The sequence below is a fragment of the Rhinolophus hipposideros genome, assembly GCF_964194185.1.
Source record: "Rhinolophus hipposideros genome assembly, chromosome: 19".
NCBI lineage: Eukaryota > Metazoa > Chordata > Mammalia > Chiroptera > Rhinolophidae > Rhinolophus > Rhinolophus hipposideros.
In genome coordinates this window covers 13280785-13398635 of record NC_138065.1, presented here as the reverse complement: position 1 = coordinate 13398635, position 117851 = coordinate 13280785, and the positions used below count along the sequence as shown (strand labels likewise).

General features: G+C 49.0%; 2 protein-coding genes across 7 annotated transcripts; both read left to right on the top strand.

Annotated features, from left to right (window-relative positions):
- Positions 1 to 8786: 8786 nt before the first annotated feature.
- Positions 8787 to 69341, top strand: KCNC4 (potassium voltage-gated channel subfamily C member 4). Of its 4 annotated transcripts, none has more exons than XM_081026874.1 (4): positions 8787 to 10814; positions 21345 to 22281; positions 24272 to 24478; positions 26836 to 31511. In XM_081026874.1, the coding sequence occupies exons 1-4, from the start codon at positions 10140 to 10142 to the stop codon at positions 27003 to 27005; spliced, it is 1989 nt and encodes a 662-aa protein (XP_080883000.1). In that variant the 5' UTR covers positions 8787 to 10139; the 3' UTR covers positions 27006 to 31511. The 4 variants fall into 4 exon arrangements, with proteins under 4 accessions (XP_080883000.1, XP_080883003.1, XP_080883001.1 ...); XM_081026877.1 differs by lacking the exon at positions 26836 to 31511 and adding an exon at positions 67587 to 69341 and having other exon boundaries at positions 8793 to 10814; XM_081026875.1 differs by having other exon boundaries at positions 8795 to 10814; positions 30377 to 31526.
- Positions 69342 to 107388: 38047 nt separating this feature from the next.
- RBM15 (RNA binding motif protein 15) lies at positions 107389 to 117594 on the top strand. 3 transcript variants are annotated; one of them, XM_081080545.1, is made up of 3 exons: positions 107389 to 112695; positions 115949 to 116061; positions 116710 to 117594. In XM_081080545.1, the coding sequence occupies exons 1-2, from the start codon at positions 109836 to 109838 to the stop codon at positions 116053 to 116055; spliced, it is 2967 nt and encodes a 988-aa protein (XP_080936671.1). In that variant the 5' UTR covers positions 107389 to 109835; the 3' UTR covers positions 116056 to 116061; positions 116710 to 117594. The 3 variants fall into 3 exon arrangements, with proteins under 3 accessions (XP_080936671.1, XP_080936672.1, XP_080936670.1); XM_081080546.1 differs by lacking the exon at positions 115949 to 116061 and having other exon boundaries at positions 116710 to 117080; XM_081080544.1 differs by having other exon boundaries at positions 115949 to 117066.
- The last annotated feature ends 257 nt before the right edge of the window (positions 117595 to 117851 follow it).

Sequence of the window (117851 nt, the reverse complement as noted above, 5' to 3'; positions counted from 1 at the left end):
CTTATATGTGGATTTTTGCCAATAAATATACAGTTGGCCCTCCATATCCTTGGGTTTTGCATCTGTGGAATCAACCCACCATGAATTGAAGACAGCATTTTCTATCGGAGGTTGGGAGGGCCAGCTTATGTGCACAGTTCTATGCTATTTTATATAAGGGACCTGAGTATACATGGGTTTTTGACTGCAAGGTTGGGGGCAGGTGTTGGTGACGCTAATCCCTGGGTTGTTCAAGGGTCAGCTGTACTTTGTTGCCCAGGTGTTTCCAAGTGAGGAAAATGAGGCTTCGTCTGACGGGACGATAATGTTTGGTGTCCACTTAAGGGCCCTTGAGGGGGAAATTCCTGTCCTGCTTTGGTGCCAGGAAGAGCTATACCTATTAGCTCTGCAAGGGTGGGGTGCGTGGAGGCCCACCTCAGGGAGGGCTGGGGGCTGGGAAGGGCTGAGAGGGAGGTGGGGTATGGCAGGGGACTTGAGGGTTCACAGGAACAAGCCCTGTTCTAAGTTCTGGAGGTGGAACCTCTCTTCAAGGTAGCCTTCCCTTTTGCATACTTCAGGAGACGGTAAAGACGAAATGTGGAATTTGTCATTACCTAGTTTCTCAAATTTCAATCTCAATTATTTATTGAGCACCTACTGAATGCTTGGCTCTGTGAAGAACGGAAGGAGCTGGTGGCAGAGGAAGTGCTTCTTGCCTCACCCTCAAGGAGCACAGACATTGGAAGAGGCGAGAAGTGTGGCTCCTGTGGGAGGCCCCACACCCACTGCATGCCACTCTAATCTGGAATGATGCTGCCTGATCTCCGACAGAAACAGCCAAGGTCCCCCCAGGAAACGTTTATTTCCTTCTCCTGCCAAAGAAAGTGTTGTTCCAAGAAGAGCCACTAGATGGCAGGAAAACCCTTCTCTCCAGGTCTTAATCCATTCACCCTCCTCTCCAACTCCATCGCTTACGCTTTCTTTTCTGGGTTAGTTTATTCGTTGAACAAACATTAATCATCCACCATGACAGGCTCTGTGCAGCCATAGATACACAAAGATAAATAAATCAGCTCCCACTTTCCTGAGTTTGGGGAAGGGACCACCACCTACCACCATGCCCCAACTCCAAATCTCATATCTCTCTCAAACTGGGGAAATGTGTTGGTGCTGGAAAGTCTTTGAAAATTCATTTAACCCTTTGTTTGAAAGTAACGTTTTTGGTTGAAATGTCAACCCTCCTGCAGGACCCACTGAGAAACTGTATAACAAGGGCTTGGGTTTGAGGGAGAATTGAGTCAGACTTCCCAAGTTCAAGTTTAAATGCTAGCTAGGTCTAAATTTAAATTAGCATTTAAATTTCCTAGTCTGTAAAATAGGTGTAATGAATGGATTGAATGAGATAATGCATATTGCTGTGTATCAAGTTACTCCAAATCTTAATGCCTCAAAAGAACCATTTTATTAGATCTCATGGTTTTTTAAGTGAGGAATTCAGGCAGGGCTTGTCTGAGTGACTCTTGTGGTGGCTACTGAGGTCCCTCAGTGGTATTCAACTGGCAGATGAGCTGGTCTGGAGGGCCTAAGGCAGCCTTACTCATTCATTCAAATGGCTGGTACCTCCGTGAGAATGGCTGGAAGGCTGGGCTCAAACTGTCACCAGAGGAGTGGCTACAACTGGCCTCTCCAGCATAGTTCATTTCTGGGTGATCAGATTTCTTACCTAATGGCTCAGGGTGCCCAGAGAGACCGTTTCAAGGGACAGGAGGCAGAAGCTGTCATTTCTTAAGGCCTAGGCCGAGAAATGGCAGAGTGTCACTTCTGTCATATTCCATGGGTTACAGCATCTGCCCAGGGGTAATGGGAGGGCATGGAGACCCCGCTTGTTGAAGGGAACAGGGCCAAAGAATGTGTGGCTGCCCATGTCATGGGCCTATTCCAGGATGCTACGGATCTTCCGTCATTGGCCCCTGTGAGGGAACTTCCTCCCGAAGGCACATCAGCTTAGAGACGTAGAACTGGAGCACAGAACAGGTATGTTCTGATGGGGAGGTGAGTGGCTGCGTTTAGGCCCCGGGTAGAGGGAGCAGACAGGGAGGAAGAGGGCATGCAGGAGGACAGGATAGGCCGCAACTTCTGCTTCCTGTTTGCCCAGGGCAGATGGCACGAAGTAGGTTTGTCACCAGCTGCACGACCTTGGGAAAGTCACTTAATCCTAACCCTCTGAACCGCCATTTTCTAATGTTAAAGGAGGATGACAATAAAATCTCTTTCTTGCAGAGGTGGTATGAGGAAAAATGAACTTGTTCCGGAATCCCTAGTAGAATACAGTATAGAATTCTTTCCATATGGAATATAATAGATGCTCATTAAATATTAGCTTCCTCTTGGGCCGGCCCGGTGGCTCAGGTGGTGACAGCTCCGTGCTCCTAACTCCAAAGGCTGCCAGTTCGATTCCCACATGGGCCAGTGGGCTCTCAACCACAAGGTTGCCAGTTCAATTCCTCGACTCCCGCAAGGGATGGTGGGCTCTGCCCCCTGCAACTAAGATTGAACACAGCACCTTGAGCTGAGCTGCCGCTGAGCTCCCAGATGGCTCAGTTGGTTGGAGCGCATCCTTTCAACCACAAGGTTGCTGGTTCAACTCCCACAAGCGATGGTGGTCTATGCCCCCTGCAACTAGCAACGGCAACTGGACCTGGAGCTGAGCTGCGCCCTCCACAACTAAGACTGAAAGGACAACAACTTGAAGCTGAACAGCACCCTCCACAACTAAGATTGAAAGGGCAACAACTTGACTTGGAAAAAAGGCCTGGAAGTACACACTGTTCCCCAATAAAGTTCTGTTTCCCTTCCGCAATAAAATCTTTTAAAAAAAAATATTAGCTTCTTCTTGAAACTGGAGTAAGTCCACGGGTCCTGCTTCATTCTGGAGGCCCCATCACCCATGCAATGAGACTCCTCCTAGAGCTATTCAGAAAGGAGTTTTTCAGTCTAAAACTCAATGAAGCCAAGGAAGGGGGTGAGAGAAGACACCGTTTCCAGGAAAGGGAGTATCAAAGTGTGGTGGTCTCACTGATCCTGCACGCCGTCCTGCTCCCGCCAACAAACAGCCACAACCAGCTACATAGGACACAACCAGCTCGAGCCAAAGGGGCTTGGGCCAGAGGTGGAGGATTCTACAGACCACAGAGATGTGGTGGTTTAAGAAAAAAAGGCCCCAGATTCTTTAACACTTCAAGGGAGTGGAGTCTATGTTCCTCCCCTTGAATCTGTGTGAGCAGATGCCTCCTTTGACCAACAGAGAGTAATGGTGGGAGCGATGCCGTGTGACTTCCGAGGCATTCTAGGGGTACTGGTTCTGGGGGAGCCCAGCTGCCATGTAAGAAGTCCAAGTGCCCTGAGACTGCCCGTGCTAGAGAAGCCGTGTTGGCCGGTGCTTCGGTTGACAGTTGCAGCTGAACTCCCAGCCTCAGCCAGCATCAACTGCCAGCCATGTGAGCACCCCACAGTGAACGTGCCACGGTGAATGTTCAGCCCCGCTGAGCTTCAGAGGTCTGCAGCCCCAGCTGACATCTGACTGCAGCTGAACAGGGGACCCTAAGCACAAACTGTCCAACTCAGTCCTTCCTAACTTCCTGACCCATAAAATCATGAGCCAAATAAAACGCTTGTTGGGTTTACACCACTAAATTATGGGGGTAACTTGTTTCACAGCAATAGTAACCACAAGTGGGCTCAACCTCCTTGTAGAATATTTGGGGAAACTGAGGCACGGAAGGGGGAAGAGATCTACCCAGAATTCCCACAGCCAAGAAGGGGGAAAACCAGGGCCAAAGCCTGTGTTTCTTGGCTCCCAATCGAGTACACCCTCCAGTACAGCTCCCATGCTCTCTCTCCATCCCACTGCCTCATTAATTCCAAACATGAACTGAGTATTTTGAGTGCCCAGGATTGTGCTAAGCACTGGGAATATACAGAGAAGGATCAGGCAGCGGTCCCTGCCTTGTAGAGGCAGTCACAACTTGACTTGGAATGTCCTGCCACTGTCATACCCTCTGGTCTCAGGTAGACTGACTGCTGCTGAGTCCTTTACTTACTTTGACTTATGTGGGAAGAAACCTGGGAAGTGGGGAGAAAATTAGGTCTGTCTCTCAACAACAAATAAGCTATTGTTAGTGAGACAGGTTAATTAACATGTTGTTAGGCAGATAGGAAAGATCCCTGGTGAAATAATCAAAAGCCATATCCTGAAACTCCAGGTTCTGGAATGTCTCCTTCACTCCAGGACAAAGACATGAGAATGGCCTTGAGGTTAATAAATTATCTCAAATCCCTTTTGGCCAGACAAAGGAGCAGATCTGATAGATAAGGATGGGTTCCCGTTAACAGGACAACCCTGATACACAATTCCATTAGAAGGCACCAACCCCCTTCCCCAGGCAGGCAAGGGAAGGTATAAAAGTAAGAACTTTTGCCTCAGTCACTGGGCAACTCGGTCCGACTCCCTCCCTTTCCGAGAGCTGCGACACTTTACTTTTAATAAACTATCCTCTTTTACAACTCCTCACCTCTCCTTGGTCCGTGCTTCCAATTCTTTGGTTTCATTAGACACGATCCTGGCACAAAGAAAATATCCTACATCATTAGGGTTACTTCATGACAGCTGCAGTGCCAGCTGTGGAGCAGGAAGACTCAGTGCAGATATCTACCCTGTGCCTTGCTGGGTCAAAGTTGGCTGAGTGCTGGGCCTCTGTTATTCCCAGGGCTGATCCAAGTGGGAAGGGGCGCTGGGCTTCAGCAGCATCCAAGAAGAGCCAGAGTTTAATCTGCCTCTCCAGACACTGCTTCCTCTTTCCCCAGGATACTGCCGGAGGGGACTGGGCCCATCAGGACTAATTAGCTATTTTAATGAAATGAACAAGTTTTGCTGGAATTTAGCTCAGGTAGGAGGAATCCATACTTTTCTAGATGGACAAATGCTGAGGGCCAAGGAGTCTTGCCAGCTGGGCTCTAAGCTAATGTACATGTGTGTACATGCGTGTGTGCTTTCTGGACCCAGACTGCATCTGTACCCCAGCAGCCTTGAGCAAAGAGGGCTTGGGGGAGGTGTCACTTAACTGGCTCTGGTCGGTGATTTCCATGAACACTGTATAACATGCAGAAACCACAGGGACACCTATGTCATTCTCTGCCTTTGGCTCAATCCCAGGCCTAGCTCAGTCTCCCAGAATTCACTGCTGCTCCTTGAGCCTGAAATCTCTCAAGGAAAAAGTGCCTGCGACCTGGCACTCATTCCCTTCCAGCCCTCTGACTCCAAGTCCATGGTTTATAAGGCTCTGAGTCCAGGCCAGGCCTGAGTTTGTGGCCTGCATCCTTCTGGTCCTTTCAAAAGCTGGACCATCCAAGTCCATCTTTGGAGTTCCCCAGAGCCCCAAATATATCTTACTAGAATTTTCACAGCAACCCAACCCTGCCTTCAGCCCTTGTGCTGAGGTGTTCTAGCTGAACTCCACAGGGCCCCTTGAGCTGGTCTCTGTGGCTGGGTTTTCCCCAGATCCCTCTTAGCATTTCATTGGGAGTCTGTCCGTCTCTGCAGGTTGCCTGAGCCTGGGGGTGAGAGGCAGGGTTAAATAAACTGAGGCTTCCAGCCTCCTCTTGCCCTTCCTTTTCTTCTCCCTCCTTGAGGGGAAAAGCCCTGTCACCCTCCTCCCTGCCTGCCCAGTGATGGTGACTGATAAAGGAATTCAATTAACCGGGCTGGGGAGCAGGGCAGGCAGGAAACGGATGTTGGCTCCTTGACCTTGACCTGAGGTAGAAGAGGCCAGTCCTTGGCAGGAGGTGTAATGGCTGGCAAAAGAGGGAGGCATGGGTACCAATAGATAGGACCTTGCCTTGGCAGCTGTGGGACCTGCATCTAGGCCTGGAGCCCCTCAAAGCAAGCAGATTCCAAAGAAGGGAGATATAGAGGAGGTTGGATGGCTCCTTTACTCCCAAATGACGGCCCGACACCAAGCCCCTATAGGGAAAGGGAAGGGTAATTGGCTTTGATGACAGGCTCTCACGCTTCCCACCACCAGGATCAGCCTCAGTTTTCACAGAGCAAGGGCCTTATTTGAGGGGCTCTGGAAAGGTTACAGGCACTTGAAAGCACCCCCGTCAGTGTCACTCTGGGATCTAACATTGCCCTCTTTTCCTTTTTTTTTTTTTTTGGTCCTACTTTTATTCCTGGTGAGAGAAACCCACCGTGGCTGAGACTTTAGCATGAACTGGCTCCCAGACAGGTGTTCTTTCCTGACAGCCAGCAGACACCACTGGTACCCAGGGGATAAATGTGGATAAAAGGTGATAATGCGAGGAATTAGGAATTTCCAACTGCCACTGCTTCATCGTTTTGCTTAAGCCTGTCCGTTACCAAGCTCTTGGAGGAATAGAAAAAGGAGGGAGCAGGCAGATCCCAGATGGGAGAGTTAGGCTGGGAGAGATACCTGAGGTCCTGGAATAAACAGAATCATTTGTCACCCCAGGCCTATCTGCCCCTGTTTCTCCGCATTACCATAGCCCAGGGCTGAGGTGATGTCTGGAGCAGGGTCTCCAAGCACCACCAGGGGGCAGCACCCACTCATCCACAGTAGGCTGTCACACTGCAGGCTGGGCAGGGGGCTCTCCTGTCCTTCCTGGGTTCTGTGCTTTGGGGAAATAGCATGACCTCATACACACAGAACTCATGGAGACAAGCTTCGTGATGCCAACCGCAGCACACTGAACCCCCAGACAATTCCAGAAAAGCCCAGGTAATTGGCTAGCCCAGAGCTCTAGAATAAAACCTTCAGCAAGTGATGTGGCCTCTGGAGGCCCCAGGTCTGAGACTGAGCTTCCCTCTCCAGAAGCCGGTGAGTGCGCTGAGTCAGGGGCCCTCGCCCCCAGGGCACTTTGACCACACTACCTCTCCCAGGCTGGGCCCTCGGCTTTCCTCGGCTGTTCCTGTGTTCTTCTCCCCACCCTTCCGGCTCTCTGACCTCCCCTCCAGACCTCCTTTCCCCCTGGCAGCTCTCTCCCTCCATCCATCTCCCCACATGCCTGTCACCACTCACAAACTGCAGAATGGAAGCACCAAGAAGGCAGAGATTTACTAGGGCAACGAGGGGAAGCGGGGTTCTATTTTATTCATTGATTCCCGGTGCCTGGAATGGCACCTGGCATACAGTAGGCACTCAAGAAATACCTATTGAATAAACAAATGACTCAGGCGTGAGATGCGGGGGGGATGGTTTTTTTCATCTCTCCCACCCCACTCCCATCAACCTCTCCCTTTCCTGGAATGGCTGAGTTCAGCCAGCCTGAAGAACGGAAAGTGAGACAAAGACCCCAAGGACACAACCAGATGGGATTTTAAAGCAATTCATTCCAGTCAATTCTTTAATACCCTTGCTGTGATTCTTTCTCACTCCGACTTCTGGTCAGTCCTGGGTCTTCTCTTTTATGCTGAAGCAAACTCAAAGCCCACTAACCTCCCGAATGCAGACATCAGGTCCAAGGGGTAGGGGGGACTGCACACAAAAGGGGTGCCAGTAAATGTATGTTTCTGACCACTGTTCAGGATGGTACCCATCTCCTCTGCTTATTAGTACAGATCATCAAAGATCATCGTCATTTTGGTTTTCCGGCTTCATTATTGATGAGACTTTTGCTTATAATAATCCCTTGAATTTTCACTGGGCTTTTAACCTTTCCTCTGAGCACCCCAGGCCCTTGTCTTGTTTTCCCCAACATAACCAGGTACTGCCTGATCTAGAAATTGGACAGTACACAGGTGCCCAGGGCCGCTGTGTCAAGTATCCTCTATTTCTGCCTTAAGATCCTCCTTACAGCATCCAAATGGACGTGGAGGCTGCCTGAAGCTGTTAAAAAAAAAAAAAAAAAAGAGGATTAATTTAAAGATGTAGAAGAGGTTCTGGACTTAAAAATAAATAAAAACAAATGACTCTAGAAATTGCTCTTGGGATGAGGCCAGTAAAGTCGATTGGTGCCTAATGTTTTGGACACGGCAGCTTCTCAGTCACTTAGCAAACAAGTTCTCAGAGGCAGGCCCTGTGGGAGCCAACAGTGGGGCCTGGGAGAGCTCAGGGTCAGAAACAGGGAGATGAGACATAAAACAGGCAAAGTCAACTTGCAATGGGTGAAACAACAGTAGAACAAGGAGGTTGAAAGGCAAGTACATGGGCACTTCCTATGCACCGTAGGGCAACGATGAGTCTTGGCTTAACTTGATCTCTCAGGGCCACCCACCCCATACCCAGAACTCCAGTTTCCTGCCACCCAGACCAGGAGACTGCCAGCTCCCCCATTCCTCCGTAGAGACTTCGGTGACTGAAGCATTTGGGGCCTGGTTGGGCCTCCAAGGCACAGGCATCTTGGGCCTGGTTGGGCCTCCAAGGCACAGGACGGGAGCGGGGTGGTGAGGAGGCCTCAACACGGTGTCTGGTGCAGGAGTGGGCAACCTCTTCGCGACACCTTCTCTCAACTCACTTTCTTCCCCCGCCTCCGGTCAGCCGCAATGAAACCGCAGCGAAACCACAACAAAGCGACCAGCTTGGCTGGGAGGGGCGACTGGAGCAGCCAGAAGGGGTGAGCGGAGGTTAGAGGTCAGGGGTCGAGAGCGCTTTAGAGTCACCCGGGCTGCAGTGGGAGGAGCTGCGGGCTCGGCGGAGGCGGGGAGCTGGCAGTGGGGGCTATGGTGGCGGCGCGCAGGGGCGGCGCGCTGGGCTGGGCGCTGGCGGCGAGGGGGTTACGCGCCTCGGCTGGGCGCCGCTCGGCGGAGGGAGGCTGAGATCCGCCGCCGGGGCCCTGCCGCGAGCCGGGTCGGCCGGGTGCCACGCCACGCCCATCCCGCCCCGCTGAGGGCGCGCCCGGGCGAGGTGGGGCCGGGAGGAAAAGGCGCCACCGGACTGTGGCGTCCGCTAGCATCGCCGGAGGGAGACGGTGCGCCCCCTGGGCACCAGCCCACAGGCGCCGAGGTGCCCCTCCCTTTGGCCACCTTTCACCCGCCCCCTGCCGCGAGCCAAGGCCGGCGCCCCGCCCGGAGATGGCCAGACGCGTGGATGGCGTGGCTCCCAGCGCCGCCAGATCGCAGGAGCCCGGCGGCGGGGCGCTACGCTGAGGCTCTCGCTCGGCGCAGCCCGGGAAGCCTGCAGGTGTCCTTGGCCGCCCAGCCACCGCCCGGGAGACTCCTTCGCCGATGCCCAGAGCCCCGCTCCCGCGAGCGGCGTCGCCCCCCAGCCCCGGCGCAGAGCAGGACGCCCCGTCTGAGGCCCCCCCGCCCCAGCGCGGCCCCCGCCGTGCTGCGCCCAGCCTAGCGCCGCTCCCAGCCGCTCCCAAGCCGCGGACGCGAGACCGGAGGCTCCCTCCTGCGGGCACGCTGGTTTTCCTGCCGCCGCCTCGCCCTGCGCAGCCCCGGCCCGCCAGATCGCCGCGCTCCGCTCAGCCCCGCCCGCCATCCGTGCCCTGCGCTGGATTTATGAATGGGGGGAACAGGCCACATGCCGCCACCGCCGCCTCGTGTTGACCGCACGGAGCCTGGGCCAGCGGAGCTCCGGCTGCCGTGAGAGCGTCGGCCCGGCAGCCGCTCCGAGGACTTGTTGCTGCTGCGCTGCCGCCGCCGCCGCCGCGGGGAAGCCGGCTGCTCCCGGGGCTCCGCGCGGTCGGGGAGCCGGAGGGCGGCCCGTGTGAGTGTGAACGCCCTCGCGCCCCGGCCCCTCGCGGTGCTCCCGGACTGTGCGCTTCCTGCTCTTTTTTTTTGGGGGGGGGGCGTGTCCCGGGCCGGAGCGTCTGAGTGTCCAGTACTATCAGGGGACAGTGTGAGTGCTAGCCCTGCCTTCGCCGGCCCCTCGCAGGGGTCCTCGGCTCTCCTTTCCCCCTCTTGCCTCCCTCCCCGGCGCTGCCTGCCCAAACCCCAACCACCTGTGCACCGGAGAAACCCAACTCCTGCTCCGCGCCCCGGGGGGGGGGGGAGGCAGGGACAGAGCCACGCCGCAGAGGGGGCCGCCGCCGCCTCCTGCCTCCTCGTCGTCTCCTCCCCCTCCCCGGTCTGACGCTAACTCCTTGGGAAGGGTGTTTGGAGGGCAGCGGCCGCCCCAAGCCGAAGCCCCGCAGCGCTTCTTATGATCAGCTCGGTGTGTGTCTCCTCCTACCGCGGGCGCAAGTCTGGGAACAAGCCTCCGTCCAAAACATGTCTGAAGGAGGAGATGGCCAAGGGCGAGGCGTCGGAGAAGATCATCATCAACGTGGGCGGCACGCGACATGAGACCTACCGCAGCACCCTGCGCACGCTCCCGGGCACCCGCCTCGCCTGGCTGGCCGATCCCGACGGCGGGGGCCGGCCAGAGTCGGATGGCGGCGGTGCGGGCAGCAGCGGCAGCAGCGGCGGGGGCTGCGAGTTCTTCTTCGACCGGCACCCGGGCGTCTTTGCCTACGTCCTCAACTACTACCGCACAGGCAAGCTGCACTGCCCCGCCGACGTGTGCGGGCCGCTCTTCGAGGAGGAGCTCACCTTCTGGGGCATCGACGAGACCGACGTGGAGCCCTGCTGCTGGATGACCTACCGGCAGCACCGCGACGCCGAGGAGGCGCTGGATATCTTCGAGAGCCCGGACGGAGGTGGCGGTGGCGTAGGGCCGGGCGACGAGGCCGGCGACGATGAGCGGGAGCTGGCCCTGCAGCGCCTGGGGCCCCACGAGGGAGGCGCGGGCCCTGGCGCGGGGTCCGGGGGATGCCGCGGCTGGCAGCCTCGCATGTGGGCGCTCTTTGAGGATCCCTACTCCTCCAGAGCGGCCAGGGTGAGTGGCAGGACCCTGGGTCTCCTTCGGGGTCTGCAAGGGGTTGCATGGAGGTAGTGGGTCGGGGCAGGGAGGAGCCAGGCCAGACAGACTTACCTTTCCACCAATTCCCTCCCGATTCCGCCTGCCTTTCATGGGCCCCCAGGGGAATCACACCCCTCACCCTCTCCCCTGCAGGCCTCATCTGGAGATTGCACTCACTTGATTTACTATTCAGACCTAATCCCCGTTGCCTATTTTGCTGCATCCCCTCCCAGGGAGTGGGGTGCCCTTAGCTGAGCTCTTCCACCCTTTTCTTTCTGCACAGGCCACCTGTCTTCATTTATCCTACGCCCCCATCCCCACCCCCACCCCCAGTCTTCCACAGGGCCAGAGTCCTAGAGAGCTGAAATTAGGGGTCAGGCAAGGTTTAGGGGAAGAAAATGAGAGTGTGTTAAGCACGTACTCTGACAGGCCTTTGCCTTAGCTACTTCCATATGGGCCATCATTTAAATCCTCCCAGTAGTTTAGTGTGCCAGGAACTAGGAGTTTTAAAGAAGGGGACACTGTCTTTGGCCTCTTCTCATAACAGGCCGAGCTGGGACCAGAATACAGGCCTGTCGTCCAGGTTTGGGAGAGGCCTTTTTCAAAGAGATAAGTCAAGATCCTGATCCATGCCATGACCCTAAGCGTTCCTGGACACCTGGGATGTCCTGGCTTCAACCTGGGTGAGGGGAGAGTTAGACAGGAAGGACCTAATGTCTGGGCCCAGCAGGCTCCCACAGCCAGTGTGGCTGCCTAGTGATGAGCCCAGATTTGTTGCCGCTTCTTTTCTTCCTGCTGCAGCACAGCGTGGCTTCCCAGAAAGCCCGGGTTCAGGGGACTGTTTGAAATGGGTGTATGGAGTGGGTGGGTGGCTTAGGTTGATTTAGGCAAGATCTAGTGCCTCCCCCTACTCCCTCCCCAAGTCAATTCAGTTTCCCTGAACCCCCTTAGGGTGGAAGGGAGACATACTTGGGCAGCTAGAAAAACCCCTGAAGGATGGCTTTAGATTCTTTCACAAAGGAGAACTCGAGGGGCTGCTGTCTGATCTCAGAGCTGGCAGCCTGAAGCGTGGCTGGGGTTTGTTTGGGAGACAGGAAAGAGCAACATCAGGTATTGGGTCTGGGGACTTTCTCCTGCTGTGGAAGCTGATCTTTTCACCTCTGGCATCCCAAGGTGTCATAGTAATGAGTCTCAGAGCCCAGCCTCTTTCTACAGCACTTCCTGTGTTGGGCCTCAACCTGGTCGCGGAAGAAAAAGTTCCACTCCCTCCTGCCCCCAGGGGAGGGTAGGAGATTGGGAAATCTGCAGGGCTGCAGGAAGGGGCCAGGCTGGTATTAACTACTAGACCAGGGCAGGGAGGAGGAGTGAGATGTAGCTCGATAGAGATGGGGACAGAGGACAAGCCAGAGAGGCAGGAATGAGATGAGGTGATTAGGGGAGGTAGGCCCTATTTCTGAGCATTCCGGGATCCCTAGGGGCACATATCACCTTCTCAGGTTCTTCCCTCTTGGATTCCAAGGTGCTGTACCATCAGTGACTATTTTCATCTCAACTCACTGAAGAGTGGCCCAGCTAGGGGGCTCTGAGTAAGCTCAGAGCCTGGTCGGCCCCTTGAAGTCCTCCTGAGCCCAAGATTCTTGGCCCTTTTAGGTCGGAGTCACATCTGCCAGGGCATTCCAGTTGAGGTCAGAAGTTTGGGGCCGGGCAGGTGGATCCTTCCCATTGAAACGATGCAGAAACCAGAGACATTCAGAGTCTTGTCAGAGACACAGAACGAATAGCAGAGCCAGCAAACCACCCCTAGTTTCCAGCATTCTGGTTGTTGAGACTGCTGTGCCCAGCTGTATGGGCTTTGGTGGCAGTCATGCCAAAGAGGACTTGTGTCCTGCTAGGCAAGCTTCAGTTGTTCCTGGGACACAAATGAAAATACGTGATGTTTAAAAATTAATAACAACTGCCATTTATTGAGCACTCTATGCAGGTACTTTGCATTAATCCCTAATCCTCCCAATAAATTTGCAGCCAAGGTATTATCCCTATTTAACAGATTGAGGCCGTGGAAGGGTAAACAACTTGCCTGCGATCACACAGCCAGATAGTGGTGGGCTGTGAATCAAAGCCAGGGCTCCCCGACTCCAAAGCCCCTGCTCCTCCCATTATAATATGTTCCTTCCACTAAAGGAGGCTGTTTTCTGGGTGGCAAGGTGGCTCCTTTCTGAGTCTAGCCTGGCAGGTGTTCTGAGGGTCGGTACCTCCTGTGGATGACAGAAAACCCAGGAGCAGACAGTGGCATCAGACGCAAAACTTACTGTCATTCCCCTCCAGGCCTGAGGGTCTGAGGTGCAGGGGTTCCGGGCTGATGCTCCCTACTCTGTCCCCTGGCTGTGTGCATACCCGCCCTGAAGGGACCTGCAGTGCTGTGGGTTTGAGCCCTGACAGAGGGCGGAGGAGCAGCAGTCTGCCCCAGGTGTCTCTTCACACAGCATCTGGTTTGAGTAGTGTGTTATGACAGGAGCAGACCAGATACAAACGGAAAGTGAACTGAGCTGACTCTGGGAGCCTGTTGCCTAGCTACCAGCCTGGCCCGGGGAGCCTTTTAGTTCAGGTAGGGGGTGCTCACCCCTGTTCCCTTAATTGTGGCCAGGCCCCTGGGTGGTGGTGCTGTGGTTCCATTTCTGTGGCCTGACCTGGGAGCTGGTCCTGTCCCCACCTGCCCACTGTCCTCAGTCCCAGGTAAGGTGAGGGCTCAGCAATAGCCAGGGTGGCTTCCCAGACTAGGGGAACCAGTGGTGGTTTTGGCAGCATCCAGAGCTCTAGAATCAGGCCTTCTTCCTTTTCTGAGGGCAGACAGGAGGCCTGGTAAATGAAAGCCCAGGACACTCCCGCTTCTCACCTCTATCCTTCTGCAGAGGTCCCAGGGGCTGGGCTGGCTTTGGCTCAGTTATCAGCCCTCATAAGGATGATGGTCCTCCTTTGGCTAAATCAGTAGCTGAATAGAGTTTTCCCATGACATTTCCCTTCTAAGGAAAGGACGTGACACCCAGGATTCCCATTGCCCTCAGAAGGCAGCTGGAGCTGGGTTTTCACATTGAGTAAACATCTGTTATGTGTCAGGTATTGTCACCTCTGCTTTCTTCTAATATCTTATCTGGCCCACGTGAGGTAAGGATTATTAACCTCAGTTTATAGAATAGGAAACCAAGGCCTGGAGGGGCTTGCTCTAGGTCACACTGGGTGACCACGTTCATGGGAGAACGGATCCAAAGCCAGGTTGTGAATTCATGCCTGTACTTGTACCACTCCCTCAGCCGTCTCCTGTGGCTTCTGCCTGGAGAAGGCTTTTGACTTAGAAGGGCTCAGAGGGGGCACCTCTGCTCTCTTCCTGTCCCTTCCCTTACTTCTCCCTTCTGATTGCAGCTCCTGTCTCTTCACTCCCCAGAATTACTCACATCTGAGCTTGCTCTCTCTTTTTGCTCACTGTCAGACTTTTCATAGGACAGAAAAAAGAAGACTTTATGTCCCCTGATCCCCACAGAGGAATGAAACCAAGGTTTTCTAAGCAGGAAATGCAGAGCTCAGTTTTCTCACCCCTTCTGAAGGTCCCTGGCTTCTCAGCCCAGGAATTGTCTGGTCGGTTCCAGTGTCCGACATCATAGGCTTCAGCATGAGCGCAGGACTCGTTTCTGGGAGAGCCAGAAAGCCAAGCCCAGGCACTCGGTGTCCTGCCTTTCCCAGCCGCCCAGCACGCCCCAGAGCAGCCCCTCTGCCTCCTCAGGAAGCAAGAGGGGTGTCAGGTGGAGAGCAGAAGACGTCCTTCCATCCTGCCTGCCCTGAGGCAGCCTCTCTCTCCTCCTGGGGTGGTTTTATGTTTTTCTCTCTGGATCTAACAGACCAACATTTGCCTTTGAGCATCTTGTCTCTGGATGATGAGGTGTTTCTGTTTGTCACCCTTTGGGGTTGGGTGTAGAGTGGGGGAAGGGATAAAATGCACTTGGACTTTTGAGGAGAGCTGGAGGAAGAGCAGGCAGGAACAGTCAGGCAGCTGGCCTTTAGGGGGTGGGGAGCCGCCAGACCCCTCACTTCGGCCATGTGTCACAGTGTCAGCCCGGGATGCTTGGCACCAGGGCATTCATGCCAGCCTTGTTCCTGGGCAGCCTACCTGCCACAACCTCTGCCCAGCTCCCTGCTGGGGTTTTTATAGCCTGGGTGATGGTTACCCGATCCCTGGCAGGGGTCCCCACCAGGCTATAGATGTGGTCCACCCTGGAGAACCACAGAGTCTGAGAGCCCAGGTACCTGAAAGGGTTCCTGGGTACAGCTTTGTCACCGCTAGCCCCGGTTAAGTGGGGCTAACCGTCTCTCCCCGTGACAGGCTGCCCAGGACCAGGAGAGGGAGCAGGCAGTCACCTTGACTCAAGTCATTCAGAAAACGTGTATTGAGCACTTACTACTTACAACACCTGGAGTCTATAAATACAAAGACGAGTCAGAGGTGCTGCCTATTCCTGAAGAGAGCCAGGGCAGGTAGAGTAGGTGGCAGTCGGGGGGGAAACCAGGTAACCAGAAATAGTAGTGGTAAACAAGATAGATTAGGAGCGGCGCCACAGTATTCAAAAATAAATTTCATTAGGAGGTAAGAGGAGGAAGCGATAAGTCTCATCTCTGTGTGGTATGGGCTTGGGAGGCCGTGTGCAAGGAAGCTTCTATGAGGAAATAGAAGGTAAGCTGGGTAAGGCCTGCAGGATAATGACTTAGCTCCCTTAAGTGATTTTTAGAAGGAGGCAGGTTATAAATAAATAAATTTTCAATGTGGGTAGGGCCAACCATGCAGACTTAGGGAAGAGGGGAACTTCCTGGCCAGGGGCCAGCCCGAGCAGAGATGGGACACAGATGGGCGATATTTGGCTGGATAAATTCTTGGCCAGTGATCTTGGGCTGGACTGAATTCCTTCTGGGGCTGGGACTCATTGGCTCTAGGCAGCTCGGTGGCTCTGAGAGGCCCCATGTGCTGGCTTGGGGGGAGGGGCAGGATTAGGTAGGGGCTGGCTCTGGACACTGGAACCAGAGGGTCCTGGCTCAGGATGGGAGGGGCGGGGCTGGGTTCTGTTCCTAGGGGAGCCTAGGAGAGAGGAGTGGGGTCCCTTGGCTGGGACCAGGGCCTCGGCGCAGGCCCACGCCCAGGAGCCCAGGGACGGCTCGGAGGCGCCTTGTCTGGCAGACTCCCTCTCCTTTCCCGCCTCTCAGCCCCCAGGGCTGCCCACTCCCCAGCACTGCCTGGGCACTGGGCTCTTGTTTCCCCAGAAGGCTCACCTCCTCATCTCATCCCTACAGATCTTCCTCTGCAAATATCTTTGGCTGTGTTCTCAAATTTCTCTTCTCCTACACTTCATCCTTAATATAGGTTTTTGGGCATGAGTCTTCTTATGTTTATCTGTCCATCTGTCTCCTTGCTCCTTCCTCCTTGGACTCCCCTCCCCTGCCCCCGCTGGTTGTATTCAGTTTCCAATGATTGGTGTCTGTCACCTCCCAACCACCCCTCAGCCCAGCCTGTGCCAGATTCCTGAGACACTCTAGGCTCTGGGCTGAGTTTTACAAATATCATTTCTTTTCATCCTCAAAACACCCCCATAGGGTAAGTACTACTCTCATCCCTTCGACACATCAAGCATGCCGTAGCCTCAGGCCTTTGCCTCACCTGTTACCTCTGCCTTTCGAGCTCTTCTGGATTTGCACATAACTCAGCTCCTTCAGTCTCTACGTAGATGTCACCTTGACATTGAGACCTTGCCTGACCACTCTATTTGAGAGAGCTCTCCCATGCTGACATGCCTTCCCCTTTTTGTTTTTCTCCCTGACACTTATACCGTTTGACATTCTATATATTTTACTTTTTAAATTGTTGATAGTCCCTCCACTAGAATGGAAGTAAGGGGCAGGGAATGTTTGTTTTGTCTCCTGCTGTTCCCCAGCACCCAGAACTGTGTCTGGCATGGAGTAGGTGCTCAACTTTCCATTTTATGAACAAAGATCCTAAGGCTCAGAGAGGTTAAAAAACTTGCCTGAGGTCTCTCAGGCAGTCAGTAGCGGAACCCGACTTGCACCCAGAATCGTGTGACTTTACGTTTCCACTAGGACAGTCCTAGGATGAGCTCGGTAAAGTAGGCTGGTCTCGGGGCTGGCCCACCAGCTGAAACACCTGGGTCTGTGTTCAGCTCTCAGCCAGTCAGTGAGAGGCTCAAGGGGAGCCCGAAGCTCGAAGGAGCAGTACAGAGGCTAGGCACCCCCTATCCAGGGTGGTGAGGCCCGCCTGCACCCTCCCAGCTGGCAGGAGAGGAGCTGCTGCTGGCCCAACCAGTCCACACAGGCAGTTTTCTGTATGGGTGGTTTGGACGTCCAGAATTCATGCCCTGTGTCTTCAGGCAATGGAAAGAACTGATGGCTTTGGCTGTGGGAACCAGGGCAAGTCACCTCTCCCCCGGGCCTCAGTTTCCTCATTTGTAAAACAGCAGAAAGTGAATTGAATGGTGTGACCTTTTGAGTCCCTTTCACTTCTAAAATGCAAGAATTTTGTGACCGGACCAGATCTAACTTGCTATCAGAAGCTACATGCAGGGTCCTGGAGGTCCCCACCCCCAACCTCAGCTCTGTCACCATTTATTGAGCACTTACTGTGTGCGAGGCGCTTGCCATGGGGAAGCTCATTGAATCCCACAGTAACACTACTAGGTGGGTCCCCACTTTATGAGAGGAAACACAAAATGCACCATTTACCTGTTGAGTGGCAGAGCCAGGATGACGAACCCAGGCAGTCTGACCCCAGGGCTCCTTAGCGGTCCTTTGCCCTCCATCTTGGCTCTCCTGAGGCCTGGAGAGCTAGGACATCCTGTTTGGTGGGGGGCAAATGGTAAGGAGGCTCTGAGGTGCACGGCCAGCTGTGCAGGATGGTCGGGTGGGGGCTCAACAGGAGGCTCCCCCATGAAAGGCCTTGACTTCTACCAGGTAGTGCTGCTGCGTCTGCCGCCGCCTCCTGCCTGGACCCTTTTTTGTCCTGGGAAGACCCCCAGTGAAGACAGTGTAAGAAAGGAAACAATGTTCCTGCCGCCAGAGGGGAAGGTGGGCCAACTCTCCTGGCTAAGCTTTCCTTGGAGAGCAAGCTCCTGCTTCCCATGCTAACTGGCAAAGCTAGGACGTGCTGTCCCCAGCCCTTACCCCAACCCCCTCTGCTTTGGGGGGGCGGGGGGCTGCACCAGGACTCTGGGTTCCCAGCATCACCGCAGTCACTGGATAGATGCCTCTTCTACCAGCTCATCTCTGGATTGCCAAGGAGAAACCATAAGCTGGAGCCCTTTGCCTGATGCCCACCGCAGCCTGTATTGCCATGACAGCCCATTTCTCAGGGGACGAGGGCCTGGTGAAAGGCCCTCGTTGCAAGCAGGACCACCACTTACAAAATAATTCCATTTGGAGAATAACTTAGAAGAGAAAGGAATAATTTGGGCCCTGAAGGGGACCTGTAACCTTGGCAGCCACCTGGGGCAATATGCCACAGGCCGCGTCCCTGCCTCTATCACAGTTCGGTCTCAGGTCTGCTTGTTTCCTCCGGGAGTGAGGGCTTCCTGGGGCTTGCCTGGCACCTGCTGCCAGCCCTGGAGAGGTCGCAGGAAACTGAGTCCCTACCAGGGTTTCATCAAAGAGGAGGGGGTTGTCCCCACTCATTTGGTTGGAGGGCCAAGTGGAAAAAAAGAGCTCTGAGCTGGGAATCAGGAGACCTGGCCTCAGTTTGATCCTGAGCTAGTCTTTTGCCCTCTTGTGCCCCTGAGAAATGGGCACATGTGGCTACTCTTCACCCGCCCTCCTCTTCTGAGAGGGTAGAGGTGAGGAGCGGAAGTAAATAGATGAGACTGGGACAGTTCTTTGTTTAAAACAAAAAAAAGCAAAAGTGAGTGAACGCTGCAGGAATTCTAGGGGGTGCTCTCTAATGAAGGAGCGATGCTTTGTACCCACTGGGTCTGCGGCAGAAGGACCTGTGGGGCGGCAGGTGATGAAGGCACCAAGGCAGGCTCCTCAGCCCTGCGGGTGCGAGTGGCCCAGACCCCACTGTCCTCCCTTCCCCCTTTTTGTGCCCTCTGCTTAGCCCCTTGGCAGCTCTTTCTGAACTTGTTTTTCCAAGTCACTAATTAACTTCACGCTCAGTTCCCAGGTGGGCCAACTCTCCTGGCTAAGCTTTCCTTGGAGAGAGCAAGCTCCTGCTTCCCATGCTAACTGGCAAAGCTAGGACGTGCTGTCCCCAGCCCTTACCCCAACCCCCTCTGCTTTGGGGGGGCGGGGGGCTGCACTAGGACTCTGGGTTCCCAGCATCACCGCAGTCACTGGATACATGCCTCTCTCTACCAGCTCATCTCTGGATTGCCAAGGAGAAACCATAGGCTGGAGCCCTTTGCCTAATGCCCACCACAGCCTGTATTGCCATGGCAGCCCATTTCTCGGGGGATGAAAAATGAGGCCAGAAAAGGAACTTGAAATTTACCTTCAACGGGAGAAGCAGGCAGGAGAAGCTCCAGGCAAAGTTGTGAAGTGGGGAAAGTGTGTCTGGTCTGCTACCCCTCTTCTGTGTTCTATCTGATCAGCCTGTCTATGTTTAAGGATAAATGAGATAAGTCTTACTTAGGTCCTTATTAGGACAGATGGGTGTCAGTCCTAAGCCATGGGGTGAAATAGCAGTCATCCGGGAGCTGGCTGGGAGCAGTACTGATAATTCAGAGAAGGCTTTCCTGGGCCTGTGAATTGTCCCTGCCCGGGAGGTGTGAAGAGAAGGTACAACCTCTGAAGTTAAGCAGTGCTGAGTTTAAGTGTTTCCACCCCTTCTAGGCTGTGTGACCCTAGGCAAGTATATAAGCAATCGAATGCTCAGCTCCTCCTTCCTAAAATGGAATGATGAGGCATACCTCATAGGGTCACTGGGAAGACTGAAGGTTATAACACACACAGAGTGCCCAATTGTGGCAGGTACAGAATAGGCAGCCGGTGAATGTTCCTTCCCAAAGTTCCCTCCTCAGACTCGCTCCTGCTCTGGAAGCCCTGGAGCTGCTGCTTCTTGCTTCATTTCCCCAGACTCCCCTTGGTGTTTTGTGGTACTGAGAACAAGGTGTGCCCCTCCCCCTCCCAGTGCAGACTCCCAGGCAGGAAAGCATCTCTGAGAGGCATCATTAGACGGGCAATACCACAACCAGGTGGCAGTCAGGATGGGGCAGGCACGGGGATTGCCAAGTGGTCGTAGGGCCATGGTCCCTCACCCACCTATTTAGATTTAGCCCTCTGCTCAGGGAGGAAGCCCACCCCCACCCACCCAGCAAGGGGCAGCAGCATGGGGCGTGGACCACAGCAATGGGTACCTTGACAGTGGTGAATGGCAGCGCATGAATAACAGATGAAGTATCCATAATTGGTGTAATTACACATGCATTTCATTTCCATTCATAATGATTGGACACTTAAACCCAGCCATTCCTCTGCTGAGTGCCGCTGTCATCATTCTAGCCGAGATCTCAGCAGCTGGACCAGCCACTGCCACGTTCTGATCGGAATGGGTGCAGTTTATTTTTCTTTAGAGCTCAGTGTCCCAGGAAATGTCAGTTCTTGGGGAAGGGAGGGGTGGTTATTCTGGGCAGACCACCCTGTTTCCTGCCATGGAGCATATTGTCTTCCTTCAGGCACTTTTCACTGTCTGGGCTGTTGGCTGGGACATCCTAAAGTGAGAGGCCATAAAGAGGGGCTGGGACTTGGGGCTTGAGGAGGGGGTTCCTAGCTGGAGCTTAGTAGGCTCAGCTGGCAGTAAGAGGTCCAGGGCCATTCCCTCCAACCCCCTGCCTTGGGGCATATCCCTTAATGCAGTGGACCTCAAAATTTAATGTGCGTCAGAATTACCTGCAAAGTTTTAAAACGGATTGCTGGCCCCCCCCCCCCCCCCCGCATTTCTCATTCAGTAGGTTTAGGTGGGGCCCAAGAATCTACATTTCTAACGAGTTTGCTGGTCCAGGACCTCACTTTGAGGAACACTCCCTTAAAGTGTAGTTACTCCAAGCTTGCTCTGTGGACAAGCAGCCTACCCTGAGCGCTTGTTAAAAATGCAGAATCCCAGGTCCTGCCATCGACCTCCTGAATCACAATGGCATTTTAACAAGATTCCCCAATGAGTTTTACACCCATGACAGTTTGAGAAGGCTTAAAGCACGACTGGGTTAGAGATGGGCAGAGCTAAGCAGGAAGCAGGGCTGGACAGCCATTGTTAAGTTGCAGCCTGACTTCTGTGCACCGCGAGGAAGATTGGGAAGTATGGCCTTAAAGCACCTAAGGAGATGGATAAAGACCCTGTGAGGAGGGAATTGCAGCCTGTCACCAATGAGCTGACTGCCTCATGTCCCCATCCTCTGCAAGCAGAGGTCCCTGTCCCCGCTGGGCCCACCCATCCCTGTCTGACGGCTGCCCCCACTGTCCACCCCACCACAGGTGGTGGCCTTCGCCTCCCTCTTCTTCATCCTGGTGTCCATCACCACCTTCTGCCTGGAGACGCACGAGGCCTTCAACATCGACCGCAACGTGACGGAGATCCACCGAGTGGGGAACACCACGAGTGTGCGCTTCCGGCGGGAGGTGGAGACGGAGCCCATCCTGACCTACATCGAGGGCGTGTGTGTGCTGTGGTTCACACTGGAGTTCCTGGTGCGCATCGTGTGCTGCCCAGACACGCTGGACTTCGTCAAGAACCTGCTCAACATCATCGACTTCGTGGCCATCCTGCCCTTCTACCTGGAGGTCGGGCTGAGCGGCCTGTCTTCCAAGGCGGCCCGCGACGTGCTGGGCTTCCTGCGGGTGGTCCGCTTCGTGCGTATCCTGCGCATCTTCAAGCTCACGCGCCACTTCGTGGGGCTGCGCGTGCTGGGCCACACGCTGCGCGCCAGCACCAACGAGTTCCTGCTGCTCATCATCTTCCTGGCCCTGGGCGTGCTGATCTTCGCCACCATGATCTACTACGCGGAGCGCATTGGCGCCAGGCCCTCCGACCCACGGGGCAACGACCACACAGACTTCAAGAACATCCCCATCGGCTTCTGGTGGGCCGTGGTCACCATGACGACGCTGGGCTATGGGGACATGTACCCCAAGACGTGGTCAGGCATGCTGGTGGGGGCGCTGTGTGCACTGGCCGGCGTGCTCACCATCGCCATGCCCGTGCCTGTCATCGTCAACAACTTCGGCATGTACTACTCCCTGGCCATGGCCAAGCAGAAGCTGCCCAAGAAACGAAAGAAGCACGTGCCACGGCCGCCCCAGCTCGAGTCGCCCATTTACTGCAAGTCCGAGGAGACATCCCCCCGGGACAGCACCTACAGTGATACCAGCCCCGCTGCCCAGGAAGAGGCTATGGTGGAGAGGAAACGGGCAGGTGAGGCCGGGGGTTGGGAATCTGGGGATTATGCTTCACTGCTCTGGACGGCCCTAAGTGTAACGGGCCTATGTGGGGATAAAGTATTGAGGCCGAATCTCTCCATCTTTTGGTTCTCTGATAGCTTCCTGAAGGGCAGGGTCTGTGGAGTGAGTATCCCGCTGAACTTAGGCTACGGGTGGCAGTCCATGGGGCTGTAAATTAGAAGCCTGGGTTTCTAATCCCATCTTGGCCACTCTGCTGTGTGTCCCGAGACCAGTCACTTAGATTGGACTGTCGGCATAGATTCCTCACCTGTACATTGGAGTGATATTAATATCCTATCCCCCAGACTTTGATGAGGCCCAAACATTTGATATGAAAGTCCCATGACAAGTTAAAACCACTTTACAAATAGCAGGCACTGTCATTAGATGGAGAACAGGGCAGCTGTTCTTCCAAGGTGCTTCAACACATGAATCATTCTTTCCAAACGTTCGAGTCTGTTGTCTCTCGGCCTAATAAATGTGATAACATCATGGCAGCGGGAGGCTGCCTTCTGTTCAGTACACTAGTTTGAGTCCTGGGCTTGGGGTTTAATACAGAATGGAAGGGAACCAAGAGGCGGTAGCCCAGACAGTGCTGGCAAAGGGAAGGGTGGCAGCAACACTTGTCTGTGTCCTGGAAGGGAGAGGCTGAGGGTCTGAACCTTGTTCTTCAAGGATGGGAAAGACCACCCCAGGAAAACTTGCCTACACCTGAGCCAGGAGACGGGAAAGGAAGTTAGCTTAACCCTCGGGAATGTGGATTTAGGTGGGAACCTCACTATTGGGTATGGGATGGGCTCCTGAGGGAAGTATAGGATTCCTAGTATCAGGGTGCTGTTGGGTGCCAGGGGTTGGGAAGCTGGGAGTAGCCAGGACACTAAGGTAGCAGCTCCTGGCTAGGCTCTGGGGCAAAATGGTACTTGTCCTCCAGGGGAGGTACCTGACTTGAGACATTCATCTGTGGCCTGTTGTTGGGTGCTCGTCATACATGCTGGAGCCAGTCGTTGCCTGGGGTCATTCAGGGGCCTGGGTCTGCCAAAGACCTTGACAAAACAGCGCCCAGCAGGCTCCCCTCCTCTGCCCTACCGAAGTGGTACTCGCTTCCCCAACCCCTTGATATAAATCTCCCAGCTAGTGCCCCAGGGAATTTCAGCTGCACCCCGAGGCCTATTCAGGGCTCAGAGGGAAACTTAACATCAAATGTGGGAGTCCCTAGGCTGGCTTCTCAGTGCACACGTAACCTATGGCCCTGTAAGCCATGCCTTAGCCTGCTGGGCCAACTCTCACTGCTTGCCCACGGTAAGGGCATTACTGGCCAATGCCAAGGCCACTGCCTTCAGATCGAGTGAGCCCCCCACCCCCCACTTCCAAGGGCCCAGCTTCACCTGGGGTGCTCTCTGCTGGAGCAGGGGCTTGGGCCCGAGAGCCCGCAGCAGTGGGAGCTTCTTCCCCCAGGCCCCTCTCAGACACAGGTGAGCTCCAGGAGCAGAGGGCTCTAAATACTTTGGGTGCTGGACTCCAGCTTGGATGCCTGGTGAATGTGAATAACTGCCTTCAGGTGGTCCATTCAGACAGCCATGGAAGCCAGTCTCCTAGTGTAACCCTAGCAGTGCCACCCCTCACCCCCATAAGCCAGGCATTCTCTGAGGCAATGGGCTCATAAAGTGTCAGCCTGGGCTAGACCCAGGGAAGAAGCAGTCGGCCGCCTTCTGAGGCTGATCTCACAGGGCAGCCTGCAGCAGACTTGGGGAGTCCATGCTTCAGGGCACGTGTGGCGCCCATCTCCCAGGAAAGACTGTAGGCCAAGGCGGGGAGGGGGAAGGCAGCATCCCGCCTCCAGGCCCAGACCTCCCTGGCTCAGGGGAAGTGACACGGTAGGTCTGGGATCTGAGAGACCCCAGGCCTCCCTGTGAGGAGGGCCCGGCCAGCCCTCACCCAGCCTCCTTTCTGTCTGCCCTCTTTAGATTCCAAGCAGAATGGCGATGCCAACGCCGTGCTGTCAGATGAGGAGGAGGGAGCTGCCCTGACCCAGCCCCTGGCCTCCACGCCGAACCCTGAGGAGCGCAGGGCCCTGCGACGCTCAGGCACTCGAGACAGAAACAAGAAGGCAGCTGCCTGCTTCCTGCTCAGCACTGGGGACTATGCCTGCGCTGACGGTAGTGTCCGGAAAGGTATGGCTCCCCAGGCTGGGCCGGTGGGGAGCCCCCACGGAGCTGAGTCGCTCCACTATCCCCCACAAAGCTTGAGGTCACCTCTTCTCCTGAGGCCGTGGCCACCATCTCCTCTGCCTTGGGTGTGCCCCCACTTTTAGGATAGGTACCCTGATCTCCCAGTCCTGGGATGTTTTTTAAGAGACCTGCAAACATTCCCGAAAGGTACACAGAATACCTTCCACCGCACCCCTCACCACCCAGGTGCCACAGGGAAGATAAGTGATGAGGGTGAGGGGACATAGGACCAGGGACCCTGCCCCTCCCCTCCATTGTGTCACCTTCTCGTCCCCGGGTTTCTGCTATGACCTTCAGGCCTGGCTCCCCACGGCCACTGCCTGCCTTTCCCTCAGCCTCCTTTAAACACAGCTGAGGCTCCTCCAAGTAAGTAGCCCCAGGAGATGCCAACAACACTCAGGAGTCAGGGTAAGAATGGGGTGCTGGTGTGGAGTCTTCAGAGAACCTGCCACGGGACCCCCTCCTGCATCCTACTGGTGGTCCTAGAGTCCAGGAGGGGCTGACCCAGCTCTGCCAAACCCTGGGATGTGACTTGAGTAGAGCCAGAGGGTGACCAGGGGGTGGGGTGGGCAGGGAGAGCGAGTCCCCTCTGAGGTGTGTTCTGAAGGATTCGGAGGGTGCAAGCGGGCAACCCATTGCCTCCTGTCAGGAAAGGCTGCAGTCCCATCAGCAGGCCCCAAGCCCATGCGTGCCAGGGCAGAAGTGGGCGGTAGAGTGAGGGTTCCTGGCCTGAAAGGGAGGCAGGAATGATCAAGGATGGCTGGGAACCAGGGACCTCCAGACCACATACTCCTTTTGCCCAGTTCCTGATCACTTTTTGTCTTTCTTTCCCTGTCCTGTGACCTAACCTCCCTAAATACCTTGCCTAGTCCCACCATGAATCCTGACTCCTCCCCAAACAAAGCTCGGCCTTGGTTCTAAGGCCACTTCTTAACCAGCCCTTTTTCAGCCCAGTACCCTGTTCTATTTCCCACTGTTCCCAAAGCCCAGACCAAAATTGGGTTGAGTGAGGCAGGGGCAGTGGCTACTGCAGGAATAGCCTGTGATGCCTCTGTCCCCACAGGGTATCTTCTGGCCTGCCCAGCCCATGCAGCCTCCAGAGCTACCTACCCAGGCCCTTTTCCTGGCCCGCTCAGCACCACTGTTTCCATGGGATCCCCAGGGTGCCCTGACTCTAACCAGACCCCAGGAAGTGTGTGTCAGCTTTGCTGGGCATATGTCCTGTTTGGTGACAGAAGCAGGAGCTATGTATGATCTGGCAGCTAGAAAGAGATGGCCCAGAGGCCCCAGCTAGCGGGCTGCAGATGGATATGCTACACCCTTTCCTGTCCCTCTGGTTCACTTGTGGCCTCTGCATGTCCCTGTCCTCAGGCTCGGGAAGTATCTACCTCTTCTGCTCCCCACCCCAAACATGCAGTGGCTTCCACTGTGTCTTAGTCTGACCCAGAGCCTTGCTCTGGCTGGAGCAGGCTAAGTGGACGGCCCAGAATGGGAGGCAGAGGGGACCTCACCCCTGTTTTCTTCCCAGCATTGTGAGGGGCTCAGGGGAAGAAGCTGTGAGGGTGCACGTCAGAGGAGGAAGCATGACATATGGGGAGCAGGTGACCCTTGGGGAAGGGGTCGCACGTGTGTGTGCATGGGACCTGCGTCCCACCACTATATCTCTCTGGGTGCCTGTGGGGTTCAGCTGCTCTATTTTCAAGATGCCTCCACACTGCTTCTTGGCAACAAGCATGTAGCTCAGCCAATTAGAGTGACCTTCGAGAGGGAACAGGTGGGTTGCCGGGAAACAGGCTCTGCTAAGCTAGCATGACAGTTAGCATCGCCAAACTCCCAGTGTGCACTCGGCAACTTTTTCCCATGCCAGACCGTGCTATACTTCTCTACACTGCATTTAGGGCTGCATTTAGGACCACGAGTGAGTGGGCCCAGGTTTCTTCCAACCACTGGCTGGACCCCATCGTTAGGCTCTAGCGGCTCAGGCATCAGAGAGCTCCTTGGGAAGAAGGGGGCAGGTGTTAATTGGGGCTTCTTAGGGTCAAGAAAGGAGGCTGCAGGGAGTTGGGGGAGAACTTACCTGGGGTTAGGGAAAGCACAAAAGTCAGCTGGATGTGGGGCCCTGGAGTCCATCCTCAGGACCCCAGGTGACCCAGAGTCCAGGGAGCCTTTCCCAGGTGGGCCTGACCCCTCTACCCAGCACAGGGCCGCCTGCTCTACAGGGTTCCCGGGAGCATGGACGCTATGGAACCGCTCAGGCGAGCAGCATGCCCCTCTGACCCCTGTGCCTTTTCTTCACCAAGGCAGTGCAAAGTCCCGGAGTCTAAACAACATAGCTGGAGCTGCTGGAATCAGTCTGGGGCTCGCTCCACTGGCATCGCGATACAGCTCGCCCTACCCTCCGAGAAAACTCCTGCTCTCCCACCCTTTCCACCCCCTCACCAGCCCACCACCCAGACACTCAGCCCCATAGCTGAAGCACAAGCACGCACAAGCAGGACCAGGCACACTCATGCTCGCCAGCCCTCATTCTTCCCGGAGTCCGAGGGAGCCGGGCAGGATGCAGGCAAATTCAGGCCCCTGAACCTCTCCGCAGCACCCAGCTCTCCAAAATGCTCAGGTCTGGGGCCTGAGAGCAGGGGGAGATGACTCTCAGGGTCCCCCCTCCTGAGCCGAAGGTGCTGGCATTCTCACGACCCTCTGGGCCCTGCCTCGCCCTCAGGGTCCCATCTTAATCACAGCAAATGCATTTCCCTTTCTCGTGGCCTTCAACCAGTAACCAAACAGCCTGCAACCGAATGTCTGTCTGTCTGTCTGTCCATCCCACACGCAGACCAGCAAGGAAAGTAAGGCTGTCCTGTGGGGCATCTCTGCTGGTGTCCAGGGGGCTTGTTTCCTCAGGGGAGCTGTGCCACCCTGGGAGAAGAGGCCTGACGTTCTCCAGCTCTGGCCTGGGGCGCAAGTGGCGGGTTCCATAAAGTCTGAGCCCCAGGATTGTCTTCCTGGGTGCAGGGATGTCCTCTCTGGGGTGACACCCTGCAGCTGAGCCCAGCATCCCATCTGCGCCCCGAGCCTGAGCACCTCTCACCACGCTGCTTTCTCTGCTTCCACAATAGTTTTGCTTCCCTCTCCAGTTTTTCTTCCCTCTCCGGCTCTCTCACACTCGCAGCCCAGCCTCTGAGTCACCTGCCGCTCCCACCCAGCCTCTGCGCTCTGCATTGCTGCCAGAGCTGGAGACTCATCTAATTTCTATAATTAAGTGTATTCATTTACCTAACGAGCCTGGGAGCACAACAGGTTTGTGAGTCATTGTGTGAGTAGGGGTGCACGCTGGGCAGGGGCAGCTGAGGGGAAGTGTGGGGACAGAGCCATCCTGCCCTCACCTACTCTTGCACAGGCACCCTGCCACTCTCAGGGAGGGCCAAGCCGTAAGTGGCCCCTCCCCCAGCAGTGCACAGCACAAGGCACTCCAGGCCCTTCTCAGTCCTGGGACCTGGGGACTCCTCAGCCAAGTCATTTCCTGTTTCACCGGATGGGAATGAGACCTGACAGCAGAGTCGTGCTCCTAGCAATTTTTAGAGTCAGATTATGCAATTTTGTAGAGGGAATGACTAAGTAAGGGCCATGTCTGCTCCTTCCAGAATGGGCAAAGAGAGGAATACACGACAGCATTCGGGAGGAGGCTGAGAAATCAGGGGGCCACCCCAGAAAGTGAACTGGGCAGCAAGGTCAGATCACTGCAGGGGTGCTGAGAGAATCCCCATTTCAGTGCCTTCTTCAGCCTTCGGTAGTCCCTTCCAGAAAGATCTGTTCCAGGTGGGTGCTGGGATAGCCCAGCCCTCCTGTGGTCTCTAGGGCCTGAGTCTCACTTTCTCTCAGAATGAAGTATTCTCCTAAGGATTGAGAAGATACAGGGGTGTCCATGGGACCTCTCTTCAGAAGGGGCTTTAAGGGACAGGAACAGGAATGGCCTGTGGAGCAGGATGGAGACACCAAGCACCCTCTCCCTCACAACCAAGTGTGAGCCCAGCTGCTCCTTCGTGAGGACAGATTCAGTTCTGCCTCCGCAGGGCTTCCTGGCACCAGAGTCCTGGCTCTGACTGGGACCCGATGAGCTAGGTGTCCAGTTTAGCACGGGCACCACAGCTATTTTCTCCTCTGACTTGTCTTTCTGGTTCATGGAACTGAGGCAGTTATTTCTGTGGCAGCCCTCAAGTTGTCAGGAGCCCAAGTTTCCACGGCACCCACCACCTCCTTCCCTCTCTTCTCTCCCACAGGGATGGGCATGCTCAGGGCACCCCTGTGGTGGGCACAGATGTCCCTAGGCAACCTGATGCAGGAATATCAGGCTGGAGCCCCTAGGGCTTTGGGAGAAGGGCTGCCACATGTCCCTCCCTCCCGGCTCTTTGACTTCTACAGGACCTAGCTAATGGGAGAGCTGAGTGGGCTGTCTGCCCTGCTACTTCTCAGGACCTGGGCCTTCCCAGTGCCCTAAGAAAGGGAAGAGCAAGTCCTGGAGCTTACAGAGACCCACCATACACTGAGTTCTGCCTAGGGAGGTGGCTGCCTGAACGGGTCTCAGGCTCACCAGGCTTTGGGCCTCCCTCCTCCGGGAAGGCTACCCGATCCCATCTGAGAGCACAGTTTGCTTTCCCTTGGATCTTGACTTAGACCTGTACCTGTTACTTTGGCTTCTGGAAGCCTTTTCTCTCTAGCTGGGGCCCAGCCTCTCCTGGCAGAGCAGTAAAGCAGCCCAGTAGGAGTTATTAACCTCACCTTCCAGTTGGTAGCAGGGCCACTGACAACCCTAGAGTCCACTTCTCAGCCCCCAGGGCTTCTGAGAAGAGTGGCTGTGAGCTGGAACCAGAGGAGAAGGTGCTTCTTCAGCCTAGAGCCTGGGCTGCACAAGAGTTGGAGGGGAGGCTGCATGCCAGCCTGAGGGCTGGTGCTGCCCTTTCACAGAGCTTCCTGAGAGAGGAGGGCCTCTTCTGCCCCGGCCAGAGAGTATCACCCTCCAAAATGTCTGACTCCCTGCCTGCCCAACCTGTGTCTGCACTGGGAATGTAGGGGAAGTTCCCTTCCCAGGCCCTTGGCATCCCAGGCTGAGGTGGGATTCCCAGGAGCCCTCATGGATGGGTTGGGTTTTTCAATATAATGATATTTTCTGGCCTTCTCTCCTGAGATAGGCACATTCGTCCTCCCTGACCTTCGCCTTCAGCATTCACCCGGCAGCCACTGGGACTCTGTTCCTGCCAGATTGAGGAAGGGGGGCTGGGGACGCCGTGGAAGCTCGCTCAGCAGCCATCTTCAGCCCTCTGCAACAGGGGAAGAGCCCCAGCTGGTGGTGGCAGGTGGAGCTATGCTGGGGGGAGCCCAACCTGGACAGGCAGCAGCTTGGGTGACAGCCTGAGGGTTACAGGCCAACCAGGTCAACCACTGCCTCCATGCCAGGCTGCAGAACCCTCTCTGCACTGGAGCTTTGAAGACTGAGGACTAGTGGTTCCTGCAGCTCGTTACCTGAGCAAACAGGCAGATGAGCTGTAACATCACCTTGTGAGTCTCCTTGCCCCAAAGCTGGGTCAGCAAAGGGATGGTGAAGGGGCTCACTCCATACCCTGACCCATCTGTGCTCCTCTTGGCTCCTTGGCCCTGGGTCCCCATGCCTTCCAGCTCTGCTCCTGGCCTACTCTCTAGCCCACCGCCTGTGGGTTGGCAGTGCCTTCCTTCTAACATCTCATTCTTTTTTTCTCCCTTTCTTTTGCTGAACTCCTTACCCCGCCAGAAGGCAATGTTGAGCCGAAAGCGTGCGTCCCAGTGTCTCACACCTGTGCTCTTTAAACACAGAGACCTGCCAAGACGCCCTCTCGTCCAACTATGCCCAGGCTGAAGTCCTCACTCTCTCTTAAAGCGGCACCAACGTGAGAGAGACAGGCAGACAGACAGAAATCCAGAGGCTTAGGGAAACTCTGGAACCCAGGCAAGAATCACTGGGAAAGACTCAACTATCCTTGTGTGCACAAGACTGATGGAAAACCTCCTGTGTGACCCTCGGGGCCCGGAGCCATCTGGGTCTGACGTTCTGTTCTGTTGTAAATTGAAGAGATATATATGCACATATAGTATCTATATTCATACATACTATACTCTTGTGTGTAGTGCACGTGCTATTGGTGGTTTGTCTTCTTTGTTAGGCATTGTCTCCCCAAGCCCTTGCCCCTCCCCCAAGTCCCCATTCCCTTCCCTTCACTAATTCCTTGTTTCTGCTGAACATGTGTGTGATTTGTCCCAGGAAAAGTGCACTTGGGAACTGCCGAACTGGGTGGTCCCAGGCTAGACTCTCCCTGTTGGGGGTATTACTCCTGTGGCCCCGTGGCCTGTGGAAGGCCAGGTTGCCCCCCAGGGTCATTGCTTCACTAGCTCCACCCCACCCCAGATTGGGGTTCTACCTCCTACCCCACGCCCTAGTTGTGGGGGGACTTCCAGGGGCTTCTCTGCAGCTTCTTCCACTCTTCCCCCCACCTTACTTGTGTCCTTGACTGAGGGGGTGTTTGTCTTTTTTGTTTTGTTTTGTTTTTTTCTGTCTCCTTCGTCTGTTTGTTTTCAAAGATGCTGCGGGCAGACAGGCAGGGAAGGGGTCTGTCTGCCCATCTGGCTCAGGGGTCTGAGAAGGGGAAGCCTCGGGCGAGCGGAGACCAGTTGCAATACTGTATTTCCTGGCTGATGGCCAGAGGATGTGTGCAATAGCAGAGGCCAGGTGATCCCTTTGACCTTGGCCTCTGCCCCTCCCTCGGCCCTCCCTCCCCACTTCCGACCTGCCCTGCTCCTCCCTGATGTTGGTCAGTCCTTTTGTAAAGCTGTCCCCTCGTGTGTGTCTGAGGCAAGCCCAGGCTGGGGCCTTGTTGCCCTGTCTGCATGCCTTCGACTGTCATGCTGTGCTCGACCCCCAATAAAGACATCTGGAGCACCCTGCTGCTCCTGCTGTGTGAGTGACGGCTTCCGCCTCTCCTTTCTGGCTCTGTGTCTGTGGGGACTTCCCTGGGCTTCCATCCCAACACCTGAGAAATGCAACACCCTCCTATCATAGCCCTGCCCCCACCAGGAATCACCCGTGCAGCCCAACTCTCACACTTCGAGCTAGACACCAATGTTCAGAAGAAAAGATTTGCCCAAGGTCACATAAAGAGGACTAACCTGGGACCCCTGACTCCCAGGCAGGTTCTGATCTCCACTGATTCTATCTGACCCCCCTGCCATCACATGGAAGAAAAGACTGTGGTTTGTTTTAAGGAAGTTCCCTGTATTCCTATTTGTTTGTGCGGGGGGCCTCCCCTCCTCCTGAAATCGCACCATTTCTATGTGGGCCAGGGCCCTGGGGATGCCCAAGGCGTTTCGATGACTGGATGGCTGACGAACTGAGACCAACAGGGTCTGGTGGCACAACTGGGACCACTTAGGGCTGGGGAATGAATGCCTCCAGGGCCCAGAGAGGATGGGGTAGTGGGAAATGATGGTCAGATGTGGTCCCTCATCCTTCCCCCCCGCAACACACACACACTCACATAGGGGCACATGCAGGGCTGGATTCACGGGCATGGGGCCTGGGCAATTGGTCAAAAGGGCCCCACGCTTGACTTAATGCTCAGCTGTCACCGTCTTGAAAGGACTAATAATTATTGAAGAAGGGGCCCTGAGTTTTCATTTTGCACTGGGCCCTGTGAATTACATAGCCACGTCTGGGTGCATGTCTGCTCTCTTTACTCTTGTCTTTCCCCAGGCATAATAGAGTCATAGGGGCCTCAGTTTGAAGTCTTGACCTGCCACTTACTAGCTGGGTCATTTGGCAGAACTCATGGAACCTCAGTCTCCCTGTCTGTAGAATGGGAATAATGGTGGCCCCTATTTCAGAGACAGGGAGTGTAAAGACCTGGCAGTGACCTATGGCATACAGTAGGTGCACCATAAGTGTTAGTTCCTGCCTCACCCTTTTCCAATAGCTCTCAGGCTTTCCCCCCACAAATTTCTGAGATCTCCATGCCCAGCCACACTAAGAAGACAAGAGCACACTAGGGAGCAGGGGGTGAGGACAGCAGGGCCGAGGGGAGAAGATGCAAGGAGAAGCCTTGTTCCTGAAGCGTAAGGGAAAATTGGGCTTGGAGCCTGGGTCCACAGAGGTAGGATGATGGCAGGCAGCCAGTTGTCAATTAAAGATAAAAATCTCTCCTCCGGCAGCGGAGGACAAATCGTCAGGGCTGCAGCCCCCCCCCAGACAGGAGAAAGCCATTTGCAGCCAGGCTCGCCTCAGAGAAGCTTGGCCGGGCGATAATGGGATGGGATGCACTGCTGGCTCCATAATGATATTACGCATCAGGGCCCACATCCAAACTGGCTGTGCGTTTTTTGTTTGTTTGTTTGTTTGTTTGTAGATCAGTATGGAACCATTTCATGATGAGGGGCCGAAAACTCATCAAGCAGCCAGGGATACCAAATGCCAGGGTGGTCCTGAGGGGGCCCAAGGAGATGCATCTGGGGTCCTGGTGATACACGCAGACCCCTGGAAGGGAGAGGGGCGATGTGCAAGAGGGAAGAGAGTTCAGTAAGAAGCAGGAGAGTATCCCTCCTCCGACCTGCCAGAAACTGCAGGCAGTGCTGTCAAGGAGGGTCAGACTCTGGCTTCCTCTGGTCCCCAAGCTGGAGGGGAGCCCAAGCTAAGAGCTGGTTAAAAGCAGGACATTGGTGATGGAGACTGACTTCAGAGTCAGACTCAGGTTCGAGTCCTGGCTCCATTACTTCCACTTGTGTGACCTTGGGCAAGTTACTGAAGCTGAGTGACCTATTTCCTCCTGTGTAAAATGGGAGTGACGGTGCCATCAGCCTCCTGGAGCTATTGGGAGATTTCAGTGAGGCGGGACCTGTAGAGTTCTGAGCACAGCGCTTACCATGCCATCATCGCTCACAAATATTGGGGGGGTGGGGGGGATTTTGAAGCAATTCACCCCCAAAACATGACCAGTTTGGTGTGATGGCTTCACCTTTCAAATAGGTACTGTGAATTCACCTCATTTCCGTATTGCCCTTCTCTCCTGGTGTAAGACTCGGCAGAGTGACAATACCATAACAGTTAACACTTATTGAGTGCTGGGGGAATACCTCTAATGCTCCTAAAAACTCATTCCAAGATTGGTGGTGTCGTCATCCTCGTTTCCCAGAGGAGAAAACTGCAGGGCAACAATGTCAGGTCACTGTTCCAAGGTCACACAGCCAATAAGTGGCAAAGCTGGTATTGGACCCAAGCGGTCTGGCGCTGTGGGCCCAGCACTTAGCGGCTATCTAAACAGAACAGGACTTCTAAGTCACAATGTTTTTATCTCCTTAATCTCGGTTGATTCTCATAGCAAAAGTATAGTTTTCCTTTTTTATAGATAAAGAAGCCAAGGCTTGAGGAAGTACGTGATCTGATCATGACCCCCTCCCATAAAAGGAAGAAGGATGTCTTCTCAGGCTTCATTAATTAATTACCCGTTTCCCCGAAAATAAAACCTAGATGGATAATCAGCTCTAATGTGTCTTTTGGAACAAAAATTAATATAAGACTTAGTATTATATTATATATTACATTATATAATATAATATACTTCATATTATATTATATTATATTATATTATATTATATTATATTATATTATGACTGGTCTTATATTAATTTTTGCTCCAAAAGATGCATTAGAGCTGATTGTCTGGCTAGGTCTTATTTTCAGAGAAACACGGTAGCACCCATAGGTAGGTGCTTCTACCCGTAGGTAGGAGGTAACACCCAGTTCACGGAGCGATTGTTTTCTTCCTTCTTCAATCCTCTGAGTTTTATTGTCTTCCACTCTGAAGAGGGTAACAGTGGGGACTGGTCTGGAAACCAAGTTACAGGAGGAGCCGCTCAGCCTGGAGAAGATTCAGTGGAAATACCCCCCTTCAGGTATATGTGCTGCCGAAGCGAGCACCCACCTTCAGGTATTTAAAAGGCATCTGAGGGAAGTGGGTTTAGATTATTCTCTGGTCCCAGAGAGCAAACTTGGGCCCAACAGGTAGAAATGTTAGGAAGGCAGATTGGGTTAAAGAACCTTACTTTTTGTTGTTTTCTTTGCCCTCACAAGTTTAACACATGGTATTGAAATCATCTCATACCCAATTAATAGGGCAGCTCCTATCATTCTCCCTCAATCCCACTCTCCTCCCAGAAGGTAACACTGTCGACATCTGGTTTTGGGTCCTTTCAGGCCTTTGAAAAAGAGATGCTTTTTAACAAAACTGCCAAGTAGGAACAGGCTATGCTGCGGGTAGAGACACTGGATGACCACGTGCCCGAGGTCTGTGGGAAGAATTTCCGCTCAGTGTGGACGGTAGAGTTAGAAGACCTCTTCCAATTCTAAGATGTTCTGACTCGCATGGGGTTGCCCAGCTAGTTAACGGTGGAGGCAGGCCCAGAACCCAGGTCTTCTGAACAGGATTCCGGTAAGGTATTTCGCAGCATGATTTTCCTGAGTCCTTAACTTGAGGTGGATTTCCCTGCTAAGACTCTCCGTCCGTCTCTTCCCGACCAATCCTGGATGTTCTCCAGAGTAGAAGCCGGCATGGGTTGTGGATACCCTGGGCCTGGGTTGACAACACGTACCCAGCATCCTCTCCTGCAGCCTCCTGGGGCCTGACAGCATTATCACAGTGAGCAACTGCCTTCCTTTCCCAGCTCCAGGCCCTTGTGTGTGCACTCTGCTACCCACACAGCAGGTAGTACGTGAGCTGGCCCAGTCACCTGGGCCTCTGGCAACCACACCCGTGCCCTGGATAGCAAATGTTCCTCCAGAGGCTAACAAGGGCTGCTGGCGACTCCAGGAACTGCTCTCTACTGGGCAACCTTAGTGGGCCTGACTACAGCATCAAGGTCTTAGGAGAGGGAACCAGGAGGAGGGCTGTGGCTCCAGGTCCGAGGAGTCAGGAGCGTCTGCTGTTGGTGCTGGAAGCCTCTCCTTTTTTACCCACAGAAGTGTGGGGCCAGTCCCCGGCCCTCTGCCATATTTGCCTGCTTCTGCCGTGTTTCCCCAAAAATAAGACCTAGCTGGACAATCAGAGCTAATGCGTCTTTTGGAGCAAAACTTAATATAAGACCCGGTCTTATAGTAAAATAAGACTGGGTCTTATATAATATAATATATAATATAATGTAATGTAATATAATATAATAATATAATATAATATACCGAGTCATATTAATTTTTGCTCCAAAAGACACATTAGAGCTGATTGTCCAGCTAGGTCTTATTTTTGGGGAAACAGGGTAGGGCTACTCCATGAGTCTCTGGGAACTGCTTTTGGCTGAGTTAGGGACCCTGCTTCCTAAATCATCAACGCCTGGTGAGGCAAAGGAGGTGGTTGGGGGGGGCAGGAGAGCCTTCCTTTCTCTTTCCATACACTCCTTCCTAAGTGACCTCATCCACTTCCATTGCCTTAAACACCTTCCAGGCACTGGTGACAGCCACATTTATAGTTCCAGCTCAGAACTCTCCTCTCAACTTCATTCATTCATCAATAAACACATATTGAGCCTCTTCTCTATTCCATGCTGCTCTCCATGCTGAGTGGACAACTACCCAAATAGCTAACCCCCTTCCCCTTCCCACTCTCCACATCCACTCACACCTACTGCTTGGCCCCTCATGGCACCTCCACTGCTTCCCTGACACTGGGCTTTGATTTCACTCCTCTGCCCCCTCGTTCTCCCTTCTCTGTATGCTCATGCCCCGTAAGGCAGAGCCAGAAACTGGGCTCATCATCATTAACCCTGCCCTCTCATTCCTTAATTTACTTACCATGTATTAAATCTTTATTAACTGACTATAGTGTGTCTTAGGGAACCAGTAGTGCACAAGACCAACAGGATCTCTGCCCTCGTGGAGCTTACATTCTAATGGGAGAAATAGGCCAAACGACCAGTGGATAAAAAGTACGTGTATCTCCCACCCACATTCCAATGCATTATCAAGCTCTGTCATTCCTAGCTCTGAAATGTATTTCGCATACTCTCCGTCTCCCACTGTCCTCACTCCTGTACCACAGCTGGGCTCCACTGACTCTCACCTGATCTTGCTGGGTCCCATCTGCCCTTCTACCACCGAGTACCCACCTCACAGCCGGAGAGAGCACTTCTTAGAACAGAAGCCATATCCAGTTACTCCTGCTGAAACCCTCAGTGGCCAGATTCCCTGCATTTGGAATAAAACCCAAACTCCTTCAAAGTAAAGGGGGGCCCTCAAGGCCTGCTACATCAGGCCCCTGCTGGGCCCTGCAGAGCACACCCTCCCGCCCCTCTCAGCTGCGTGAGCCTTTCTCATGCATACTGTCTCTTTCACCTTCAGTGGTTTGCACGTGCTGTTGCCTTATGCGGACCACTAAACCCCATCTTCCCCTGACTCCCCCTGACTTCTCACCCTTCAGGGCTTCTGGCTTTAAATATCACTTCCTTGGTGAGGGTCTCCCTGCACCCCTTTTTTTCGTCACTGCTGCTGGCTCATTTTCTTCATGGTACTTACACCCCTTGTAACTGCATGTTTGTTTATTGCCTGCCTCCCTGTAAGGACCTGGGCCTACCACAGTGGTAGGGGCTCCATCAATCTTTTATGAATGAATGAATGGGCAGAGATGGCTCTGCTGAATTCCGGCCTCCCTTCTCCCTCCCAAGCTCTGGCTCCAGCTGGCTTCTTCTACCTCACTTCTAGGACATTCCTGGTACTCCTTGGGGAACAATAGGAAAGCTCTTTCCTTCACATTATGCATTTCCTGTCTAAGAAAAGCAGAATAATGAGAGAGAGAGAGAGGAATTCCCATAGCTTTCTCTTCCTTTGGAACTTGGCGGTTGTACCTGGTATTTGTGCCTGGTATGGTGGTTTGGGTACTTATAAGATTCCCCCCTCCCCCATGATGAAATCTCCAATGGCCCTGATTCATCCTCACTCTCCTCAGGGCCCCGCGGCTCCAAGCATAGTAGTTGTTCAGGGAAATGTCTGAGGCAATGAAGAAAGTGATAGAAAAGGAAGAGATGAGGGAGAGGGAGGCAAGAGATACAAGGAAGGAGGGAAGTGAGGTTGGGGCATGGAAAAGAAGAAAGGAAAACCTGGAGCCAGGACTTGCGTAGCTCAGCATGGCCCTCAAGACAGAGCCCCCCACTCACCCCCACACAGTCTTTCCTGAACTCAGAGCCTTCTGATCCCGCCCAGGCCTGCGGGTGGGACCGTGGGACTCCTCCAGTGGCATCCTGACCTCTCAGAGTACAGACCCTGGGGCCACTGGGCCACTGGGGTGTGATTGCCTCTGAGGAGACCCCCGCTGGGACCAGAGCTGGGATTCTTTAACCCATAGCACAACTTTATTCCTACTGTCCTTAGAGACTCCCCCTTAGCATGTCCCCTGAATTCCTCTTATTTAGGCCCCAGGTCCAAGGACAATTACTTCAAATTCAATATCAGTGATCAAATGTTCAGAGCAAACAAACAAAGGGAAATAAACAAAAACATTTTCCTCCATAGCCTCAGCCCTTGGCCCCAGGCCATCCTTACTGCCCAGACTGGGCCAGCTGCCCCTTGGAAAGACCAAGGTAAGCCCGGGAGGCCCAGAGAAGCTGCTTCAGGACTAGCCGTAGCCATGGTGGCCCTCCCTGGGGTGGTGGCTCCCAAGTTGCTATGGAGAGCAGAGTTGTGTCACTGCCACCACTACCACCTTGGAGAAGATCCTTGACACTTCCTAGGCCACTAGCTGGTCAGCCTGGTGGCCAGCCTGTGTCATCCTCTCTACACACCAGGCAACCACAAGACCAAGTGATAGGAGTCAGAACCAGCCCCTTCCCAATCCCTCAGCTGCATCCAGTCTCCTGCCGCAGGACTGCCTCCTCCCCTGAGGGCCAACTCTGTTTGTACTCCCAGCAACTCGATTAGACACCTCAGTTCTCTCAGGACCCCACTAGAGGTAGCAACCAGCTCCCAGGGGCCCTGACGCTGGAATGGTGAGGGTAGGGGGTAGCTAAGAAGGCTCCAGTGGGACCACTCTCCCTCTGGGCCTCAGTGTGCTGGACTGTGACAAGCTGGACAATCCTGGACAGGACTAGAAAATTGGTCTCTACTACTCTTCATCTCTTCTTGCGTTTTTCTCTCCCCTTGCCAGGGGCTCTCACTAACTGCCACCTCCTTATTGTCCCTTAAACACACATACACATTTTCAGGGTCCCTGTGTCCTCTTCAACCTCTCCATTTTCTAATCCATGCATAGGAAAGTATCTAGTGTCAGTCATCTGCACTCTAGTATAAATTAGGGCCCATGTAGGTTGTAGATTTTATTTTCCAGGACGTGGGATTACGAGACCTTCTCTCAATGTATGGAATGCGAGTTTTGTTCTCTGTGACAGGAAGTCCTAGCACCAGAGAGCTCCAAGCAGGATCTATAACGTTTTTGTTCTGAGGAGAAAGAAAGCAGGGCCCTCCTTGCATGAGTCAAACTAGAAGCCACGCTTCTATCTCCCACTCTATGCCTCACAGGCAGGGGTCTACAAGTAACTTTGGCTTGGCTCTGATGAACAAAAAAGAATATAGAGCACAAAAGAGAAATCAGAAGTGATATGCAATACGAGTTACCCCTAGACAGAAGATCCTCTCTCCTCTTTGTTCCCCTCCTACATTCCAGTATTGAATGTTCCGCGTAGCAAACCCTTATTCATTGCCCAAGGCCCACTTAACTGTCATGTCCTCTGAGAAGCCTTCCTGGACTCTTCATTTATGCTGTCAGAGCACCTTGTATTACAGTACTTATCAGAGTGACAGCCTGTTACTTGTTTGCTCATTTAATGAAGCTTCACCTATTAACACTTCATCTCCAGCTCCTGCTCAGTGCTCAGAAACTCAACGATGAATGAATGAAGGAAGGAATGAATGAATGAGTAGAAAATGAATGAGTTAACTGCTCACCACTGATTTTGGTCGCTCACACCTGTCATCTCTGCCTGTGTCTGCGTCTCAGAATTTATCCAGAACAATCCCTGAGCTGCTGGACCTCTCCTTCTACCACCCTGCCAGTGTATGCCAGCCAAGTGTACCTCCCTTCCCCCGCCATCAGTGCTTCCAGCCATAAGCCCCCACTCCCCTCAGCTTCCAAGGCTCTGACAAGCTGGGTTTTTCTTTCCTGGTATTAATGGCTTCAGCGGGCATTGGCGTCCACTTGGAACAGAGAGAAGCCTACAAAGCTGCCTGCTCCCGAGGCTACCACATGTGCTTGGGGGCACCTCTGCCCCACCTTCCACTGCTCTCTCCCCCAATCCCAGTGATCAGTAGCTGCCCCCAAGTCTTTTCCACACACAAGTGTGAGCCACTGGGTATGACTGCCAAGGAGACAGGTAAGAGAAAGCACCAGAGGAGCGAGAGAGTGGGGAGCTCAGAAGAGTAGGAGGAAGAGGAGGGGAGGTGGAGAGGAGGGAGGGAGGATGAGGGAGGAACAGTGGGAAATAGAAGAGTAGGAAGGGAAAACAGGCAGGAGCAGTGAGAGAAAAAGCGGGAATGGGAAGATGAGAGGGAAGGAGGGGCAAGGAGGAGGGGCCAATCCCGACTGTGGATCCTAAAACGAACCAAACAGGCTGGAAATAGAAAAGCTGGGCGACCCCAAAACGCTCTGTTTGGGTGTCTGCTGAGCAAGCCCATGAATGAACAGAACTGGGGGAGCAACTCAAGGAAGGAATAGATCATTTCACCTCAGAGGTAGGTCAGAACAGGAGGCATTCATTTCAGCCCAGCCCAGATTAGTTGGGGTTCTTTATCTGAAGATGTTTTCTTTACGTAATCATTATTTTTAACAGGCTGGCTTGTGGCTGGATTAGCCTGATTCCACCCCATTCTTGGCAGGTGGTAGGTTTGGGTTACTTTGAAACCAAGACCACACGGGTTTTTTTTTTTCTAACTGTGGATGCTGCTGACTTCAGGAGAAGAGATTTTAATCCACTTTCCAAATGGAGATTTAGGAATCTGAGCTGTGTGATGGAATACCACTTCCCTTATTAGAACAAAACCCAGTTCTGGGAAGGCTCAGGACTGGCATAGGAGGGGGGGTCTTGCTTTTCTCAGCCCTTCCCCCCGCCAGAGCTCTACCATGCTTTTTGATAACCTCACTTGATACCAGCAAACTTCACCCAGGCCCCCTGAGGCGCTGCCACAGCTGGCCTCCTCCCCTGACCACTGGGGGCACCACTTTTATGCTCCCTCACCCCCAGCAGCATAGTACTGTATCTTCCTCCTCTCTTCCAAACACGTTCTCTTTCCCCACCGAGGCCCCATGGAGACTCCTGGGTTGCAAAGAGCATTTGCGACTCTCAGTGCCCATGAAACCCCTAAAATCGCAGCCAAAATTGTATGTATGTGTGGGTGAATATACATTTTCTAGAGACAGGATTCAGAGCTTTCGTCAGATTCTCAGAAGATTTTGTGCCCGCCCCCACCCCCACTCCAATATGAATAACTATCAGTCTAGACGTTTGCGGTTGGACTATCATAGGCTGCGAAGATAGCTGGAGCCCTGTGGCCCTTGGCAGCTGCTTTTTAGCCCAAGGACTCCTCCCCACTCTGAGCTTTTGCGCCATCATGGGACTCTCTAGAGTTCAGATCAGCTCTAACTTGGGAAGGAATGTGGAGAGAAACCAGGGGGCTGGAACTCTAGCCTTGCGTCCCCCACTGGCTGTGCAGTTTTTGGCAACGTGTTTGTCTTGGCTGAACTGCAGTTCTCCATTTATAAAATTGGGGATAATACTGCCCATCTTAGCAGGTTCTCACAGGCTACGTGTGCCCCACTTAGCTCAGTAACCGACGTTTCATAAAGCTTCATTTTCTTCTTTCTTTCCTATTTCCCTTCCTTCCTTGGAAGAACTTTAAGACCCTTTCCAAATTTGATAGATAGGCTCCACTAGGTAAGTAGAGGACCTTTGAGGAAACCTAAAATGGGGACAGAAAAAACACAAGTCACTCCACAGTCATTCCAGAAGGGGCTGGGTTAGAGCTGGTGGAGGATGGAAGAGGAAGACCTGAATAAGCAGAAGGTCTCAACTGTGGCAGAGAGGCGACTGTACCCATATCTTATATTTGGGACACAGCTAGATATCAGACTGGATTTTGGCTTTAACCAAGTATCTGACATTTTGTAGAGCTCATTTTTAAACATGAGGCTGGGGGCTGGCAGGCCGTTCCTCAAGTTCCAACTCAGTTCCTCTGCTGCTCTGGGCTTCAGTTTTTATCAGAAGATGTTCACACGAAGCCCCAGCTGGTGATTGGTTCATGGCAAAAAATCAAGGGGAACTCTTATCTCCAAGGAGATTAGATCAGAGTTTTCCTGTTTAAATGGACTGTCAATCCTGCACATGGTGATTATATAACCCCAAGTAGAAACAGGACCTTAGAATTGTCTGCCTTCAATAACTGGCAGCTTAGAAACATATCAGCCAAAAGGAAGCTGATCTGAGACCACTTTGGTCCCTGCCCCCATTGCACATGCGTGCACACATCTCCAAGAGATGTGTGCTTGATTGAAAAGCCATCCTGAAACCTCTCCTTTCCCACAATGCCTCTCCCCTTCCTCTTTGCCTAAAGTAGCTTGTTCTGTGCACTTTAGGTAGAACTACCTAGAAGTAAAGCAAGTCAGTTTCCTCCTCTCTGACAGTGACGAGGTGGGGGACCAAGGAGGATATTTCAGAAAATCCAGGAGTTCTTGGTTCTTTGTACTACTGTGTTTCCCCAAAAATAAGACCTAACCGGAAAATAAGCCCTACCATGATTTTTCAGGGTGACATCCCCTGAGCATAAGCCCTAATGCATCTTTTGGAGCAAAAATTAATATAAGACCCGGTCTTATTTTCGGGAAAACACAGTATGTATTTGTGCCTGTTCCAACTTTACCTGCCTTTGTTTGACCCACCTCTTGCAGGAGTGAGAGACCAGCATCTTCGGGAATGCCCTAAAGTATTCTGAGCTTCTCAGCTGTAAAGAGCCAGCAAAATCACAGCAGGGTCTTACCATGTTTCCCCCAAAATAAGACCTAGCCAGACAATCAGCTCTAATGCGTCTTCTGGAGCAAAAATTAATACGTATAAGACCTGATCTTATTTTACTATAAGACCCAGTCTTATATTAATTTTTGCTCCAAAAGATGCATTAGAGCTGATGGTCCGGCTAGGTCTTAGTTTTGGGGAAAGAGGGTATCTCTATCCAGATGATAGGGATCAAATGGTCCAAACCTCTGTCGTTTCTTGCTTCACTTGGCCAGTAGTTGAGTTCATGGCAGGCCAAGGCTTCTCTTACCCTGTACTAACCTGTCCCAAAGACTCCAGGGCATCAGCTACTCAACCACCAACACATCAAAGTCATCTTGCAGCCTTGCTCAGATCTCAGAAGCCATCTTCACTTTGTCCTGACCTCAGAAGCCATCTTGCATCTTTTACCAATGGTTTCTTCACTCTGCATTTGGGCATCACATCTGTAACTTGATGCCTAGGAAATATTTTTAGCTACCAACCATGACGCAACCTTCATCCCCATTCTCCACCAGGGTGATGAGAGGATAGGGAACTGGAAGACTCCCCCAGCCATAGGGCTAACGGCTCCTTGAAGGTCTTCTTAAAGACAAGTCTGGCCACATCCCTCCTTTTCTGAAAATCCTTCTGCATCCTTCTTCGATAATGGTGAGATGTCTCCATGCAGCTTTCCAAGATCCTTGGCCATCTGGTACCAGCCTGTCCGTACCCCTTCCTCCCTACACCCAAGCAGGAGTGTTCTTTGAACTTGTGCATTGTCCTGCTTTAGGTCACACTCTTCCCTTTCCTTTTCCCATCCTTTGCGAAACCTTTTCTGACCCACCCCATCCCACTAGCAGAATTGTGTGCCCTCAGGGCCCTTGATACTTCTGTACAAGAGCATTTGTTGTACTAGGTTTTTACTTGATTGCCTTGCACAAACCTTTTACCTTAGCTTGGACTCCCCTCTCCTGTACCCCTGCCAACTAGGCCAACTAGGATCTATATAAACATGTGAGGAAAAATCTGAAATGTAGGTAAGACCAAGAGATTGCCTATATGTTTCTTCAATGTCATACTGAAGCTTTGTTTAACTGACCTACATGAAGATTATTTAGTTCTCTAGAACTGTGCTATCAACGTACAGCTATTGAGCACTTGAAAATGTGGCGAATGTCACGTGTCAAAATGACAATAATGTGGACACGTTGGGGTAAAGTGTATTATTAAAATAAACTTCACCTGTTTGTTTTTACTTGTTTAATGCGACTACAAGAATATTGTTAATTATACTTGGAGTTCGTATTATATATCTATTGGACAGCACTGCTCTAGGGGATGATTTCATTGTTTGACTTTGTCATTTGCTATTATTAATGATGGGCTCAGACTGTGAAGTTACATGTGAACTTGTCAGTTTTTGTCTGATAGAGACTCAAATGATTTTTGTCCAATAGGAGAGCTCTCCCCAGTTTTATTGCCCTCTAGGACATATACCAGATTTGTCTCTAACTTAAAAAAAATTATTTTGATCTGCCTTTCCTTTAAATCCTAGTTCCTTAAATGCTCTCTGAACCAGCTTTATCCTTTATTGGTTCCCTCGTTAATTAATGAGTTTGATAACATGTTTGACACATGTTCATTTTATGTCTGTATGAGACTCATGCTTTTGACATTTTGGAAATTATACTTAGACAGATCTCTATTTCCTATCTAGTTTAAGAGCAGAAACTGTATTGTTAACATACCTGTATAAAAGAGGGGCTCAATAAATGTTTGTTGAATGAATGAATGAATGAAAAGCACTTGCTTGGCCTTGGAGCTTATGTTTAAATGGCCAACCGCACTTCGCAGTGGGATACCTTTTTGCCATATGCCTGGGGGTGGAGGGATGTAGGAAAGATGAGACTCTCTCTTCAGGACCCCAAGCTATTTGGGTGGTCCCCATGAAGATTGCCCAGATCCCAAGGGGATGTTGGCCAAAGCAAGTCCCTTCAGTCAGCTCAAGGGGAGGTCCTCCCAGCTCGCCCCCACCAGGGTGCCGCTGGAAGCAGGGCACCCAGATAGGTTTCCCTCCCTTTGCTGCCCCCCTGGTCTGGGCTCTTGCCAACCTCAGCACTGTGAAGAACCCACCAGATAACTGACTGCTCCTCAAGGTCTGGACAAAGAAGCAGCTTTGAGCTGGAGGTCAGTAGCAGTGCTGACCTCAGAGCCAGGTCCTCTGGGGACTCTGGGAAAATCTCTGGGTTCTGAATCCAGGCATTTGCAAAATCATGTCTCTTCCCGTTGACCCTCCTTGCTGTCTCCGCAGTGGGGATGGCCAGCTGGCAGATAAGGGTAGAAGTTGATTGTGAATTCCTTGAGGGCAGAGTATGTCATTTATATGCCTGGCACCTACTGAGCACTTTGCCAGGCGCACAGGGGATGCTCAGTGAAGGCTAATCTACTCTCTTCCCTCTGCCCTGTCCCAGCTTCTAGCCAGCTTCCTTCTCGTATGTAGACTTTGCGGCCTCGACAGAACATGGATTCATCAATTTCCCCTCTGGGAGTCTGGGCTGGATCATTAGGCATCACACTCAGGGGTGGTGACCTTTTAGAAGTGTCACACCAAGCCTGCCCTTGTCCACTTTCCTTATAAAGGAAAGAGAAGTTCGTAGAGACTGCTGCTGGAGATGGAGAATAAAAGCAACATGTTGTGTGTGTGGTAAAATATACATAAAATATCCTATTTTTAAGTGTAGAATTCAGTCGCATTAAGCACACTCACATTGTTGTGTAACCATCACTACCATTTATGCTCATAGCTCTTTTGATCTTGTAAAACTGAAACCCTGTGCCTGTTAAACAACAACTCCCCGTTCCTCGTCCCCCAGCCCTGGAGACCACTCTTACGCTTCCAGTCTGTATGACTTAGACTACCGTGGGTACCTCCTATAAGAGGGACCATGCAGTATTTGTCCTTCTGAGATTGTATTTGCATAATATCCTCAAAGTTCATCCATACTGTAGCATGTGTCAGAATTTCCTTCCTTTTTAGGCTGAAAAATATTCCATTGTGTACACAGTAGTCCCCTTTTATCTGCGGGGCATACATTCCAAGACCCCCAGTGGATGCCTGAAACCTTGAATAGTACCAAACCCTATATATACTATGTTTTTTCCTATACATGCTTACCTATGGTAGATTTAATGTATAAATTGGGCACAGTAAGAGATTAACAACAATAATAATAAAATAAAACAATGATAACAATATGCCATAATAGAAGTTATGTGAATGGTATTGGGGCATTATTAAGTAACATAGGATTACTTGACCACAAGCATGTGGTACCTCGATAGTTTATCTGATAACCGACTTGACTACTAAGTAAGTAATGGGCAGGGAGCGTATATAGCACAGCACAGAAATGCTGGACAAAGGGACCATTCACATCCTGGGCTGGATGGCACGAGATTTTGTCATGCTACTCAGAGTGGTGCAAAATTAAAAACTTACGCATATGAAATTTTTATTTCTGGAATTTTTCATTTAATACACTCAGATCATGGTTGACCACGAGTAACTGAAACCCGGGAAAGCGAATCAGCGGATAAGTGAGGACGTGTGTGTGTGTGTGTGTGTGTGTGTGTGTGTGTGTATAGTGTATACCACATTTTGTTTATTCATTCATTCGTTGATGAACACTTGGGTTGCTTCCATCTTTGGCTGTTGTGAATAATGGATATACAGATATCTCTTTTGAGATACTACTTTCGTTTCTTCTGGGTGTATACTAGAAGAATTGCTGGATCATATAGTAATTGTGTTTAATTTTTTGAGACACCTATGTTGTGCAACATTTCTGAGCACCTATGTTGTGCTGGCTCTGAGTTAGGCACTTTCATGTGACACCTCATTTAAATCCATGCAACAACGCTATGGGGTGGAGATTATTGTCTCCACTTTACAGAGAGTGAAGGTTCCAGAAACTAAATCACTGGCTCAAGGTTATAGGTAATGACTGGCAGTCAAGTTTGGAACTCAGGTCAGCTTATTCCAAGGCAGCAAGCAATGAAAACAAATAGAGTCCTCAAAAGGAGGGGCCACACCTTAAAAGCTTAGCAGCTAACACTTTTCCTTAATTAACAATTGCCGAGTTTCCCAGAAAATAAGACCTAGCCTAATGTGTCTTTTGGAGCAAAAATTAATATAAGACTTGGTCTTACATTATCTTATCTTATCTTATCTTATCTTATCTTATCTTATCTTATCTTATCTTATCTTATCTTATCTTATCTTATATTATAATTATTATAAGACCTGGTCTTATATTATAGTAAAATAAGACCAAGTCTTATATTAATTTTTGCTCCAAAAGACACAGTAGAACTGCTTGTCCGGCTAGGTCTTACTTTTGGGGAAACATGGTAACACCTTAACAGAAATCAGTTGCTGAGAGAAAAGGGACATCGTCACCTCCCCTTTCCTCTTATCAAATCAAACACTGCCTTCTAAGTAGTTCCCAGACACAGTTCCTCCTTTCCAGCCTCTGACCCTTCCTCCTCTCTTACTCTCTAGCTGAGGCCCACTCCATTCAGTTTGCCTCATCTCTTCCCAAAGCCCCAGGGACAGGGGTTGGGGGTCCCTCCTTCTTGCTTCCCTGGGCTTTCAGCCCTCCCTGCACTCTGCCCTATTGGTTTACACACTAACCTCCTCCTCATCTCAAGCTGCGCAGGGCACAGTTCACAATTGTCACTTTTTATAACTGTACTTACCAGTGCCTGGTGCGCTGCAGCTCTTGGCATCAATGAATGACTCATTCAATCAATGACAGTAGGGAAAACAGGAACCAAGAAAGAGAAAACCAGAAGTATCCTCTACTTCACTATTTGTGTAAGACCAGGCTGTGAGTTGCTCACAATAATTTATTTGCCACATTTGGTACTGCTGCTCAAGCCTGCACCATTTTGGGGTTGGAAAATCCCAGGAAAAATGATGGAAATTATCCTCTTGGAGAAATATGGCCACATGGTTGGCCCAAGGAAGGAGAGGAAGGGTCTTTGAAGTTAGTAGATATTTCATGTCTGGAGGGCAACTGTCTCCTAAGGGGCAAACCATTTGCGAGACCTTCAGCAAAATGACTTATTCATTCTTTCATTTGCCCAGTCATCCCAATTATAGCCAGAGGGTGGAGGGGCTGCCTGTCTATTTAGAGCGCTTCAAGCTCCACAGGCCATGAATTTGAAAATGTATAACAGAAAGAGGGAGGAGATGTCGATGCTATTGGAGGGAAAAGATGGAGGCTATTTGCCTAAGAGAGAAGGAGGTACTTACGTGACTTGGTCATTCATGATTAATGATGACATTACTTCAGGTAATCCTCACATCACTCCCATGAGACCAGCAGGGCAGTGCACCATCTCATTGTGCAGGCAAAGAAAACAGGGCACGGAAAGGTTAATGCCCTCACTGGCCACTCAGTGAAAGAACATTCCAGGCCAGTGTTTCTGTCCTTGGCCCAGGGTCCTTGTCACTCCATGCTGCATCTCCTGACCACATGTATATTTGGGGGGGGTCCCAAATTAGGGAGCCCAAGCCCACAATAGTGAGCTGTCGGGCTGCTCCAGGTAGCTCTTTGAGGACTAGCCATAGGAAGCAGCAGGGGTGGGGGAATGCTCTGGATCATCGGGGGCCTGTGCAGCCCACCGTACCCCACCTTCACTCTTCATCCAGGTGACCAGGCCCAGCGGCTTTGGCAGCTTGAGTGCATGTGTGTACCTGACCAGGCATTGGCAGAGGCGGCCTGGGGAACTCAGAGGTTTTGTGGCTAGAGGAGGATGCCCAGATTCTGTGACTCAGTGTGCTTGCAAGAAAATAAATCCACTAAAGTGATTTCTTTTTCCTTCTAACAAAGAAACGAGGCTGACCCTGCATCCTTAGATGACAAAGGACAGCCCTTTCTGAGTTTCTTCGCTGCCTTGGTTATAGCCTTTAAAGTGGTCATTTGGGTTTAGGGGATGAAAGTCCTCCCTGCATGGCTGTGTCTGCCTTGGTTAACTCAAGTTAACTGTTTACCTGGTTAGCTCAAGCCTGGGCGGGGGATGGAGAGACACTTCGCTCCCTACTGGGCTTTCCCTCCAGGATACCCGGAGCATTCAGAAATGCTGCCCCTTGGTCACAGCGGGAGAGGGTGGACGGTTCAGCTCAGACCCTTCCCCTCTGCTCAGAACACTCCCCAATGCCCCACCTCCCTGGCGTGGGTCTGGCACATCACCACATTCACTGGGAATTTACTCTGCTAATATTTCATTGACATTAGCTCATTCAGTGCTACACCACCTTTGGAGGAGGTGTGGTCCCCTCTCTAAAGATGACTAATCTGAGGTTCATAGCAGTTATTTTGTGTGGGTCAGGCAGCTAGTGAGTTGCAGAACCATGGCTGGGATCTAATATAATCTTCATACAGGTCATTTCAGGCAGGTATTATTGTCAGCTTTTCATAGGTGAGGGAACTGAGACTCAGTCTAATGGAGCCATCCAAAGCAAACAACTGCTAAGTGATAGATATAAAATTGGGGCCCAGACCTATGTTTGTAGTCTTAGCTCTCCACTGCCTCAGGCAGAACGTGTTCGCTCACACGACCCAGAGCGGGGGCCCCATGCCTTTGCTCACTAGGTCTCTTTCATCCTCACCCCTTTTTCCCATCCCCTTGCTCTCAGCCAGCTCTCTGAAGCTGACTCTGAATATCTTCATGTTCCATCCCTACAATTCAGTTTAACATGCGCGTACTCCACAGAGCCTTCCAGACACTTTGTGCCCTTTCTCTCCTTCCCATCTCCTCTTGCATTTACTAAACAGCAGGGCACTTAATTATGTTGTGTGTCCTCAGCTCGTGTCATGGTGTAGGCCTTGTTCCTGCCCCCTCTTGCCTTCCCTAAACAATCACGACCAAGCATCTGAGATGTCACATTGCTTACAGCCCTGAATGTCGACTCTAGATGACCTAAGGAAGCTTCCTGAGGTAGAGGCCACCACTTTTGTATCTGCCACACCATCTAGCACAGTGCCAACCACAGAGTAGGTGTTGGTTAAATTCCACATACTTGTAGGCTACTGTGCAAATCGTTTGATTGTCCCTAATCTTGATGAATCTTCCTGAGGACCCGGCGAGGGGGTGTGCAGGCTCCGAGAGCTAGCCATAGCAAAGGTACTAGCTGGTTAGTGAGACAGGACGACTGCATCTCCGACATGCCGATCCACGTGTAAGGCTCTTTCCTCTGCCTGGGCCACAGACATGTAATCAACTGCTTCACAGACTGATGTCCCTGATCAGCTGATTTTCTCGTCTGTTTCTTCTGCCACAGAGCCATGAGAAGGGGGCTTCCTGGGCTCTGTTGAAGGTGTCGTCAGACTGGTTCTGAGGGCAGCTGGAGTCCGACGAGGGTGGGGGTGATAAGAAGCATCTCAGGTGAAGACTTTTATAAGTCCACCACCTGGCAAGGTGAGGTCCTGGTTCAAGAGAGGAACCTCCCAGAGCCCCCCAAAGGGTTCATGCCAGTTAGGGGTCTACAGGTCCCTGTCCCACCCCATGGCCATGCAGGGAGCCACTAACGGACCGGTGATCAGTTACAGATCAATCCCCATGTAGCCACAGGATCCTCCCTCCAGCACGAAGGGAAAGGAAAACCATCAGAGACCTGCTCCTGCCTCTGTGGAAACAGGAAACAATCAGGGCAGAAGGAGGCTCTATTGCTTTGCGCACAGACTTGCAGGAAGGAACCAGAGGCAGAGCTGCTTCTCTTAGGCAACGGATACCCCCATCGGGAATGTCTACAGCTGCTTTGCCAGAAAGGAGGATTAGGTTGCATGGAACCATTCTCATCTCAGACAGATAGCCCGAAGGATTTGGGGTTCACCCAGGCGCCCAGCCCCTTTTCTCTGCTCCAAGCCAACTAGTCAGCCACAGGATCTGACCGTCTGAGGCGCAGGAGTGCGGTCAGGGGCATGATGGCACCTTCATATGACCTGATGCACTATCTGTGGGATCCTCGTATGCCTGCGTGGCACATGCTGTGTACCCTAGGAACAGTCCCAAAGAGTCGTGGTCACTTTCCATCCCTCCATCTTGGGCTCATCTGCCTTGTGGACCAGACTGGGGTTGGAAATGGCACTGGGGCTGAATGTGTGACATCTGCTTTTTGAGAGCAGCCCTGGCCCAGGCTGCTCGTTCTAAACTCTGCATAGCTTCGGGCTCTGGGAAATGCAGACTTAATTGAATGACATGTGCAGGGATTACGGGAAGGAAAGGGGGTGCGGGGAGGACTGTCTGTCGATCCTGCCAAGGAGACTAGGAATTAATTCAACCTGTCACTTTGCACTGAGGACCCTGAGCAGGTGTCAGTGGAGTGGTCACCTCTTCTGTCCTGAACACAGTACCTCACAGCCTGAGCACGCTCTTTGCAGAGCTGGCTGGAGCCTCTGGGAGGCCCACCGAGAGGGCTGCTGCCTTGGGGTAGCAGAGGCCATAGCTGCAACAGCACCGCCATTCAGTTCCAGCCCATTCCAGCCCATTTCCATGGTAGCTCACCACCTACACTGCTGCGGTTATTAGTAAAAGAATCTTTAAGTTGGGAAGCTCACTGTATAGCAAAGACATCCTGGCGTACATATAGTATGTCTGTACTTTCAGGGATAAACCTGATTTCAAACATTCTGTAAACTCTGGTGAGAGCAAGGAACATACATGCGCTCTCATTCACATCAGCAATCCCAGTGCTGACACAGAGTCTGGACCAGAGTAGGACTCAGTGTATGTTTGTTGAATGAGTAAATGACCAAATGCCCAGATCATCTGAGTTCGACCAGCACGCTCACTGGTGCCTTGCAGGGATTTGGGGTTCAATGTGCTCACTGCTGGCTGTCCCTCCAGACCCCCTGAGTTTCCTTTCAAGAGATCCTCCGCACTTCTTCACCTTCTCTCCTCCAACATACCCCCCACCACAAGACCTGTGCTCTGCAATTTGACATGCAGCACCCCATTCCAAGTTCCCAAAGATAACTAATATTAGCAGGTCAGAGTCAGCCAGAGGCTCTTAAAGATGCTTAGCCTGGCTGAAGAGCCCCAGACAGAGCTGGGTGTATTTTTAGCTCTTTGGGTATCTAGAAAGGTATTGAGATGCAGTCGTTGTTACAGACACCAGGGCAAATCAGTATTCTGCTATTGGCCTCCCCACACCAGCAGTTTCCATTCGGTGTCTCAGAAGCAAGGGTTGCCATGGAGATTGAGTGCCAGGGCAACCGAATTTCCTGTAGGGAAACAGCGGCCCAGGTAGAGCTCTGGGCCAATGGGAATGGAGAAGTTCCTTGGATGGCCACAGCTTCCTCTCCTGAAGGCAAATGATGGCAGAAGTCCCTGGTATCCTCAGAAAGTGTCAGCCAGGAGACGGAAGACGCTGTCTCTGGAACTTCATTCAAAGAGGGACGGATTCTGTGTCTCCCTCATACCTGCCATAGGACTGGACTCTCCCTTTTCCTTTGCCCAAGTGCTCTGGCCATCCCAGAAGCAGTCTGGAAGCTGCTTGGCAAGGAAGGTGTCAGGGCCATTCTCTAGTAGAGGCCAGTCCTGGCACATGCCTAGAACATAAGCTTTGCATGGGGCTGGGGGGGTGGGGAGTGGGTCACCCTAGTCCTGGGGCCATTGAATTACAGTAACTCATTCTTCTGGATGCCACTGTGTAGGATTATCTTCTTTTATCCTTTCTGTCCAAGGAGCAGCCAAGACAGGTGGCGTGGTTCCCACTTTCCTCATTCATTCAACAAACATTTCCTGTGTGCCCGATATGCTAGGCAACTGAGATGAAAAATCTGAGGCTCCAAGAGGCTCAGTGACCCACCTAGAGTTACAAAGCTAGTAAGATATGGAACGAGAAGAGTACTCAGCTCTGTCCTGTCCATAGATTCAGAGGAATGGGACCCAAAGCAGTCTTGCATGTAGCCTGACCCTCACGATTCACAGAAAATAAACAGGCCTAGGAGAGCCCCGAATCTGGTCACTCAGGGAGTTCGTAGTAGAGCAGGGCCAAGATTCTTTTGCCCACTCTTCTTCACATCACCCAAAGCTCTTTCCAGAGAAACGTGCTGCCCCAAACTTTTACTGGACACTGTTCTGTGTCAGGCACTGATTCAGCTAAGAATTAGTTTTAGTTGTTGTTACATAACAGAGACACAACCACAGGGACTTAAACAAACTAGGGCTTTCTTCTCTCTCATAAGAAAAGTCCAGACACAGGTATTCCAGGACTGTGTGACAACTTGACAAAGTCATCAGGGATGCAGGTTCCTTTTAGCGTTCTGCATCGCTGTCTTTAGCACACAGGTTCAATCCTAAAACACCCAAGATGGCTGCTGGCATTTTCGCCACCATACCACATCCCAGGGAGAAAAACAAGGAAGAGAAATGTCTGCCCTGCCTCACCCACTTTCTCATTAGGAGTCTTCCTGAAAGCCCATCTAAGTTCCACTTGTAATCCATGGGTACTTGTTGCAAGGGAGATTAAGAAATATCATCTTTTACCTGGGCACATTGCTACCCTAAATAAAATTGGGGCTATGGTAGGCATAAAGACTGGGAGAATGATTTTGGGAGCAACTAGCAATTTCTGCTTAGGCACTTTGCTAGCACTGTATCAGTCCTAAGATTTATGAAAGCTTTTTATTTCCTGCTTCTTAAAAATTTTCTCTATTTTCTAAACTTTCTGCAGTGTGTGTATATTTACTTGACAATGAGAAAAAACAAAAACCCAAACTACCCATCCATCCTTCTCATCATCCACGTAGGTGATTATTAGCCCCGCCTAGAGTCACCTATGTTATGATACTTCCATGAGGACAGTGCACAACGTTCTTAAAACAGTATTTGAAGAAACTGAATATTAATTGAATTCATTTTCAATGAAATCTAGAGACGTTGTAGATGTCATCTTTGGAAGAGGCTTGGAGCAGCAGTGGCAAATCTACCAAGGAGCTGGAGAAAATCACAGCTTCATGCCAAGCCAGTTCCCCAGCCCTGAGCCTCCCCCGCCACCAGCCTCCAGCCTCCAAGCTCATGTTGTCTGGGAGTGCCTCCCACACAGTCCCCTCCACGCTGAAAGCCAACGCTGGGTGGCTGCGCCCACCTAAAGTCAAGCTGAACAGCAGAGGTGGATTCCGTGGGTCTGCCAGGGAGGCTGTGCCTTTGCACAGCCTCTCACAGATGGCTCTGGTTGTTTATGAATTGGAACTGTCCTCCTCAAGGGCCCGTAAGGTAGGTCAAGGACATGGACGAGCTCCACAGTAAACCAAAGCCAGGGCCCAGGCATCCTGACTTCTGCCACCCCCCATGGAAATATTTCAGGAATGAATCGTGGGCCAGTGCAGGGCGTGACTGGGCACACAGAGAACCCACTCCAAGACTTTCTCCCCATGTGGTGCTTCTTGACAACATTTTAAAGTAGTATGTGGTCCAAGGCATGACGAACATGTTTTTGAGAGGGAGTCATGAAAAAGCAAGGCTCAGTCTATTCTTTATGGATTGAAGCATGGGTGGTTCATTCATGAGATGAGCTCAGACACCCCTAGTATCCCAGAATTCATTCCCCCTTAATCTTTACTAAATGAATACCAATTTTATTTGGGAGCCGTCACGTGCTCAGTTGAAATGTCTTCTCTCTTAGGCTCACTTGCAGATGTCCACAGGGCTGGACAATAAAATAGACATAAACATCTCTTGGGAGGCTGTCCATTCTTACACACAGGCAAAGGCCCAAAAGGAGAAGGCTGCATTTTGGCCTCATCCATCCCCTTCTCCCTGCCTGGAGTAACAAGGAGATGCCTGGGAATGAAGCAGCCATTTCATGATCCTGGACGGGAAAGCCTCATGCTAGGTGGTCAAGCAGGAATCTAGAAGGATCTGAGGTCCTCCATGACTTTCTTGGCAACATCTCTGCAATACTACCCCCTGACTTCTTGTTACATGACAAAAATAAAAGCCTGGTTTGGGTAACCTAGCATGGGTTGCTGTTACAGGAAGCCAAATGCAATCCTAACTGATGCCCAAAGATTACCAAAGAGCTGTGCGTTCTTGTGTGATGGCAGCCTTGCCATCCAACATGAATCTGTCCTGGTTCTGTCACCAGGTTTGCTTCCTCTGCGGTTGGAACCGGGCCAGCTCAGATCAGACCACCCCATTTATCAGGGAAAGAAATCATGGCTGAATTCCCCCTGCAGAACTCCCAGCAGGCCTGGGCATGCATCTCAGACCAAGCTGAGACCTCCCTTGTTTGCTCATCTGTATAGATCGCTCTTGGGGAAAGTGAAGAACTAAGTCCCATGCACTGCTGATACTCCTCCCATGGGAGAAGACAGCACACAGAAAAATGCTTCTTGGTTGAGGAATCTCTGAGAAACAAGAACTTGCTGCTCCCAAACCCAGGAATAGAATCTTCTCCCTCCCCATTTCAAACCATTGAGGGCAGAAGACTACTGGCTGCTCACAACCCCATAGGTGGTAGATCTCAGTCCTTTGAGATCCGTACGATTTCAAGGCTTTGTAAGGACGAAGAGACGATTATCATTTGTCAGATTTTTTTCTCAATTCACCCAACATCTTTTGAGTGCCAACACTGTATCTATATAATCTTCACAAAATGAGCAAATAGCTTTAAAAGATTCCTGTGGAGACATCTGGATTAGAGCTAGTATCAATAATTCAAACATAAGAATCAATAAGAAAATGTCTGGAATGAGCTGTCTCCTTCTGGATAAGCTTTTTATTAGCCCTATTATGCCAAAGCAATGACAATCTAATTGGATCTGAGAAATTGACAAAAAATTCAACACTTTCAAGGTAATTCCCTAACGTATAGTTGATGTTTATTATTGTTAATGAAGGTTGTTGACCTAGGAGTTTTTGCCTCAGTATATTAGCTAGTGATAGCAGAAAGCTTCCCAATTAGTCAGATATTTAAAAATGAAGCATCCAGACCATGAATGTAAATTTTCTCACTTATTTTATCGATGCTTAAAATTATTTCAATATTTATCCTAGTATTTAACAAAATTTCATTAAATACAGTGATAAACGTATACAAGAGTCTTTTGGTGTCTCTTAGTAATTGCAAAATGGAAAAAGCTCCCTGCCTTTAGGGAAACACTTGCTTTTGCTACCAGGAAAAATGGCTGAAATCATACATGAAAAACAATATGACAACAAAAATGCAATCTTTTTTCAGTAGACATTATTGAAAGATGTATAGAAAACATTGTTGACAAACATACGAAGAAACAAAACCTCATAGACACAGACAATAGTTTAGTGGTTCCCTCAGGGTAAAGGTGGTAGATGAGGGTAAAGGGGATCAAATCTATGGAAAGAGAACTGACTCTGGGTGGTGAACACACAATGTAGATGATGTATTCCGGAATTGTACACCTGAAACCTATGTAACTTTACTAACAATTGTCACCCCAATAAACTTCAATTAAAAACAAAGAAACCATTGTTGAAAATTTTAAGAAATGAATACTAAGGCAGAGAATACCTTAGAGGAAGTTTGCTTTATGTTTGATTAAAAATATAGAGATTTCTAGCACCTTCGTTAATGGGAGTTGCTAGAGTTTGTCTAAATATTAGAAATACAGGAGAAAGAACTATTTTTGAACCACTAAAGGAAAGATGTGTGGGAGAAGAGTAAATGGCTTCCTTAAAAATACGCGTTTTTAGAAAACTATTGACTAGAATAAAAAGAGGAAACTGTGGTGAGGAAGTACAGCTAGAACCACTTAATATTCATTCACTCATCAGCAAAGAAGTTAAAGCCAGATGTGCACGAAACATTAATATTGTCATTGATGTTGTTAATTTTACAAAAAATAAGGTCTTTAAAGTATAATAGAGTCTTTATACCACTGTGTAATGGAATATGGAGTGACCAAGAAAACCTCTCATATCACATAGAGGTTCCCCAGCTTTCTCACGGCAAGTACTTAGAAGGGTTACCAAACGGAAAGATAAATCATGTGACATTCTTATAAAGACAATTGTTCCATTTGTCCTCCTCTGTGATGTCAGGTTTTTAAAATAAGTACTCTTGAGCTGCCCCTTCCAGATAAATGTTTTATTGTCTCTTAAAAAATATAGTCGTACTAAAGAAAGAGCACTTGAAAACAGATGTTTGGATGTTTCCATTATTACATAATTTTGCCCAAAGCCCAGCTTATCATACCTTTAAATCTCTCACATCTGTACTTAAAAAAAATTAGACACAGAATTTTCTAACTTGTTTTCTAACTCTTTTACATGAGACATCTCCATAGGGTGTTTACTTCATTTTATTAAAATTATTCACATATAATAATTACATGATATAGAATGAATAATTATAAAAGTGTTTCTTTTTGCTTAGAAGAACAGACTTTGGCTGTCTCAGCATATGTGATGCTTATTGTATACTGCCTTGTACTATTGGTTGTGAGATCCCGTGGGAGGGTCTTCTGTCCCAATCAGAAGCTAGGTGACTGTTTCTTATTCTCCTCTCTCTGCCTCTCCTCTCCGCCGCCTCCCTCACCCTTGACCCATCTTGACCCAATCCTATCATTGCTCTGCAGGTGCCACATTTGTTATTAGGAATAACAAGTTCAGGCCAGCAGGGACTTCCCTGTCCCGTAGCCTGCACTTTGAGACATGTTTATCCTACCGTGGTTCCCTCAGGGCCACAAGATAAACTCTACCTTCTATGCATGCAGTAGGGCTGTGCTTTTGCCTGACCTGGTCCCTATCAACCTGGTCAAACCTCAATTCTTCTATGAGAGCATTCCTCCTCCCTACTTATCTGAGATCTAGGTTTGTACCCAGGCCTTGCTCAGATCCCGTTTCTTCCTGGCACCTCTGAGGCTGTGGCCTCTCCGGGCTGTCCCTCCTCTGAGAGCTTTCCTACGGCACAAATCTGCACAACTAGGCACTCTCAGCACTTATCATGGTGATGTCCTGTGTCTCCAATTAGACTGTCAAACCTGTACGTAACAGACTGTGTGGGCCCCCACATAGCCCCAGCACTGAGAATAGAGCCCCTGAATAGCAGAATGTGCTGTACTCAGACCCTGCGACTTATTGGACAGTATAACTGCTGTACACAGTAAATGCTCACTGGTGGCAACATGACATCTGGGGTCTGTGTGGTGACCTGTCTGCATCTGTCATGTGCATATTTTTCTATGGTGGAGAGAGTGGCCGTGGGCTTTGACCCAAGCATCGCTGCCTACCTGGTGGCAGAGGGAGCATGTAGGGTCAGGAGAGGTGGGGCTGCTCAGCCTGTCCTGGGGAGAGCTGGCTACTTGAGTCCAGGGAATGAGGACTGGGTGCTGGTTCGTCCCTGGGGTAAGAGTTACGGTAATAACTGCTGTTCTGAGCCAAAATACATTTAGTATATTAGACATCCTGTGAGGTTTGGGCGCATGAGGCATGCTTTAAAAATACATAAGAATTTAAGTTTTATTCCACACCTGCTGGGGAACATGTCCACACGTCTGGGCTAATATTAGGGCTGTTTATTTTCTATGGCTGACATTTCCTCGGCCATCTAAGATTCCTGCTGCTGGAGATAGAATGACTGGTATTTACTTTGGCACCCTTGGTCCAGAAAGGATAACCAAGGGTAAGTAGGAGCACACAGACAGACGCCCAGAAATATGTGGACCACTCCAGGGCCATCATGTTATTTCTGGGGTTCAAAGTGGCCCAGTAAAGGAGCCCAGTCAAAGGGGGACATTTCATGTAGAGGACTCATAGTTCAAAAGTGAAAATTTACACATAGAATAAAAAATAGTTCTTTCAGTGGGGAGACTACTTTGGGAAACAAATTAAGGTCTGTAAGGCAACAGTTTCCCGTCCTAAAACAAAACCAAACTCTTCCAAGCTTTAAATAAGGAGGAGATGGGGGAAGGTGTCTTCATTTGTGGGGGGCCACTTCACAAGCATTGCATTACTTCTGGGCTTCGTCTCCCCTTTGAGTACAAAGCTCCTTCATTTTCCCTGAGAGAGTGGGTTGGAAAAAAAGTCTCTCGTGTTGCCCTTAGTACAACTGAGTCAGGTTGGAATTCTAAAAGGGACTCAACATAAAAAAAAGGAAGAGAGAAAAAAATAGTACAAAAATAATTGCTATATCAAAACATAATTTATTGATGCTATACTAGAACTTTTTTAACTCTCACACTGAAAATCCCCAGAAAAATCTCTCCTTTATAGTGTTTAGGCTTTTGCTAGGCTAGAAGCCTTGGAAAATAGCTTTGCAAGTGGCTGATGAGTGAACAGGAGAATTCTCAGTCTTCCTGGGTCTTCAGCAGCAGCAGCAAAAAAAAGAAAAAGGAAAAAGGAAAGCCATCCTCACCTGAAGGACAATTCCTAGTCATAGAGACATAGGCTGCCAGAAGGTGTAGCCAGAAGCCAAAGGGTTTTTAGGGAGGGCTGCCCACCAGGTTCATCCAGGCCCCTCTCCCAGGCAGCACTGGGCATGGTCAACGCACACTGTTCTCCTGGCTGCTTTAGTTCCTCGGATTACAAATACTTATGTCAAGGTGTTAATCCTCACTGGTTTGGGGAGACAGCTCAAGTAGACAGCGTCCATTTAGCACCAGGGAGCCTATTCTGGGCCCCCAAGAAGAACTCAGAGCCAAGAGAGAGGTCCTGGGAGGTGGGTAGACCGTCTCCTCCTAAAAACACAGAGACACTAGGTTGGTGGTACAGGGGTATTAGCTAGGGACAGCATGGGGATTGGCTTCCGAGCTCTGCATGAGGACAGAAGGAACACCTATTAGATACAGGCAGTCATGCTTCAGTACAATTCACTCAGTCCCCCTAACAACCCTGTGGAATAGGGGGAGAAATAATGAGCAAGAAAGTAAATTAAGTGACCCGTCAGGTTTGGGCCGTCCAGATTCTCACATGGCTGCAAGGGTAAGGCTGAACTGAACTGAACAGAGCTCGAAAGGTTCATGGCCGCGGGGCTGAAACTGCACGCAAGTGGACTGAGTGAGGAGGGACACGCCGCAGTGCAAAGCGAACCAGGTCCCACAAATACGTCCAGCTCTGGAACGGGCTTGGAAATCCTTGCAACTCCTCCAGAAGCACAATCACTCATCGCTGGTAACCCTTCCTGAGTCCTTACTCTCAGCCAGGCTCACTCTAAGCACTCTACATGGGACAACTCCTTTATCTCCCCACCAACCCTGAGAGGTGGGAGTTATGACTATCCCCATTTTGCAAATGCGGAAATGGAGACTCAAGTCAAACCATTTGTCCAGGGGCACAGAACCCATAAGTGGCAGGGCTGGGATTTGAACCCAAGCAGTCTAGCCCCTGTCTCTGCTCTTGGCTATGACAGCCACAGCTGTTGTTGCTATTCCTGGCCCTGATTGGCCCCTTTGCTAAAATTCACTCATGGTGATGGGCCCCCTTTCTTCCCCTGAAGTCCTTAGCATTTGTAACCCCAAGGACCTCAATACCAGGCGATCCCTTAAATCAGGGGGTCCCTAGGCGCCTTTGGAAATCCTTTGGACCCCAGGCCTTGATGCACCATTATTGTGGAGGTGTTTGCTTTTTTTGAGGTCCCCTTACCATCTCTGGGTTAGTGCTCTTGGGGCACCCCACTCTGTTTCCTTGGCCCGCTGGGCAGGCTGAGCAAACATCATCCGTCAAGGGGCCTGCAGCAAAACAAACTGTAGCAGCCCCAGAGGGCTCTGTATCTTCCCTCTAGCGAGCAGCCCGTGAGCCCCTTTGGGCCGTGCCCTTGGGGAGGACTGCTCTTCCTCACTCATTTGGCTGCAGTGGGCTCAGGCGCCTGTGCAGGGTGGGTTTTGCTGGGGAGAGGGGCGCTGGCTTTCTGGGAGCTGAGGGGCCTACTGGGAGGGGCCCGCGGTGTGTAAAGTTGTTGCCAGACCCCGTTAGGCCTTTTTTTTTTTTTTTTTTTTTTTAATAATTTTTTTTTTGGAAAGATTTTATTGGGGAAGAGGAACAGGACTTGATTGGGATACAGTGTGTACTTCCAGGACTTTTTTCCAAGTCAAGTTGTTGTCCTTTCAATCTTAGTTGTGGAGGGCGCAGCTCAGCTCCAGGTCCAGTTGCCATTGCTAGTTGCAGGGGGCGCAGCCCACCATCCCTTGCAGGAGTCGAACTGGCAACCTTGTGGTTGAGAGGATGCGCTCCAACCAACTGAGCCATCTGGGAGCTCAGCGGCAGCTCAGCTCAAGGTGCCATGTTCAATCTTAGTTGCAGGGGGCGATGCCCACCATCCCTTGCGGGACTCGAGGAATCAAACTGGCAACCTTGTGGTTGAGAGCCCGTGCTCCAACCAACTGAGCCATCTGGGAGGCAGCTCAGCTCAAGGTGCCGTGTTCAATCTTAGTTGTAGGGGGCCTGAGCCCACCATCATCCCTTGCAGGATTTGGAGTAGTTGAACCGGCAACCTTGTGGTTGAGAGCCCACTGGCCCATGTGGGAATCGAACCGGCAGCCTTCGGAGTTAGGAGCACAGAGCTCCAACCGCCTGAGCCACCAGGCCGGCCCCCCCGTTAGGCCTTTAGGCTGCTTCTCGGCCAGCATCTTTGCTCCATTCCAATGCAGAAGAACGTCGTGTTTGCTTGTTTGCTACTTATATTGCAGTTGCTGTCTAGGGGTTTTCTTTGAAGCAAACTGGTAAGCTTTAAGGCACATAAGTACATTTCTGGCTCAGTGCTGTGCTCACACATGTCGGTTCAGCTGATCACAAGGCACGTCCTTATTCCTCCACGGCTTCCAGATCCTTCCGGAATCTGTACATTCCAGATACCACCACTCCCCCAACGCCCCCACATAAACACGCTCCTAAATACATTTAGAATCTGGCTACTGCTTCCTGCCCTGAACAGTGAAACTTCATTTCAGCCTGTCAGAGGAGGAGGCATGCCCTTAGCCACTATCTTATTCTCTTTCTGCTAGCAGGACGTGGCCGTCTCCATTCGGTCACCATTTTCAATCTTCCTTGCGGCACTTCCCATGTACCTCACCCCCAGGACAGCGCCACCTTATAAGGAAGCAAATACCCCCTAGGCCTTCTTGTAACATAGTATCTAAACCACATGCTTGGTTTTTTTCCAGTCAGTTTTATGGAGGTATAATTTACACAAAGTAAAATACACCCTTTTTAGTGTACAGTTCTATGATTTTAAACAAACACATACGGTCATAGAACCACTACCACAATCAAGATCCAGAACAAGTCCATCACCCCCAAAGGTTCTCTCATACACCTTTGTAGTCAACCAGCCTTTCGAAACCACCAGTCTGGGTGGATTTTATTTTTCCCCTCCAGCTTTGCCTTTTCCCGAATGCCACATGGATGGTATCTGGAGCCTGGCTTCTTGCACTCCGCCTAATCTTTTTGAGATTCGTCTATGTTGTTGCATGTGGCTATAATCCATTCCTTTTGCATGCTGGGTAATGTTCCCAAGTACGAATGTATCACAGTTTATCCAGTCACCAGTTAAAGGACGTTTGGGTTGTTTCCAGTTTTAGGCAAATAGGAATAAAGCCGCTATAAACCTTTCATGTAGAAGTGTTTCTGTGGACGTATATTTTCATTTCTCTTGGATAAATACCGAGGAATGGGATTTCTGAGATGTAAGCTAAGTATATATTTCACTTTTAAGAAGCTGCTCACCTGTTTTCCAAAGGGTCTGTATTATTTTGCATTTCTACCAGCAAAGTGTGGGAGGTCCAGTTGCTCCACATCCTCACCAGTATTAGGTGTAGTCAGTTTCCCCAACCCACTCTCCTTCCATTTTACAGATGTGCTCCAGGGTACTTTAATGAACTATTTCTGTTTCTTTCCCGCAAGTGGCAAGAAATGGGATTTACTTATTTCTATAGTTTACATAAAATACATCAAGGGGAGGAGCTCAGTCAATCTTCATCACTTTACAAGTGAATGAATGAATGAATGAATGAATGAATACTTTCCAGGTTGCTTGGCAGTTTCTAGAGACAGCTTTATTTTTCTTTTCAAGATTTCTTTTATTGGGGATATTGGGAAACAGTGTGTTTCTCCAGGGCCCATCAGTTCCAAGTTGTTGTCCTTCAATCTAGTTGTGGAGGGCGCAGCTCAGCTCCATATCCAGTCGCCATTTTCCATCTTTAGTTGCAGGGGCTGCAGCTCACCATCATTCCATGTGGGAATTGAACCAAGAACCGTGTTGTTGAGAGCTCGCGCTCTAACCAACCAAGCCATCCGGCCACCCCTCTGGCAGCTCAGCGGCAGCTCGTTTGTCATCAATCTAGTTGGGGAGGGCACAGCTCACTGGCCCATGTGGGAATCAAACCAGCAACCCTGTTGTTGGGAGCTTGAGCTCCAACCAAGTGAGCCATCCGGCTGCCCCTAGAGAGAGCTATTGATGCTCCATCATTCGCACCTAGAAAAACACTGTGATTTGACCAACTCCCTTCCAGCCATGCGGCAGTACCTGGCCTACCTCTGTCCTCACTCCTTTTTGAAGTCATGTCACCCTCAGAGTCTCCTCTCTGATCCTTTCCTCTTAGGGTGCTGCCTGCTGCATTTGCCTCATTCCTTTGGGAATATACTGGGAGCAGACAGGGGCTTCCCCTCCAGGTTATGGCCAATGGATCCCCTAGGGAACAATGTATTAGAGAGATGTAAGGAGCACAGGATTAAGAGGAATCTATTACTTCTGCCTGGAAAGTTCAAAGCAAAGCCAAGGAGCTGGGTGAGGATATACCAATACCTCGGGGACTGAGAGGCAGCCCAACGCCTGACGAATCTAATGATCCACATTCATCGCGAGTCCTGTGAGTTGTCCCCGCAGTGTGCCTACTGCTCTTCTTTAGGGAGGTAAGTGGCTCATTGGAGAAGGTGAGCGCAAACCAGAGGGTGAACGAGTGAACTCCAACAGACATGGCCTTGGCCTGTGGGGGAGCTCGGGAGGAAGAAGACAGGCAGAAACACTATGTGACAGGGGACACAAGGTGGCAAGGCGGGGAGGGACTGCCTGTTACAGCAGCAGTCCTGGGTCCTTTAACCCAGCCGCACAGCCTCAGAGGGCAGCAGCCAGTCAGGGCGGAGGGCCTGACACAGGATGTCGGGCCTAGCCTGGTGGCCAGAGTCCCTCTGCATTCCCTGCAGACTGGCTCTATGGCAGCCTCAGTTCAGAGTTACACATTCTGGGATAACAGAGGAGTCTCTTGATGTGCATTTAGTAGACTTAGACACTGGGGGACTGATTGGAACTCTCTTGAAGGATCTTTTCAGGAGGGCTAGGGGGCATGTGGAATGCTGAGGACTAGAATCCTGGAAGAGGGTAAAAATAGGCAGAAGAGCTAACCAATGAATGACCCTCAGAGTCAAGGGCATTCTGTTCCCCTTGTGCAGCCTGGCCATGGCCAGACACCACCCAGGCACTGGAGACATTGAGCAAAGAAAAGAGAGAAGTTAAACCTTCAGAGGTGGGGTGGCTGTGAGTTCAGGGCGTGTTCCTGCTGTGGTGAGGATGGCTGAGTGCCGAAGTGTGGTCTGGGTAGTGGCTGGTTAAGAGATGGTCAAGAAGAAAAGAGCCAGAGAAGTCATCTAATCCAAATTTCCTCTTCCTATAGGTGAGAAATCTCAGGCTTAGGGTGGGCCAGGGGCTTGCCAATAGTCACAGAAAAAGGAGGAGAGATAAAACTGGAACCCAGGCCTCTGGACTCTGTTGAGAGCCATTTTGAATCCAGAATCCCGGCAGCTCATCAGAAAAACCTGGTTTAGAAAACTTCTCTTAAAGAGCAAAAAGCTAAAAATTTGAAGCCAGACTATTTGAGCCCAGATCTGTTTGGACCGGTTCATTCCTATCCAGCATACATACTGGTGTAGCCTCTGGCTACAGGGTTTTAAACCTGAAAGTGTGGTGCAAACGGACTCCTTTATCCTTCTTTAGAAAAGCATTCCAATAAAAAGTGGGCTAGCTGCTCCTGGGAACATTTAGGCCCCGTTCTGCCCTGAAGCACACAGCCATGTGGGGCTGTTTCTAGTTTAGGGTACGGCAGAAGCGGGTAGGCTATGGAGTGGGGGAGGAGGCTATCCCCACCACATGCTTGGGAAATCTTCCTTTTTGCTGATTACGGTGCCTCAGGGAGGCAGCTGGTGGTGGGAAAGAAGGCTGTGCTGACACATAAAAGGCTAACAGTGACCTGGCACTTACACCACACAATTACCTATAATTACCCTACATTTCTCTAACTTACCAACACAATGATCAGGACAGATCCCATCTTCCTGCCACACTTTTCCCTAAAGTTGCGGACCTTTGACAACCTCAGAACACACCTAACATAATAATTTTGTTCTGGGGTACCTGGGTATCTCTCTCTTTCTCTCTCTCTCTCTCTCTTAGATCTGTCTTAGTCTACTGAAACCCTACTGAAAGGACAGGCCCAAGCTGCCATATGTGTTCCTGTGAAACCCCAAGCTACAGCTATTTAGATCCTGTCTGAGTGTTGACCAATCTATTGGCTGGTTAGTAACCAATCAGATTCACCCTCTTGAGAATTTTAAGTAAATGCTACAGAGACAGAACTCAATCAGAATCCAAAAGTTATGGAGAGTTGGGGACATCACCACATACCAAAGTTATCAGGAGGCACAGAAGCTTCTTGAGTAAACTGAAGAGAGGAAAATGGCACACGTGTGTAAATAGATGAGACACCCTGTAGATCCCAGAGAAAGAGAATCAAAGAGAGTATCTGCTTTGAGCCCTAAGAGTTCAGATTTCCCAGATCCAATTTCCCAGAGAATGGGTTGCACTTTATTTCCACGAGCTGCATTGTAACTTTACCATAATTATCTCTTTTATTTTGGCTTGCATGAGAGCTTTCTGTCCTTTGCATCCAGTAAATCCATCCTAAAAGGCCTTTATCTCCACATAATCTGATTTCATGTATTATAAAAATGATCACTCCCAAATCTCTCTGGAATTGGTGGTGGTGTCTGTCTTAGTCTCCACAGTTCCCATGACAATTACCTTGGCAGAATGAAAGATCATTAAGAAGCTGAGTGAAGAGAGGAAGGAGGAAAGCTCCATTTCTGTAACTGCCTAGGAAGTTTCCTGGAGAAAATGAGCTCAGGAGCTGAAAGAGAGCATCGAGTTAGAGTGAGAAAGTGACTTTCATTGACTTGGCGTGGTCCCTAGAGAGAAAGCACCCTGTTTCTTCAACTGGTTCCTTCATTCATTCCATAAACATTTATTGTGCACAAATGTGGCATAACTCTGGGTTTGGTGCCGAGGAAACAGAAATAAGACAGTTTCTCTCACAGTGTAGTGAGGGAGACAAACACTTGAGCACTTGGATGGCTGGTAGTGCAACTCAGCTTTTCTTATAGTCTGCCTTTTATGAGTTATTTATCTCTGTATTGGTTTCTTCTGCGAGATGAAGAGTCCAGAAAGAACAGGGATTCTGGGTTATCATCTCTCTTCCCCCAATTGAGACTCATGCTGAACGTGGCTCTCAGGAAGTGACTGGAGAATTAATTGATTAGAGGGTCTGGGCAATGGATTTGAACTGTATTTCTTCCTGAAGTCCACTAATGGCCACCCTGGCCCCTGAAGATCAGCAAATCTTGGAAATATGTGCTCCTGGGTCACGAAAGGAGACCAGAGAGTGGTGAGGAATGTGGGTAAAACCACTCAGATCCATGTTGAGGAAAGGATGTGAAGTGCCCTCTGGGTGTGAGTGAGAGATGTCTGTAGAGAGGCGCCTTGGGACTTAGAGATAAAGGCTCTCTTCTGGGAGTATAGCCAGGAACAAAGCCAGTTGTCCCAAAGTTCACTGAATGCTCTAAGTTTTCTGAGGGTCTAACCAGTAGTAGAAAGGACCTGAATACTCTACAATGATGTTAAGAACTGAATGTGTGCTTTGTGATCTGTACGCATGAAGGATGAGTTAGTAGAAATGCAGTGGTGAACAAGCCCAATGAACATTAGCGTCGCTAGCCTTGTCAGAAAGTGAGGGAGCCCTGAGCAGCCCCCATAGGTACGTGGACTCCTTGGTAGACATTCTTCTGATGTAGAGATGTAGGTACCAGGTTCCTTCCTGTGGGACAATATATTGACCATTAAAACCACAAACCAACCTTGTGTCCCCACATTCTGCCTCAATACCATCCAAGCAACTGTTGATTCTAGGCTGTTTGGAGTGACACTTCTCAAGAGAATTCTGATTGACCATCAGTCTCTTAGGAGGTTAGTTGGCAAGAGTTAGTCCTCTACTGCATCTAAATGAAAGAGCATCGTCTTTAGGCAGAGAGAGCAGGACATTTTGTATTCAACACAGCATAGAAACAAGTGTCCTAACAGCTCTAACAGCTTAATATCTCGTACAGAAATAGGGCATCTTGTCACCAAGCCAAAAACAAACTAAAGATCGACAAACAGAGAACTGCAGGGGGGAAGCTTACAAAAGTGAGTTAACAGGCAGGTCTCCTAATAAGTTCTCAACAATGCTGAGACGTGTGTCGTGTATTTATTAGTATAGCTCACACATTTTTAATAAGTTGGAGACTCAAGTTTAGATGGATTGAAAAGGACCTGTAAACTGTCCTTTTCTTCTGAAGCCTCTGCTTTCAGCGTTACCTGCCACCTCACACCCTGGCAAAATCTAAATTTAGCATTCTCCTTTACACTATCTCAGCCATCACAGGGGCTTATACTCACTTGATAGGGGTGGTATTATAAATGATGTCAAGAAAGAACACATCATTAAAAATGTTTAGGGCCAGCAAAATGCCTTTAAAATTGCTTGTTTTTTTTTAGCAGGAAATGTAAAATAACCTAGCAGGAGCAACAGGAAGGTAATAGAAATGTAATGTTATTTATTCCCTGTGCCACTTTTAAGGCCATAGGCAACTCTGGGCTCTCACAAATTAACAGTGGGATGTTTTTTTCTTTCAGAAAAAGTAAAGAAAATTTGTTAGTGAAATGGACAGCCCATTTCTTCTCAGTCACCTTACCCTCCCCTGAACCAGCTCCTCTGCTAACACCTTGGAGATCTTCCCTTCCGGATGAAATCAAGGTTCTTCGTTTCCCTTCGATACCAAGACCTGTAAAGTCTGATATCCAAGTCAGCAAGACGGCTTTGGGAGCTGAGAGTGACAGTGTTTCCATCTCTAAAACCTGGTACATTTTGTTCTAAACCAATTCCAGGAAGGTCTGAATGGGAAGCAATATTGTGAAAGGCCCCAACTCAAGCTGCCCAGCCTCCCCCCTCCCCACCCCCATGAGGAGAAGGTACAGGAAGAGGGCCCTCCTCTGATTAAATGTATGCTAGCTCTAAAAGTTGTTACATAGTTGTACTGTAAGTTATACGATCACACTAGGTGCATATTTACAAGACCCTTTCTTTGTGTGGAGGGTGTCACAGAAGAATTCTCCAGAAAGAGTCCCCAAAGAACAAACCAAAACTGCCTTGGGCAGGACCCCTCTCTGCACCTCCATTTCTTTATCCATAAATTGAGATGATTTGAGTCAGTGTTTTTCAACCAAGGTGCTTTGCTCCCCAGGAGACATGTGGCAGCATCTGGAGACATTTTTGGTTGTAACAATATGGGGGAGTGTGCAGTGCCACTGGTGTCTATGGAAGCTGCTAAACGCCCTACAATGCACAGGACAGCCTCTCGTAAAAGAAAAATTGTGTGGCTTAAAATGTCGATTGTGTCTAGACTGAAAAACCCGGGAATTCATGATCTCTAAGTTCTCTTCAATCTATAAGAATGTCTACCCTTTTGCATGAGTATTAAAAACCCACATGAGCATGTATTATTGGGACCTCCTGAGTTTTGATGGCAAAGCCCAAGGTGCTTATCTCAGGTACCAAGAGGGAACCCTACTTTTGTCTCTCCCTCCTGGGGCTCACCTTCCAAGCCAAGATCCAGGGCCATCTGCTGCCACCTCTGTGTCATCCCCAACATCAGCTGAACATTTGTCATCCAGGAAGGCATTTGCAGTTAGAGAAGCTTGATGGGGGTGGGGACACAGACCATGATGGCGTCACTCCATCATTTGCCGAGGTCGTCACTGGATTTTTCTCACTGCCAGATTTCTCTCATTATCTGGTGAACTCTGTTTCTACCTGTCAGGCGCCGAGGACTGTGATCTGACTTCACTGTCCATTTCTTTCCTCCTTTGGGACTTACGTCTGCCAGCTCTAAGACTCACCCTCCTCTGAGCTGAGGACTCAAGCTCTTCACTTCCCCCTGGAGACTTGGATTCACAGTCCCGACGAGGTTAGCAAGATGCAAGCTGTGAACTTTTATTGCAGGATCTGGAATGCAAGGAAATGTTCAATGTGCATGTCCGTGGAACCTGTGGTACTACCTCTCCCTCCTGCCCCCATGGCAGACACCACCAATAAACTACAAATCTTTTCCCCCTTGAACCGGAACGTGGCTAAACAGCCTAGCCGCCTCCAATCGATCAGAGATGGACTTCTACTTTTAACCAACTTGCCACCCCAGTCTCTAAACCATTCAAATGAAGATGGCAGTGGTTGGGAGAGGCAAGGAGATGAGACCCTCAACTAGATTATAAGTTTCATGAGGGCAAGGACAAGGTTTGTTTCATTCACTGGTCTATTCCAAGTTACACGAGGAAAACTCGATACAAGTTTGTTGAGTGAATAAAGAGTCTCCCAGTTTGTAGTTTCCCTACAATGCACACTGCCTGTTGGGCTCCAAGGGCTGGATGGGCTCTGATCCATAGCTCATCTTCTGGGCTAATGCTGGATGGAGCTGTTCTGGGGAAGGAATGAGGAAAGGTGATTTAGTGAGCTCTACCTTCAGGTACATAAGGGACTGCAGGAAGGATGGTTTCCATTATTTTGAAAAGAGGGATAATGACTGAGTGAGAGCTTTGAAAGAATCTGGTACTTGTGTAACTTCCCCACATTTATTGTTTTTTATTATCCCTTTCCTGGTACCCTGTGGTGATGAGAGGGCTTTAGGCATTTGAAGCTATCATTTATTGAGTGCTATGTTCTAATAGCCATATAAACATTAACCCACTAGGTGATCACAATAGGTCGGCTCCTTTTACCCCCATTTCTCAGACACCAAGGCTCAGAGTAGTTAATTATATGCCCAGATGCTCAGCTAGTGGGTGACTCCGCTCAGATTCCACCCAGGCCAGTGTGCTTCCAGAGCTGGTATGCACAAACCCTTCAAAGAGAACAAGTCTAGGTGTCGGTGCTTGGTGGCTACAGGGTGGGAGGAGACAGAGGTCCATTTGTCTGCTAAGTTTGAGAAAGGAGTGACAGAGTTGCAGCTGAGGGCCTGAGACCTTAAGGAAGGCAGAAAAAAGCCCCAGGGTATTAGCCTAGGTAGGAAATCAGTTCTCAGAACCCAAGTCTGGGAAACCCCCGGGGGTGGGGGTGGGGGGTAACTTAGAGGTCCAAGATCCCCTAGTTACTGTCCCATCATCCCCTACCTACTATCTATCATTCTCTAGTCCACTGCCCTTCCCATCCCTTGCTTGTAACCCCCGCCATTAGGGCTGCCAGAGTTAGCAATGAACCCATTTAAATGCCCATTTAGCTCTGAAATTCAAATCACAAGAAATAATATTTTAGTATAAGTATGTCCCACACAGTGTTTGGGACATACTTACACTAAGAAATTATGTGTTGTTTATCTGAAATTCAAATTGAATTGGCTATCCTATATTTTATGTAGCAATTCTACCCATCATTTCTGGTTTAGGGATCCTCCATCCACCCTCTGCTCCTCTGCCCTCTTCCCCAGGGGAAACTCCTGGCCCACACAGGCCCATGACTGTGCCATGTTTCCTGCCCAGAGCTGCCTGGTGGTCTTCACCCAGCTTAGCCTCTCCTGGAGCCCTCCTTGCAGCAAACAGCTGCACCACACGGACAGGGCCCTATGCACCCTTACCCATCACTCTCTGTAGGAGTGATGAAGGGGCTTCTGGCTGCAAAAGCAATGAAGTTAATGAGCCAGGAAACGTTGCGTCGAGGTGTGGAAACCAGCTTCACTTCCCTGACTCTGGGCCAAACAATCATTTAAACGTGTTCAGAGGGTGGGCGTGAGGGGGATTGAAAGGAGGGTGTTTTGTTGTTGGGTTTTCTCCCCAGACTTGCCAACTGCAGACAGGATAGGTTAATGAGCTGTGGAAGTAGAATTCACCCAGGAAATGATGCCAGGCTGCCCACTGGGGCCTGTTCCCGAAGGCTGTAAAGCTCTGGGCTTGGAGCGGGTAGATACTGGAAGCTCACTGCCTGGGGTGCTCCCACCGCTCCCTTCACACAGAGCCATAGAGGGAGGAAAGGGCTTGGCCTTCAGACAAGAACCCCATCCCTTGTGGAAGACAGGAAGGAGGACCCAGAGGAGGGAAGAGGAATGAGAGGAGCCATTCTTTCTGTTCCCCACCCCCATATGAGTGCATGCACACACACACACACACACACACACACACACACACACACGCACGCACACAGCACAGGAGCTGGGAAGCTGGTTCTCACACCTCTTCTGCTGCTCAGAGTGAGCCAGTTGCTTCCCCTGTCTAGGCCTTAGTGTGTTCATCTGTAAAATTCAGAACAGAATCTCTCAGGCCTTGCCTGGAAAGGCCCAGGAGTTTGGCATCCACACAGACAACAAACTCCCCGAGGGCAGGACTTGGCTTCCATGCCCAGGGTGTCTGAGCACCTAGAACCCAGCCAGCCTCTGTGAGGGCCCAGCAATTCCAGCTCCTTGTGCAGCTGCTGTCCCTAGATCTACAGACTGCCCACAAAACCAGAGGCCTTACTCAAAGCGTGAGCGTGAACCAGCCCAGGCTGCTCTGGCAGAGCCTGCAGGAGGAACCTTCTTCTGAAGTCAGGATCCTAAATTCCCAAGCAGGTCACCCTGTGGGCACACTGTACCCTGGTGCCTGGGGACCAAGCAGGAGACCTGGCAGAGAGCGAGGACACATCTGGCAGGTAACTCCCAGGGTCCCACCCCGTGAGTCAGTCACACACTCAGAGCCCGCTGAGAATGCCTTTCGATGTTGCTTAATTAAGCCATCTGCCCACATTAACTGGTAAATTATCTCAATCACTCCCCGAATCCCAAAGGGGAGAAAGAGATAAAAGTGAAATGTCTGTCATCCCTTGAGGAGCTGAAGGACCCTGCCTGCCCATGTACTCTCCCTCAGGAAGAGACAGCCTCCAGTATTTACAAAGCCTCCTGCCTGCCCCAAACTCTAACTCTACCTAGGGCCTCACTGCCTCCTTGTCTTCCTAGGGAGAGGACCAGGGCACACACATGTCTGGCCATGCATGGGAAAAAAAGATGAGAGCCTTTCTTTGTTTGTTTTCCCTTTACCTTGGGGTACATGAGTGCCTGTGACACTGTTCTCTTCCAATAAGCCTGTGTTATTTGGGCTTATTTTATTTCATTTCATTTCATGTTTAGCTCTTTGTTCTGAGGAGGGAGCCCTGTGCTCTCACAGATGGGGTATGCCTAGCAGGACATCACTGAAGTGACCTGTAAACCTCACTCAACTCTGCAAATATGTTGCCAGAGGCTGAAGGATGAGGTGTCTCATTACAGATGTCCTGTGTACATGTTGGCGGTGGGGGAGATCTCCCAAGGCAGAGGCAGGCAACTTTGCAGGGTTGCTGTGGAGTAGGTGATGACCCTTGTTCTGCTTTGCAGTTCCAGACATTGGATTTCTAGGCATGCTCAGAGTTGTTCAAGCTCAAGAGACATTGACTTACAATCACTAAATTCATCCGACACTGGTGAATCTGAAGCCAGGAAAGAAAAGAAACCCTGGGACCGAACTCAGGAGGGATCGACTCACAATCGTTAAACTCTTAAGAGACTGAGAAAAGCAAGGCAGATATAAAATGAGGTGACAGTTCCTACCAGGTGTCCCCTTTCTGGTATCCAGCTAACCAAGAAAAGTAACAGTCAGAAGGTTGCTTAGTAAGTACAGAGCAAAGGCACATGTTGTCAAGCATGAGAAAATTGGGATGAATTATGCCTGGCCCACAGCAGAGGCTCTCTCTCCTGAGCCAGGGTATCTCTTGTGGGAGCTGGAGACATACTGACGGGTTTTCTCCTTTGACTGCCCCCTTTCTGGGCTCCAGGCAGACCGCAGACCTTCAGTTAACATACCCTTTCTTCATTCACTTCAAGAACTATTGATTGGGCTGCATGTCTCTTTAGCTACATTTTTAGTCCTGGTCACCTTTTTTGGGCTTGGGTATTTCCCAATCTCTTCATTACACATTTACAAAACATCGTTTAGAGTAGATCTTTTCTATAAATGGCTAAATGTATCCACTTTTTTTTGGTTAATTATTATCTGTTTACTTTCTTGAAAGTGATTTAAGATTCAGGTTTTGGGAATATCTTCCTGTAGGTACATAGAGTCCTTTTAATGAACTATAATTCAGGCCACCTGATCTCAGGATTTTTATGAGGTTTCAAGGTGCACTTAGGTCTCTGTCTGAGGCTTAGCTCAGCCACTTGCTAACTGTGTTACTTTGGGCCAGTCACTAAACCTCCACAAGCCATGGTTTTCTCTGGACAAGATGGTGATATTGATAATGATTTCACAGGGTGTGAGAATCAAGAAAGACTGTGAAGTGTTGTATCCCAATCAGGTATCTGAGTGGGGTGGGTCCTTATGATCCTGACACCAATTCCGATGTGTGGGTTTTTTCCCCACACGGCCAAGCAATTCTCTGACTCCAGCTGGGTATTCTACAATTTAATTAAATTCTTACACTATCTACCTGGAGATAACGTCAGATCCCACAGGTTAAAGCCTCCGTCCTACCAGCTACAGCATTAAAGAGATTGCAGATTCCCTGAAGTTTTGCCAGGCAATGTCGTCTGCATTCTGCTTAGGAGATATGCTGGGACAGCCTTGTCACCTTGGGACTACCAAGAAGTAGTTCACTCAGCTCTGAGGCCCTAACCTCACCCTCAGGCTCAGAGCAACTGATGCTCTTGCTCTCAGATCCCCTAGAATGGTTCTGAGTGGTAACCATTATCTGTCACCTCACTACCCAGAATGTCTCCCTGTCCCAGGGACCATCCTGGGAGCTGAGCATCATGGGAGATTGTAAAGAATGCAGAACCTCAAGCCTACTCCAGACCTACTGACTCAGAATCTTCATTTTTAACAAGATCTCCAGGTGACGTACATGCACAGGGAAGTTTGAGAAGCACAGATCTAAGGGAGAGGCTCTTAACCTGGAGCCATGAACTTGAATGGGGGGAAATACATCTTCATTTTTACTAATCAAAATTTAGCACTTTCTTAACTATGGATATACACAACAGGTCACAGAAGTATTAGCAATACTTTGTGCCTTTGTCACCAATGGTTTTTCTAGATATCATGAAATAGTTTGTATTTCACCACTACTTCAAAATTACAATAGTTATAAGATCTGAAGTTTGAGCATGCTATTTAATATAATAGAAATGAAGCATATATATTATTATAGCACAAAATTTAAAAAAATTTTGATAGCTATTTCAGGGGAATTGATTTTCTTCATAAGCCTGTGGATTTAATTTTAAACATTAGAATTGGGGTGAGTAATAAGTACTGAGGACCCCACCTCAGTGGTTTATCTGGGGCTCAAATGGCACATGGGTCTGAACAACGAAGGGCTTTGCTCTGGAAGCGAAAGCTATTGTTTTTTCTAAGCACTTTTCTCTCCTCTGTTAGTTTCCTGGGGCTATCGTAATAAAATGCCATAAACCCAGTGGCTTAAACAACAGAAATGTGTTGTCTCACAGTTCTGGAGGCTACAAGTCTGAGATGAGGCATCAGCAGGGTTGGTTCTTTCTGAAGATGCGAGAGAGAATCTGTTCCGTGCCTCTCCCTGAGCTTCTGGTAGTTTGATGGCAATCTTTGGTGTTTCATGGCGTGCAGAAGCACCACCCTGATCTCGGCCCTCATCTTCACGAGGCGTTCTCCCTGTGTGTGTCTGTGCCCAAATTTCTCCTTTTTGTTAATACACCCGTCATATTGAAGTAGGGGTGCCCCCTGCTCCAGTGTGACTTCCTCTTACCTAATTACCTCTGCCACCACCCTAGTTCCAAATACATGAATTAGGAGTTGGGGGGACACAATTCAACCCTTAACACCTCTATTATCTCATTTGACTCTCCTTGGCAGTGGGTAGCCCAGGAGAATGCACAGTGAGGTAGGTGCAGGGGTGACGTAAGGTCGGGTAGGGCTAGGGGGCTTCAACTCTTCCAGGCAGTTTCCGCTCTCAGCTGGATTGAGCCTTCCTCTACCTCTTTTATTAAAAACTTAAACATTTATTAAACACCTATATATTCCAGATACAGATGATATAAAAATGAATAAAATATTGTCCTTGACTTCAAGGGAAAAGAGAGATAGCCATGTAAACAAATCATCACAAGGCAGTGTGATTCAGGCAATAAACGATTTCTGTGGCAAAAAAGAGGGGCCCAGGGCAGGATTGTAAAGAAAGGCTCCTAGGAGGTGGTAATATTAGAACTGAATCTTCGAAGATGACTAGGAGATTTCCAGGCAGTCAGGAGGCAGAGGCATTTCAATCAGAGGAAAAGCATCGTGGCACAGAAGTGTAAGAGTCCAGCGTGGCTTGGCTCGAGAAGTAGGATGTGGGAGACAGAGGTCAAAGGCAGGTTAGGGCTGGGCATTAAGAGGGTTACTCACAAAATAAAAAAATGTACACCTTATCCCATAGCACAGCCAGAGAAAACTCCCCCCTGTAAGCTCTGAAAAGACAATGATCTCACTGGTCATGAAAAATGAGGACAGAGTACGAGGCAGGAGCTAGTATCATGCCTGGCACATAATAGGCACTTGATAAATATATGAATGAATGAATGAATGAATGAATGAATGGCTTTCAAGTAGCAGCGTGGTATGAGAGGAGAGACAAGAGTGGGATGAATGTGGAAGCAGAAAAACACCGTCAGGATAATTTGTAGTAGACCAGGTGTGTAGTGAGGGTCTGCACAAGGCTACAAGAAGAGGAGGACACGTGGGCCTTAAGTGGGATGGAAGGAAGGTGGGAAAGGTGAAAAGAGGGATACTTCTGCAGGGCCCTAGGGTTGGGAGTCAAAGTCACCACTGACCTTGATGAAGCCGGCTTCCTGAGGGAAAGGAGAGAGGAGGTTGTGGGAGGACCTCTTTTGGTGACGGAGCCTCGAGAGAACAGCTCCTCCAAGAGTGGGAGGAGCTACAAACTGGGCACGGCAGTCCCAAGGTCATAAAGGAGATGCTGACTGTGGTCACGCGCCCAGCGTGGGAACTTGGAAAGCAGCTGCAGTGGAGGGAAAAAAGCAGTCTGAAGTGGGTTGAATAGTATCTTCCCAAACTGCACGTCCACCTAGAACCTCAGAACGTGACCTTGTTTGAAAATAGGGCCTTTGCGGATGTAATTAGGTAAAAACTGAGATGAAACATACTGAATTAGGGTGGCCCCTAAATCCAATGACTGGTGTCGTTATAAGAAAGGACATCTAGGGAAGAAGGCCATGTGAAGACGGAGGCAGAGACTGGAGTTATGCTTCCACAAGCCAAGGAATGCCAGGAGCCACCAGGAATGGGAGAGTTAAGGAAGGGTTTACCCCTGGAGCCTTCAGAGAGAGAGCGAGGAGGAATGCCAACACCTTAGTTTTGGATTTCTGGCCTCCAGAACTGTGAGACAATAAATTTCCTGTTGTTTTAAGCCCCTCAACTTATGGTGCTTTGTTATGACAGCCAGACCACAGGAGGCTGGTAAAACTTGGCTCAGATGGTCAACAAGTAGTGGAGACCTAGTCAGGAAAGAAGGAAGGTCAGGAGGGAATAAGAGATTCAGAGGAGTGTAGGGCTGAAGGTCTTGAGGAGGAATGACAGGTTTAGGGAAAAGCCAAAAGGACGGGAGATTTGTAGCCAAAGAGTGGTATGTTTGAAATGAAGATTTCAGAGGCAGAACCGTTCCAGGTCTCTCTTAGCTCAGTCTCTCTTAGAGGATGAAAGCTACCTGATAAATTCCTAAACTAGCAAGACAATTTACTTTATCTCGAGTCTGCATTTTGAATCCAAGCTCTAAAGAGGAGCCTTTCCATTCTTCCAAGAAATTACTACTAGGTAAGAATTGGGTGGCATATCAGACACTGCCAGAGAGGCTATAAGTTACAGGAAGTGGGGCATGTGGATGGGGTGGCGGGGGGGGGGGGACAAGACGCCCAAATCATAGTCTATGGAGCCAGTCTTCCCAGGCCTGGCCCAGAATTTCAGAGAGAGGCCTGCCTGGGGGGCTTTCAGAAAGGTGTGTACTTCTGGGGACCTCAGGGACATTAGGTGGCAGAGAAAACAAAACACACTAACATGGCAGTCAGGGTAAAGCTGGGCCATTTGAGGAAATTCAGAAGGAAAAACCTTAAGCAGAGTCTTAAGGCAAGTAAGTGACATCTCTAACGCAAGTGAGAGAAACTCTCTGAGTTGCCCTGGGGCCAGGAATTACTCAATTAAACAGCAAAAGCCCAAAGGGAAATGGAGGAGCAGTCCCTCCTCCTCTTACACCTGAAGCTCAGTACCCCCTATTTGTCTCACCCCATTTGCCCTCTGCCCACAGCTTCTCCCCGAGGCTGTACCCATCTCTTCTCTGGCTCCTCTCTGGCCCTGGTCCAGGCTGTTTCCTATCATTTCTTCCCAGGAGCTTCCTAGCTGAGCAGTTGGGGGCTCCTTCTCTCCACCTCCTCAGGACATGGCCTCCTAATGTGTGAACAAGAAAGAACATTGGTTTGGAGGGAGAAGTGGAGAGGCAATGCCAAAGCTATATTTTTTCCATGCAAGGTGCCTGGCAGAGAGGGTTCTGACTTTGTGCCCACCTCTTTAGCCCCTGCACAGTGCCCCCCCACCCCCGCCCTTCTATTTGCCCGCTCACCCCCACCCCAAGACTGTCAGGGAAATAGCCTGCTCTACCTCCAGCCCCACTCCCTCCCCCACTTCCTGGGCCCCACTTCTTCCTCCCCCTCCCCACAGCTTTTTCTTCAAATCCACCAAGCAGAAAGGATGGGTTGGGGGTAGAGGCAGTTTAACTTTCATAGCCCAGGAACCATGTTTTCCAGAATGGATGATATATTCAATCAAGATAGGTATTTCTCTCCCAGAAGACAGCGGATCACCCAGAGTGCCACATTCCTCTCCTCTTGGTACGTACACAGGTGGGGAGAGGTGGCTCACTTGCCCATCTCCACCTGAATATCAGCTTTCTTCCTTTCTCCCCGAGCTTCTCCCCAGTAATATCTGGGAGTGGTGGCTTTCAACCAGCTCTCTCCTGTGAGAAAAGCCAGAGGTGGGTGAGAGAATGGGGACTGGCAGACAAAGTGGCAGGATGTGTCAACGAGCGGTGACAGTTTCTGGCTTATACGCTGTCTGGGATGGCATGGCGGGGGGCGATCATTTTGAGTCACCACTGATGAAAGTTATTGAGCTGTGAAGAGAAGCATTGCAGAGTAAAGCAGAAAACCAGCAACTGATTTAAGATTCAGGAGTGCTAGTCCTCACTTCATTGCCTTGCTGTGCAGGGTCAGCAAATCCTTCGCCCTCTCTGGGTGTCAGAGCTGGGGGTGGTGGGGAGGGCAGAGAGAACCTTTGCTCAATCCCCACAGATCAACAGTGAGGAAGTGGAGAGGCTGAGCTGCCCTGAGTCTGACGTTCCAGCTGGACACAGGCAAAGACATCACCAGGAGCCAGCCTCCAGTCTCTGGCCACTGTCCTGCTCGTCACTAATTAGTTTGGGGAAGCCCCACACCGGTCTGACCAGCAAGGAAGCCATTGCCCTTCCTTTTGAATGGACATTAGGAGGCTTGCTCGGGCCCCAGCAGGAAACAGAAAGATACTCAGCTCGGATTATGAAGGTAAGTGAACGAAGGAACCAACACTTTGCCAGGGGTGATGAGGTTAAGGGAATCAGCAAGGAATGCAGAGGCAGCTAGAGAAAAGCACCAGCAGGAAGCCATTAAGGATGTTCTCAGGACAGGCAGAGCTGGAGCCATGCAAGGGGGACACGCAGAAGGAGCAACAGTCATAGAATCAAATCCAGGCAGGGAAAGAGTGATGGAACAAATACCCCGACCTCTTTCTGACGGCTTCTGATCTGCTGAACCCAACCCAAACTGGAAGGCAGAAGGAGAAGGAGCCCTGTGATACCCTCCCTACAGGTCACTCTCCTGAAGCACAGAGCAGGTGGAACATGGGTCTTGGGTTGGCAGCAAAGCAAACCCACAAAGCCAACAGGAGGAGTGTTGTAGAAAAAGCAAGTCCTCGGGAGCCAGCAGCGAATATAAATTCTGACTTTACTGCTGTGTGATCTTGGGTAAGTCACTTCACTTCCCTGAGCCTAGTTTTCTTCTTGGGGCTAATTATACCCTCTAACAGAATGCATGTGAGGATGAAATCAGGTGCCTTATGTGAAAGTAACAAGCACATACTAGGTGCTTATCAAGGTCAGTTTCCCTTCCTCTTCAGAGTTCCCCTGCCAAGCTCTGCTGAATCAGAGGCACTGGGGTAGAGTGGAATGGAGAAAATACACAGGCTTTGGATTTGGACACTGGCTCCACAGGTACCAGCTGCACGACCTTGGGCAAGTCACTTATTCTCTCTAAATTCGTTTTCTTAGTAGTAAAAAGGGAATATCCAGCTCATGAGGTTTTTGTGAGGATTAGAAATTATGTAAGTTAAGGCACCTAGTAAGGTGGGCCCTGGAGTCAGACTACTTTAGGTCCTCTATTCCTACTTGTTAACTACGTGACCTTGAACAAGTTTTTGGATCTCCCTGAACCTCAGTTTCATCTATAAAATGGGGATAATAAAAACTCCTTTCTCTTAGGGTTGTGGTAACCAGAGTTGGCCCTCAAAAGTTTGCTATCATTATCGATACTAATATCAGTCTTGCAGTGTTCCTTTACCCAATCAAGGAATCAATCCCTCAACTCAGACCCCAGGGTCTTTACTGGGAAGGGTGAGTAGGAAGTGAAGGGAGGCGATGCAGACAGCTAATCGAGTGGGAGTGAGTTCAGGGCAGGTGTACGGCTCAGCCTGATTGGCAAATGCCCTTGACTAGCACGCATACAAACACCAGGTTCAGTTGAGCACTTTGCCTGTAACCCTCCCTGGCCCTCCTCCACCAGGTCACCCAGACAACAGGAAGGGCTGTCCTGCATTCCCATCCCCACCCCCAGGTTGCCTGATGCCTCGTTAGGACTCTGGCTGGCTTTCAGTTGCACAGAAACAGAGGGAAAGGGGGATGTACCATATGAGCAGACCTGGGACTATATCCCCCAGTAATAATTTGCTGAACACTTACTATGTGCTAGGCACCATTGGAGACTTAATGTAATTAGCTCTCATCAATTTCAATCATATTTGAAATTGTAATGTGGAATAGTAACATTAGTAATATTGGAAGCTGAAGTCGGGAGAGATTAGGGGAATTGGCCAGCATCACATGGACAGTAATTGGCAGAGTCCTCATTTGAAATCAGGTCTGATTGTTCCCAAAGCCTAGGCTTGGGCACCCATGCCAGGTGGCCTCCAGGAAGGATGGCCCATGTGTTGAACAGCAGTGGAGAGGGTTGGGAAGAAAAGGGGAAGTCAAGAGTGAGGAACGAGCCCAGAATATGTGTGCAAACAGCATAGTCCGTCATCTTTGGTCATTTCCCCTGGACGTTTGGATACTGAGGACCTCTGGGGCATCTTACTCCCGCCCTCTCCCATACCCTGTGAACCAGATCCTGGTTACCAGGGTCCTGTAGAGGAGAGAGAACAATCCCACTTCCCAGGCTCCTGAAATTTGCTTTCTTTATTCCTCTACCTTCTCGTCCTCCTAGTCCCTTGGGGCCTGGGTCACTGTTCTGACCCTGAGCTGCAGAAAGCCTTGGAACTAATGACTTGGTGTGCTCATCCTCTCGGAGGTGTGTCGCAGAGGGTGCCTGGAGAGCAGCAAGGGACTTTCAGACAATGGGGGGGGGCACTTTCACTTTCTTACATCCCACATACAGGTGCTTTGGAGCACTTAATTTGCCGGCCTGAAAGGCAGGTCTGTGCTCTCAGGTGCAGGCTGACTGGCCAAAGGGTTGTGGCAAGGGGCAGCTGGACCCCTAAAGCCAGTGCCTTCAGAGCACAGGTGCTCTTCCTGGGACCTCTGAAGACAGGACAAGAGGAGAGAAGCAGAGACACCCAGGTGTATCAGCATGGTGAGGGGCCCAGCCGTAAAGTTACATGGGAGGAGGAAGCACCCTAGGTGCCCCTCAGAAATGGACCCCGAGGCTGTGTGCTAGACCACTGGTTTCTTTGCTGATTCCACAAGCAGTTTATTGAGAGCTTACTTTGGTGTGAGCGCCATGCGTGTTGAATCAGACAGCATCCTGCCCTCAAATTCTTAGGTCTAGTAGGAATAATAAAACATGTCCACACCAAAAAAAATAAACACACAAAAAAAACCAAAGCATGAAAGCTATCCAAACCTGACCATGAAATGTATTAGAGTTCCAGCTGGTGGGGGAGGGGGTGCTGATATAGCACTTACCCTGCCCCAGTCAAGGTTCTAAGAGCTTTGCATATATTCGCTCTTGTAATCCTCACACCACCCTGTCATTTTACAGACAAGGCAACAGACGTAGAAAAGCTGAGTCACTTTCCCAAGAACCCAAAGCTGGTAAGTGTTATGTGGTGTTCTTAACCCCTAGGGCGCTTCTTCTTCTCCCGCTGTGCCCTCATGTCTTAGTATCTGATGATTAAAACTCAAGTATAAAAATGAGCACTGATGTCTTCACCGGTACTATGTTCGGTGTTCACAATCTGTATATCTACAGTATGTTCGTGTGTGTCATTGCTAGATTATAAGCTACACAGAATCTCATTCAGCTAAAGCTTACTGAGTGTCTGCCAAGAGCCAGACACTGTTGTTGCTGCTTTCGCATATTCTAGGTCAATTCCCTTCTTGCAAATAGTCTTGGGAAATAGTGGCGATTTCTCCTGTTTTCCAGAGAGGGGAAAATGGGAGACAGAGAAGAAAGAGACTTGCTATGCCAGCCACTCTTGGAACTAAGCTTTGGACACACTGCTTTTAACACTAACTTACTGCTTTTAATTTTAAAGATTAACATGAATACTGTTCATCTTGATTCTATAGAATAATATAGAGCCTAATATAAAACTAGTATTTTTTGTTTGTTTTTGCATGTAAGGTACGCCTTTTTTTTTTTCTTCAACTAGCATCTTAATTCCTAACAAGGAAGAGCATGAAATGTGGGCTTTGAATTTGTCTCTGAGTTCAAGTTTTCCAATGTCACTTTAGGTATCCAAACTTGGGCAATTCTCTGACCCTCAGTTTCCTCATGTATTCAGTGGGGATGATATCCACCAACCCCCCAAGGTTATTGTGAGGATTATGTGAATCAGCCTCCAGAAAGTGCTGAGAACTGTGCATGGCACCCAACAGGATCCCACTGACCAAAAGGTATTCTTTATGGAGAGCCACACAGGGTGGCCCCAATAAATGCATATTGAAGTGATGGGTTTCACACAGTACTCTAACACACATGTTCATTTCATCCTATCAGTGACCTTGTGAGATAGATAGTCCCATTCTGGAGATAGCTAGCCCACAAATAGTGACCGACAGAGCAGAATCCTAAATGCATGTCCCAGGACCCTCCATCCCATTGCCCTCTCTGCCTTCTGTCATCCGTACAATGGCGATGACGGCCATGTTAGTCTCGCTGTCCAGGGGAAGGGTCAGAGATTCATTCACAAAATTGGATAGATGCCCAGAGGTGCTTTATAAACTAGAGGACCACGAAAACCAGTGATGACCCTATAGTGCCACCCTCCTGATGGTGAAGACAGATGAGAGCCTCTGAGACACTTTTACCAGGGTGGATTCTTAGGTATATCAACCCTATGAGGTGTTTTTTAAAAAGGGGGGGCTGGTTTCTTGGCTAAATTTGTTTGGCTGTGGCCAATCTCAGGCATCATGGAAAGTCCCCTGTTTTGCTTTTAAGTCCTGGCTTAGAAGATTCCTGCATCTACTGCTCAGTTAGACATTCCGTATCTTAATCTGGCTATTGGGTCCAGGTATATGTGGTGGTTTGATTGAAGGTCTGGACACACCTTTGAAGGTTAAGCTGTTGATGACAGATCACCACCCACTGGGATTTGGGGGAGATAAGACCCTGAGAGTGAGGAGATTCATGCTCCCCTCCCCTAACAGAACCCCCGTCTGGTGTTAGCTGTGTGAGCCCTGTGATCCAGGGTGTACCTTTGTGAGGTTGGCTTTACTTGCTGACCTAACCCTAGTCTCTGCCTTAACCAGTGGCCTCCCATCCTTTATCCTCCTGAGTACCTGTCCTAGGGTCCTCTGTCTGTGGGCCGTCATCCATGGGTGGTTGTGTGTCTTAGGCTCCCACATCTTTTTTCTTGGAAAATCACAATGTACGTTAACATATTAGGAGCTCTAAGAAGTGTGTTTCAGTTGATCACAGATTTCTTTATTCTATAACACCTATTAATATCCAGCAGCTCACAGAACACACCTTGGGAAACACTGCCCTAATGGAAGAAATCCCAAGTTTCACAAACCCCTTAGGGAGCCTCCACTTCTGAGGAACCAATAAAGAGGCATTAAAGCTTACCATGGGCAAGGTCCTGTAGGAGAAGATGGAGAATGTGGGCGGCTATAAAGCTGTACTTAGTTCCGGACCTGCTCTCAAGGAATCCAAAGCCAGCGTGAGGGAGATAAAGCACGCCATTGAGACTTCAAGGAGGCCCAAAGTGGTTTGGTGCTAAAAAAAGAGCGTGAGGAGGGCCCGGCAGTGCTCTAGGAAATACACCCGGGAAGGAGGCCCGGGGAGAGAAAAGGAGTCGGGTGGTAAATTGGTGGTGGCCTAGGCACCATGGGCGTCCCTTCAAAGAAGAAGAGGAAAGGCAACCTGACTTGGAACCAAAGAAAGCACTCCCAAGTGAGCTGAGAAGCCGGCCAGGTGCACCATCAGGTGTGGAGGAGGAAACTTGGCAGGGCCCTGGCTGAACGAGTGGCAGCATGGCGGAGGAACAGCCACTGTCAACACCCCGCACAGAAGGAGCATCCATGAATAAGATGTCTTGGCTGCTCCCAAAGACGGGGGAGGCTGTGGGAAGCTGGTCCCAAGAGAGCAGTCCAGAGAGTGGGGAGAGCTTGCTGGCCCCCGCTCGGAAACCTCCAACCCTAGATCCATAAGGGGGACAGAGGGCAGAGAGAAGCAGCTGACATCTGTTGTCCCAGAGACCGTCCTTTGCACTTCCCTGTAGACTAGAAAACAACAAAGAATAAAGCAACAGCAACAAAACTGAATCTGAGCTCAGCATCATCCTGAGAACTGAGCACTGGGAGTTAATCATCCAATAAATATTTATGGAGCATCTGCTCTGTGAAAGGGACTACACCAGCCCCAACTGAGTCTCCATTCTTCAGAGAGAAGAGGGCTGCGGGCAGAGGCCATACATGGGAAATGGCAGCTTTCAGGACCAGACAAAGCATGGAGAGCACTTGATAAATGACAGCAACTGTGGGGTCTGCGTTCATTCTTTCGTCTGTCAGTTCTGAGCCAGGACCTGCAACCTGGGAGAAAGCCTTGTGAGCTGGTGGTCAGGGTGGGCTTCATTCCTTCCAACCAGCTGATATGAATGAGCCCACTGGGTGCTGGGTGCTAGGGGCAGGTGCAGGGATCGATAAGGGAATTAAAATGACGAAACGACACATAAGTGCTTTGACAGAACCGAGAAAGACCATGGCCAGCTGTCTGGTGTTAGGGAGACCAGGAATCTCTTACAGAGGTGGTGTGCCTGAGCAGATCTGCAAAGCAATGCAGAGTGAGGCCATTTCTTGAGCAGAAGAGAAATGAGTGGACTTAGAGCTAGCTAAGAGAACTGGGGGTAATCCTGCCTATCCCCAGAGGACTGCCTACCACAAATCATGCTTTATGTGTGAACTGGAGGGAAAAAGAAGGTAAGCATCTGGCCGGGTTAGAGTGTGGGGCTGGAGGAGAGGAACGGGTTCCAATATGTCTTCTATGTCATGATAAGGAGTCCAGCCTTTATTGAGGAGCCACCGAGAGTCCCTTGGAAGATGTCACACAGGACAGGATGCCTTATCTTTGCTCTTTAGAAAGAGCTTTCTGGTGCCCATTCTAAGGAGACCTGGGAGGCCTAGTGAGACGAGAGGCAGGGGCTCAGGTAGGGTTGGAGGATGGCTTCAGTTCAGGTTTGTGGGGAGTGGGGCAGCCTCCAAGGCTGGAAGAAAAGCTTGGGCTTGAGGAAAAGCTGACCCTAGGCATGGGGGCAGGGAGTAGACCAGATCCTACGTGGGCTCCACGGGCCCTGAAGTCACACTGCGTTTCATTCTATCTTGTAAACGCCTTCTCACTACCTTCCAACCTTGTAGCCTATAGAGAGGATAAAAACAAGTTCTCCCCAGAGTAGAGGGGAATGGAGCAGAAGAAGAGGGGACAAAGAATGGTGTTGAGAGAGGAGGGAAAAGAATTGAGGTAGGTCCTGCCCTTCTAGCTTGGTGCCTGGGCCCAGAGGTGAGCAAGGGCCATTCCTGAGGGTAGAGCGGACTCCAGGCTCTCAGGTGTTGCTCTGAGCACTGGCAGGGCAGCTCTGGGCGTGGAGGTCCCTCAGGGACACATAGTCATGTCTATTGCAATGTCCTCCTTCAGTGTTTTGCAGTGATGAGAGGATGGCAGACAATGATAATAGGCTTCGAAGCAGAGCTGTTTCCGTTGGCCTAGGACCCAGAAGAGGGATTTGCTAGAAAGGAACTAAGTGCTGATGATTCAAAATGCAGCTGGGGGGCGGGACAGCCCGACGGCTCAGGCGGTTAGAGCTCCATGCTCCTAAGCCCCAAGGCTTCCGGTTCAATTCCCACATGGGGCCAGCGGGCTCTCAACCACAAGGTTGCCAGTTCAATTCCTCGAGTTCCGCAAGGGATGGTGGGCTCCGCCCCCTGCAACTAAGATTGAACACGGCACCTTGAGCTGAGCTGCCGCTGAGCTCCCAGATGGCTCAGTTTGTTGGAGCCTATCCTCTCAATCACAAGGTTGCCGGTTTGATTTCCCGCAAGGGATGGTGGGCTGCGCCCCCTGCAACTAGCAACAGCAACTGGACCTGGGGCTGAGCTGCACCCTCCACAACTAAGACTGAAAGGACAACAACTTGAAGCTGAACGGCACCCTCCACAACTACGACTGAAAGGACAACAACTTGATTGGGAAAAATGTCCTGGAAGTACACACTGTTCCCCAATAAAGTCATGTTCCCCTTCCCCAATAAAATCTTTTTAAAAAATGCAGCTGGGGGGCAGGGCATGGTTGGGGAAGTGACTGGGGGCGGGGAATAGCGGGCATCAAAGCGTTTACCATTTAGACAGTCTGGGCACGGAGCAGGTGAGTAGCAGATGCCATTACATTTCCCATCCTCGAACTGTGACACTTCCCCTGAGCACCCTGCAAAGTGTATCGACCAGACCTCCATGTCTCAAACACTTCTACTGACAGAGGAGCCGTGACTGAAGCCTAAGGCCTTAAAACTAAGGGCAGAGGACTCAGGACCCATGGGCCTTCTGGAGCTGCAGAACTAACACTGGGAAGATTCGGGAATGCTTCCTGGCTGCCTGGCACTCTGACTAACCTCTCTTCCCCACTGCCTACTGGTCAGTCTCAGAGACCCCCAGGGATGAAAGCAAATGAGAATGTCGGAGGCCCAAATCTGCCCAAACCTGAGGGGAGAACTAGACCCGCAGTCCACGCAGGGCTCCGCTACAGGGCAAAGCTGGGGTGTTGGTGAGCGCCCAGGAATAGCAGCCGGGCAAGAAGGAGGAGATTCAGCTAAAGTTACTGACAACCCACCCTCTGCTTCCGTAGAGCTGAAACTATATCTGTGCTGTCTTATAGCTGCTAGCCACATGTGCCTGCTTAAATTTAAATTAGTTAAAATTCAATACAATTTAATATTTACTTCTCAGTCACACTAGCCACACTTCGAGGGCTCCATAGCCAAAGGCAGCTAGTGGATATCATATTGGACAGCGCAGACAGAGAGTATTTTCACCATTGCAGAAGTTTTTTTGGATAGCTCTGCATTCAAAAGTAATAATATCAACATTAAAATCAAGAGCCACTCGTCTTACACCTCATCCAAAAGTGGGTTCTTCGGCTTCATTTCCCTGTTTTTCTGGAGTGCCCTTTCTCTCCGTTCTGCGCTCCTCCTGCTCAGATGCCCGGGGCTCCCTGCTCGCCCATTCTGGCCTGACTTTCCTGATCAGTGATACCCTTCTTGCCAGCTGACCTCCAGGTTGCCTCCCCCTCCTAGGACCTAGCTCCCTGGCACAGGTGAATGACACACGGTTATTGCCGTGTGGAGTGTGTGTCCTGGGCCCTGCCTGGCTGTCTTTCCTACCCTGGTGACTTGGGCTGGACCTACGGTACCTGCTCCTTCTGAACCCAGAGCTCACCTGCCTTCAGAGCATTCTCTAGGCCTCCAAAGCACCCCTTCCCTGGGCCAACAGCTTCCCAGTTCTTCTAGCACTTCAAGTCAAAGCTTCCCTGACTCCCACCAAACGTCTTCCCGAAGGGCCCCCTGGTCCTCAGGGAAGGAAGGGAGCACCTATTAAGGCTACCCTAGGTGGGATGTTGTTCCAAGCCCTCCATGTCTCTGCAATCTGTTTCTTTATCAGGTGCCTCTTTCCAAGCCTCGATCACCAAATGTCCTGTGTGTTTGCGGCAGATATTGCTGACAGTTCACCAAATCCATTGCATCTTCTTCCTGGGTACACAACTACGCTTCCTTTCCCAGACTCCTTGCAGTTAAGTTATGTCCTTGGGAATGAGCTCTGGCCAATGGCCTGTGAGGTGATGTGCACCACTTCCAGGCCTGACCATAAAGACATCCCAGGGACAGTCTCCATGTTTTTTCCCCATCAGCTGGATGTTGGAATGCAGGGAAGTGTTGAAGATGGCAAAACCATGGCCACCTGGGTCCCTGAATCACTGAGGAAAGCAGAACCCCACCCCCACCAACCTGGGCCTGCATTGCAGGGCGAGGGAGACTCACACACGCACACATCTGTCCACAGGGTTTCTTCACGTCCGGCTGGAAGTGCTGCTCCAGGCTGCTGGCACCGGCTACTGGTTAACAGGCAGGGATGTCTGCCTCAGAGCTCTGTGGTTGAAGGAACCTTTCCTTCCCCAGATACTTCACTGCCCAGGTCACCTTTCAAATTAGTCTGCAAATTGCTTTGGACAATCTCACTCGGGTCTTACAGCCAGAAAGACCATTTCTGCCCCTGCAGGCTGGTTAACGACTTGACTCCCGCCACTTGGCAAGCTTCTTCCTCCCTTGCTGTGGAGAGACGGGCTAAGTGAGGGTCAGAGGAGAGAGAAACGACTGTAGTCGAGAGCAGTCCCCTGTTTCTAGATTATGAAAAGAGGCCCCAAACTTCCTCCTTTCCCTAACCTTTTGCAGGTACAAGCCCCCATGTCAACAAATTTCGGTTTGCATTGCAGAGATTAGATTTGAAGGACAGGAAGCCCCCACTTGATTTGACAGAGGCCCAACGTGCTGCTATCAAAGGGCCTTCCTCGTGTTGTCTCTGTCAACATTTTGCTGCTCACGCCAGGGCTAAGAGCGGGCGGCAGTCTCCACAGACTGTGTCCATGGGTCTGGGGTCATTTCACTGCCACTGCTCTGTGCTCTCCTGGGGGGGTCTTCTGTGAGGTACGTGCTCCAGCTAAAGACATCTCCGTCCAAACTGCGTTAAAGGAGTCACTTAAACTAGCTCTTCAGCTTAGTCAAGTGTTCATCAAGCCGTAAATGAACAGCTGCCTCCCACCTTGAGCCCGATGCCTGGATTATTCATTCTTTTTGGCTTTCAGATTCTCCTTTCGGATCCAGACAGAAACTGCTCCTTCCACAGCCACCTTAGTTTGTAATGTCATCCTCCCAGACACTCCCACTTCCCAACTCCCAGCCTTTGTCTTCCTTTGGTTGGGTGGGCGTGTCTCTCTTCTCCAGGCCCCTTCTTTCATCCCAGACAGAGTCTCTGAGACACTGCTCCAGACTTCTCTCACTTCTAACCAATTCCTTTCCCCTCTTGTCCCAGCAGTCTGACACTCATTTTGTTGGCTGCTCCATTTTATTGAACTTTCCTTAAAATATCTCCTTCGTTTTTATCTATCTCTACTCCACAGGGCCCTAAGAAGGATGCGAGTTTGGCCTTTAGCAGCGTCCTTGTTTCTGCACGTCTCCTGGGGTTACCTCTTTCGTTCCTTGTCACCACCATCCACCTCGTCCAGTCTCCCCCCTCAGGTATTATTGAGTGTGTCACATGCTCCAGGCATTGTGTAAAGGCTTTTCCTGCCTTTTTTCATTTCATCCTCACAACACCCCATGGTGGTAGATACTATCATCCCATTTTAGAGGTGAGGAAACTGAGGGAGGCCCAGAGAGGTTGAGTAACTCGCCCAGGGTCCCACAGTCAGTGGGAGTAGGGATTCTGACCCAGGTCTGTCATGCTCTCGATTCACTGCCTAACACACACACCTAAGTCAATATTTATCAAAAGCCTATGGCATGCAAAGCACTATGGGAAATACTTACTTGGAGAGGAAACAAAGAGAAATAAAACAAGATTCTGTCTATGCCCTTGAAAAGAGTCTACCTAGTGTCAAGACAGATGTGTAAATATATAAATACCTGGCAAGTGTAAGGGATAAACATAACCACAGTGTTCTGAACGCTTAGAAGAAGGAGTAACGATTACCATAGGGGACGTGAAGCCCCCTTCAGGAGGGTCTTGCTTATCTAAACAAAAATCTAAAGATGGAATGAGGGCATATTTCAGGGAAGGATCCTCCAGACACTGCAGGAAAGTGGGAATTGTTGCAAAGCAGATTAGATGTTTAGCTCTTGGGCTCTGGGTCAGATTCTTGATTACTTTGACCTTGGGCAAGTAACCTAACATCTTGGGGCTTCAGTTTCTTTATCTTCAAAATGGGGAGACACCTACTACCTGCCTCCTAGGAGTGTTGGGAGGCTTGAGATAATACAGTACCAGTAAAGGCTTGAACCTAGTACTTGCATGTTTTTAAGGCTCTATGATTATCATTCCCATAAACTTCCTTCTTGTCACAAAGTCCCCCCACTCCCACCCCATGAAGAATAGTATTTATCGAATATCTTCTTACAGTTAGGTGGCTTCACACAGGTTATCTCATTCAAATCTCAGAACCAAGCTGTAAGTTTTTGTCTGGCACAGTTGGTTGTCGCTGTCTTAACAGATGAGGGAACCCAGGCTCAGAGCATTTTGAAATTTGCTCAAGGTCATCTGGTCACTGAGAGGCCTCCACTAGGACTCCAGTGGGCACCGCCGGGCTCTGCAAGGCCATGCTTTTTCCTCTGCATGAGTCATCAAGAAGTCCTGGAGTGGAGTCACCGAGTGGGAGTGGAAGCATGAAGATTCAGGGGGACATTGGAGGACATCGAGGCCCCAGCTGTATTATCTGTGGAAGGAGAGGGCCACCGGGCATTCTCCTGGTGACCCTGCAAACGCTGAGCTGTTTTCCTGATTACAGTGAGGATAGGCAAGCAGAGCAGCCAATTTTCCCTGGAAATGTCTCCATTTCCTGCAAAATCTTCCCGGTCTGCGCAGGATGGGGGTCGAGGGCTGTTGTTTGTCCTTGCTACAAGGCAAAAGAAGGACAGTGGGAGTTGGCATCTTCTTGGAATGGACACAGGATTTGAAAATAGGTGGATAGGGATTCAAATCCCAGCTCCCAACCTCGAAAGCTGGGCAACCGGGTGAGGCACTTCTGTCTGGTCCTCGGTTTGCTTGTCTGCAGACAAGGATGATTGTAATCACACTGACCTCCAGTCACTCCAGAGGATGGTCCCTAGAGCCAATGAGTCACCCATGGGGCACCCTTCACAAGGTCGGGCATGCCCAATCATTGTTGAAAGAATGAGGTGGGTGTTCCGGATGGCTCAGAGCCCCAGAGGAGGAAAACCGACCTATCTCCTGACAGAGGAGGGCAGCCAGCTGTGGCCATCTCCTGACAGCACCCCCGCTGCCCTGCCCTCCGCCAATGGTCCACACCACATACATTTTTCATGGATCATAAAGTCCCCAAGCCAGCCCTGTCTGACCCCTCTGATGACACTCTTGCAGCTGCCACCCAGGGCCACACACAGAGGACACGCTGAATCACTGCTTATTGACTGACTGAGTCAGTGATGGGGCACCTGCTTGGGCCCCTGCTTTCTGCCCTCGCAGAGCCTCCTCCTGCCAATACTTCCCCCTCACATGGAATCCATCCCTTACCCAGGCCTTTCAGACGGCAAACTTCCCCTCCCTGACCATTGTCTCTTTCTAGGCCTTCATTTTTCCCAAGTGGCCAACGTTGTGGGTTTCAAAGCAAGGCCACAGAGTGTGAGTCCATCCCCCCCACCCCCACCACCGGTCCCCAGCTTCCGCCAGCCCTGCTCCTCCTCCTTGTCTTTCCCTGGAAAGCATTGACTGGAACCAGACGCCAATAGGCCAAAGTTCTTGTTGCCTGGCTCTTCACGGCATCCAAACCAGCAAACCAGGGGCTTTCCTGGGGCTGAATGACCTCCTCTGGGCTGCAGGCCAGAGCCCAGCCAAGTGCCGCCTCTTTAGCTGCTGTGGCTGCAGGAGTCCTGGGCTCCATCCCAGAGAGCGAGGGCCCGGCTCTGTGGCTGAGAATCTCAGGGGGTGCAGGGCTGCAGGGACCTTTCAGATTACCAAGCTCAACTTCCCCCCTTGTCCAGAGGAGGATACTAAGGGCTGAAAAGAACCAGCCACCTGGATCCGGTCACTGCAAGCTGGGGCAAGAGATATGCTGGGCTGCAGCCCTGTTCTCTAGCCCTGGGCAATTTCTGTCACCCAAAAGCTCCCAGTGCCTGGACTGGAAGATTTCAAGGTCTGCCTTCCACCCCTTTCTTTCTGGGTCCTACTATTTGGCTTTCTTAGGGAAGAAGCAGGCTGTTTAGGTTATTCTTGCTTTTAATTTCAGATTAAGAGGGACTGGAAAGAATAGCATTTCTTGGGAAAATATTATCATTGCCCCCATTGTACAGATGAGGAACCTGAGGCTCAGAGATATGAAGTAGCTTGTCCAAGGTCTCACAGCTAGCAAGCAGCAGTGGTAAGTTTCCAACTAAAGCAATTGGCTCCATCACATTATGCTGCCGAATCCCCCTCAACCTCAGAAGCACTGGCTGCTTCTTACAGCCCCAGAGGCCAGGCTGGGCTGGAAAAACTCAGTTTGTCTCATGCCCGAGGTTGAGCAATGTAAGTGGTGTCCAGAGGTAAAGCAGGGAGGATGTGGGCAAAGGGAAATCCCCAAGGGGAGGGGGAGACTCCAAGGTTTGGGCAGCTATAGGGATACAGCCACTATAGGGATCCTTTTTTTCAATAGTCACAGAGGAAAATTCTAGAAACAATTCTAGAAAAGGGCAAGAACTTGCCTTTCCCTGGTCCCACTGTTCTCTGAGACTCAATTATATAATATATGGGGTTTATTTTTCTTTTAAATCAGTAAAACTGGGGGCTCAAATTAGTTCTCCAAGGTTCCTTCTTCATTAATAACCCACTAAATTGAGCCCTCATATAGAAGCATCCATTCCCACCACTGGTCTGCTGTATAGGAAGGGGCAGCAGGCTTCAAGGTCTCAGATGAGTGGAGGAAACACACAGTCTGGAATAATGTATAAATGGGTTCTTGATTTTGGGTTCAAGTGGTCCTTCTAACCATTACAGAGTCCACGGGGGGAGTTTTAGGGGTGGTACCTTCCCCATTCCATCCTCAAGGTCCACTCTCATCCCAGGTCTGTTTATTTCCCGGATTTCTTGACCCTCAAGGACCTGCAATGACCAGGCTTGAAGGTACCGGGGTGCTGTGGAGTGGAGAGGGGTGTGGGGAGAGGCAGCCCCAGGGACCCCACCCAGGACAGCCCCTGGCAGGATGAGTTCACCCTGCCCAGACTAATAGCACCGTGGACTTCCCCTCCTCACTGCAGTGCTCAAAAGGCCTCTGCTTCTATTGTTCTCCCCTGCAGATGGTGCCCACCCGGAAGGGAGGGGTGGTGAGGGGAAAGAATAATACTCTCACACTCCCACCATCCTTCCATTTAATCTCTATAGTAGAGCTACCAGTTTATGGAAAAGGAAACAGGTCTGAAAATGACTCACACAAGGCTAAACCAGGACATGAAAGCAAATCGGACTCTCAACCTAGGTATCTCCTAACCACTAAGCTAGCAGGTCTAGCATTCACTGACATATCCAGCCCTTTCCCTTCCCCCACCTCCAGTGGAGGTTTCAACCCAGCCCTAAAAAGAACCTCACACTCCTTAGTGAGGTCCTAGGTTCTCTCAGGAGCAACCCACCCCATGCAACCCAGCCTTGGCAGACCTGTCCCCCCTTCCTTTGATATGTGGCCTGTGGGTGTTTCCAGCTTCTTGAAACCCTTTGCTGGGATAAGGTCCTTCCAGCCTTCTCCCCGCAGCCCTGAGCCATCCCATGTTATCAAATCTCATCCTTCCTTCTGCAAACAGGGGCTACTTCAGCCAGTCCAGAGGCCTGAGGGCTCCAATGACCCTGTCAGGTGGCATCTGGGGCCGCACAGCCCTTGCTGGGAAGCCCAGCGTGCCTACCCCCCACAGAATGTTTACCGCTTGGCAGGACCGAGTGACCCAGTTTCCCCAGTGGGGAAGCTGAGCCAGCGGGCTGCGCAGTTTGGCATCTGCTTGTCTCTGCTGCTCTCTGCCGGTCACGGAGCAGGAGGCTCAAAAGTGCAGGCAATCCCACACAGGGTCCACCATGGGGAATTGCCTCTCAGGCCTGTAAATGTTTGCTGAATGAACTGAATGAGTGAGTAGATTGTGTACAGTTACAGGCTCTGGGGCCTAAAGCCACTGAAAAGACAGGCACTGCCCTTGGCAAAAGAGTGACTTTGGCCCAGCTAAGCCTGGGCTGCTTCCAGCCTCCCCTTTGGCAACGCTTTTTTACCTTCCTGTGTGCCTCCCCGCCCCCCAAGGCATGCAGCCTTCCTAGGAAGATCTAGAATTTCCCAGGCCCGGGTCAACGAGTTTCTCCCCTCCTGCCTCATTATAGTCTCCTCTACCACATCCCCAACAAGTGCTCTCAGCTCTCTGCTTGAATGCCTCCAGTGACAGGACACTCACTATCTATCAGAGCAGCCTTTTCCACTTTCTGAGAGCTATAATCAAAAGAATGGTCTTGCCTCCTTTTTGACACTAAACCTGCCCTTTATCGTTTTCACACAGAGACCCAGTTCTTACCTCCTGGGTGAGTTGTTCAGAAATCTGACCTGTCCACCCTGTGACAGCAATCACACCAAGCCTGCCTCAGCAGGGGCTTCTGCCAGTGTACTTTGGGAATGCCTTTCCCTCTCCCCAAAGCAATAAAGAATTTACAAAGAGCAAGAGGATCGGTCAGGGATTCCTGCCCAGGTGTGCCCTGGGTGTCAGAAAGTTAGTGCATATCCAGGTTTCTGTTCCCCTGAGGGCAGGAAAACCACTCTTGTTCCCTCAGCTTCCAAGAGAACGCACTATCACTTATGTCCCTCCTTTGGCAGTGGCTGGGACGCTGTCTCTCTGGGCAAAAAAATTGCTCACCATGATCACACTTGGCGTTTGAGCAACACTTTATAGCCACTAATTACTTAAATGTGCATAACACCCAGTGAGGCCAAGAAGGACCTCGGGCTCTATTTTGTGGGTGGGAATAAAGGGACGGGAGCAGGACCTCCGGCCATCAGTCAGGTCAGAGTGGTGCTGGTTCCGAGGCTCTGCTCCCACTGCAGACCTGGCCCAGCAAGCTCCGAACAGTGTTTCCTCTTCCTTCTCACTCAGAAAGATGATGAGGTGGTGGTTTCCTAAACCATTCATTCCGCTATGTTAACGGAAATTGAAACCAGTACACTCTGAGCAGCCTCTGCATTACCCAGAGGCCCTGACAATGGATCACCAAGCACCTCTTGAGCTCTGACTATAGATACGCTATGGGCCCATCCCTGTGCTGAACATGCTACAGAAAAGCCATGCCTCCACTCCTTGCCTCAAAGAGGGCTCAAGTGAGGCAAAAGAAAGCATATGAGATGAGCAGACAGTAAGTCAAATGAAGGACAATGTGGAATGGGGTTTGCTGAAGGGCAAATGAAAGAGGGACTTGAAGTTGAGCCTGGGAGCCCTGAGGAGGTGTGCCGTGGGTGGTGTGATTGAATAGGCAAGGGGAATGGTGAATGTGGGGGCCTCTGGGATAGGCCGCCCATGGGCACCTTCCGTGAAGGACTTGGCCCAGCTCCTGCGAGTGCTGGGAGTGGACGCCAGCAGCTGTCAGCCACTTCACGGGGTTCCTCTAGTGCAGAGAGCCGCTTTGCCCAAGGTCATGATCCTTTCCGTGGCAGAAAATTCTGTTCTAGACTTGAGTTTGAGTTGACAGTAAGACTTCCAAATGGAAATATCTTGTGGACCGGTTGCAATCTAATGACCAAACAATACAGAAATAGGCACAATGCTGAAAGCCACTATTAGTGGTTCCTTTTAACTCCAGGGCTCCCCTCGGGTGGGCCGAGAATATTCTAGTTCAGCTCCACTTTTTCTTCTTCCCGATCCTAGTTCCTTCCCTTTCCTTCCCTTCCACGGATGTCAATCTCAAAGTTTCTTTACTTCCAAAGAAACACCCTGCATGCTAACCCCCTCTGTCTCAGAGTTCAGTTTCCAAGGAACCTACCATCAGAAAGTTAGATAAATGAACTTTCTTAGGGCACCACTCCAGAATCTTAGTAAGAAAGTGGGATGTGGGATTTGGGAAAGACTACCAGGCTGGGGCACATAAAATGGGTAGGAGCAAGGGAGAGGATGGAAGAGAGAAGACCAGCTGGGGGCCAAGAGGTGAGAAGAGTTGGACCAGGGTGATGGGAGGGGATGACGAGGATCCAAGAGCCAATAAGAAGAAGGAAGAAAAGACTGGACTTGGTAGATTATTTTCAGAGAAGGGAAATTCAAAGATAAAACATTTAGTCTGTGTGATTTTTTTTCAGGTTATCACATTCCCAAAATAATAAGATTATTGGAATAAAGTGTTGCGGTAAATTTTGTTTTAGACTTGAGTTTGAATTGACAACAAGACTTCCAAGTGGAGATGTCCTTGTGGGCAGCTGTATATCTAAAACAGGAGAGTAGATAAGAGATCAGGATGGAAGAGGTCGATTTGGGAGCTATGTCAGACTGTATCTTCCAAAAACGGCCACGACAGTATATCTTATTGCACATGCTCTTTTTCGTTGTGACCTGGACACTGTCCCCATCAGAAGTGGAATCTAATCCTTCCACACCCATCCCACCTTGAGTCTGGGCAGTCTTGTGACTATATAGCTAGATAGAGGCCAGTGGAGGCAAGGTTGGAAAAGGCATCTTCTGCCTGCTTCCCTTGGGATGAAGCCAGATGCTATGTAGATGTCTGATGACCCTCAGATGACACTGCTGGAGAGGCCGTGTGTAGCAGATGACAGCTATTGTCAACTGTCAACCATATGAGTGACCCATGTTGAATAACCAGCCCAAATGAGATGCCTGAAGCCCCAGCCAACATCTGACGGCAACAACACGAGATACCTCAAGCTTGAATTGTCCAGTGGAGCTGTTCTCAAATTCCTGAGCCACGGTTGTTTCAAGCTGCTAAGCAAGCGGGTCATTTGTTAGGTAGCTGTAGTAAGGGAAACAGGGGTCATTAGCTGTAAACATATAGCTAGATATGTATATATAACTACATAAATATAGCTCTAACTATATCTATTTATCTGTATCTGTATCTTATTGGTTCTATTTCTCTAGAGGACCCTGACTAATACATACAGGTGGAGCCCAGGAATTTGTTTTTTAAAACAAGATCCCCCCAGGTAATTTTTGTTTTGACTCAGGTTGACACACCCTGACTTACAGGACACAGTTCTTCACAACCCAGTATTCTACTCCCCCTTTTGTTAAACATAAAAATCTCACCACTACCCTCAAGAGGACAATGGCTTTGCTGCCGAACGTCTGTATCTTCCATATTTATCTACCAGCTTTCCTACTTTGCACTTTAATTCCTATAATTTATATTACAAAAACAATAATTTCATTCTTGAGGTATAAATGTATAAAATTGAAATTGAAAATTAATAATTTATATAATTTGTATAATGTGCTTTTGGTGTAAATGATATATAATTTATATAATGTGCTTTTAAATATGTATGTGCACAAAGTTTATAAATTAAATAATAACAGGAGGAAAAAGTTTCTCTTTCAGATAAATATTATCCCCATCCCCACCCCTTCTGTGTCTCCAGAGAATCTGAAATTCTGCCCCACTGAGTTGAAAACCACGACTTTACCCAGTAGGGCTCCCTGAAGATCCCCTAGTCGTGCTAGTTTCTCTGCCTAGAAGGCTTTTTGTTCCTTTGACAAATATTTATTGAAGATTTAGCATATTCCAGACACTGTGCTATGCAACATATCGCCCCTCCCAGGGAGAAGCAATTGGTTCTTTCTCTGAGGGCCACAGCCCCTGAGTGTGTACTTCCTCATAGCCTTGTCATTCCAGGATACATTAGACGTCTTCTTCACTAGACAGTGCAGGTTCTTCAGGAGTTCTATCTTGTTCATCTTCGCATTTCAGTCACTGGCACCCTGCCCGATACCCAGTAGGAACTCAATTAATGTTGATAGATGTGTTCATAAACGAATGATGATAGCCCAGTGTCTGGCACATCACAGATAATCAATAAATATCTGTTGAAATGCAATTGAATTGAAAGTTCAGGGCACAGAAACAAGGCCAGAGAGAATTTGGAGAAAGAGGGGTTGTTGAACGCTGTCAAAAAGATATGAAAAGATGAAGGAGGTGAATACTGATGGGGTCAGGAGGAAAAAAAAACACATTGGATTTGACAAAAAGGAAGTTGATGTGAAATCCTAGAATAAATAGCCGTTGAGAAAATGTTTATCACAAAATGAACAAGTGAAGATCAGTATTTACTTACCCTCTGGGTGTCGGTGGTACCTCTTTAAATTTAGTTACTGGATAAACTCCTTTGAACCCTGTGGTTTATTATGCCACAGTCTTCACTAACTAGCTTGTTAAAACGCCCATACATTAGTTATCCAAGCTTAAACATCTTCTCTTCACACTTGAATTTTAGGTTTAACCATACAAGTATCCTTTCTATGAAAAGATGGGACCACTAGCTGAGGTGTTCTCACCCCAGATACTTTCTCCTTCTAATCAGTTTTTGAACAAGTATTTATTGTGCTACAAACTGTGCTGAGTTGAGTCCATTCTTCAACTAATGGGGCAGCTTCTATTCTTAGAGTGGGTTCGTGCTTGTGGCTCCCTTTTTTAAATCTTAAATCCTAGATTTGCCTGGATTCCCAGGGCAGCTTAACTCCTGGGAAATTCCTCTTAGAAACACTTAGAACCCTTTTTGCCATTTGCTGTTTCCAGAAATAGTGCTATCACGGGCAACTAAGATCTCTCCCTTGAGTTTTGTGGCCCAGAGAATGTTCTGGGGAACCCTGGTTTATATTCTGTGGTCAAATTAAATGGAGGGTTTATTTACTGCAGGATTTGCCGGCACCTTTTATATACAAACATGCGTTGGGGGTAAGGATAGAGGCTTGGATAATATGGTATGAAGTGTTTTCTAAACTCATTTGACTTTTTTTAATGGGATGTTGGGAAATACTGCATAGATTATGTTTATTCATTTACGTAACAAAAATTTGTGTGTGTCAATTATGGGTCTGGCAGTGTGCTGAGAACTGTGAATAAAATGGTAAGGAATCAGACACACAGGCCTGTTATGAACACTTAAGGGGAGATAGACATGAATCAAATGCGCTAAATCGTAAATCAAATAATCACAACAAATGTAAAGTTGTAATTATGACAGGTGCCGGGAAGGACAGGCACATCACATGGCCAAATGAGAGTCTATAATTAGGAAACGAGTCTGGTCAAGGAAGACTTCCCTGAGGAGGTGACCTGGAGCGGATACCCGAAATATGTATGGGAGTTCGAATGGTGATGAAAGTAGAGAAGAGTATATATACCCTGGGATGAAGGGAGTTCAGAGAGTGTGTGGGACAGAAGGAAGGCCAGTGGGGGATGGGGAACAAGAAGCGGCTAGAATAGGAGAAAAAGCCAAACCATATAGGGCCATAGTTAGGAATTTTTATCAGACCATGTTAGGAATTTTTATCTTTATCCGAGGAGCAATGGAAGCCATCAGATTTGCATTTTGGAAAGCTCATTCAAGCTGCTGAGGGGAGAACCGGTTGGAGGTGGGCCAGAGTAGACCGAGGTGGGTGGACTGGTTACAAGGCTAATGAAGTGGTCCAGGAAGATGGTAATTTTGCCCATGATGATGGTGGTGGAAAGGATGCTAAAAAGAATTCATTCTCATGGGTCTGGATCAAGTCCTTCTTCTCCTACAAAGCAGCCGAATCTACATAGAGCTGGCTTTGTAATAACACATAGATACCCATCCGCTTCACCAGAAATCTCCTCTATGCTCCTGAGGGATTGGAGATGGTCTGCTCTCATCTCAATTCAGTCAACTAAAGCACTGTACAGAAATGCTTTTGTCTTAGGATTAAAGATGCTCTCTAGAGCATCTGTCATTGGAATCAAAAGAGAACCCTAGGGCTCTCTTTCCAATTTAGTCCCCAGCTGTACCATGTTTTGGGGGGCCTGTCCTTTACTCTATGTGATTATAGGTTTGTTTCCTGGCATCCGAGAGTTTCAAAGCTGGGGAGGGGGATCCTAGAGATCACCTTCACCCTCAACTGTAGACAAGAATTCCTTCTACATACTTAAAAATATCTCAAACAAAAGTTAATTCATTCTATCCCCAATTACCCTAATCATTAGGATACCAGATACAGCTCTCTCATTCTGTCCCCAAGCCTATGGGGTCTTTAGAGCTTAAATGTCATCTCACAACTCACCCATAATAATTCTTCACATTCTCATAGTAGCACATCCTATCTCGTTTCCTCACAATAGCTTCCATTTACAGAGACATTAAATGACAGGTCCAAGGTTACACAGTGAAGAAATTTAGGGTCAGCACTCTTAGCAAAGCAGTGCTTAGAACTTAGCCAGCATTCTATCCCATGCATTCGGTATTGTCTGCAATTTTACAGTGAACATATGTAACTCCCCTGACGACCTCAGCCCTCACTGATTGAATTAAAGGAGCTCATAATTTTTTAAATGTCACGGAAATACTGTTTATAGTCATGCTACCCATACATAAACATTTGCAGAAGTCCATTTTTCCACTGGATGATTTACAGCTGTGTTGAGGGGCTCGGTTTTCCCAAAGTTGGTCTCTTTTGGCTAATAGTGGGCTCACAGAGATGCCTTGTCAGATCTCAGCCATGAATTGCATTTGCATGAAAGACTTTATACGCTAAACAAACCAGGTAATATCTGAGGCCACAACTTTTTGTCCAATTGAAACACAGTTGGTGACAGGAGCACGCACCTTCTCTGAACTTTATAACCTCACCAGTTTTTATTGGTGGGTAGAATCTGACATGCAAGAGATGGGAAGACTCTGCAGAATACACTCTCAAGAGCTCGTTCAGTTGGACTCTCCACCCGACACAGGGAGCAGCAAGAGGACTTTGCCTCCTACCCAACGAGGAGCAGCAAATCAAGCTTTCACTGCCTTTGACTTTAGAAGTTTTGTCCAGTCATTGAGAATCCCTGAATCCCCATCTCCTTTGTAAGACACCCAGTTTTCGTCTTTAACCTGCCTGCAGTCAAATGCAATACTCTTTCGGTTGCTATAAACTACCAAGGTTAAAGCACCAGCCTTACAGCAGGCGGATACTAATATGGTTACTATATATTTTCCCATTACATTAGAGATTATGGAATCATCCATACCACTTGTTCTGGAAATTTCCCTAGCAAAGTACTATACCTGTTCACAACAAAGAAAGGGAGAATGGATATTGCTTAGACAGCCAGCAGTGTCACCCATAATATAAAAGGATGACTTCAAATCAAATGCTTCTCACAGACTGGAAAACAAACAAACTAAAGTCTCCCGGAGTATCGTACATATTCTTTTCCTTAAATATTTGTAAAATATACTGGGTCTGTAAGCCTCAGTTTCCTTACCTGAACAAAGGGGGATTATAAGCCTGCCTATCTCCTAGGGTTGTTGTGAGGATGAGTAAGCTAATGTGGGGAAAGTTTTAGCAGAGCGCTTGGTATGTAGTATGTGCGTAGTAAAGGCTGGCTTTTATTTTTATTATCTATTGATGAATGGATTATTTAATACGATGTGCTTGTTCCGGTTTTTACTTGTGGGAAGAAGAGACTGCTGCTGGAGAGCCATATTATTTCCAACAACCTGGTTCATATGAGCTAGAAAGTGTCTCACAGTGGCAGTGAGTGGACCTGCGTCTGTCCCAAACCTTGCAGATTTAAGTGCCACGTTGAAAAAGTCAGAGAACGTAGAATTATTGGACTATGTGGGAGGTAGTCTGTCTAGAGCAGCTAGGATTTTAGAATTGGGAGACTGTTCTTTTCTTTTTGACTGTAATACCTCCTTCTTTGAAACAAAACAAACAAAAACCACCATCACCAGCAATAACTATAATTAGCTGCTCTGAGTGTTAGTTTCCCAATCTGCAATTAAGATAATCATATTTGCCCTGACTCACTTTACTATGAAGATCAAATTGGATAATGTAAGTGAAATCATGAAATGACACGTTTTAACTGAATCCTGCTAAGTACCATGAGCTTTACATGTATTGTGTCATGTAATTCACCCAGTAGGGAGTTGCGAGTGACCTCAATGTCTGCTCTCCTCCCTTTCCTTAGAAATAAGACCCCTGATTTTTAGCTGAAAACACTGCCCAGCCTTCCTTGCTACCTGTGATGAGATGTCTATGTTCTGGCCAATGAAACAGGAGTGGAATTGCAGTGTGTTACTTCCAAGTAGTGTTCTAAAAGGAGGATGACATCCTATTGTTCCTCCCTTCTTCTTCCCTGCTGGTTCACTGGAAAGTTATTTCACGGCTGGAACTTGAAAAGCCATATCAGATCATGAGGCATCATGAGGATCACAGGACAGGAAAATAGAAGGAAATGATCCATTCCTTAAAAGTTTTCTGAACCATTTAGAGTAAGTTGGAGATATCATGTCCCTTTACCTTTAAATATTTCAGCAAGCATATCTAAGAGCAAAGGCATTATCTTAATAACGACAGCATAATAATCAAAATCAGGAAATATAACATCGATCCATTCCTATTAACTGATTCACAATGCATATTCAAATTTTATTAGCTATTCTAGTGTTGTCCTTTTTAACTTCTCTTATAATATGGCATTGTGCATTGATTTGTATTGCCATGTCTCTTTGGTTTACTTGGGAAGAAATTCAACATCTATTCATGATTCAGAACTTTTAGAACATTAGGAATAAAGTGGATTTTCTTAACATAAGGATAACAAACAAACAAAACAAACATAGACAAACAAAATGTGCCGTAAATATCCTAAATGGAGAGACGTTAGGAAGATTCCCTTTAAAATCCAGAATAACATAGGAGTGCTGTCACTCTAGTATTGTGTCCAAGATTCTAGTTAGTGCAATTAAGACCAGAAAAACTTAAAGTTATAAGGATTAGAAAGGAAGAAATACTCTTATTATTTGTAGATGATATGATTGTCTGCACAGAAAACTCAAAGTGATCTATACACTAAATTAATATTAGGACAGTTTAGTAAGTGGCTGCATTTCAAATCACTGATAACAAATAGAAGGCATAACTTAAAAAAGACACCATTAATAATAGCAGCGAACTATAATAAAAGACATGCAAGAGTACTCATAAAATTATAAAAATTTTGCTGAGGGAAATTAAAGAAGACCTAATTAAATAAAAAGATATCCCTGTTCATTGAAAAGAAGACTTAATTTCATAAAGATGTCACTTTTCCCTAAATGAACTCATAGATGTAATGAAACCCCTATCATAGCTGTTCATAGAACCTGATGAATTGATTCTAAAATGCATGAAAAGAACAAAACTTTAATATAGGTGAAAATACTGGTGGCAGGATTGGGAGAAGTGAAAAGGATATCTTAGCAAGATACAAAAAGTGCTGACTAAAAAAGGTTGTTAAACAACTTTATTTAAATTAAGAGCGTCTACGTATTAAAACACAACTTAAATGGAAAAGAAAGCTGCAAACTAAAAAGACATTTGCTATGTACCCTACAAAAGATTAGAATCAAGACTGTGAAAAACTCCTACACATATGAGAAAGATATAACTTAATAGATAAGCGAAAGACATCAATAGATATTTCATAGATGGAGAAACATATATGGCCCATAAACTTATAAAGAGATACACGACCTCACTAATAATCAGAGAAATAAAATATCAAAACCACAAATATACTATTTGACATCCATTTCTTTGGCAAAAAAAAAAAAAAAGTTATAAAATGCCAACGACATGGATCAATAAAACCTCTTATAGGGGCCGGCCCAGTGGCTCAGGCGGTTAGAGCTCCATGCTCCTAACTCCGAAGGCTGCCGGTTTGATTCCCACATGGGCCAGTGGGCTCTCAACCACAAGGTTGCCAGTTTAATTCCTCGAGTCGTGCAAGGGATGGTGGGCAGAGCCCCCTGCAACTAAGATTGAACACCTTAGCACCTTGAGCTGCTCAGCACCTTGAGCTGAGCTGCCGCTGAGCTCCCAGATGGCTCAGTTGGTTGGAGAGCGTCCTATCAACCACAAGGTTGCCGGTTTAATTCCTCGACTCCCCCAAGGGATGGTGGGCTGCGCCCCCTGCAACTGGCAACTGGACTTGGAGCTGAGCTGCACCCTCCACAACTAAGACTGAAAGGACAACAACTTGAAGCTGAATGGCACCCTGCACAAATAAGATTGAAAGGAACAACTTGACTTGGAAAAAAAAGTCTTGGAAGTACACACTGTTCCCCCAATAAAGTCCTGTTCTCCTTCCCCAATAAAATGTTTAAAAAAAAAAAACAACCTCTTATACGTTGCTGGTGATACTGTAAATTGATTTTTAAAAAACCACCTTAGAAAAACAATCTTATAAAACTGACCACTCAATATAACCTTTAATGCAGTAATTCTACTCTTAGGTATTTCATCCCCACCACCTCCCTATCCTATCCCAGAGAAATTTTTGCTTCCGTGACTCAGGACATATGAATAAGAGTCTTCATAGTAGCACTCTCCATAATAGCACACAAATAGGAAAGGATCCATACGTTCATCAAAAGAATGAATATACAAATGATGGTATATTCCATACAATGGAATATTTTATAGCAAAGGAAATAAGTGATCTATAGTTTCAAAGGATGACATGCATGAATCATAGTAACATTATGAATGATAAAATGTAAGTCTCAGAAGATTGCATGTGCTATATTGTTCAAATATAATTGTATATCAAGGTAGTAAACAAGCAAAAATAAAACCATACTTTTATGGTGTGTGTATATGCACATGCATGTGTTACCCAACTCAAGGGGTTCACCACGTGAGATGTTCTATTCAAGAACGAGATGTAGTTATCTTTAGGTAGTTTTGTTCACTTGTAGTAAGGGAAGAAAACAGTATTCACATCCAAAGCTCTGTCTCCCTGAAGGGAGTCTTAACCATTAAGCAATGGTTAAACCAAATATACACTATTTGGTTAATTACATAATGATTTTTTCTTTACACTTGGCTATAGTTATCTGCACTTGGCTATAGTTATCTGATGGGTTCCTGTCAAGCTCATCCTGTTTACAGCTGCCTCTGTAAAACACTGTGCTACATTCTAACAGTTAGCAAGAATCGCATTTAGTAAGAACCACCCAGACTTTGAGACCCTTGTATTTAATGCGTGCACGCGTGCACACACACACACACACACGCACACGCACACGCACACGCACAAGCACAGAGAATTCTGTAAAATTCCTTCAAAATGTTCTTTGAAGTTCTTAAAACAAAACAAGGGATTGCTAAATACCAGGTTCAGGACAGTAGCTACCTATGAGGGTAGGCAGGGTATACGGGAGAATTTAGGTAGATGTAAATTATCTGTAACTTCCTATTTCTTGGATTGAGTGGTAGGTTCATGAGTATTCACTATGTTCTTGATAAATGAAAAGTTTAAAGGTCCATGGATGAACCATTGATGATTGTATGTCATGAGCTAAAGATTATGATTAATCCAATTCCATGTACTCAAGTGCAAAGAGAAACTATATTAGTAATGCTTGCCATGTACCAGGCACTGTTCTAAGCTCCTTACATGTTTTATTCCATTTAATCCTCCCAGTGAAGAGATTCTATGATTATTCCCATTTTATAGACAAGAAAATCAAGGCCCAGAGAAAATTAACAGTAACTATTCTGTGGCCCAAAGCAGAGCTGGGATTTAATCTAGGCTGGCTGGTTCCATAGCCCATGCTCTTAGCCACTGCCCCTTAAGTTGTCTAAATAAAGAGGCAATTATATTACAGCTTAGTCACCTAGGAGAAGTTATAGCAGAGTGCTTTCTGTAATAATATTAAAGGATGAAACACATATACAGCTCTGGATATACATATTAAAAAACCACTGAATTGTACACTTTAACTGGGTGAACTTTATGGTATGTAAATTATACCTTAATAAAGCTGTTTAAAAAACCCCACAAACCACAAATACGTAAGTGACTTTATAATGCAAACTGGGCCCTAACTGATTGTTAGCTATTTTAGGGATTTAATATATGCTTATGTGTAAAATATACACTTTTTCTGCAGACCAAACAAACCAACCTCACTGTCAGGAGACCACTCATTTTATGAAGGTGAAATAGAAAATTTTAATCCACTGTTGTGAGTGGGAACAATTTTTCCATTCCCAGCGACAGGACTTTTTGCATCTGCCAGGAAATCAAATAACTCTCGGCTCCCAAGACACATTTCTTATTGCAATTGTCTGTGTGTGTATTGAGTTTACACTAACAATAAAACATAGGAAGGAAGGGGGTGGAAAGAAGACATTTGATTGAAAACACACTGATGTCTTTTAATTGCAGATTTCTTCCATGTGCATAACAGTTGCTTTTTCCTTTTAAATCTAAAAGTGATTTTCAAGGAAATAGAGAAAGCACTTCATATGGAAAGCTATGGCTGCTCTCCCCCTGAGCCGAGTCCTCTAGGACCTTCAAGTTGTATAGCTCTAAGGGGCCAATACTAACACCACAATGGGCGAAGGCAGCTTTTCAACACACTTGGCTTTTGACAAGACACTGAAAGGAAAGATAAAACACGCTATGCTGCTCAGGGAATCTGTTGGCAGTTTAACTCCATTTTCATGACAGCTGAAAGATCCTCCTTGCTCAGGTCAGCTGTTCTCACAAATCTGGCCATAGATCATTAGATCAGATGAAAGCTTGGACTGGACGTCAACAACTCCATCACCCACACCAGAAAAAGTGTTCAGAGTCTTGGCCCTTTAAACCATGAGTCACTTTTACCCTCTCAGGCCTCCCTAAAGCTCACGAGTGAAAACAGGCTGATTCAACCTCACTAAGCAGTTTCATACTTTAAAGAGCAGAAAGGAAATGAAAAAAATCTTATTTTGACTACAACATGAATCAACATATTATGTCATTATTCAGTCCATTATTCCTGGACACATGGACATACACATCACAGGCTATATTTGGGCTCTGTTACTGATAATGAAATTCAGGCCTTTACTATCCACCCACTGAACTACCAATCCTCTAGACAGCAGACTGGCTATCAGTCCCCTTAGGCAAGCCTTCCTGCTGAAGCCAGCTATGGGCAGTTGCTCCACCAAGCTCGCTAGTATCACATATGGCAAGCCACCACACCAAGCAGAGACTCACGTCTCTGCCACACGTACTGGTACCAGCTCCCTGAATTCTCTCTTGTGTTCCCTCACTCACTATTATGAGGTTTGGGCAACTATACTGATTTGGTCATTATCTCTTTTGTTGATCAGTGAGTCACTTAAGCAGGACAATCTAGGCCAAAAAGTCAGTCTGGAGCCTGGTTTATTTGCGTTGGCTACTACCTCAAGTAATCAGATAATAACTTACCTTCAATTTTGTGTTGTATTAATATAACCTTGCAGTAGATTAAAACACCCTATGTGAAGATTTTTGTGTTGTGCTTTTACACATAATGTGTTGGTGGTGGTTGTTTTTTTTATCCCCTAGCAGCCAGATTTTCGTCTTTAAATATTATTTCCAACTAAAAGCAACCAGAACTCTTTGGAGAAATGACTGATTGTATGTCTGGGGCAGATAATGTACCAGATAAGCCTAGAACAAAATAAGGAAGGGGGTTTAGAGTGGGAAGAGAGTCAAGATGAAACAGAATTGACATGGGTTGATAGTTGTTGAAATTGGGTGTTGGGTACATTGGAGTTCTTTACAGTATTCTACTTTTTCCATGAAAATAGCTCTAAGGAAAGCTAAAAATAATATATATATATATATATTTTAAAAATACGAAACAGCAACAGCATGCACATGGTAAATCAAGTTTTAATAATGCATAAAGGTATACAATGAAAAGTTAAGTTTCTCTCCTACTGAAACCTTCAGACCCCCCCCAGCATGATCTTAGTAACAATTTCCCAAGTATTCTCAACGAAGTTTCTACAAATACTTACAAAATATATATACACATACCTATATATCATTTTTAAAACCACAAATGATAGTATGTTAGACACACGGTTTCATGATTTATAAAGTTTTAACAGCTAGTTTTAATACCATGAGTCTGTCTACATACCACAACACTGTGGATTTTTATGCTTTGATATGTTGGGCTTCTTTCAAACCTCTTTGACCTAATCAAGAGAGACAAGGCGCACACCATCCCCTTCCTCGAGATTATTTAGAAAGAGAAGAATGGCTGAGGGAAAGCTAAACAGGTTGCAGTCCCCGAAAGTTTTCAAGTCCAGGTTTCAGTGTGATGGACGTTATTGCTACCTTGAAAATTGTCATGTTTTCAAACATCTCACATTCTCTACTCCATATTGAACCTTGGGAGACGCGGTGGACGAGGGAGAATCAACACAAGTCTCCTCCTGACTTCCTTCTGGAGCACAGCTGGGAGGAGCGCAGCTGGGAGGACTGCAGCTGGGAGGACCGGAGCACAGCTGGGAGGAGCACAGCTGGGAGGATGGGAGCACAGCTGGGAGGACCGGAGCACAGCTGGGAGGAGCGGAGCACAGCTGGGAGGAGCACAGCTGGGAGGATCGGAGCACAGCTGGGAGGACCGGAGCGCAGCTGGGAGGATCGGAGCACAGCTGGGAGGAGCACAGCTGGGAGGAGCGCAGCTGGGAGGACCGGAGCACAGCTGGGAGGAGCACAGCTGGGAGGATCGGAGCACAGCTGGGAGGAGCACAGCTGGGAGGACCGCAGCTGGGAGGAGCGCAGCTGGGAGGAGCGCAGCTGGGAGGAGCACAGCTGGGAGGACCGCAGAACGCCCAACCGCCGCGAGGACTCAGCACTGCAGGGAGCGGCGGGACACAGCTGGTACGCGTTCGAGTCTCGGCATCACCAGCACCTCGCATCGGCGCTTCATTGTCTGACACAACAAAGGGCTCTTTATGGAAATGAGCTTTCGATAAAGAACGAAAGTTGGCTTTGGAAGCAGGTGATTGAGGAAGCCCGAAGAGGTGGATTCATAGACGGCCAGGCAGTTAGTTGTGCCACCGAGTTCCCACAGAGAATAACGGGGTGACGGGGGAACTGCGGGGAGAGACAAGGAGCAACAGGGGGAAATGCGACACGTCTGCAGGGAGCGCAGACTTCCCTCGATTACTTAACGGAGAGGGGCGTTACATATACAAAACAAACATACTCTTACTACAGGACTACAGAATCCACGTGAATTCGCAACGTAAAACGGGAAGCCCACAGACACGTCCGCGGGGCCCGACAGTCACTCCCCGCGGTTGCTCGGGGTCCTCGGGCGGGAACGGGAAGCGCCGAGACCCGGGCTCCCGAGCGAGCGAGGCTGTGTCTCGACTGCGCCGCTTCCCGGCTGCGTGACCCCGGCGCGCGCCTCACGGCCGCACCGCCCAGCGTGGCCCCGGGCTCCGCGGGCTCCAGGGACCGCGCGGCAGCGCTCGCTCGAGCGCAGTGAGGAGGGCTTCTTCGGGCTGTTGACGAAGAGGCCGGAGGGACTAAGATGCCGCCCGCCGGGCTCCGGAACGGCTTCCAGAGGGACTTGTGGGTATAAAGTGGGGAGACGAAGGCGCAGCCAAACCGAGTACCCCAAGGGACCCAACAAATATTTGAAAGAAGAACGCCGAAAGCGCGGGGAGGCGGAGCTGCCCCCCGGTCACCATCTCGCGACGTCTAATGACGTCGAACAGCAAGCGCGAGTTCTACTCTTTCACCTTCAGTCCACTCCACCGGTACGTGGGTCTACCCTCTGAAGCGAGTGATGGACAGTTATTTCAGCCTATCGCTTTTACCACTGTCATCCAATCAGATTCAAACTTCTTTCAGCCGCCAGAGGAGTTGGAAGAAAGGGTCGAAAGAAGGAGCGCTGTTTCTCGCGAGATCGCTGTGAGGCGGCCTCTCAGAAAAAGACTCTAGAACAGATGGTCGGACTTCCCAAATAGTGGGTTGAAGGACGGGGTCTAAACCAATGAAAGGGATGAGGAGGTGGAACCACTGCTTTCACCGCGCAAGAAGTACCGTTACAGAGCACACTTTTTGTCCAATCAACGCCTCCAGACTTTGGGTCAGGTGACGCTAGAGTGCGAGGGGCGGAGCTAGAGCCTGGCGCGAGGAACCGTTAAGATGGACAACGAATATAACCAATGAGGTCCACCGACTAAGGCGTTGGGAACCCAATAACAGTGGTCGGGCGGGCTCCTTCCCGGAGCGCGGGGAGATGTAAAGACAGACAAGTAATTGTCCCAATGAAACTGTAGAAGACAGGAGCTGCTTGACCAATGAGGAGTGCGGGGCGGGATCCTTTGCAGCGGCGGAGTCCAAGATGGCGGCATGCGGTTCCGCTGTGTGAAACGAGCGCGGAGCGGCGGGTTAGTCAGCTCCGCAGAGACGACCTCCGACGACCCGCAACGATGAAGGGAAAAGAGCGCTCCCCAGTCAAACCCAAACGCTCTCGTGGTGGTGAGGATTCGACTTCCCGCGGGGAGCGGAGCAAGAAGTTAGGGGGCTCCGGTGGCAGCAATGGGAGCAGCAGCGGGAAGACGGACAGCGGCGGCGGGTCGCGGCGCAGCCTTCATCTGGACAAGTCCAGCAGCCGAGGTGGCAGCCGCGAGTATGATACCGGTGGGGGCAGCTCCAGTAGCCGCTTACATAGTTACAGTTCCCCAGGCACTAAAAATTCCTCGGGCGGGGGCGAGTCGCGCAGCAGCTCCCGGGGTGGAGGCGGGGAGTCACGTTCCTCCGGGGCCGCCTCCTCAGCTCCTGGCGGCGGGGACGGCGCGGAGTACAAGACCCTGAAGATAAGCGAGTTGGGGTCCCAGCTGAGTGACGAAGCGGTGGAGGACGGACTGTTTCACGAGTTCAAACGCTTCGGTGATGTAAGTGTCAAAATCAGTCATCTGTCGGGTGGCAGCGGGGATGAGCGCGTGGCGTTCGTGAACTTCCGGCGGCCCGAGGACGCGCGGGCGGCCAAGCACGCCAGGGGCCGCCTGGTGCTCTACGACCGGCCCCTGAAGATCGAGGCCGTGTACGCGAGCCGGCGCCGCAGCCGCTCCCCGTTGGACAAAGATCCGTACCCGCCGTCGTCCGGCGCGGCCGGCGCCTCCGTCGGTGGTCACCGGCACCCCCCTGGAGGGGGTGGTGGAGGCCAGAGGTCACTTTCCCCTGGTGGCGCGGCCTTAGGGTACAGAGACTACCGGTTGCAGCAGTTGGCGCTTGGCCGCCTGCCCCCTCCGCCTCCGCCACCGCTACCCCGGGACCTGGAGAGAGAGCGAGACTACTCGTTCTACGAGCGAGTGCGCCCCGCCTACAGCCTTGAGCCAAGGGTGGGAGCGGGGGCAGGTGCCGCTCCTTTCAGAGAAGTGGATGAGATCTCGCCCGAGGACGATCAGCGAGCTAACCGGACGCTGTTCTTGGGCAACCTAGACATCACGGTGACCGAAAGCGATCTAAGAAGGGCTTTTGATCGCTTTGGAGTCATTACAGAAGTAGACATCAAGAGGCCTTCTCGGGGCCAGACCAGTACCTATGGCTTTCTCAAATTTGAGAACCTAGACATGTCTCACCGGGCCAAACTAGCGATGTCTGGCAAGATTATAATTCGGAATCCTATCAAAATTGGTTATGGTAAAGCTACACCCACCACCCGTCTCTGGGTAGGTGGCCTGGGACCCTGGGTGCCTCTTGCTGCTCTGGCACGGGAGTTTGACCGATTTGGCACCATACGCACCATAGACTACCGCAAAGGTGACAGTTGGGCGTATATCCAGTATGAAAGCCTGGATGCAGCTCATGCTGCCTGGACCCATATGCGGGGCTTTCCTCTTGGTGGCCCAGATCGTCGCCTTAGAGTAGACTTTGCAGACACCGAACATCGTTACCAGCAGCAGTATCTGCAGCCTCTTCCCTTAACTCATTATGAACTGGTGACAGATGCTTTTGGACATCGGGCACCTGACCCTTTGAGGGGTGCTCGGGATCGGACACCACCCTTACTATACAGAGATCGTGATAGGGACCTTTATACTGACTCTGATTGGGTGCCACCACCGCCCCCAGTCCGGGAACGCAGCACTCGGACTGCAGCTAGTGCTGTGCCTGCTTATGAGGCACTGGACAGCCTGGATCGCAGGCGGGATGGCTGGTCCTTGGACCGGGACAGGGGTGAGCGAGATCTGCCCAGCAGCAGAGACCAGCCTAGGAAGCGACGGCTGCCTGACGAGAGTGGGGGACGGCATCTGGATAGGTCCCCGGAGAGTGACCGGCCACGAAAACGTCACTGCGCTCCTTCTCCTGACCGTAGTCCAGACTTGAGCAGTAGTCGGGATCGCTACAACAGTGACAATGATCGATCTTCCCGTCTTCTCTTGGAAAGGCCCTCTCCAATCAGAGACAGACGAGGTAGTTTGGAGAAGAGCCAGGGTGACAAGCGAGACCGCAAAAACTCGGCATCAGCTGAACGCGATAGGAAGCACAGGACAGCTGTTGCCACTGAGGGAAAAAGCCCTCTGAAAAAAGAAGACCGGTCTGATGGGAGTGCAGCCAGCACCAGCACTGCTTCATCGAAGCTGAAGTCCCCTTCCCAGAAACAGGACGGTGGAACAGCGCCTGCAGCATCAGCCTCTCCCAAGCTCTGTTTGGCCTGGCAGGGCATGCTTCTATTGAAGAACAGCAACTTTCCTTCCAACATGCATCTGTTGCAGGGTGACCTTCAGGTGGCTAGCAGTCTTCTTGTGGAGGGCTCGACTGGAGGCAAAGTGGCCCAGCTCAAGATCACTCAGCGTCTTCGTTTAGACCAGCCCAAGTTGGATGAAGTAACTCGACGCATCAAAGTGGCAGGGCCCAATGGTTATGCCATTCTTCTGGCTGTGCCTGGAAGTTCTGACAGCAGATTCTCTTCCTCAGCCACATCAGACACTGCCACCTCTACTCAGAGGCCACTTAGGAACCTGGTGTCCTATTTAAAGCAAAAGCAGGCTGCTGGGGTGATCAGCCTCCCTGTGGGGGGCAACAAAGACAAGGAAAACACCGGGGTCCTTCATGCCTTCCCACCGTGTGAGTTCTCCCAGCAGTTCCTGGATTCTCCTGCCAAGGCACTGGCCAAATCTGAAGAAGATTACCTGGTCATGATCATTGTCCGTGGTGCGTCCTAAAGTCCATGTGTAACTTGTATTTCCTACTTTGACACGGTTCCTGTTTTGTGATGTATAATGGGATACAGCATCAGAGGAAATTTTCATTTTAATTAGTTGTAGCTTTATTCTTTTTTATATTTTTATAAACCTCTTTAAAATAGATGTCAAGACGGTTTAGCTATTATGTTAAGTGAAAGAGATGCCCTAAAGGTAGCAGGCAGAAGGATTCACTTTAATTAGGAGTTCCCACTTTTATCAGTAACTTTTTTCCTCCTCTTCAGTTTTTTTTTCTCTTTTTTAACCTTGAGCTTAAAAAACTCCTCAAAGTTACAAAACCAAAATTTTGAAAAGTCAGAATTTGGGGAAAGGAGCCTACCGACTGTATAAAGATGGTAATACACCCCGAAAAATGCCTCTATTGGTACGTGGGCAAATAATTCCTGTACCAGAAATGTTATTTGTATGGCCGAAAAAATTTGATCAGGGAACTCAAAAGTGTAAGCTGGTGAATTGTATAGTAGTGTAATTATTTTAGGTATTTGAGTATTTCTCTTAAAATACAGTTTATTCCGAGTTCATTTTAACATACACGTGTGTATCGTTAGTTCTTGAGTTCTGTATCCCGTATATGCACTTTTGGTTTGTAGCTGTGATCAGTAAAAATTGAGGCGTGTGTTACAAACCATGTGTCTTATGCTTACACTAGTATGCAAGGAATGAGTAGGTGCTTTTAAAATCAGAATTCATTGGTCAGTTATAGGTGTGTGGTGGTGTTTTTACTGACTTTTTCAGAGTTGTAACAGGTACATTTCTAATTGTGCACATTTCAAAACTTAAGTGTTTTTCATCAAAGATGAGTTTTTGTTTTTGTATCCATTCAAATTCCTGATTTCAATAATGGAAAGAGGAGTTGTCTGCAGGCTCGTAAGGCATCTTTTGTTTCAGTGGGCATTAATCAGCCATGTCTAGATTTCAGAATTTTTGGAAGTCATCGTGAAATGCTTTTGACATGCTCTTTTAAAATTGTGCTTGTATTTTTATTTTCATATTTAACAGTAGCGATGACGTTACATTATTGAAAATGTTTTGAATATCTTTGAAATCTTGTGTTGAATATTTTCACTGGTGTCCAACTACAGAGAATTGAAATGTCAGTGTAGGAAAACCCTTTTTAATTGTTTTTCCCCAAACATCTGGAATTAATTTAAAATAATTTAACCCACCCTCATGGTTTTCTTCATAGCTGAAGATTATATCGACTTCTGCCTCTTAACAAGGACTTTTCCTGCTTAACAGTAATAGATAATTTTTTTTGTCTTGTTTTTTTCATCTATCTCTCTGCCCCCACCCCTAGTTTCTCAGGTCAAGTTTATTTCTCTAACCCCCTTGATTTATATACTGAGGATTTTAGCTAAGGCCCTCGATATTTAATTATGATTAGAAACTTTAGGACCTTTTGGATCATGGTCATGTTTCTATTCTGTGAAAGTGACTTATTGCAAGCCTGGCAGAACCCAACTGTTTTCTTTCTGTTATCAAAGCTGGTAGTTTTAAAATAGCACCAATAATAACCCAGGGAGATGTCATGTAATTTATTATTTTCCGATATGATAGGTATCTAATGCGTGTCAGCATGAAAGCCTTATCACTGCTGTGTCATACTTTTTGGTTTTCACTATGCATTCATAATTTTTTTTTTTTTTTTTTTTTTTTAAGGTTTGGAGGTTTTTGTGTTCTTTTGTTTTTAAACTGGAAAAACTAAGCCATTTTGAGAGAAGGAAGGTACTAAGCTGTAAGCACAAAGGCCCTTGGTTAGCCTGTAGGGAAAAATACCTGAAATCCTACAATCAAAACTTTGGGTGCTTTTTGCTTTTAAAAGGCCGTGGTTGGCATGCTAATATGGAGTAGGCACCTGTTTTGAAACTAATTCAAGTGTGCAGTCTGTGTGTACATGGCTTCAGTACAGTTTCACTAGATACGTTTTTCCAGTTTAAATCTCACTAACCATTAACTTTTGAGTATCTTTTGATAAGATGGCTGGACAAATGATTTTGCTCTTTTAGAGAGTGAAGTCCTTGACATCTAATTTACGATAATCCAAAGTATGGCTTTTTTCCCTTTTTTCTTTCCTTTTTTTTTTTTTTTCTAAAAGTTGATGCGACAGTTTACTGAGGAGTACTGTGGTTTTTGCTCCATGTTAGAATATTTATCTGACATTGCAGCTTTTGTTAGATCCGGGAAATTTGTGCTTCGGTATTTTTGAAACAATGGTTTGCTATCATTTCTAAATGTATGTGTTATAAATAACTGTTTAGTTTGATGCTTGCCTACAGAGTGCCATCAGATGAATCTTTTATTTGTGTTGCCCATTCTGTTGTGCAGGTTTATAATAATGGTAAACTACTTAAACCTTCAGAATGGAATGAAAGCAAAAGTCTAAAACTGGTTCTAATTCTTGTTAATCAGAATTTCATAATCTCAGCATTGGGTGTTCTTTGTAACAACCAGTTTTTTCTTATACTTAAGAAAATACTTGTTTAGTTGATGTTTCTGGAACTCGGTTCAAATGAATGGAAAGAAAATTTCTTCGTTAACATGATTTAATGACTTATTAAGTATTATTGGTGAAAAACATTAAGCTAATTAAGACTTTTAGATCACAGTTTCAAAGCTTATGGAAAATTAAGCGAGCATTCAGTTCCTAGCCAAGTTTTAAATATTTTGTTGGTCGTAATTGGGATTCTTATAAAGAATTTTCAATACAAAAATTTAAATTCCTGATTTAAGATGTATACTTTGACTCTTAAGTGAGCATAGATAGAGTTTTCCCTTTGAATTACATCTTAAAATGTCCATTCTGTGGCTGGTATAATAAGCTTTTGTCACATTTTGAAGGTAATATACTCTGGCCCTTCTTAATTACATCATTTAAGGTACTGTAGTTAAAAAAAATAAGGTATGTTTGAGCGTTCGGAGTCAAACACTGTTTAGGTTTGTTTAGAAACTTTTATGAGCTGGTTTTCAATGACAGTGCTTTTTAAAACAAATTTTTTTAAATCCACTTTGTTTAGACAGTGAAATTGCTCATTATGCAGGTACAGCTCGAACTGCAGTTTGGGTCCATATAGACACCATTCACCAAAAACTGTGCTAACAGAATTAGGAAATCTTCTTGAGAAGAGGGCCTTTATGACCTTTCACGTGAAAAACAATTTTTGGAGAGAATTTCTGGACATATTTTTTTTCTGTCTCTGCCACAGTGCATGGTTTTGAGATAGGAGTTCGGTATGAGAAAAAGAAGAGAAGAGAAGTGGAGCTGACCTTGTTAACATCTGGTTATAGTGATATCCCTAAGGGGAGAAAATGATTTCAGGTAACCATAGTGAACTGTTTAGCGTGATGAAAGGTTTTATATGTGTGATTTAAACAGCATTGAAAAGTCAAAGTCCTAAGGTGTTCTTTGACTGTTCAGCAATTGTTTTGAGTGTTTTGTTAAAATAACAGCTGCTGTCTTTGGTAACACAGATAAAGGTGGATTTTTAAATGGCTTTATATCTTGACCCCTCTACAATAATGGAGCAGTTCTGTATTGCTCCATATAAATTTCAGAATGAAAATAGAGGGGGTAGAAGTTTGACAGAACTTCACCTTTTTACAGTTCCATTTTTTTTAAGTTATATGTAGAATATATTGATTATAAACTTGCTTTTTCTGAATGTTTTCCAACATGTTTTATTCAGTTATGTGACTGTAAAGGATATTTTCAGTCCTATAATCCACACTTAATTGCAGTCTTTAAAAAAATCCACCCTACTGTTCTACTTGTTACTTGTCTGTTCATACGGTAAATTCATTTCAGGGTTTGTGCCAGTGGGTGTTATTGGTGCTTTTTGAAGTCAAGGTGGATTATCCAGGAAGGTCTTGTTAATGTTTTTTTCATCTATAATGGCATAGGGGAAATATATATATTTTTAATATTGTAAACATTTGTACTGAATAACCTTTTTTTCCCCCCTGCAAGCAAAACTGGTGAACAGCGGATGAAGATACGGAATTCAAAACTCTAATGGACCTTTTTGAAGAGAAGTTGTGGCTTATGTGGAGTTTACATGGGCCTCTTGATGGAAGAAAGCTAATCTGTTTAGTATTTGTGCATTTTACTAAAATGGCAGCTTAAAGTTGTGTATCTGCTATTGTGATGCCAATGCCGGTGTTTTAAGTGGAAAAAAAATGACCTTGCTTTGTGCTGTGTACACAAGATTTCTGGAAAAGTAAAGAAAAACCCTTTTTATGGCTCACACAGCTTAAAAGTAGCTGTCACTCAAACGTGCGCTCACAGTTGAGCTGCTTTTGTTTTATTCTAAATAAATTGTTTCTTTTGAGGAAAATGTTTTTCTGCCTGGAAGTGAATTGACGGCAAACCTTTGACCCCTTTGTTTGCAGCTGAGGGGTTACTTGCTGCTGCTCAGATCTTGTATGTCTTGAGCAAGAAGCAGGGAGACCATCATTTTGACTATCGCGGTGTGTCAATTCTGAAGGATCGCTAGTGTTACTGTGACCCCCTTTGTTTGCAGTGAAGGGGATCGTTCGCTTCTCAGTCCTCAACTTGATGAGGAAAAGGTGCTGTTTGCTGGCACGCAAGAAGCCGGGGCAAGCACCGTAAGCCTCACCACAGTGCACGAGTCGGGGGCTTTGCTGGTTTGAAGAGCCGGAGTTGCTGAAATTTAAGTTTTGATTTATTTTGTTCACCCATCACGTTTGTGGCCTTAGTTTCATTTTTAATTTGAAGAAAAGTTTGCAGTTGCTTTATCTTGCACTTAACATTTGCACCAAATTGCCAAAAGAAGGAGAATGCTCCGTTTGCTTTTTATATGTTAATGATGATGTTAATAAAGCCTTTGCTGACACATTTGAGGAGCTCCTCCATCTCCAGGGGCTTCTTACCAGAGTTATGCAGTGATGGGTTTAGTTCTGAATGGATGAAGAGTTCCTGAGAGCTAGCGTTTGTAATTAGAACCGTTACTTGGTATCTGTGCCTTACTTGACCTGTGGTTCCACATGCCTTGGATGTGCATGCACCGTGACGGTTTCATAGGTACGAACGCACACTCAGGCCCAGTCACCTCGGTTGGTAGGACAGATTGTGAGGAAAAAAAAATGGAG

Excerpts from the sequence above, each read along its gene's own strand:
- KCNC4 (XM_081026874.1), top strand. The coding sequence starts at position 10,140 with ATGATCAGCTCGGTGTGTGTCTCCTCCTACCGCGGGCGCAAGTCTGGG. Across the intron at positions 10,815-21,344 it reads ACTCCTCCAGAGCGGCCAGG|GTGGTGGCCTTCGCCTCCCT; the intron begins GTGAGTGGCAGG and ends ACCCCACCACAG. Across the intron at positions 24,479-26,835 it reads TGACGGTAGTGTCCGGAAAG|GCAGTGCAAAGTCCCGGAGT; the intron begins GTATGGCTCCCC and ends TTCTTCACCAAG.
- RBM15 (XM_081080545.1), top strand. The coding sequence starts at position 109,836 with ATGAGGAGTGCGGGGCGGGATCCTTTGCAGCGGCGGAGTCCAAGATGG. Across the intron at positions 112,696-115,948 it reads GGTCATGATCATTGTCCGTG|TGCATGGTTTTGAGATAGGA; the intron begins GTGCGTCCTAAA and ends TCTCTGCCACAG.